The 142,977-nt window shown below is 53.3% G+C and overlaps 1 protein-coding gene across 1 annotated transcript; it reads right to left on the reverse strand.

Annotated features, from left to right (window-relative positions):
* Positions 1-5,434: 5,434 nt before the first annotated feature.
* On the reverse strand, positions 5,435-108,780 carry NUP210 (nucleoporin 210). Its single transcript, XM_068558107.1, has 40 exons — positions 108,608-108,780; positions 91,966-92,102; positions 90,493-90,624; positions 83,715-83,811; positions 80,770-80,920; positions 77,387-77,519; positions 72,541-72,699; positions 71,911-71,979; positions 70,144-70,250; positions 69,062-69,202; positions 68,032-68,169; positions 66,936-67,091; positions 65,197-65,395; positions 56,844-56,989; positions 49,039-49,260; positions 46,868-47,041; positions 41,409-41,601; positions 40,794-40,900; positions 40,049-40,153; positions 39,862-39,963; positions 32,273-32,401; positions 30,876-31,003; positions 30,642-30,777; positions 29,282-29,344; positions 28,915-29,094; positions 26,274-26,354; positions 25,106-25,237; positions 23,775-23,933; positions 20,945-21,036; positions 19,185-19,359; positions 17,646-17,821; positions 15,475-15,695; positions 14,143-14,279; positions 11,571-11,694; positions 10,492-10,638; positions 8,626-8,876; positions 7,308-7,524; positions 7,003-7,098; positions 6,838-6,921; positions 5,435-5,693 (listed from the first exon to the last, which is right to left on the reverse strand). Exons 1-40 carry the CDS (start codon positions 108,778-108,780, stop codon positions 5,593-5,595), a joined length of 5,670 nt encoding a protein of 1,889 aa, XP_068414208.1. The 3' UTR covers positions 5,435-5,592.
* Between the last annotated feature and the right edge of the window lie 34,197 nt (positions 108,781-142,977).

Raw genomic sequence — 142,977 nt, forward strand, 5'->3', positions numbered from 1 at the left:
ATCAATCTCCTCACCCTGGACCCCTGGACCCTGTGGGCAGTAGGGGCAGGTAGCTGGGGCTGCAACATTTGCCTACTTCTTCTTCATTTTAAGATGCTTCAGTCCCAAATCTATACTTCTGAAGGAAAAAAAAAAGATACATTCTAACATACACAGCATCTTTTAGCCACTCTCTCTGTGTCCGGTTGCCAGAGAAAAATGATACATTCACATCTTTGGTTATAGGTGAGCTAAAACTAGTCCTTTCCTGCCTCTAAATTGAGGGGCTTGGAGTAGATTAGGGAGGACGATGGGACTCCTCTCCTCTGTCAACACCAGCTGACTGGTTGTGGCTGCCCGGATGCTGGATTGTAGGGAATCTGAGGCAGAGTCCTGCTTGAGCAGGAAAGAGTGCTAGGAGCGATTAGTAATGTCTGCCAGGGTCATAGGAAGGGACTGAGGAAACACACGAGCCAGAATTTTACCAGTTATGAAGAAATTCAGAGATTGTAAACTGGTGGCCTGAGGGCAGGTTTCTTCGGCCCACACAAGCTTTTTTTTTTTTAATATTTTTTAAACTTTAATTTTATTACCATTATTTATAAGGTGGAAGGTTTTACTGCCCCCCAAAGGATTTTTGGAGTCTCTAGAAAACTAGAAGAATGGGCCTCACTGGGCTTTGTTCCCACCTGGCAGCTGGAGCTCAGTGGGTGAGGCCATGCACTCAGGTCGCCAGCGTCCACCCCCAGCCCCTCGCATTCGGGGGCCGCCTGCCTGGCCCATCATCCACGTTTGTGAGCCTGGACCTGATTGTTGATTTGCTTCAGTTGGCCGGGTGAGCAGTGACAGGGACTCCTGGGGAATGTGTCATGGCCCACAAGAGAGTGAGGACAACTGTCGCCAATCACCAGGGAGAAGAAGGCAGAAAATTTCATATTTACTGAGCACCAAATGTTTGCTCACCACCATGCTGGGGGTTTTAATACAGGAGCTCATTCAGTCCACACGGCACACCTACGGAGGAGGTAGTGTGATAATTACCACTCTGCAGACGGGGAAACTGAGGCTCAGAGAGGCGACAGGAAGTACTCAAGGTCAAGGTCCCCTGGCTGGATAGTGGCAGAGGCAGGAGATCTACCCGGTGCCTGAGCCTTGTCCACCAGGCTCTGGGCTGCTGCCCTTGGCCTCCCGATGTAGCCCTCTGTGGAGAAGGACCCAGAGAAGTAGCTGCCGCTGCCCTGGAGCCATTACACCTTGCAGCTGTGGAGCAATGGGAACATGGGATTCCACTTTCCTGGTTCTTATAAATTGTCTTTATTTGCCTTCAGTAAATACTCCCCACATGAAAGTGGTCACCTGATGAGTCTGCTAATGAAATCTTCCACGGAAGTTTATGTGCTAATTACACACAACATCAAACTTAACAAAATAATAGACAATCACCAAACCCACGGTCCCGGGCTTTGTTTTCTTCCTTTCTCTCTCTTTAACTGAGACTGCTCACTTTATGTGATGTTGAAATTGTGGATCTAGACAGGATCCTTGAGAATTAATCATAGGGTGAAAGGCCCACGCCATTGACTAATGCGTCCTCATGACCTGTGTCACTGCTCTGGGGAGGCGGGGGCGGTGGCGGGGGACGACCTTGACCTTCAGGGCCGGGGCCTGGTGTGCTATTCAGGGGTGGCCCCTGCTAGTCCCTTCCTGTCTCTGGGCCTCAGTTTTCCCGTCTGTATGATGTATGATGAGGGAGTTGAACAATAAGAAAAAAGACAACCCATGATTGCTTTGTGTTAATGACCTTGACTCTTTTTTTAAATAAATTTATTTATTTAATGACCTTGACTCTTGACCCCTCCGTTCACATCTGTGGCTTTGCAGCTCCTCCCAGCCAAGGCAGACTATTCCCGAGCCTTGATTCTAGATTCAGACTCGTGACTTGTTTTGTTCAAGGGACTGGAGAGCACAGGCTAGCACGCCCGTCCCAGCCCAGCCCCTGGGGGGCTGTGTGTTCCCTCCTGCTCTCTCGCTCCTGGCTGTCACCATGAGCAGGACGTGTCTCACCCAGCCCACTGGGGTGACAACAGGATGAGAGCAGCAGCCCGAGGGTGAGGTTGACTGGGCCCCTCCCAAGAGGGAGGAAACCGGGGCCTCTGAGGTGCCAGGCTCTGAGCGCCAGGCGCCCTTCCAGCCTCTGCCAGGGCCACCGGAAAGCCCTGTCCAGCGGGATGGGCCAAAGGGGCAGCCCCGGGCAGGGCCCAGGAGAGAACAGACTGAAGGGAAGGGGCCACGAGGCTGCAGCCATGTCAATCAGACTCTGTGACAAGTGGCAGAAACCTGCCCTGACGGGCTCAGCCAGAAGGGAATCCATGCCACGCTTTGTATCAGTCACCTACTGCTGCAACAACACTGCCTAACAAACTGTCCCCAAAGTCAGTGGTTCGTAACTATCATCGTTTACTCTCAAGGTCACAAGTCTGCAGGTCAGTTGGTCTGGGATGGGCAGATTTGTCTCAGGTCCCTCTTAGATGTCTCTCCTGGGGCCAGCGGCTACCTGGGTTTCCTTGTTATTCTGTCAACGGCAGAAGCACAAGGAGGGTGAGCAGAGACTGGTGAGGCCTCTTTAAGCCCAGGCTCTGAACTGACGTGCGGTCACTTCCACCCACTTTCCGTTGGCCAAAGCAAGTCACGTAACCATGGCGCCCCCTCCATGGGGGGAATGCAACCAGCCTCTGGGGGAGGCACTGGGAGGCTGAGGGCAGGGATGAGCACGCAGCCCACCTGCCGCCTCTTCCCCCAGAGCCACTCGCAGTGGCAGGCAGGCCAGAGGCAGACGGGGGAACGCTGCAGTGCAGGGAGGGAACACGCTTCCGCGCTAGCCCCAGACGGTGGGCCTGCACCCCTGGCCACCTCATCTCTAAACCCCATGCCTTTCCCACCCACCTGGATGCCCAGGTTCTGGGCTGTCTCGTAGCTGGTATTTCAGACCTCGAGATGTAACATTTCCAGTATGCCCCCCCACCCCACCAACACACACACAGAAAAACAGGGGGAGACAGAGAGAGAGAGACAGAGTTTTTTTTGGCCAAACTTAGGAATTCTAGAGGAAAAAAAAATCTATATGCAATACTATAATTTTAGCGCTAAATGGTGCTAAAAGCATTTTTTGGCACCCTTTAGAGAGTGAAAGTTGCTTGGTTAGTTTGGGAACAGAAAGCTGAAGCACGTCCCTGGGTTTTGTGAACGCCCTCGCCTCTGGCCGGGTCTGGTTGTTTCTAGCAGCACATGCTTTAAGATGATGGTGACGTCTGGGGAGAAGACAGCCCAGAACTCTTGCCCGTGTGCCTGGGCGTCAGGGGAGGCCTTCCCGGGTTGGGGTGCAGGCTGGTCACGATGACGGTCCAGCGACTCTGGTGGCCCGACCGTCCTTGCCAGGCAGAACCCCACCGGGTCTGCTGAGCTGGCAATGATGGGATGGGAGGTGAACAGGGCACCCCTCCCTTCAGGGCACCGTTTCACCAGCTGCCTGGGCCACACCCGCTCTGTTCTGGCCCCCAAAGGTAGACACATGTTGGCTTCCAGCAGCACAAAGGGCTGGGAAATGCAAAATTCGCATTGAAATTCTGGCTGCTCTTTGCCCAGCTCCTAGTCAGGGGCTCAGACTCCGAGGAGGCCGGCAAGTGATGTCGGGGACAACTGGTCTCCACCAGCAGCACCTCTGGGTGGCCTGCGACCTTGGGTGGCTACCTGTCTCTAAGCCTCCGTTTCCGTTCCCACCCCTGTGACACGTGATGCCAGGCCCTGCCCCATGGGGCACTCAGGATGACCCTGCACGAGTGCCCCGTGAAGGCCACAGGCAGGGCCTGGGGCTGGGAGGGCCAACCCTGAGGGGCACAGGGTTGGGGGCCAGGGGCCACAGAGGAGGGGCTGCCAGCAAGGCAGGGCCAGTTAACTAATGGGGCTGGTGTCCGGTTGTAGAGGCCGGGCAGAGCGCTGGTGACCCGGGGACATGGTCTCGGGGGTGGGGTGGTGGAGCCAGAGCTGCAGAGAGAAGGGGATGGCTGAGGGGATGGGAGAGGGAGGGGAGCCGAGAGACCGTCTAGGTGACCCCAGGGATGTGTGGGCAGGGCTGCCACGTCCTCCGACAGGGAAGGCCTGTCTGGGGGCCTTGAGCAGGCAGCTGTGGGCAGACACCACGGCCACCTGCCCTGGTTGCCTGCCGGTCCCTCAGGGGTGGGAGGGAGGCTGGGCTGTCCAGCCAGAGAAGAGAGGCTGGCAGGACACAGACCTGCTCCCCAAATGCACACAACGGCAAGCAATGTCACCAGGCCTGGGTCACTTCTGGACAGGACGCCTGTAATTCCGGCAACAATCACGCTCATCTTAAGAAATTATATAGAGCTTTATTAAATAAACCAAGTAGAAATGCGCCTATTTACATCCAAGTTGCCAGTTTGAGCTCAAGTAATATGCAAGGCACAATTCTTCCTGTCTCCAGCTTTAAAAAAATAAATCGCGTGGCCCAGTCCCAAAGGGCTGAGGCGGATTCACGTGTGCAGCTCGGGGTCCACGCCTGCCGGGCTCCGGGCCTTCTTGGGGGCGGCACGGCGCCCCGGCCTCAGGAGGGGCCGCGTCCTGGAGGTCTCAGCTGCTGTGTGGACGAGGGCTGGGAAGGAGGGCGTTTTCCGAGTCGCCCCCTCCCCGGCCCGTCCTGGGAGCTGCCTGGAGGGAGGCCGTCCCGAGGGGCGGCAGAGGCTCAGATCCGCGAGGTGCTTTGTACAGAGGGAGGGACAGAGAACACGGGTCTGTGCGTGGGCGGAACAGTGGAACACAAGGAAAGTCCCTGTCTCCAGGCCAAGGACATTTCCCAGCTCCGATTCCGAAGTCCCTGTGCTGATAGCGAAGCCAGGACAGAGAGGATGAGCCGGATCCCCCGGGGCCGAGGCCAAGTACACCGCTCGGGAAACAAAGCACCACAGAGGACGGCCATCCACTCACAGTGGCCCGAGGGGGGCAGGAGGCCCAGCTCCCAGCTCCCCGGCGTCTCAGGCGCCCCCGAGGCTGAGCCGGGCGCCCGGGCCCCGGTCCTGAGGCTCCTTGCGCAGGGACGGGGCGGCCCCGGTCACTCGTGTCTGTTCACTGCAATCATTTCCCAGCAGCAGCCCGACGAGAGGAAAAGTCCAGTTTCCATAGAGAGAAGAACCCACACAAGTAAAAAATCCAATAAAAAGTCCTTTCCCTGAGACCACTGCTATCACAGCATCTACAGACCCCTTCTCCACAGACGCCCACCGGCTCCAGGTCCTGAGAAGGGAGTGATTTTAGAGACCAAGAAACTAAAAGCCGAAGTGTACGTCGTCCCGAAACCCCAGACAACCAGGTTGAGGAATGAGCCAAGGTCTTTGCCTTTGCAAGACTCTCAGCAGAACAAGACAACAACAACAAAAACCCCCAGACAACAAACTTAAACTCCTACTTATAAGAACAAGCTCGTGAGCGTGGCCTAAACTACAGTTACAGGAAGAGGGGCGGCGGCAGCCGGGCTTGCTCCAGGCTGGACCCAGCAGGCCCGGCCCCGGGGTGGTGGAGGCACGGGGGTCCTGGTCCTGCTGACTAGTGGGAGGGGTACACCCGGCTCCACAGCCCCGAGGGAGGGCTGGCTCTGCGAGCAGGAAGCAGCGCGTTGAAAGGCGTTGGCGATGAGGCAGGAACATCTAGGGCGGGAAGAGAGCCCCGGTGAGCAAGGAGCCAAGGGGAGACCTCTACATTCCTCACACCCCGCAGGGCCTACGCCAGACAACGGCTCCGAGGGGCTGCTGCCTAGCTACGCCCCCGGCTCCTGGGCCAGTGCACGAGGCCCACAGGGGCCCGCTGAGCTGCGCACGCAGCGGCCTGGACCGTGACCCTGACCTCCCGGCGCGCACGGCCTGCCAGGTCCCCGGATCCCACGGCTGCGTCCCGTCCACGAAAGCTGCACAAACAGACTCCAACGTGTGCGAAGGGTCTGGAGTGCTCAGGAGGCAACGCGAAGCCCCCGGCGCGGCTCCAACAAACCAGGGAGGGGTGTGCTGGGGGACACAGTTAGCAAGGCGAGCGCCCACTGCAAGGACAGCTGGATGATGAATCGGAGTCGACATGGGGAAGCGAGCTGCCGAGCAGTCCACGGCTTCCCCTGGGCGTCGCAGGCCTGAGAGAAGGCTGTGATTCTAGGGGTCCAGGATGCATGTAGGATCTTGTTACCCCAGGAACACCAGTCTATATACACAGTTGTGTCCTCTTTCAAAAAACTCACAGAGCCCTTGAAGCCAGGCCATGCCCCCATAGGGCAGTAGACACCCCCTCAAGGATTCCTTGTGGAGGGGAGAGAACCCTTGAATGGGAATCCGGAGACCCAGGGCTGCCATGTACAGCTGTGCAGGTTGGGCCCTGCACGGCCTCAGGGGACACCACCCACAGAGAGAGGAGCCCCCTGGGGTTTGCAGGGTCACCAGGGCTTCAGGACCACCAGAGGCAGGGGGACCATTAACAGCAATGAGTCCAGCAATGCTTCTCCATCTGAGAAGCACCTCGCCGGGACCTCCCAGACCCTCATCTCTGAGTCAGCCCATCCAGCCCCGGCTGAGAGCCCTTCGCGGTAGCCCCAGCGGGTGGGACCCCGGCCCCCCACGCACACCCGCAGAGACAGGGCTCCCTGGCACCAGCCCCTCCGGGACCCGCATCCGCCAGCTCCTGTTCCCCCACCAGCTCCCAGGCCTGCCCTCTGGGCCTCACACCCCAGCTGCAGCTCATGCCCAGGGCCAGGCCTTCTGAGACCTGGGGATCCTCCCCCTCCGCCCGCTCCACAGGGTGGCCACTCACAGTGTGGGCTGTGCTGAGGGCTGGCTCGCGGCGAGAGGGCCGGTGGCGTGGCGGGCTCCCGGGGCGTGCAGACCGCGTGGTAGGCTGCGAGGCGCACGGGTGGTTAGGGTGGGGGTGGGGACGGGGGAGCAATCGGGGGGTGGGGACACGGCACGCCCGCCTCACCTATGATCGTGACCGCGGTCCCGGCCAGCAGGGCAAACAGCGTGAAGAACATGACCTGGTAGGAGTCCAGGATGTGCTGGAAGAGGCCGGCGCCGTCTGTGGTCCGAGGAAGGAGAGTTACCAAACCGTCCGCGGAGCCCCTCACGTCGTGTGCGTGCTCAGAGGGTGAGGGGCCCCGGGTGAGAGACACATTCTGCATTTCTGCTCCTGCAGCCTTCAGACCCCCGGTTCCACTCCCAGCTGGACCACTCCGCCCGTCCCTTCTGCCAGGTCCCTCCCAGCGGGTGTCCCGTCCCATAACTCACGAGCACCAGGTCCCCGGCGATCCATCACGAAGGCCACGGTGACGGGGATGGTGACGGCCTGGTTAGTGGTGGGGCTGGAGAAGGTCAGGGTGGTGGACAGAGGCCCCTGGCTGCCGGCCGTGGGGTCCGAGATGCCAACTGTGTAGGTGACGAAGCTGGGCAGCCCCAGAGACTTCTCCTTCGCGAAGGCCAGCACGGCCGGGGACCCTGACTTCACCTGGGAGAGACGTCAGGGCTGAGGGGCACAGCCCACGTCTGCCTGACACACGCGAGCTGCCCTCCTGGGCCCGCGGGCCGATGGCGGGGACCCTGCCAGTTCCCGCTTCCCAGGCAGGTTGAGGAGGCCTGGGCACTTCTAACTGCCAGGCGTGCAATCCGCAAACTCAGGGGAGCACGCTGTGTATGCTGGGGCATTTTCAGGGGAAGGACAAATCGATATCACGGAATTCTAATCAAGAGCTCCTTAAGAAAAATGCTGCACTGCGTGAGCGATCACCAAACTCCAGCTTCCCAAGGGAGCAGCCAGGAGCTCTGTCCATGGCCCGTGGCCAGCAGCCCAGCCTGGGGCCCAGCAGGTGCGCCACCACCAATAGTGACTTCATCCCTGTGTCACCGTGAGGACATGCAGCTACATTTGCCGCAGCGAGACCAGAGAAGGAGCCGGCGGAGACACCAGCGAGCCCTTCGCACATCACCCCGACCTCCTCCCAGCCTGCCGGGCCGCAGGACCGGTGTCCTGCACCGCCACTCAACGGACGGGGAAACCCAGGCCCAGAGATGGGGGCACCATCGTCCCCAGGTGTGCGGCATTAGTGGATCAGCGATAGGTTAGAGGTTAGAGCTTTTCTTCCTGCCCCTCGTCAGCGTGCCCTCCTGCCCTGAATTCATTCATGGACACGTGACACGTTCGCTGAGTGGATGCCATGTGTCAGGCGGGCCCTGCACTCAGCGCCTCCCCCCGTACGTCACTTCCAGCTGGGGAAGACCGGGAGCAATCACGACCATTCATTCACACGATTATACGGGCCGACAGACAGCAGCAGTGCTACGGGGAAAAGGGTAAAGGGACTTAATTTTTAAAATTTTTTGGTTTCTTAATTTTGCGCCATGCAGCTTGCGGGATCTCAGTTCCCTGACCAGGGACTGAAAGAGTGCCCTCAGCAGTGAAAGTGCGGAGTCCTAACCACTGGACCACCAGGGAATTCCCTTAAAAATTTTAATTTTAAAGAGAGGTGGTCCAGGATTTCCACACCCCAGCTGGTCCTCCCTGCCTCTTGGTCCCCTCTGAGGCCTTGGCTCCTGCCTGGTCACCACTCACCTCCAGGTTCTCCAGAACTTCCATGGCACCAAAGACCTTGACCTCGGAGCTGGTGTAGTGGTTGCTCAAAAGGATTTCAGCCTGGTCGGTGTAAAGGCCTGGGCTGAAGGGCACCTCGGCCCCGACCTGCTCTCCGGAGAAGCGGCTGCCTGGGAGGGAGGGGGTGACCAGCAGTGCTGTCCTCTTCAGGCTCAGGTGCCTCAGCTGCTTGTCTGTAAGCCTGAGCATTGTCACCGAGCAGAGGTACCGGCCTGTGGAGACAAGGGCGTTATTCCACCTCGTCTCCTCTCCACCTAGGCCCTGATGCTAATCCTGCTCCCTGGAGGACTCCTATTCATCCTGCAGAGCCCGGGTGAGGCATGCCCTCCTCCGGGGGCCTCCTGGGAAGTCCCACTTCAGTGCCCCCCGCCCACCTTGGACACCCTTTCTGTGACCAGCTCTCCCCCTCTCTGTCTCAGAACCCTCTGTTCATGGATTCCCCCGGGGCAGGAGTGCCTGGTCCAGCTCTGCATTTCAGGGCCCGGCCAGCCTGGCTCAGGACAGGGGTGAGGGAATGGTGAACAGATACCATGACCCAACACTTGCCGTACAGGAGTGGAGCTGAGCTCCAGTACCACTGATGCCCCAGGTGCGGCAGCAAGTTCTGTGGAGGCCTGGTTGGGACTATTCAGGGTCCATGCCTGACCCACAGTAGGTAAAAGAGCTGAATGAACACAGTTGAGTGGTGCCTTGGAAAGCTCCAGGCCCAGGGATCAGGATACCTGGGTTGGGGTCCCTCCCGTGCTCCCACCAGCCAGGTGCCTCTAGGTGAGTCCCTTCCATTCCTCCTCTCTCCCCACCACCAGCCAGGAGCCCCCAGGTGAGTCGGCTTCCCTGCTGACTCTGTTTCCCTTGTCAAGTGGGGGTAACACTGCAGCCCTTGCGGGGCTGTGCTGGTGAATCCACGGAGCCCGGGACCACCAAGTGCCTACTCTGTGCTAAGCCCCGAGCTCGGGTCTTGCACACAGTGTACCCTCAGGATACACCGCCTGTATCCCACACGGCAGCCTGGGTGCTGAGGATGCTTTTGTGCTGCTGCCGGAGGGACAGAGACGCAGAGTGAACCCGGGAGAGGAGGGCCTCGCCTGGCCCCTGGGAGCTGCAGGCTGGTGGCAGCGGATTCTTAGAAAGAACTGAGCAACATGCCAAATGGTCATCCCCAGACCCTCTCACGACACCACCGACAGCCTCGTTGCACGAGCACGGGACTCGGCGTCTCGGCACGTGCATGAGCTGGGCACCGTGCAAGCCCATCCCAGGGACTGTCCTGAGCGCTCAAGGCACCCTGTGAGGGGTGGCCCTCCTCTTAGAGTGAGCTGGCGACACTCAGGTCACTCCACTCGGCCAGCACGCTGCTCCAGCCCGTGGCGCCGGCTGCCAGTTCCACGGCTCTGGTTACCAGTTCTGTGGAGCGGTTACACTCCAGAGACGCCCACGCCCTCGACTGCCAGTTGAATAAAGGCCCTTCCATCCCTCTCAGAGCCCCGCCGTGCCAGCAGAGCAGGGCACCGCCCTTCCCATTTCATGAGGGAAGCAGCCTCCTCGCCTGCAGGCTCTGAGCCAAGAAGAGCAGGAAAGGCCCGGAACCAGGTTCCCAGCTCTGAACCGAGTCCTTTCCGCCAGGTGTAGGTGGCTGCTGAGAGCAGCTGGGAATGCCAACCCCTGCCGGCGGCCGCAGGGAACCAGAGGCCGGGGTGACGGCATCGGCCCCCAGGCTGGGCTCCTGACAGATACCGCCCCCTGGACAGACGGCCACTGCGAGCCAAATGAACCACAAGCAAACCTGCCATGCAGGTCAGTGTGCGCTTCCAAACCCCGCAGACTCACCCAGGGCAGCGTCAAACTCCGGTTCTACGGTGAAAACCTCACGGGCTGCGAAGTCGAAGATGTCTTGCTTGAACTGTAGCTGGCAGCCGAGGAGGGATTCTGGGTGCAGGGCTGCGATGCTTTCCACCTGGCCGGGGGAGCACTCACCTGGGGACGGGAGGGGGTGAGAAGGCCGCGCACCCAGGCCCCCGAGGCCCCCACCTGCACAGCCCCAGCATGAGGACATGAGAGCAGGCCACGTGGAGGCTGGCCGGCCCGAGAACCGGACCTGTGCCCACATTGCTCCTGATGATGCCGCAGCTTATAAAAGCGGAGGACAAATTACTCGTTATGCGGGAACGGGGGGCATCCTGAAGCATGGGCAATTTCAGCATTTTTTCAGAGCCCGCATCCAGGGGCACGGCAGCGGGTCAAGCCCGCCGGTGCATGTCGTCTGCTCCTGTCAGCAGGGAAAACGGGCAATTTATCCCTGGACATCAGGAGGGCACTAGTTCCCCACTAATACCCTGAGCATCGTTCGGGCAACGGCACCGTGCTGTCCACTTGCACTGGAGCAGGGAGAGAGGTGACCGCGAGGCAGTAGAGGTGCATCAGAACGACGACAGCGGTATTGAATTCTACCAGTTAAGTGGTTTTTAAAAAACAGCCTGTATTGATGCATTTATTTCCGGCAGCTGCTGTCCAGGGCTGTCACGGGCAGGGGATGAGGTCGAACGTTCTATGCATGACTTGGGAGAGGTAATTAATGAAAATCAAAATCAGCGGCGAGGCCTGCTAAGCCACATTTTCTGGGATGAATGGTGGCTTTATCTACTTGGGTGCCCTCGGGCTGACGTTGCATCTCCAGCCCAGAAACAGGCAGTTTCGCGGCACTGGGCTTTCAGGAAGATCCCTTCACTGCTTCTGCCTGTGGAGGACTCGAATTTCTAAACAGCTGGAAGGGGCGGGCCAGCGGGGGCTAAATGCCCTCCTCGGAGTCAGCGAGTTTGGGTAGCAAGAGCAGCAAAAGCCCATCAGAAGGGCCCGAGGCCCCTAGCCTGGCAGGGCCCAAGCGGGACACCGGACCCCTCACTCCTTACCTCTCAGGTTAGCGCTCCGGTCTCCCACGGTGACCATCACTTTGGAGGCCGCAACCTCCTGGAAGCCGGTCTGGACGGGGCGGGCGTACCGGGCCACGATCCTCTGTGGGACGCTGACCACTATCTGGGGGGGAAGCCGAGGCAGGCCCTTGAGCGCTGACCGTGCAGGCCCACCGCCTGGGACGCAGGTACTGCCCTTCCCGCGGTACAGGGGACAGGACTGAGGCTCCGGGGCTATGTGACCTGCTCGGACGGGGCAGAGCTGGACTAGACCCCAGGCTGGCCTGACTCTCCCCGGAGCCGGCTGCCCCAGCAGCGGGGCAGGGTGACACCAGGCCTGAATGCAAGCAGCAGTCGAGGTGGGCTGCAGACTTTGGCTCCCCTGACAGTTATGATTGCGTCTCTGTACATCAACTGGGTTACTAAATCTTTCAGCAAAGAGAGAAGGATCCACTTTACTTCACTGCCATTTATTCAGAATAAATCCGCCTGACCAAAAGGCAGACCCACACGGCCCGGTGGTGGCGGCCGAGGCTCATCTCCCCAAGTTATCTCCCGGCTCACCCCTCCCATCTAACCACTGAGCACCTTCCTGAGGAAGGACGAGCCTTCCTAGGCCGGGTACCCCTTCCACCCTCCTGCAGGGCCAACACTCCGCCCTGCAGGCCCAGCTGCGGGCCACCGCCTCCCGGTGGAAGGCCGTCTCCGGCTCTGGGCAGGCGCCGAGCACTTCCTGCCCCCCACGGGCCTGCTTCCACCAGCACGTGAGCCCCTCGAGAGCAGGGACGGGGTCTCACTCCTCCCCAAGCTCCCGCAGACCCCGCAGCCGTGGCCGACGCTGAGCTGGAGGGCCGGCCCATCACCCTCCAGACTGACCGCAGTCACCCTGCGCCCCTGCCCGGGTCCTTCCCGCTGCCCCGTCTTCTCTGCTCCTGACTTCTGCTCTGCAGTCTCCTGCCCCGTCCTCCTCCACACCTGGCAGAGGGCCCCAGGCCTGGCCCCGCTCCCTCCTGCTCCGGTAGGCCCTGCGTGTTCCCGCCACCCCCAGGGCTTCAGACCCATGTCTGTGCTGCAGGCACCCCACCCTCCCCCACCCTCCGCAGTCTCCAGCTTTGGGCCCCGCAGCTCCAGACACACCGGCCCAGCTGCGTCACCACCAGCCCCACCTGGAGGAGCTACAACCACCTCAAACTCCCCATCATCCTCCCCCCACACTGGCGCCTCCATCTGTGCTCCCCTCTCTGCAAAGGGCCATCTTCCCCCTCGTCGCCCCAGCCAGACCTGGAGACTCACCCGTAAGGCCTCCCTCTCCCAAGCCCCGCTTCCAAACGGTCACCAAGCTCTGATGGCCCTCCCTCCTGAGTCTCTCCAAACCCACCCTTAGTTTCGGTCTCCCCAGGGGTGCCAGTGAGGGCCCATCCTCTGTCTCCCAGCTGCCACCCTGCAGCTATGCCCCTCCCTCAGGCTCTTAGACTCAGCCAGCCACCAGGCAATCTTTCCAAACATACTTCTGATCTATAGCACTCTCTGCCTTAAAAAAATCTCTGATGAATCCCTACTGTGTCTGGCGTCAGTTTCAACATCTTCACCCCGAACAGCAGCAGCAGCAGCTCATACCCACGGAGCACACGCTCTGTGCCGAGTACCATTCTAAGGGCTTCGCACACATTAATGATTCATTTAATCCACACAACAATGTTAGCCTCATTTTACCAGTAAGAAAACTGAGGCACAGAGAGGTCAAGTAACTTACCCAAGGTCACACAGCCTCTCAGTGGCCCAGCTGGGATTTGAACCCAGGCAGCCTGGCCCCAGAGCTTAACCACTGTCGTGATCTGATCGCAAAGCTAGCCTCTGCTCCCACACACCCCGGGTTCCAGCCCCAGGGCTGGCTCTCGAACCCTGCCCACCTTTCCCGTGCGGTGCCCTCCTCTGCCAGCTCCCCCAGCCCTGCCCGACCACCCTCCGGGGCTTCTTGGGGCGGGGGGGCACTGCTTTATTTGTCTCAAGGTGCCTCTGTCTGCACTGGGCTCGCCCGCACCGCAGGGTCACAGCACTAAACACACCCGCTATTAGGTTAAACTGCTGGATTCCACAGGGCACACGCTGCTCTAAAAATGAGACGCGTGGAACGCAGCCAGACTCTGCTCATTGATTCATTCTCGGCTGGAGATAAACAGAAGAGAGAGCGGTTCTGTTCACCTCCAGAAAGACTCAAAAGGTGACTTGCTGGCGGAGTTTAACTTGGCCGGTGACGCCAAATCGCTAAGCGGGACCACCTATGGCCGTGACTCCCGGGGGACGCCCACGTAGACAGTCCTGCCCCCAGGGCTCAGCCGAAGGGCGTGGGCGCAGGGATCACCCCCAGGAGGCCGCCTCCGTCCTCCCACCACTGTGGACGAGGGAGCCGGCAGCCTGGGAGGGGGAACCTGCCCCCACCAGGCTCACGACTCCCCATCCGCCTGCCTCCTGAGGTGCTGGAGCTTCCTTCTTAAACAAACGGGAATCAGTCAGTACAGAATCTGAGGGTTCCACCCCGAGAGGCTCGGCCACGTGGGCCCCAAAGCCCCACCTCCTTGTAGGTCTTCAGGTGCCCGGCGAGCTCGTAGTAAACGGTCACAGATCCCGCTTCCCGGGCCACGGCCACGCCCGTCTTGGGGTCGACATGGAGGACGCTGCGGGCTGATGAGCTCCAGGTCCCGGGGACGCCTGGGAGGGGAAGCTGCGCGTGACCCCTCTGTCCCACGACTGACGCTCCAGCCGCCCCGTCTCACCTGGGTCACCTGGGCAGTGTCCTCCCCGCCCCCAGCCGCACGCTCCACTGCCCACCGCTCGGCTCCTGTCTGCGACCACAATGCCTCCCTGCCGGGAATCTCTTGGTCATTTCCCGCCCTGGGATGACCCGGGCGCTGGCCCCCCAGGGCCGGCGCACTGCATGCCTCCCCACTGCACCGCCCCCGCCCGCCCACCCTGCTCAGCACTCGCCTTTGAACAAACAAGGCGGGTGGCAGACACTGAGCTGTCACTAGACGGCGGTCCTCAGGGAAGAGCCAATCTCATCACGTGATAAACGCAATGAAAGGATCCAACAACCCCATTCTATTTGTGGCAAATAATATGTGCTTTTCTTTAAAGGCAGCGTGTAACTTCCTTTTACAATGAGTTTAATTAGGTTTAAAACAAGGGAGCCAATTAGGAAAAAAATTAGGTAAATGATTGCACGTGAGGCTCGTGGATGCACGGGTGGCGCGGACAGTCGCCCCACCGCCTAGTGGCTTCCTTGGCTGAGGTTCCCTCCTAGAGGCACCTGCCAATGCAGCAGCCCCGCCAAGAAGCTCATCAACACCGAACAGTCAGGGACTTCCCTGGTGGTCCAGCAGTTAAGACACTGCACTTCCAGAGCAGGGGGCACGGGACCAGAGCAACTATGATCCCACGTGCCGTGCGGCACGGCCAAAACCGCAACCAAACAAAACAGCGAACCGTCAGTCCCTCAGCTGCACCAGCCACATTTCCAGGGTCCCGTGGCTCGTGGCTATGGGGGTAGACGGTTTCCACAAGGGTGGAAAACCCTTAGGGCGGGGGGGGCAAGCTTCTCGGTAGAGCGCCAGATTGTAAGTCTTTGGGGCTGTGTGGGCCCGAGGGTCTCTGATGCCACCACTCGGCCCAGCAGATGCAGCGTGAAAACGGCCGCTGATGACACGAAGATGGAGGGGTGTGGCCGAGCACCAGTAACAGCCTGTTGCAGAAAGAGATGGCAGGAGGCTCTGGCCGGGGCAGCAGTTTTCCGATGCCCGCTCTAGAACATCACCAAGCTCCACGTGCACACCTGTCACAGCGGGCTGAGAGCCCCGTCCCACCTCCCAACCACAGAGATGGTTCCCTCGGCCAGAATCTCTCGTACCTTCCAGGCTGACCAGAACCGTGGCCAGACAGAGGACGTCCCCCACCACCACTGCTCCGGACAGCTCGGGGGAGATGGCCTGCAGGACAGGCAGCGGGACGAAGTCAGAGAGGCCGCCGTGCGCCGCGTCCCACGCTCTGAGCAGTGTCAGGCCCACGCTGACTGCGCGGACCACGCAGGTGTTGTTGGTGGCGCCCTTCCCGATCTGCACAAACTCGTCCCTGGGCACGGGAGACGTGGCTCTCAGTCTCGGGAGAGTCCCCAGCTCTGAGGGAGGAGCCAGCGAAGGGGCCCCGCACCTGCCCACTGCGGCCTGATGTCACCCGGGTGAGGGACCCGCAGGCCACACCGACCGGATTCACCCACCATCCGGGTGGGGCGGGGGGACCCACAGCCCAGACAGGATGGCCAGCGTCACCATCCCCCCAGAGGAAAGTGATGTACCCCGTGCTCCCATCCCTTCCCAGCAGGGAACCAGGACACTTTGGGAGGCACAGGCTGCCTTCTGCCATGTTACTGGGACCAGTGACATCGCCCCTGCCCGCTTCCTCATCTGCCAAGTGGGGCTGACAATGTACCCACGTCACAGGCTTGACGTGAGCAGCAAACCCGGTCAGCAGCTGGAGAGGGCTTAGGCCAGCACCCGGCACAAGGGCACACGGGGGGCACTCAGTGACGGCAGCCCCCGCGGGGCCGGAGGGACGGCTGGGCTGGGCAGGGGGAGGGTCAGGGTCTCTGCTCCATTGCCTCCGTCCCCACACCCCCAAGCCCTGACCGCTCTCTTGGAGATGGATGCTCCCCGCCACAGAAGGCCCGTGTGACTTCTGCAGGGGAGCAGGGGAGCTGGACATGGGGCTCCGTTCCCTCCAGGGCAGCCTGCGCCCCAGACCGGCAGATGCCCTGCTGCGTGCACAGAGCGCCATGGCATGCCAGAGGCCCTGGTGACCACAGCCTCAGTTGGTGGCCCCGGGGACTAGGCCACGTTCTCCACGTGACAGTGTGGACACAGCGGCCTGGAAGGGTGACCCGCCCAAGCTCACGGGCCCCATTAAGGGGCGAGCCCGGCTTGAACAGGGCCCAGCTCCAAACCCCACTCTCCCAGGGCCCGGCCCTGGGGTGTTCAGCCACAGGGGACACATCTGCTCCAGGGCCCATGGGAAGCCCAAGCTGCAATGGTCACCAACACCGGGACATGAACTTCTGCGCCCAAAGAGGACCCTCTGGAGCGCTACTCCTTCCTCCTAGGTCTGAGGCTCCTCTCTCCTGCTCTTAGCTTGGTCTGCGTCCCCCAGGACAATGGCTCCTAACCTTTAGAATCACCTGAAGGCACTGTTACAGCCCAGATTGTTGGGCCCTGAGAATGTGCATTTCTAAGTGTCCCAGTCGGTGGTAATGATGCTGGTCTGGGGACCACACTTTGAGAACTGCTGCTCCAGTGGACTCAGACATGTGGGCAGGTCTAGCCTGAGGCCACAGCTCTCTTTCCTGGAGACCACCCCCCCTCTCCTCACATTAGGCCTGAGGCTGCATTTGTATTTCAGAAGCGTCAGCCAAAAAGAACTGCCCTTGGAGCCCAATGGGACCTGGTATTCAAACCCCACTTCCTGGCTGTGTGGCCCTGGACAAGTGGCTTGACCTCTCTGGGCCTCTACAAACGGGTGACAGCGAGGAGTCGGCGAGACGGCACGCAGAAGGGCCTGAGCGTTGGAAGGTGTGTGACTTCTCTGACCAGCTTTTGTAACAGGTATAACTGATGCTCTGCATCCACTGACCACAGGGCCAGGCCAGCAGCCAGGGCTGTATGCATCTCCCCTGCAGCCCCGCCTTCACGGCTGCACAAAATCTTATTACAGACCTTCCAACCACAAACCCCAACATCTGGATTTTGCTTCCTGCCCACCGGGGACACCTCTGCCGAATGATTTTGTGCCTTCTGGTAATAAAGACTCTTGGCCACGCCTCCCCTTGCTCCTGATGCCTGGCTGAGCCTGCTGCTTCCCCCGTGGCCCTGCGAGCAAGGCGCACACCCTGCTCTTGGGAACCGTGAGTAACAAACTCTCCTCTCAGGGGCGCTGGCCTCTCCGCGTGGTCATCAGTCACCTGCGTGAATCAGATCTGGGTCTGATCGAGACGTGACTTCATGTGGGGAACGAGGGGGGCCCACCCTCTACCTGTTAGTTGCAAAGTTGAGGACAGAGTTGTGAGCATGGAAGACGTCTCCGGAGTTGTCGTGGAAGTGGACGGTGAAAGTCACGGTCACTCCCAGGGGCAGGGCCGCCAGAGCCTCCTTGTTCTGGGTGTGCAGGGCGGGGCTCATGGAGATCCTCAGGTAGGAAACAGGGGACACCTGGGGACAGGGAGCAGGTGCAGTGACAACTGTGCCAGGAACACCTCCCTGAAGAGCCCCCTCCCGAGGACGGACGCCTGCCCCTGGCCAGTCCCCATCTCAGGAGGCATGGGGGCTGGACCGACTTGGGGTCATGGAAAGAGCGGCCCAGCCCGCGACATTGGCCCCCTCCCTGCACGGCGGCCGGCCTCGCTCTCAGGAAACCCAACCCGCAAGAGTCAAAAGCCATTACTGTGAAAAATTAGATTATTATTCATGTTGCAAAAATATCCTCTGGGCTTTGACCGCTCAGCTTCTTTGGAGGACCTGGCTCTCCAGGCATTTAAAGTGGAAACAATGCCCTCTCGGACTGCAGAGGCAGCGTTGCCTGGGGGCCTCCGTACGCTACAGAGCTGCCAGGAGCAGGTGCCCCAGTTAAAGGGGAGACGGGAAAAGGAGGGGATGATGGGTTTCGGGAGCCCCAGAACGCAAGCTCTTTAGAGAGCAGACTTGGTTCTCTGACTCCAGGTAAAATCCATCCTGGCCGAAAAGCCAGCCCCCAAAACACCCAATTTCTTTGACGAAGGTCAGCGGTGCAGTGACCGGCACACAGCAGGTGCTCAACGCTATTTGTTGACACAGGATGGGTGGTCAGTCACTTTCACTTACTCGAAAACTAGGGTGGAGGGTTCCCTGTTAGACACCCATCTTGAAACTAAGAGATGTTAATAAGGAAATAGGCCCACGACCCAAGCAAAATCTAAATATTACAGTGGTCGTGTGTTTTCTCTGTCACTGAGGATCAGTTGTGCAAAGAAAACTCTGCTCAGGATAAACCCCAGGACCCGACCCAGGGACGCCCAAGGAGAAAGTCCCGTCTCTGAGGAGCACAGAATGGCAAGGGGACACGGGAGTGCTGGCTGGGACTGGAGGACACCAACCCGGGCCAGGCCGACGTGGGCTAGAACCCAGAGCCTGACTCTCAATTACCGTGTGACACTCTGAGTCTTGGTCTCCTTGCCTGTAAGGCGGGTCACCTCATCCTATGAGGTGCCGTCTGTAACGTAATGGCTTCTGGGTCAAGAGCCAGCACGCACGTTCAATGCTGACTGGTCAGGACACCTGAGTGCCAGTCCCAGAAAACCATGGACCTCTCTGGGCCTCAGTTTCCCCATCTATGAGACGAGGTCATTGCCATCAATCATCTCCAAGGATCTTCGGCTCTGACACCCAGAAGACGCTGCAGCTTCTCACCCAGGACCTTTAATAAACTCTTCCAGACAATTTCTTGGCTGGAAGGTGAGTATATTCACTTACACACCTGCGAGGGAAAAACAGTACTGCTGATTTTATTACTCCAAAAAGGAGGCGGACGTGATCCTACCTTGACAGCCACGATGATGGTCTGGTTGGCCCCAAAAGCCTCTTGGGCAGTCACTTCAACCGTGGATGTCCCGATTATGGACCCCGACACCAGGAAGCCTTTCTCATCAACGTGCACGATGGGAACCTTCTCAGGTCCGTCCAGGACACGATAGCTCAGAGAGGCGGTGCCATCCCTTCGGAAAACAAACCAGACCAGTGTTCACAGACAGCAGGAGTGTCACAGCAAGGGGCCCGGGGTTTGGGAGGCCCACTGCTCCCGGGAGAAGAGGCCCAATCTCAGCCCCGCCGTGCACCAGGCCCCCGTGCACAGCCTGCTGCAGCTCATCAGTTGCCAACAGGAAACCTAATTTGGAAAACCAAGGGTTCCAAGGAGAGCGGCACCTTCCACGAGCCGGTCAGTGGGAGGGAAGGATGCGGGAGCTGAGGGTCCCATCAGCAGCACAGATACTTGCTGTCAAAGACCCTTCCACGGTAAACTGTCTTCAGGTTGCTGAAATAAGGCAGCCTGGTGCAGCGGGAAGAGGATGGGGCTTAGAGCCGGATGGAGCCCAAAGGCAGACCCAACAGCCCGCTAACAACTGTGCATCTTTAGGCACGTGTGTCCCCTCTCTCGGCCTCGGCTTCCTCAACTGTGAAATGGGAGTTATGGCCCTGCCCTGTCCTATTTCCAAGGGCCAGTAACTGGATAAAGACGGGCCACTTGCTAAGAATGTGGTTTGGAAAACTACTGATAATATGCACTGAGGAGGAGACAAATTATGCAGTATTTTATGCTCTTTTACATATTAATTGATGTTATAAGGAAAGAAAGGAAGGAAAAGCCTCCCAGGCCTGGCCCCCTCTCACCCTCTCTCTGTGCCGCCGCCCCACAAACCCTCTGCAGATGACTTTAAGCATATGTCATTGCTTCTGCCTCAAATTTCTCCCCCCTCATCAACCCCAGCCTCTTAACCTCCTATGCATCCTTTAAGTCCCAGCTCCAGCATCTCCGCTGGGGGTGTGCCTCCCTGAATCCTCGCATGGAAGGCCTTCCTTTGGGCTGCGGCTTCAACATTGTACCTCGTTTCATTACAGCCCTTCTCTCTACACTGCCCTCTTTCCCACTGGACTCCTCAAGGGCACGGCTGTCACCCACCTCTGACCTAGAGCCCTGCACGGAGCCGGGAGGTGACACTTTTGGCTGCGTGTCCCCCACGTGTGTGTGTTTCTCCAGTGGTCCTTACAATGCCCAACTTTGCACCCGCAGTTCACACACAAGGCATCACTACCCAAAGCATCGTCTTAGAATGCCGGGCAGGAGGCAGGTTTGCAGGCAGGCTTCAAAACCCCGCTTCTCTGCGTTCATGCATGTCCCCACCACCCAGCAGGGGCCGAGATCCACATTTTCACGAGCCCCCAGGTGACGCCCCAGCTCCTAGACTACACCGAACAGCAAGTCTTGAAGACACAGGGGCATTTGAGAAATTGAATACCTCCAAGCTGGCACTTTTCCCCCTTTGAAGCAGTGGATGTCCGCAGAAAGCGTGAGAGGTTCTGGGCCACAGGGAGAAGAGGGACCCACGGGGAGATGCTGCAGACGGGCAGGGGACGTCCCCGGTGACGGGGAGGAGGGCAGAGGTGGCACCCGCTTCCAGCGCGACACCAGGAGGGAGGTGCAGCTCGCCCGAGGCACCCACGGCTCCTGACGACTTTGGCAAACGAGCCGTCGGAGGTGAGCACAGCTTCGCAACCTGGACGAAGCCGCGTTGAGTGACGTACCTGTTTGTCTGGAGCTTGACAAATGAGTTGGGTGACATTAACACGTGTTCTGCTTCTATTTCGGGGTTCAGCAGCCGCAGCTTTTCAAACACCTGGAAGAGAGGGTGAATTTTGTTTCCTGTGATCCCTAGAACCACGTCCAGGGTCTGCTTGTCTCCCAGGGGTGAGAGAGCCCGGTGCCAGCACCTGTTACGCAGCTGGTGATGCGGTGGCGAGGGCTGAGCTTCAAGAGGCCGAAGGCACGATGAGGAGGAGCAGGTGCGCTGGTGAAGCCCCTGGGGCCGCTTCACGGAAGCACGGGCCGCCCCCGAGCTCTCGGGACATATGTGTGTGGGAGGCGGCAGAGTGACAGGGCCCAGGGTCCTGCTCGGTCATGCTGCCAGGGCTGAGCCTGGAGAAAGCTCTAAATTCGCCTCAGAGACACACGCTGCTCCTTACGTGCCCCTCCCAGATGCACCCGCTCAGCCCCGCCTCTCACCCTCTATCCTGCCAGGCTCCGGCAGGATCCGCACAGAACTGGCACGGGGCGCCTGGAGACCTCAGGCCAGCAGCCGATAAACCCGATGATGTCGGATGGACTCTAATCCTGCCACGGAGGCAGCCCTTCCCTGGGGCTCCAGACCCCTCTCGGCACGCAGCCTGACGCGCCCAGCACCCTTCAGGCACCTATCTCCAGGGACCCTCAGGCCATCCAAGCCTAGATGCCAAGCACAGCTTTGGCTCCCCGCTGGCTTCTGATCCGATCAGACCAGCTGGACGCTCCTAAGGGCCTGTGTCTAAAATCATCTGAACTGACGGATGATTTTCCAAGAGGAGACTGGCCTGACTCCCCTCCCTCCGAGCACCGCCATGTCCTGACCATACACTCAACCTCGATTTCCTCATCTGTAAAAAGGGTCTAGAAGTAATCATCCTTGCCACGCTTGTCTCACAGAGCTGGGGGATGCGTGCGACACCATGGAGTGGCAGTGCTTCCTAACAGGGCACGGGGCACGGCCTTGGGAGCCAGACCGGGTTCTGGAGTCACGTGAGCACTCCCGCCAGGCAGGCTGCATCCAGAGTGAAGCTGCCTCACTGATTCCGTATCTCGCAGGAAATACACGGACAGACAGATCCCCTCCCACTTTTCTTAGGCATGGACCTCTGTGGTCCCTCTTGAGATGGAGATGAAGGTACAAGGGGGACCTTCCTCTCCTGTTATGTGACCGGCAGAAAAGCACCATTGCCAGCACCACGGGGAACGGCCTCAGTGCCAGGGAGACGACGGGGGCTGGGGGGGCCTGTGATACTGGGGGGCACCTCTCTTATCAATGGGAGGTTGGCCCTTATCTCTTGCTGGTTTTGCCGTGTGGCATCATGCCGTGTATTCATTCATACTGGGCTTTTAGACAAAATCCTCCTATTTTTAAATGTTGGCAACAAATAAAAATTGTTTCAAAGCACTGAATGAGCCAAATGAAACACCTCTGTGGGCTGGATCCAGCGTCTCTTAAGTTTCCGATGTACTCAAAACCCATCTGCTGTCAGCCAGGGACACCGAGGCGCAGAGATGTTAGATGACCTGACTGAGGTCACAGAATTTGGCAGCTGCAAAGCCCTGTCTTTAATTTCAGGATAGGTGTCAGAACTTGCTTCGTTTTGTTTTCAGCTAGGAAGAGCAAGTATTTGTGTGTTTCTATGTGTGTATTTGTCTGTGCGTGTGTGTCTATGTGTGTGTGTGTATGTGTGCGTGTCTGTGTCTGTGTGTTTGTGTATGTGTCTGTGTTTGTGTGTAGGTGTGTGTGCATGTGCGTAGGTGTGTGTGCATGTGCAGGCAGGGGTGAAAGGGGTTGGCAGACAGGCGTTTCTCTCTTTGAAATCTGCTTCTTTGCCCCTAATGAGGTATGTGCCTGGTTTAGAAATGGTTTGCTCCTTCCTGAAGAGGGAGCTTGAACCCATTTCTTTTCTCATGATACTTAGGGGCTGCTATCAGTTTTTCTTTGCAATTTAGGGGAACCCAGACATTACTGAGTCCCAGATTAGCAGGATGGGGTCCCTGAAGCTAAAAATGCTCTTCTTAAAAAAAAAAAAAAAAAAAAAAAAAATGCTCTTCGTTGTTTTTACAGAGGGGCCCAGAGGGGGCAGGGGTGGTAGAGAGAGACGTGGGTCGAGCCCTGAGCTGGACAGGGGTGGCTGGGCTCTGGTCCTGCCTGGTCCGAGTCCTGCTGGGTGCCCCCTCGAGGGGCTCTGAGCAGGCCGCCTCCCGTCCTGAGGCTCGGTTTCCATCAGTGAACGATGGGCCGCACCCTCTGACTTCCAGGGCACATCCCTCGAGGCCTTTCAGGACCCTCTGCCGCCTGCTCCCTGGGACCCGCAGGGGCACTTCACCCCCGGGGCTGCGGGCTCATCTAGGGCAGCCATGCCTGCAGCTCCTGCCCCGCAGGCTTTGTGGGAGCCGGCCTGGGAAGTGCGGGTAGTGTGTCTGCTTCTGCTAAGCACACCTCGTGTTTGTGAAATATACAGACAACTAAATGAATACCTGGCTCAGACAATTTTCCAGGCTTTTCCCCCCAGAAGGCACCCCAGACTCTGAGCTCTGAATTATCTGCTATTCTGGGAGCACATCAAGCTACTTCAGACCTTCAGCCCTGTGCACATGCCAGGCCCCCCCATCCTGAAACGTCCCCCGCTCTGTGAAGCCCTGGGTCACCCCATCTCGGGCTCCCACAGTACCTCATACCCCCAGCCCCAGCCCCCTGACATGTGCCCACATGGCCCCTGGGAGGAGCAGGGCTGCTGGGTTGGCCTTTGCTCTCCCGCTAACGGTGGCTTCTGCCCACCTGTCCTTTACCTGGATTTGGATCTCATCAGAGAGCTCTTTGGCGAGGCCCAGCAGCTGCCCGGCTGTGGGGTCCAGGGCCTTGACCACCACCCTCAGCCCGGTGCGGCCCTTCACCCGGCCGTGCACGTTCATGGCAAAGTTGTACTGCGACGGCAGCTGGAGCGATGCCTGCGACAGACGTCAAAAGTGTCCCCAAAGGGCAGAGCCGGACAGGAGCCCCAGACTCCCTGCACTGCCTGCCTGCTCTCACCCTGCTGCCTTCCCGCCCCGTCAGGGCCTGCTAACTGGGAGCTGCAGCCCGTGGCCACCCCAGCACGAGTGCTGCGATTCACGTTGTTCACAGGGGCCTGTGGAAGAGGCTAGGCCAACCCGCGTTCTCACACAGGACTTCTCAGAGCCTTGACTGTGCGGGGGGTCAGGCGAAGCACCAAGAAGATGTTGGACTTGGGGTGTTCCCCCCCAGAGCCCCCGTCGTGGGCTATCTGTGAAAAAGTCACACGTCCCGGTACCACGGGAACAGTCTGGGGACAGGACTCTGGTCCCACAGGGTCGGGGGGAGGCCCTCGTCCTGCACTAGATGAGCTTCAGGCAGCCTCCAGGAGACCCCCATCCCATGCCCGGCCCCCTCTCCACCTGCCCATGGATAAGACGAGAAGAAACCCCCAGCACCAACCCCACTCGGGTCCTGGGTGACCAAGGCCCACCCGGGGTGGCAGCCTGTAGTCACCAGGGCCAGCTCCCGGCCCATAGCCCACTGGCTGGGCGACCCCGGCCGCGTCCCCCCTCCTCACGCATGGGCTCCAGCTCATACAAACGGGGGCAGCACATTCTCTCCAGCTGAGACTTAGGGAGGGGCAGGGGCCCCCTAGGGAGGCCTAAGGGGAGAGGGGTGGGGTCCTGGGATAAACCTGGAGGAAACCCCAGCGCTGCCAGGCGTCATCTCGGAAAGGGGGTCAGAAGCTACAGACTGGGGACCCCGACCAAGACCCCGAGACGTTCTGGAACTTCTGTGACGTCCCCACCAGGCTGTCGTTTTTGCTGCCTTCCGCTAGCGGGTCACTAAGCCCCTGTGCAGTGCGGCTGGTCGGCAAGAATGTGCTTAAAGTGAAAAGGCTGCGGACTGTCCTGGGAACCGCGAGGGGGGAGCTGGGCGGCCGGGTTCCTGGACATGAGCAAGACTGAGAGGCCGGGAGGGACACCGGGGAGGGAGAGTGTGGCCGCAGCCTTGGGAGAAGGAGTCAGGGACCCGCGAGAGAACGTGAAGCGCAGACACGTGATGAGAACCCTCCCACCCCAACACCGTCTGGGATGGAGTTGGGGGACTCCGGGAGGGCGGGTACCTCGTGGTGCCGCCCCCGGACGTCCAGGATGTCTCGCTTGGTGACAGACCACTGGAAGGTCAGGCCCGGCACGGCATTGCCAAAGGAGAAAGGGTTCTGGTTGTTGGTGATCCCGGTGACGTAGACAGGCATCTGCGGGGAGGAGCCAGGCCCGTGACCGCCGGGGTCCAGCGGCCGGAGCCCCACCCCCCCGGAGGCTCCGGGGCACTGCCCGAGCTGCCGCCCATTGCCGGGTGCTTCCCCGTCCCCGCGGGGCAACGGGAGCCGCACCCAATTCCTCCCTAACCAGCGGAAGGCACAGCACAGGTCCCGGGAGGCCTGAGGAAACAGCAAAGGACCGAGCGGAACACAGCGCCAGCCCCGCCCCTCCCGTCCTTCTTGGGCTGCGGGCTGTCGCAGCTCGGCCAGGAGACCCCATTCCTAAATGACCACCTCGAGCTCTGGGACACCTGCAGCGCCCCCAGCCCCCGCCGCAGAGCTTACCCTGCTCCCCTCTTTCTCAGTCTAGCGGGGGTCCCTGCTCACGAGGGGTGGACTCAGTCTCCTACAACCTGAATCGACCAAGTGCCGACCAGAGGGAGCACGTGGAGGTGATGCAGCGAAAGGCAGGGACGGACCTGAGCCAGGCTGGGGTCGGCGCCCCGTCCCGCCGCGTACTAGCTGTGCAGACGCCCTAAGCCTGCCACGTGCGCACCTCCTCTTCTGTGACACGGACATGACCCCGGAGCTACCTCTCGGGGCTGTTCTGTGCACCGTGTGGACTAATATATAGAAAGCACCGAGAGAGGTACGCACCGTCCAAACACTGGCTCCTGCGAGGTGCCAGGTGCTATTCTAGGTGCGGGAAGGCGACAGACTGGTGGAGACACCTGCTGACGGCGCCCACACGGGGTGACAGGCGTAAGCGCCGTGCGTAAGAGGAGATGGCACCGTTGGGGAGAATGGCAGGGAGGCTTTGGGCTGCAGCAGGAAAGGCAGGGGAGCGAGGCTGGACCCCCGGGTAAACAGGGTCCAGCAGGTGAAGGGCATGGAGAATTGTCCCAGCAGAGGGAAGAGCGTCCGGCCAGCAGCCCCAAGCTCATCCTGAAGCAGATCTCAGGGCCTGACCCCTGCCAAGAGGCTGCTCCGAGAGCTCAGCCAGGAGGGCCTGGAGAGGTTCGCGCCTCACCTGGGTCCCCGTCCTCATCCGAGTGATGGGGGCACGGATCCGCACAGCCTGGAGCAGCAAGACCTCCACCTCCACGAGATCCTAGGAAAAGGGCTTGGGGCTCAGGCTGACTGTGGGTAGGGGCTGTGCGCTAGTGACGGGAGTTTCGGGAAGGGACACCCCTCCCCAAGGAAGGAGGCTCCTGCCAAGGCCAGCTCAGAGTCACGTGGCCAGAAGGCACCCATGATGTTCCTCTTCCCTAGGAGGCCTGGCTTTGTGGGTGGCTCGCCCCACGTGGACCCGGCTGCTGCCTCTTCCCTGCCCCTGGGGGTGCCAGCCTGGTCCTCTGAGCCTACAGACCTGTCCGATCCAGGTGCTCCAGGTCAGCACTGCAGAGACTCGGGGACACTGACCAGGGACTGTTCCTCTCTAGGCCAGGCAGCCCTCAAAGGACAGGTCTCCAGACCTCCCAACCCCAAATCCAGCCTGTCTGTCTCTGAGCAGAGTACCGGGACAAATGCAGGAGCCAGGGAGAGTGTGATTAGAATAGACTTTATATCCTCCTTCATTCTGAATTCTATACTCCTGTTAATTTGGCCAAAGACTAACTCTACTGGCTTCTTTGTAGTGCTGCTGACACATGCTGAACCCAGGCTACTAAAACCCCTAAGCCCTTTTTACAGACACTCAGGTGAGCCCATCTCCTGTGCCTTGTGACCTGGGCTAACTCCTGGCACATAGTAGGTGCCCAACTAGCATCCCTTCCCTTCCTTCTCTTCATCCTTCTCACTGCTGTCTTCTCTTGCTAGTCCTGGACTATTCCTCGGCTTTGGGAGCTGATTCTTAGGGTGACCTGAATTGCACAGATGGAACCGTGAGCTTCTGACCAGAGTCGCATACCCTTCTGGGACACGCGGGCCTCAGGGCCTCAGGCTGAGCCCCCGCCTGCCTGGGCTCAAGGAGACGTCTTTCAGATGGCGCTGGCGGTGCAGCCTTTCCATCTACCAAGGGGCACCGCGGCCTTCCCCCGGCCCCTCCCAGCCTGCCCGATGGGAGACGCAGAGAGGTGGCCCAGTGAGGTCCGCCTAGAGAGGAGGGTGGCCAGGAGGGACGGCATGGCCTTGTGTCCTCCGGACCAATCTCCAGCCGGTTGCTGTGTCAGCCACGCGGGCCCCCAGGAGGAGAAAAACAAGCCCGTTCCTGAGGCCGCAACCCTTTCTTTAGAGAGGAACAAAGCAGGGCCTCCTTGGTCCTTAATTTTACTCTCACATGCCCAGTGCTTTCTTGTCTTTATAAAATAGATAGGTAAACTTGGAGTATCCACCCAGTGATTCAAAAGGACTTTGCGGCGTAAGCAGGATACTTGGAGAGAGAGTGGAACTGCTGGGAAAGGAGTAAATCGATGCACTCAGTGTCGGGTCAAAGTCAGCCCCACCCCCTCCAGGGGGTCCCAGCGCCCAGAGCTGTGTGTTCAGGTGCTCCTAACTCGGAGGTGCTCCTGGACCACTGTCAGGGGCCCAGTTCCCATCCCCAGTCACACCACCCAGGACAAAACGCCCTCTTCGAGCCGGGGTTCCAGCATGGCCTGACCACCAAGCCAATGCTCCTGCCAAGTCACAGCAGGTCAAGGACACGGGGCAGAATCCAAGCACCCTGAGCTCTTCTCAGGAGGGGGACATGCTCTGCCCTGTCCTTCCCAGAGGCCCACGGAAGTGCCTGCCCCTGGGGAAGACAGAAGCGATCAGACTTAAGAGACACCTGCTTTCACCTGCTTGGAGTCAGTGCCACCGATATGGGGCAGGGGGACCCTCCTGGGGGAGGCTTCCCCTGAGTCGGCCTCCAGCATCTCTGCTGACCCAGGAAATTGGTCAGGAAATGTCCCCCACTCCAGCAGGGAGGCGGGGGAGATGACTTTACTTCTAGCTGAGCAAAGATACTGGCGGATGACTCAGGCTTTCTTTCTCTCCTGGAAATATAAATCCAGGTCTGAGACACTACTGGTGTCCAGTTACCCTCGTGTACAGCAGCCAAGTCAGCACATGCCTCCAAAAACATACACCATAACCCAGCAAGCGTGTCAGAGCCTAGAGCAGCCCAACTCTGCTAGGAGAACATCTCCAAGCCCAGCTGGAAAAGAAGACCTGAAGGCGGGAGGGCTCTGATGCTGGCGATACGAGGTCAGGTCCTAGAGCAGCCGTGTGGCGGCCGTGGGTCGCTAGCCCGTCCCTCGGGCCCATCACCTGCACACGGGCAGAGCAGAGGGTCCAGAGAGGACTCGGGGAGGCACGTAACGCAGAGTCTGCTGTCACAACGGCTACTGTCAGCCTGCACTGGAATGTCCCCAGGGCGTGGGGCTTGGGGACCCTGCCCCTTAAGGAGCAGCCGGGGAGCCTCAGTCAGGAGGAGGGCAACCTCGGGGGTGCGAGTGCAGGGCTGGCCCTGGTGGGGGTAGGTGACAGGCAGGGGCTTGGGCTCAGAAGGCAGAAGCAAGACCCTGGGAGAGGGTGGCCCTTGGCAAGAGCCCCAGCCCAGCAGGCAGGGCTTCCTCCCAGCCCGGGTCACCAACCCCGCCAGCTGCCTGGGGAGCGGTGAGCCTCACCCCAGAGGCTGTGTCCAGGGCGGCTTCGGAAGGTGCCCGCCGCGGTGCAGCCCACGCCCTTACCTGCGACACGACGACGAGCCTGCCGCTCTCGGCATCCACGGCCTGCACGACCCCCGACACGGCGCCGTGGCCCACGGCGAGGCCTCGCACCAGCCCGGCGCCGCCCACCAGCGCCACGCTTTCGTTGCTGATGGAGAAGAGGATGTTGGACTGAGGCTGGGGGCCGCCCTCGGAGGTGATCTGGAGGGAGAAGAGCAGCGCCCGTCAGCCCGTCCCCCGGCCGGCCCACGCCTCACCCTCGGGGGCAAGGGTGCCAACACCCCAGCACTCTCCACAGCCCGTTCTGAAGCCCCAGGCAGGGGACGTGGCCAGAGCCCGCTCTGGCCGCGGGTGGGGGTGGGGCGGGGGCGTGGCCTTTGGTTCCTACCTGCATCGTGGCCCCGATAATCAGCGTCACCTTCCTGGGTATCAACCTAAACGGGGGAAAGACCTGGGTGTGGAGACACAAGGGAGAAAGGGGCCCGTTGTGTTCCAAGCTCCTGTAGCCGGACACAATCACATTCAATTCCCGAGAAGCACGGTGCACAGACATCACTCCTCTGAAGGGGGCGCAGGCGAGCGCCTGGGGTCCCGGCCAACCCTGGGGGAGCCCGAGCAGTCCCCACGAGACCTCATCCCACCCCTGGGCCCGAGGATCTGCGGTTCTCAGGGCCGTGACCTGCTCCTGTGGAAGCCACCTGGGAACTGTAGAAATGCCCGCTCCCCGGCCTGCCCCAGACCTGCCAGTCAGAGGTGGGGTCCTGCGATGTGTTTCAACAAGTCCCCACGAGATCTGACACATGTCCAAGCTTCCAACCCACTGCTTATGAGATGTCCCCAACTCCTCCTTGGAAGGTTGCCTCTTCCACTAAACGTCTCCAGATTTCTACTGACTAATTGCCTTAGAATAGTTCTCTACTACGATGGTCTCAACATTTTCCAGAGGAGGAAAGCGGGACTCGAGGGGCAGGGACGAGGATGCCCCCATCTCTGCAGCAGGGCAAAGCCCCCATGTCCTCCTCCTGTACCCCTACAACCCCTGCTCTGCCCTAAGGTGTGCCAGTCGGCCCGGGGCTGCCTTGTGCGTGAGGAGTGGTCTCCGTAGGGCTGTGCCATTTATAGGCAGACAGGACTTTCTTCCCAGCAGGAGAAGAAAGGTGCACTGCCATCTAGAAGCACCAATCGCATCTGCCAACACCAAGCCCACCGGCCCTATGTGGCCGAGACGGTGGAGGAGGGGGCAGGACCAGTGTAGTGCTGCGGAAGAATAAACCTGGACACAACTTCCTGGCCCTGGCGGCTGTGGGGCTCCCGTCACAGCTGAGACGGTGCCGGGGCCCTGGAGCTCCCTCACCCGGAACTGCTGCTCCCAGAGTTCCCTCGAGGAGCGCACCGCCTCTAAGGCCCCGACTGTCAACGGGCACCTCTGCACACGAGCGCAGACCCGTCCGCACTCCTCCCCAGCCACCCCCTTGCTGTGCGGCAGTCGCTCCCCTCCCCTGAGCCACGCCACGCCCCCTCCGTCCCGGAGAGAGTGAAGTCACCCAGCCCCCTCCCTCCTGTGGCCCCAGGCCCCCGGGAGCAGTGAAGGCCCTCTTTTCATCAGAGGACACAGTAGGGCAGATTAATACGGCCCCTCCACGTGTCTTCCTGGGCTGCCCCTAAAACACCCAGCCTATCACAAAAAAGCCCCAACATGCGACAGGGGCTGGGCCGAGGCCATGAAGCATGAAGAGGAACAGCTTTACCTCAATCTGCTGTGGGGCTGAGTTGATTCTCTGTCCGGCCTTATCGGTCACGGTTGCGGTGAGACTGGTCTGGCCAATGGCCACGCCGTGGACGCGGAACACGGCGGTGTAGTCGTCTGGGGTCTCGTCGAGGGCCCTGGAACAGAGGGAGGGGCTGGGACTTCTCCCCCTGACAGACCTGTCGGCAATGTCCTGAGATGCCCTCCTCTGACCCCTGATCCTGCAAGGACTCACGCCAGCGTGACGATCTGGGAGGCTGCCCGGAGCTTCAGGTCCATGAAGGCCAAGTACTTGGCCAGGAAAGGCTTCTTGTGGAAGTCCAGCACGCGAACATATGCCTTGACCGTCTTCCCAATCTCCACCTACATCAAGGGGGACAGAGGCTCAGGGGTGGCCTCCGAATGACCAATGCCACCACCTGGGGTACCCTACGGCTCTCTGCAAAAGCATCAACAACCTCAAACCCACAGACCCAAGTTGACCTTCAGACTACCAGCCCACCAGCAAACGAAAATCGGTTACGTGCTTTCTGTATTCAAGAGGCCTCGGGGATACTTCGAAGAATAAATGACACATCCCACTCTGAGAGAAGTAACAATCTTAGGCGGGGGGGATAAATTAGAAGTATAGGATTAACAGATACACACTACTATGTATAAAGCAGATAAACAACTGGATTTACTGTATAGCACAGGGGCTATATTCAGTATCTTATAATCACCTATAATGGAAAAGAATCTGAAAAAGAATATATATATGTATAACTGAATCACTTTGCTGTACACCAGAAACTAACACAACATTGTAAATCAACTATACTCCAATAAAAAGAAAGAACTGACAGTCTAGTTAGAGAGATAATCCATAGCTTAGAAGAGCAACAAGCAAACAGTGGGGGTTTAATATGCGCTCACTAACCCAAGAGTTCATACCTGGCACATAGTACACATAGTGAAAACTTTGGGAAACATGAGTCAGAAATGCTTAGTGAAAGAACTCAAGTCTGGAAGCAAATCACCAGAGGAAATGAGATCAGAGGAGGACTACCTGAGGCTAAGAGAGTACTGACTTTTAAGGAGTCCAAGTTGCTTGAATGTCCCCCTTCAACTACCAACTATTCTCTCCCCCCAGGAAGATAGGACTCTGACAGCATCCCTCTTTAAGCCTCACTGCAGTTACTTCAAGTATTTAGAGTAATATAAAATCCCTCTTTACGTTAAAGAAAAGCCTAGATCTATTACGTATTCATTTTGCAAAAGGACTTGGCATTAGTACATCTTATTCATTTGCCACTGAAATTTCTGAGAATCCAAAACATACATACTGGGGAGAAAATTCACATTCAGCAATGCATGTACCGGGCTGGTTAGTAACTTGCACCAGTCAGAGGACAGGAATTCCCAAGCTGGAGCTAACGTGGGAACAACTTCCAGCGGGATTTACAGCCAGGTTTTACAGGTGTCAACTGAGATGAAGACGGATACCCTCGGAGGCCGCTCTGCACTGAGCCCAGAATGCTGGGTGAAACAGCACCGCGAGCTGCAGGTGGACACGAGGAAAACACCCCCTGAACCCCCATCGTTCTCCTGGCTTCCGCAGGGAGGGAGCCATATCGGGAAGTTGACACTGACCTTGTCCACCACGCGGATGTACAGCTCCTGAATGTCCGAGACATAAACGTCAGCCTTGGCCGGGGCTGGGAAGGCTAAGCACAAGTCGTGGATCATGATGGTTGAGGTGCCCGGGAGCAAAGGGCGTACCTGCAAGGTCGAAGGTGGGTGTGGTTACACAGCTGCTCACGGCAGCAGCCTATCGCCCGTGGGACAATGTCTCCCAGAGACCGCGGACCAGGGCTTGGAAAACCCTAATGTTGCCCTGCCCACCCCTCATCATGAGCACCCACTGCCAGCCAGGGGAGGGGCTTGGGGTGTAAAATGTTAGTGCCAGGATAGATTTCAGAGAGCCTTTATTTCAACTTTGCACAATTTACAGAGAAGAAAATGGAAGCTGCTTCAAGGTGGGGGTGGTCAGAGCTTGGCGGAGTGAGGACTCACACCCAGGATTCCATATCTCCTGTCCAGGCCACCTGCCCCTGCAGCTCCCATAAGAGAAGAGCATCCCATGGGGGCTCCTGTGAAACTGCAAGTCAGGGGCTGGTAGAGTGTGAGACCACTGCTTTCCAAATGAAGCTGTCACTGAGAAATCCTAATCTGATCCCACAGACTCTCAGAACCTGGGAACGGGCCAAGGAGGCCACCAAGTCTTCAGTGAGAGCTCTCTGAATCTTGCCCATCCCCACATTCACCTCTGCCTCTGCTGTGTTTGCAGTACAGCCCTCATAAAATGTTCAGAGTGCAGGAATTCATCTAAGCTCCTGGTTTCCACGCTGTCACTGCCAAAGGCCACCTTTAAGTCTTCTTCTCTCTCTACCTCCTTCCAGGGATCCCACCTTCAGAAGAGTCTCTCCCTAGACAAACCACATCATCACCACTCTCTCATGTTGGGGATGGACTCGCAGTAATTTGTCATGTTGCTTAGGCGTGCATCTCAACTGAGTGGTCTTGGGGGCTGGGCAGGTGGAGGCATGTCATGGAGCTAGTGGGTGGGCCCCACAGCTGCCTCCCATCTCTACCTGGCCCTGGCTTTGCTGCCTGAGATTTGTGGTCTTATATTCACTGGGGTTGGGAGATGGGCGGTGGGTACAGTGAACTGCTCAGTGTTGGCAAAGCTACAGTTTCAATATCAAGAACCTGTGGGGGAAAAACGTCAGGAGACAACCAAATACTATCCCATTGCACCCAGGTTAGAAGCCTTCAAAGGCTGCCCAGAGTGAGCCCACATCCTTAACACATCCTATAAGAACCTGGCACGATCTGGCCCCTGCCCAGGGCTCTGGTTTCACCACAAAACACCCTTCCCCCTGGCCATCACACTCCAGCCAGCTGGCACCTGTCTACCCGCCTCAGGGCTGCACAGTCCACCTTTGAGATCTGGGGGCTTGTCCTCCTCCTGTGTCCACCTGCTGGCTCCCACTCACCCTCAGTCCCACTCAAGTGTCCCTCCTCGGTAAAGTCTCCCCTGATCCGGAAGGTCGGGACCTCCACTCCTCTGCTCTCTTCTCCTGCTGCAGCTGTACCACTCTTCACTCCAACTTGATGCAGACCTGCCTGTGCGTCCTCCCCCCCAGGCTGTCCTCTCCCCCAATGCAGCCTCAGGACCGAGCCTCACACCTGGCCGAGACTCGGCCCCCGCCCAGCGTGTCGACCACACTGAGATCCAGGGTCACAGCTCCAAGTCGCCGGTTAACGTAAGGAGACCTGCACTTCCACCAGCTCAGCTTCAGTCCTGGCTTTGTCAAGGCTTGGGAATTTTTGGAAAAAGGGGTCTGCAAACCCCAGGTACCGTCATCTATTTGGGAAGTGCTGATTCTGGTCCACATCCTTCAGTGAACACATGGGGAGACAGGCCCACCCAGCGTGGGAACCCAGCCTTGAAGGGGCGGCACCGGGGAGGGAACACGGTGCCCGAGCCCCCAGTTTAGGGCTTCTTCTCCCACACTCAGCCACTTCCCAGAGCTGGATGCCACCAGCAGCCAGAAAGGAACCGTCGGGCAGGGGAGGCGGCAGGGGCTGGCAGCTTGAGAACCCAGCCAGCAGCTCTGGGCTCACAGGCACGTCCACAGACGAAGGGCGCCCAGGGTACTTCACACAAGGACCCAAGTCGCTTAATAAAGATTCCAGAGTGGAAATCACGCTGGCGCTCCGAACAACAGCTGTGTAGTTTGACCCAGGGCCACGCCAGCCTGGTATCAAATACGCCGAGGACTGGGGGCTGGAGGCCACAGGGCTCCAGTTTTGCAGAGGACGATTCACTTGGTTTATTGCACATCCCCCAGAGAGAACCCATTTAAAAATCACAGGGAGAAGCAAGAGCTCTAATCTGATCCTCCTGCAAAAGTTGCCGCTGTCAGGAGCGGCACGTCCTTCATGACGCAGAGAAATGACGCGCTCGCTGTACCGACGGGGCCAGACCCGTGCGGGGGGGGTGCACGGAAGCGTTTTCTCTTCTTCTTTTTCTCTCCTTCGAAAGAGCCACTTTGCGCATTTTAAACGAAGACATAAATGACGGTGGGGAAATCGATTCCTTTTCCACTTGATTTCCCAGCAGCTGGACGTCCAGGCGCCTTCCGGATGATGGAGCGGAAGACGGCGTCAGGCTGCCACCCACCAAAGGGCCGCGTGGCCCGTCCGCACATCAGCTCCTGCCAGCCCACTGGGCAATGAACAGCGCTTTAAGGGCGTGCCCACCCGTCACTCCAGAGACAAACCACTGGAGGAACGGAGGGGACGTGCCGGCCAGCAGATGGCACAGGGGTGGGGGTGGCGGGGGAGGGATCCTGTCCCCTCCCCGACCGTGTATCTGTCACCACCCCCTTCTCCAGGCTCCAGACCCCACTTGCTTCCTGACGGACGTGTGGGGGATGCATGTGCAGCAGGAGAGGTGGGTAAACCCACGCCCAGCATGAATTCTCGTTCCCCAGGGGTAAAGGTGCCCACTGAGAGCCCAGGAGAAGTCCTGTCATCTCTTTGGAGACCGGAACGCGTTATTGTGCATTAAGGTGCCATGTGTGGAGCCAGGGGCCGCTCTGCTCGCGCCATCCACCTGCGCCCGCCAGGCCCCGAGGGGCCGCTGCGTCATCACGGCCCCTCGCTTCCCAGGGCCCATCACACTTCACGCTTGTTCCCTGACAGGTGGCATCTATAGAAGAGCACGGACCCTGAGGATATTTCTGAACATCGCTGGCACCATCCGCTTCCGTTTCCCATGTGTGCCTGTTGATGTCTCGTGGTGGCCAGGCCGTGCCATGCGAGAGGGTGGGAATCCATGCCCCCGGCAGACGTGGACGCCCTTGAGGCTGGTGGGGGATGACCAGGGTCACTCTGAGATGAGAAACTTCATCCAAGGGCCCCAGCCAGCCCGGAGGCTTCCCGCAGGCGAACACACCGCAGGCGGGACACACCCGAGTTCACGCCCCACGGCTACCACTTACCACCTGCCCCAACCCAAGGAAGGACCCCCTTCTGATGCACCTCCTCAGAGGTACAACATCACCGTGACCAGCCCCACATCCCAGGACCCAGAGAGGCCCTGTCTGACTGCTCCCCGCTGAATCCCTGGAGCCTGGACCAGGCCTGGCACGTGATGGGCACCCACCTTTGCAGGGGGTTTTGCGTTAATGAAAGGCGTGAGGGCTCAGCACACGCTAGGTTGCTTCCCAGTCGCCGCTCTTATAATCACACAGCTTCTGCGTGGAGGGCTTATTTTGAAATGTAAAGAACTGGTGAGAAGAAAGAAACCCTGATTTTAAATCAGGTAAACACTCCCATGTGTAAACTAGCCAAGAAGGAAAGAGAGGTGCATTGCAGAGGGTTTGGGTCTGTGGGAGCGTGCACAGCCCTGGGTGCATGGTGTGGGCATAATCACCCCACCACAGCCCCGGTGCGTGAGCGCCAGACTGCCTTCCAGAGACGCTTGGAAGCCGACACACACCCACCAGCCATTCTTGCCTCCGAATGGGTATCAATAGGAAAGAAACAATTCTCTCTGAGCTAATTGAAGGAATGTTGTGGGCTTCCTTGTCTCTGTGATTAAGGGAAATGAGAATGCTGCTAATTAGCAGCTGGAAAATGCCATAGAAATGTGTAAACCTCCTTCAGAAACAGCCCTCCGAAAAGCTGCGAGGAGCTGTCATCGGCCGTCAACACTCCGTGAAAAATCCCTCCCGCACTTTACAGAAGAGGCAAAGGGAACCAGAACCCGATTCCACCTGGAGCCGCAGTGGTCTCTGCACGGGCCTGAGGTGGGGGGAAGCAGAGACCCTGGCGGCCAAGGCGCCTCCAGGATACCTTCTGGGCAAACGCGACCCTGGTGGATCGGGCACTGAACGTCAGGCACAGCTGGCGCGTCCTGAACTCGGTGACAGACACGTCCTGGGGTCGTGTCTGCAGTGGGGCACTTAGCCCCACTCAACAAGAGCCACGGAGGATGACACATGAGGGCGAAGGCCAGTCCTACAACCTGGAGAGAGAACTGCTATAAGCTCTTTGGGACCATCTGTAACTGGGGATGTCAGGCTTGTCTTGGCCGGGAAAGCCTAGAGTCTGTTGCTGACGGGGAGTGCGCATTGTAGGACATTGCTAGACTGAGCAGGGGTTCGTAGGTTTAAGGAAACCTGACTCTGACGCTGGAATCCCATCTTGAGTCAGACAAGCATGCCAGCCTCTGTTTGAATGCCTCCAGAGATGGGGAGCTCACTACCTGAAGTGGCAGCCTGGTCCATCACAGACTCTCAGAACCTCTTGTTCTTGGAAGAAGGGTCTCTCTCTGGCCACAGGGCTGCCCTCAGGGCTCACTCAAAACGTGTGGTGCAAGGTAAATGTGAGTAAAAAGGTGCCCAAGTTTTGTTGGCACTGCACACATTTTTCTGAACTTGAAATTTCCCTCTTTTATACAACAGGGGAGTTATTTTTAATCTCCAGAGATAAAGCAAAAAAAGGCATATTTCAAGCAGTTGGAATCATTTACAACTTGAGGTTTTCCCTGTAATGTTAAGGATTTGACAGTGAACACTTACTTACATGGAAGAGCAATGGCCAGGGAATTATTCTTTCTTTTATAGAGGGAATATGAGCGCCTGGGGGAGAGCTTCCTACCATCTCAGGCATCCAGCTGCCCCCAAGCTCCCTCTAACGACACACATTTGTCCACAGGTGCCGAGAGATGGCTTTTTCTTGCTCTGATCTATGGCGATAAACTCAAGAGGTCCCAACATCTGTAATTCTACCCCTGAGAAAAACAGGAATGTTATGACATGCTTCCTCGCCCTTCACCGAGGGGCTGCACTGTGCGAAAGCATCCTTCCAACAAGACAGCTAAAGACCAAAGTCGCCCACTGGAGGAAGGTAAGAAAATGTCAGGAAAACAAAATAAAAAGAAAACTAGATCATCCTAGCAAGACACATGCTACCAAAACTGACTCAAAAAGAAATAAACAATCTGGATAGACATGTAAGAAGTGAAGAGTTTGAATTCATATCAAAAACTACCATGAGGAAAGCCCGTGACCAGATGACTTCACTGGTTAATTCTACCAAACATTCAAGAGTTACTGTTACCAATTCTACCCAGACTCTTCCAAAAATTAGAAGAGGGAACATTTCTAAGTCTTTCTATGAGGGTGATATCACCCTGATACCCAAACCAGACAAAGACATCACAAAAAAGAAAATCACAAACCAAAATATCTCAGGAATATGAACATAAACTCAACAAAATACCAGCAAACTTTAACCAGTTACACGTAAAAAGAATTATACATCATGAGCAAGTAGCGTTTATCCCAGAATGCAAGGTTGGTTTAATATCTGAAAGCCAATTAATGTAACACATCATATCAACAGAATAAAAAACAAACAAAAAAAAGATTATTTTAAGAGACACAGGAAAAGCATTTGACAAAATCCAATACCCTTTCCTGTGTGTGTGTGTGTGTGTGTGTGTGTGTGTGTGTGTGTGTGTGTGTGTGTGTGTGTGTGTGTGTGTAGGAATAGGGAGGTGATTACTAAGGTATTTGGGGGTTTTTTGAGGTGATAAAAAACCTAAAACTAACTGTGGTGATGGTTGCATGTATCTATGAATACACTAAAAACCACTGAATTGTGACATTAAATGGGTGAATTGTATGGTATGTGAAAGATACCTCAATAAAACTGATATTAAAAATAATAAAAGTTGGCGAGGGTGTGGGGCAGCTGTCCCTTAGCCACAGTCTCTGCCGTCTAGTTTACCGAAGTCCCCACCACGCCCTATTACCTCCGACGCCGAAGTTAAGCATCTGGTGCCGGTTAGCCCAGCTCTTCCCAGTATGTTCCTCACACCCTGCTCATTTGCTTCACTTACTCTACACCTGTCCCACTTCAGAGACAACTCGTGTTGTGGCCACTGTATCAAGGCAGTCAACAGATGCAAAAAAAAAGTCAGAGAAAGGGACCAGTGGGGAGTTATGGCTGGAAACCCTGCAGAGAGTGAGGTGACATACTCCTGATTCCCGGCTAGAACACACATTTACTGCACAACCATGGGCAAGGCAGCCGGGCTGTACTTTTGAAAGGAGACTGTGGGACCAGGTCTCTGTGAAGGCTAAGTCCCTGGAATATGCGTTTTGTGCTCTCACCAGTGGTGAGGGCTCCCCCGCACAGACGGGCAGTGCTGAAAGCAAGCGCGGGCGGCAGGATGGCAGGATGGCTCTCCCCTGGCTTCCCTGGCTGCACCACAGGAACCCCCACCATGCGTCAAGCACGGAGTGCCCCAGCCTCTCTCGAGTCCGGGACAAAGTCTCGCTCGGTGCTGGGATGACTGGAAAACTCCTCCAATACCTGGCAACCAGCCTTCACCAGGGGAAAGCAGGCCTTAGGCTCTGAGCAACCCAAAGGCCACAGCAGAGCTGCAATTTCAGGACACTGCATGGGTGTCACTGTCTCTCGGTTCTTGGCTGCCTGCAATTGCGACTCACAGCAGTGGTCTGACACACTCAGCGGTCAGAGTTTCCTTTTAAAGAAAGTTCAGTTTTCACGACAGCATAATAACTCACTGTGCCAATATGCAGACATTTAGGACGTTGGTGTCTGTTTGCCTTTACTCTTTGTCATAATTATAGGGCGATTCTTTAAAAATAAAAAAAATTAAACAACCTAAATGCTCTACAAGGAGAGAATGGCTGAGTACAAATGACTGTGAGAAAATAATCAGCCAGCCTACATAGCAACACGGAGAAAAAAAAACCTTAGAATAAAAGCACTGAAAAGAGCAGAATGCTCGATTCTTCCACACCATGGGCACAGCTAGGGGGAGGGTCAGGAAAGGAACACGGAGAAGCAGAAAAGGCTGCTATGTCTTTTACGGCAATTTCCTTATGGTTCTTATAGTGGCACTTATGAAATAATATTTTCATCTGAAGTGAAAGGAAACCATTAGGTAACTACAGTGTGGGTAGTTTGTGGAGATGGAATACAAACCACAAAGGTAGCTCGTGAGTTTCACAAACAGTGAATCAGAGAATCTGAAGACTCTGCTCAACACACCAGCCGAGATTAAGTGCCAGCTTCTGCAACAATCCGTTCACTAAAACGAAGAGGAAGGCGGGGGCAGGGCCCACACTCACCGTGGCAATGCCCCGGGCTTCCTGATAGGCCACGCTGACCACATCTGCGCTGCTGGTGTTGAGGAAGAAGTAGCCAGAGCCTTCTCGGATGTGCAGCTCTGCCTGTGAGGAGGAGCCGGGCTGGCGTCAGAGGCCGGGGGTCCCCCAGGGGTCACGCCCAGGCAGTGGAGCGGGGGGAAGGCTGTACCTGCACGCCCGGGTGGTTGTAGATGGCCACCTCTTCCGGACTGACCCTCACGTCCTCCACCAGCATGAGTTCGATGGAGGCCGACACGGGCACAAGGGGATGGTGCTGAAGGGGCAAAGCCAGCACTGTCAGATCCAGGGGGGCTGGGGGCCATCTCAGGCCAGCCCACGGCCTCCCCCAGAAGAGCAGGACGAGTGGCCCCAGGGGCTGGCGCCACCCGCCCCCCCCCGGGACCTCGTTATGTCGGGGACACGAGCCCAGTAACACCCATCACGCTTTGAGACCACAGCCCTGCGAGGCCTCCCGGAGTCCTGCCCAGGTGGGCGCCCCATCCCACCTGCCAGGCTCCCGGGGTGGACGACTCACACGCACCCCAGGAAAGCGGGACGGCATTGCAGGCAGTGGGAGCTGCGGGCTCAGGGGACGGGGCTGAACCAGCTGGGCACACTCAGCTGGGGCCGTAAGTCGGGCCGCGGCGCGGAAGGCCTGAGGGCCCCCGAGGCGTGCGCCAGAGACGGCGCGTGGCGAGGCCCCTCTGCCTTTCAGCTGGACCCCCCCGTTGCCTGCATGCAGGGTGTGCAGCGGGGGAGACTGAGGCAGGGAGCCCCGTGAGGAGGCACCCCTGATCAGGGAGTGGGGTGGTGACCGCGGTGCAGCCCAGCGAGGGGCTCAGGACGCTGGGACGCCGGGCACAGCACAGGAGAAGCAGGAGGGCTCCCCGCCCCCCCAGGGCCCTGGTCAGTACCGGCTGCTTCACTCTGGCCACGTCCAGGTGGGACTGCTGGTAGCCAGTGGCGGTGGCAGAGATGGCCGTGGTGCCCGAGGCCTGGTGAACTGAAATGGCCTGCAAACCTGAGCGCAGGAGAGAAACCGGCGTCGGGTTTGGACCCCGTTGCTGTATCTGTGAGGCGGCCCCTCCTTCCCTCTGTCTGATTTGTAGCTTTAAATCTCCCACAGCCCTAAAAATAGGTGATGGGCTTTGTTTACACTGTGTGCACCCTAAGAGTTAACGGGCCCTGAGCAAGGTTCCCGGGGCAGCTCAGAGGAGCTGGAGGAGACGGCTCAGCTCCCGGCCGTCGAGGGGTCTGTGATGGCAGCGTCACAGGGTCTCGGCGCCAGGCCGGTCTGTGTACAACCTGGGGTTTGAGACTCAGCCGCCGTGTGCCCTGAGCTGTTTCCCCAGCTCCCACACAGAGAGGTCGTTCCTACGTCACAGACGTGTGAGGATTAAAGGAGAGTCCTGAAGCTCCCTGAGCTTTAGTCCTGGACAGAGGGGGGTCCCAGCCCTCCACCCACAGCTGCCGGCCCCTCTCGGCACGCGGCCTGTCTGTCTGGGGCCACCGCTCACCACCCGGCTCACCGTGCAACTTCTTTTGGCCGCTCCCATCGTCCCGGGACACCAGCTGCAAGGGCGGGTCCAGCTCGACGCTGGCCAGCGACGGCCTGGTGGACTCCCACTGGACGGTCAGCGAGCTGAAATTGTCGAACCTGCGGCCCTGCTGGTCGTAGGCGGCCAGGTCCAGCAGGGGGTTGCGATGGCTGGAGACCGGGACCTGCAAGAAGCCACGGTTACCCGACATGGCTGCGCCCCGGACTGGGCGGGGCCGCCCCTGACCACACGGTGCAGCAGACCTGCCGGCTGCCTCGTAAGCTCGTAGGGGTCCCGGTGAGCCAGTGGGGGGCAGGTCACTAACGGATGGTCACTACTGCCAGCCAGCAAGGTGCCCCCCAGCCCTATGCAACCTGGCCTCCTGCTCCAGTCCGTGGTCCTCAACGGGGGCCTTGGCGGGGTCTGGAAGCATTTTTGGTTGTCACACTGCAGGGGGCGCAACTGGCATCTAGTGCGTAGAGGTTGGGGTGCTGCCGAACACCCCAGGGTGCACTGGGCAGCCCCCCAAGAAGGGAGGATCTGGCCCCAAATGTCAGCAGTGCCGAGGCTGGGGGACCCCGCCCTCGGCCTCCCCACCCGAGCCAGGCTGCCCTCCTCCACTCAGCCCTCCCCTCTCCAAATCCTGCCACCTGCCCCCGCCCCATGCCCACCTCAGCCCCTCCAGGACGCCCCTCCTCGTGGTTTAACAGGAACGCCAATTACACCCCAAAACGTTCCAGAGCCACTGGGGTGGCAAAGCTTTCAGAGCCGAGATCTCACCTGGCCTTGACCACCCCGGTGATGGGGGCTGCCATCCACCCACTGGGGGTGAGGACGGGTCCCGGGGAAGGGAAGGGACAGAGGTCCTCAGCGGCTGAGCGGCAGGCCCTTAGGATGCCACTCCAAAAGCCCACCTCCTGCTGCTCCGGCCGCGCCCCTGAGCAGCTCTGCTCCTCAGAGCCCGAGGGGGATCGGCCTCCTTCCCCCAGACCTTGGCTCACCCCGCCCTCCCGGCCCGAATGGACGCCCGGGTCCCACAGCCTGGACTCAAACGCGCCTCCGCCCAGGCAAGCCACCCACTTTCTGGAGTTTCTCCACGTGAAGTGGGAATTGCACGAGATCCTCCTTCCAGGGCTCTGTTTTAAACAAGGGTCGCGTGAGAGCACTTTAAGGGGCCTGGCTCGTGTCACTAACGTGTCACTCAGGCAGGAGCCTGAGCTCAGCAGTAACCACACTTCACCAGGCACGGGTCCCGGAGGAAGCACTGGGCTTCTCTGGCCTTGCAGTCAGGAGTGAGGGCATCACTTGCTTTGGCCAGTGAAATGTGACACGTGACTCGTGACAGTTCCGGGGGCAGAAGCTTGAATGGTCAGAACCTGATCTTCCAGCTCTCCTTCTCTGCCCACGTTCAACTTGGGGGCCGCTCCACCGCCCAAGACTTGGAAGGAAGATAACGACGAAGCGGGGCCCCCAGCCCCCTGCAAGGCACACGCTGCGCGAGCGAGAAGTGAGCCCTTACTGTGCAGGGGTGTCGGTACTGCCGCCGAGCCCACCTGGCCCGCCTGGTGCAGTCAGCAAACTCCCACCTCCCTCGCCCCCGGAGAACTCTGGACCAAAGCAGGTCCCAAATTCTAAATGCAGGTCAGCACGGTCACCTGGGGATGCAAAGGAGTTTACAACCATTGTGGACGCGAGTCGGGAGCTGTGACTGTGGGCGGGGAGAACAAGGTGCGTATTCTAGAGGCCCCACTCTGTCCCCCAGATGCGACCCGGGGTGGAAAACTAACGTTCTTCCCTTCCTCCTACCCGGGGTGGAAAACTAACGTTCTTCCCTTCCTCCTCCTCCCCGGGGCGGGGCGGGGTGGGGGCGGGACGTGAACAAAGCATCAATCATGCTCGCAGGTTCACTGGTCCTGCCAATGGCAAGAGCATCAGCCCCAAACAGGGAGCCTGAGGCTCAGAGATGTTAGGTTGCTTGCCCAAGGTCACACAGGTTTAGGCGTGGAACTCTCTGGTCTGATTTTAAAGCCCACAGGCCTCGCCAGATGCCGTGCAGCCTCTCCCCAGCACACGAGTCAGGCGGCAGCTCCATTCAAGCCCCAGCCTGTCACCTTCTGGCAGTGAGCTGCACGGCGGATGCCCAGCTCAGAGGACTGGGGTCAGGCCGGAGTGCAGTCCCACTTTGTCACTCCGACGGGTCAGCCCCGTTTTAGTGCCTGGCCTCACCAGTGACCGACACTGCAAACACGTCCTGGGCAGCCTCTGGCTTTGGAGACGTATAACGTGAAACTGATTTGTACCAGGATGTGTGGCAGGGATATATCTTCCTCAGGGTCCCCTGGTGAGACCATAAATCTCGGGGGCCACGCCTGACTGGCTTGCGGCTCTGGAATCCCAGGACGGGTGGATCGCAAGGCAATTCTGTGTTTGAGCAAAGATCTACGACACACGAGAACCAATTCAGAGCCGCACTCGCTGCCTGACCGACATCTTTCAGCCAAGAGACAACCCTGGGCTGACCCCGAGCTCACAGCAGACAGACGGCCAGACTCGGCTCCTTCAGCGAGTAGCCAATGTTTAAGTACAGGAAAGAGGCACATGGATCTGACTGCTTTTCCCTTTGAAATTGAGAAGGTTTGGCCAGCCTGGGTTTGAACAGGCTGGAGCTGAGGGGGCTTTGGAGGGGCACCCACTGTTCAGGCCTGACCGTCCCCCCCGGCCTTGTCCTCAGCACCAGGCCCGTGAGCCTGCAGAATAAGGGCAGGGGGCGGGGGGGCTGGGGAGGGGTCCCTGGATCACTCATCCATCCACCATTCGCTGAGCTCCCACCACGAGCTGGGCCCTGAGAGAGAGACTCACAGAGATGAAAATGAGTACAGGCGCAGCTCGGAGATACTGCGCTTCGCAGATCCCTCGTTTTTACAACCTGAAGGTTCGTGGCAATCCTGTGTCGAGCGATTCTGTCAGTGCCATTTTCCCAACAGCATTTGTTCACTTTATGTCTCTGGGTCACGTTCTGGTAATTCTCGCAATAGTTCAGACCTTTTCATCATTATTATATGTACTTGTTAGGGTGTCTGTGATCAGGGACCTTTGAAGTTACTGCCACAACTCACTGAAGGCTCAGAGGACGGTTAGCATTTTTTAGCCATAAAGGCCTTTTTAATTAAGGTCTGTACATTGTTTCTTTAGCCATAACACTATTGCACACTTAATAGACTATAGGATAATATAAATGTAGCTTTTAAAGGCCCTGGGAAACCAAAAAGTTCCTGAGACTTGTTTTACTGCAATATTCGCACTGTACTGCAGGGTCTGGAACCGAACCCACGCTGTCTCCGAGGTCTGCCTGTGCGTAAATTCTACAGCATTAGTTGATGTTAGGTGCTTGGGGGCGGGGAGGGGGAGAAGGGAACCGCGTAGGAAATGCTGAGTGGGGACCTTCAGATAAGGTCTAAGGCTGAGGAAGGCCCCTCCGAGAAGGTAACGTGTGAACAAAGAGCTGCGGGTTCAGGAGGGAAACAATGCCAGCCAGGGGACAGCAAGCCAGACCATGGGACTGTCCCAGCGTCCGAGCACTGATTGCGGGGGGACGGTGACGGGCGGTCTCAGGGCCTGCAGGTCCCACTCTGACTCCCTATGTCCAGTCCCGTTTATCCCCCACAGTAACTCTGGATGTCACCGTCATCACTCAAAGGAGGCAGCTGCACAGCGGGTGGGATTCAGGCCGTGCCTGAATCCGGCTCCCCGGCGCACACACGGTGGACCCAGCAAGCCGGGTCGTCCAAGCATCCAGACATATATGATGTCTTTCTTTCCACAAGGGATAATTTGCTGAGTACATAAAAGTGACTTAAAATGTAAAACTTTCAGGGCATTCATCTCAACAGCCCCCAAAGTCTTTTCCTGAACACACACAGATTTTCGCCTTAGGGAAGACGGTCAGCCGCTCCGTGACATGCACACCCAGGCCTGGGATGGGCAGGATGCGGCACCATGGCAACGAGCCTGCGGACGGGCCCTGGGCTCTGAGCCCGGGTCTCCGCCCGCAGGAGGACGCTCCCTGCAGGCCCGCGGGGCAGGGGAGAGGGCCCTGAGCCGCACACAAAGACTCCTCACTTTAACCAGTGCCGTCCAGGCCCCAGTCCTCACGGGACCAGCGGAGGGGCTCACATGCCTCAGGGCTGAGGGGTCAGTGAAGCCCCCCACGATCGCCAGAGCAGCGGGAGAAAAAGCTGCACTAAGCTCGCAAGGACAGGAGGCCCAGAGGCACGGGCCAGACGGTGGGCTTGTTCCCAAGTCCCAGGCCCTGGAGTCTGGCGCCTCCCCTAGAGCTTCGAAGGGATGCATCTTGACCAAACAGCAGCGGGAGCCGACTCCCAATCTCGCTGCCCCAGGCAGGCAGCTGGATACGCCCCGGGGCTGACTGCAAGCTGGGGCTGGGAGAGAAGCATCTGCAGGGCTGCCGAGGAGGCACCGGACTTGGAGCTGGACAGACGTAGGTTCTGCCTGCGGGTCCAGCCCTCAGGGACGAGGAACAAGACACACACGGGGGTTCTGATCACTGTGTGGGCAGCAGGGATGCAGAGACCCTGGGCTGGCCCCGGGGCCTTTGCACTTGCTGTTCCACCTGCCTGGGGCACCCTGAGCTTGGCCCCTCTTGGCTGGCACCCCGAGCACGGGCGTGAGCCCGTGTGCCCTCCTCACAGGGGCCTTTCCCTATAGTCTGAGGTCCCCTGTCTCCACAGGGCTTCCCACCCTCCCATCCACCACGTCTGCTGTGGGCCTCCTGTCGGCTCCGAGGCCCGAGCCTCGCCTGCCCTGGGTACTCTGCGTTCCAGAACCTGACGTGTGCCCGGCACAGGGGGTGAGATCCAGCAAAGGTATGCTGAGGGATGAGAAGAATGAAGCCTGGCTCCCTTCCGAGAAGGGCCGCAGCCGGCCAGCAGGGCGTGTGCATGCCTGACCCTGACCAGGGGGCTTTTAAATCCTCCACGTCCAGCCGTCTGGTCTCAAGGGTCTCAGGGGTGGAGGCTGGACTGCTGTCACCTCACATCCCTGCTGTCAGGGACCCCAGCGACTTTCTTCCCTCTGCCCGCAGTGACCTTGGAAACACAGCGCCATCCCCCACAGCCTGGAGAAGGCTACGGCCAGCCACTCCCTCTGCAACCCCTGCCTTGAGACAAGAACCCCACCTTAACAGCCTCGAGCCACAGAGGAAAGCGACGAGATCTGTACAGACGGCCAAGTGCCCGCGCAGAGAGGCGGCAGAGTCCGGGCGCTGCCGCCAGCAGCTGTGACGCAGGGGATGCCCCACCCCTCCAGGTCCCGGGCCCCACGTGTCACACGCAGACAAGTGCCCACCGGACAAGGCGAGTGTAGTAGGGCTGAGGGGGCAGCACCGGGCGTCGCCTGGCCCACCCACGCCGCCTCCCCAGAAGGCCACTCACCACCTGCTTGTTCTGCTGCAGCAGCGGGCAGGACAGGTCCAGCTGGGGGCTGGCGTAGACGGGCGTCAGGGTGAGCCTGGAGGGCGGCGCACACACGAACTTCACCACGGCGGGCTCCAGCGCCGGGAAGGGGTTCGTGAGGCTGGGCCTGTTCCCCACCGTGAGGGCGATGACCTGGCGGAGCAGAAGCAGCCGTCAGACACCCCACGTCTGAGCCCCTGCTCCACTGGGAGCCCCCGGGGCTCAGGGAGCTCTTCTGCAGAACGGGGGTGGTGGTGACGCCCACATCCCAAGCGGGTTACAATGGTCCAGCGACACACGCCCAGGAGAGGGCTCCCTCAACATGCAAGAGACCTTCCGACAGGGGCCCCGGCGCCCTCTACTAACAGAACGGAACCACTGCCTGCTCCTGGGCCCGAGGAGGAGGTGGGTCGGGGGGACACCGTGCAGCTTCTCCCGGGACCCTAGGAAGACCCCAAGGCTGACTAGCAAACTGACAAGCTTGTGGGTTTTGAATGAGGAATCCATAGTGACTTGCAGACACCCACCACAACGAGGTGCAGGCGCTGGAGAGTGTGTCTGATGGACTGAGCCCCTTGGGGAGGGACCAGCTAAGGGGTACGGAGGGCGGGGCCGGACAGCAGGTGCTGGAGCCACAGCCCCGCCCTCCTTCGGCCTCTTAGAGAAGCTCAGTTGGAGGCTGCAAAGACAGAAATTAAAGGTGCAAGAAAAGACACGGAGATTTATGTTTGCTTTCAGAGCTGGGACCTCAGAAATCAAGCCCGGCCCGCGTTTTACGAGCCACACGGCTCACGGCCGGTCCTGAGGGAGCGGCCCCCGGCCCCTCAGTGACACTCACTTTCACAGGCCAGAACAGTCCGGTCCAGAAGCCCCTCAGCCTTCCTGACCACGAGGCAGGACAGAGGGCAGTGTCCTCGCTGACCTCCAACACCCCAGGAAGTGACCCCAGAGCACCAGGGTAGGGGGCCCTCGGGGTGACCTTGTTGAGGGTCCAACCCCTACCGTCCGAGGGGGACACAGACGACTGAGCCAAGCCAGGGATAAGAAGCTTCTCTACGTTCATTTTTGACTAAGTTTATTCTTGTTGTGGTATTTATTATGATGTGTTTATTTTTCTTATTCTTCAATCGATTTTGTAAAAAAAAAAAAAACCAATGAAGCCAGTGGAAGTGGGCCTCTCACTGTGCATCTTTTCCACTCACACCAAGCCAGTCTTGGTGTGGCCGGCTTCATGAGGGTGCCTGGGGGCCGTGAGTGTGTGTGTGTGTGTGTGTGTTTTAACATCAACTGACATGCTTTGTACTAGTAAATAAACACAGAAAGGTGTTCTTCACTTCCGCCAAGAAATGGGCTCTCTCCTTTCTTGATTCATGCTGGCCTCCTCACCCCTTGCTTTCTGTTTCCTGGCACCCTGGGAATGGAGGGTTACACCCCTACTATAACCAGACAAGTGTGCAGCCCTGAGCCTGGGACTGCCAGGCACAGGGGAACGGAGGGGCGAGCTGCTGCTCTATCCAGCCGATGCCGGCCCTGCAGGGACCACAGGTGCATTGTGCTCAGTCCACCCAGGCTAATTTTTTTGGTTTTCAGCATTAAAAAAAAAAATCAAGACACTTCATACACCTGAAGTTAATATAATATTATAAATCAACTATATTTCAATCTAAAAAAAAGGTTTCACAGAAAAAAATACTGGGATTCTCGGCTCATCCTGAAACACCGAAAAGATCTGCCCACCCTGGGTCTGCAGTCTCACTCATCTATAATACTGATACCTGCCTGACCCTGGAGGCCTCCGACTTTGCGAGCCCGATCTCATCCCACCCGGACTTGACAGTGGGGAGTGCTGACGCCCTGGAGCAAGAGGAGATCGCCCCGGGTGTGGAAAGAGAGGCAGGACTGGCCAGCGTGTAGCGGGGTCCCAACTGCCGCACCCCGCTAGGCCCAGATGGTGCTCACTCAACCACCCCAGCACTCTGATCCTCAGTCTGCCTGTCTGTGAAATGGGTACAACAGCCACGGCTGTCTCTCAGGGTTGCCTCGAGGAGTTAGATAAAATAATGCTGCGAGGCACAGCGGGGTACTCAGGGGACGTGACTTTCCATCCCTCGCTCTGGGCAAGGTGGGTCTGGGGGTGGCCGCCCGCTCACCTGCTCTCCCAAGACCTGGCAGGTCACGAGGATCCAGTGTTGCTGGTGATTCCGGGCGGCAGGGGGCCCAAAGAGAGACAGACTGACGCTGTCCATGTCCTCAGAGGTGACGTTGCGGAAGAACTTGGAAGGTTCCAGGACCCAGGGTCTGGGACCCCCCTCGAAGAGCATCTCCTTTGAGGAGCCGAGGGTCACCAAGGCAACAGAGGAGGGGTCCACAGCCTGTGGGAGAAAAGAGGGGAAGGGTCAACGTCTCCCTGGGAGAGGCGAGCCTGCTAGGGCTGGGTGGGGGGCTCACTCTCTGGTCCTTGCTTTACTTGGTGCTCGATGTCCTGCCAGGAAATGATCTGTTTGGGCGTCTGTCTCCCCAACTGGCCTATAGGCTCATTAAAGGAAAGGCGTGTCTGTTTCCTCTCGTATCTGCAGCGTGATCTCAACCACATGAGAAATGAAAGACCGTACAGACAAACTGAAATATTTTTAAAAGAGTAAATTACAACTACACTGTGATACTATTTCTCTGCCATTTGATTAGCAAAGATCCAAAAGTCTAAGCACACACACTGCTGGTGAGTCTGTAGGGAAACACGCACTCTTTTATAAAATTAATTAACTTGTTTTTTGAGATATAATTGACATATAACGTTATATTAGTTTCATTAGTACAACATAGTGTTTTGATATTGGTATATATTGCAAAATGATCACCACAATAAGTCTAGTTAACATCTGTCACCACACAAAGTTACAATTTTTTTTTCTTGTGATGAGAACTTTTAAGATCTATTCTCTCAGCAATTTTCAAGAACAGTATTATTGAGAAACGTGTTCTATCCCGCTGGGGAGACAGGAAAATGGCACAACCCCAACAGAGGGAAATTTGGCAATATCTACTAAAATGACAGTCATATTTATCCCTTGTCCAAGCAACATTCCGTCTAGGAATGGACTCCGAAGATATGCCTCCATAAATATATAAAATATACGCACAGAGCTACACATTACAGTATTATCTTTAAGAGCAAAAGCTTGGAAACAGCACAAACACCCATCAGCAGGGGCCTAGTTAGGTAAACTGTGGTCTATCCATACGATGGAATGTCAAACAAAGATCTTCCCGTGTGGATGTGGAGAGATTTGCAGGTTATTTTCTTTATTTTCCAAGCAAAGAAGCAAGGTGCAGAACAGGATATCTAGCATACTACCTTTGAGTAAGAGAGGAACGGGCAGGGCATAAGAACATATAACCATTCTTGCTGACTTTTGCAAAAAGAGACACTGAAACTGTAAAATGGAAACTAATCAAAATAGTTTTTGACAAGAGGCAGGGAAGGGATGGAAGTGAGGCTTCTGGGTGTACTTTGAATACAGGTTTAACTTGGGAACCACATAAACAACTTAGACAAAAAATAAGGTTAAAAAAAGCAAACCCTAAAACTGAGAAGAAATGGAAACAAATGATTCTACCTGTGACAGGATGATCATCTCAATGCTGAGAAGACCAAACCTGCATCAATCCCCTCCTCTTGGACTAACTGACCTTAACCTCTTGTGATTCCCAATATCTTTTAGGCCAAGAGTTGCAAACACCTGTTAGCCCCAAGGTCCAACTCTGATTGGCTGGTAATGGCTATGGGGGTGGGGATCTGTGCTCCTGAGGCTGAATCAGTGCTTGGCAATAAAGGCAGCCAGGATTGATTAGCAATGTCTGCAGTGGGCACAGACAGGCACACACAGAAGCCGTGCCTGCATTAGACCAGAGTCCACAAAGGCAGAGTGACTTCTCGTTCAGAATGGCCAGTGTCCTAGGCACGTGGAGGTTACCAGGAACCCACATCAAGTAAGTCCTTGACAGCTTAATGCCCAGAACACACAGAATACTTGACTGTTACCTCCAGGCCCGCCTCCCCCAAGCCCTACTCACCTGGACCCCTTAAAGCCCTGTGAGTGTTCGTGCAGATCAGGGTACAGCGACCCGTCTCAGACCCTCTGCAGCGAAGACCCTGTGGGGATGTCATGAGCCTGGGCTGAGCCAAAGCCTCCCCCACCCAGCCAGTGCCAGCCTCCCCTGTTCCCTCCATTTTGGCCCACCGTGTTTGCCAGCCCGCTGCTGTGGTCATCTCTGCTGACCTGCTCATCAGACCCCTGATGCTCTGCTCAGCTCTTTCCATGCTCTCACCCCATGGGGGCTGCTTCCCCCAACTGCCAACAGCCTGAAGCCCTCGCAGGTACAGACTGATAACCTCTCAGCTGTCACCGCAGTCCTGGACCTGGAGCAGTGCCCCAGCCAGCTGCACCTCCGTATGGAGAGGGAATGTCACTGCGTGACAGCCTTAAGATGTCACATACCCTTGAGGATGGAGGCGGGTCGGGGCAAGGTGATGATCTGCCGAGGCCTGTGGGGCTCAGGTCTCCTTGGTTGGGTGCTAAACCCTTAGTAAAGAAATGGCATCACTTGTCAGTGAGAATTCTGTCCTTTTGACTTTTTTTTTTTTGCAATATGAATAATTTTCTGAATTTGCTGTCAGTTAGCTCTCCAGGCATCCCTCCCTGAACACGTGTACACACACACAATTCCAAGGAGCCCCCACAGACTATATCTTGCTACATGCCCACCAAATAAACCATCAACAGGGCCCTTTTCCTGCACGTGATCAGGGCCTTTGGCCCTTCCTCCCTGGACCACCCCTCCCTCCTCAAGACAGCTGCACAGCCTGCTCCCGTGCTTCGCTCAGGCCTCTGCACAAACCTCCTCCTCAGGGAGGCCTTCTTGGATCCCCTGTCCAAGGCAGGACCTCCTGTCACCTGTTACCTCCCCTCCCAGCTGGACCACCCTTCTCACCACCTGCCATCACTTCCTGTGTGTTCTTAAGTGCATTTGCTTCTCTGTCCCCACAGCTAGAATGAAGCTGTCACTCAGCTGTGTGACCTTAAGCAGGTTAATGTCTATAAGGCTCAGTTTCCCATCCTATAAAATGGGTACAATGAGAATCCCTGCCTCATGGGTTATCGCAGATTCAAGGGGGCATGAATGGGAGCCCTGAACACACGTGTAGCGTATGCTCAGTAAATGGCCCCCACTACTGTCAACTGTCACCCCCATTTTGCAGATGGAAAGAGTGAAGCCCAGCAAGTGGAAGCAACTCGTCCAAGTTCACCCAGCTGGTGGGCCCGGGTCTGTTCCGACTGCAGATGCCCTGCTCTCATCCACCTCATCACCACAACCGGAACAGCTCTGCTGTGGACAAAGCAGGTCACTGTAAACCTTGCAGCAGGATTTTTTCCTGACCAGCCCAATAGGAAAGACTGTGCAAAAGTACCACACGTCCTATAATTAAAGCTGGAGAATGATCAATTATCACCTTGCTGTGTAATTCTCTTCCCATCCAGGCATAAGAGTGTCACCGAACCCTGTGCCAGGGAGATAGTTAATAATCAGCATGGCTAATGAAGGACACTGGTAAATCGTACCGGGGGTGTCAACACGCAGATACCAGAACAGGCCAAGCAGGAGAGGAGGGGCCCCGCATCGCAGTCGAGACCTTCTCTCTCAGGGACTCAATTTCCTGGTTTGCAAAACAGGAGGGCGTCTGGTCATCAAGAGGCCCTTAGCACCAGCAGTCTGCGTTTCCAGGAGATGGACTTACCCGCCTCAGTCCAGGATCCAGAGAAAAGGAGAGGGGAAGGGAGGGGAGGGGCAGTCGGAGGTGACAGTCTCCCCCGCCGCCCCGGCACCTGGCTGACCCAGAGGCTCCAGGGTGCACAGCCCACGCTGACATCACCGGGATGAAGGAGCCAGGTGGGGACCCCAGACCCTGGCACTCCAGGCCCCCAAAGGGTAACCCGCAGGTGGGGTGACAGTGTACCCCAAACTGCTGCAGCCAACCGGGCTGAAGAGGAAGTGCGGTGTTGGCCGTGAAGGGAGTTAGGGAACCGGCAAGACAGCCCCCCTCTGTCTGCGGGCCAATTAGACAGAAGAGGTTATAGGTAAGTCGGGCCAGGGGGTGGGGTGGGGGGCTGGCGAGTGGCACCTGGAAGATCTGGGGAGGGTCTTTCTTCTGCCAGTGGGGGGTCTCCTTACAATATGCTTCCAAGACACGGCCACTCACCCTCCCCGCCAGCAGCAGGGGTCTCATGGGTGTGACTGTCCTTCCCTGACCTCACCCGCTGCCCACTGCTGCATGAGAACATCCAGCTCCTAACACATCTAAACCCTCGCTCGACCTGACCCAGGGAGCCCCACAGTCTCATGCCTCACCCCGAGATACACACACTCCTTCCGATGCCCCACCAGCCGAGCTTCCTGCCTTCACACTCTCCTTCTGCTTCTGCGTTCATAGGTGACCTGTGCCCAGGGGACTCTTCGTTACCTCTACTACGCTCACTGTGTTTGTCTGCACGTCTGCATTCCTCACAGATGAGCCGCCTCCCAGGGCACAGAGGGTGAGCTATTCCCCTAGATCTGTCTCCCCACCCTGAGCCTTGTACTAACAAAGCACCAGGGACTGCCTGCAGAGTGAACTGGCAAGCACAGGCTGGACAAGAACTCTTAGCTGCCTTTCCAGTTTCCACACTTCCCTCTTCCTCAGAGAAAGAACTTCCATTTTATTAGGGTGGTAAATTGCCCAGCTGAAAGGATTCCCCAGTCTCTTACAGCTAGCTGTGGCCGGCAGATTAAGTTCCGGCCAAAGAGGTGCAGGTGGAAGCTGCTCTTTTAAACTTCTGACAAGGTTACTACAGGAAACTAACTCGGCTGAGAGATGAGCTCTTTCCCCTTCTGGCTATATGGAATGCAGATGTGATAGCTGCAGCTCCAGCAGCCACTTTAGAGCATGAGGCAACTTTGAGGATGAAATCCACATATTAGGATGATGAAGTAGAAAGACAGAAACCTGGGACCCTGATGATTACAGAGCTGCCACACTAGACCTGTGTGAAACCTCTCATGTGAAAGAGGAATAAACTCTGTATTCATTAAGCCACTGTTATTTTGGGTTTTGTTACTTGCAAATACACCTAATCTTAATAGATATCAAGGCACAAGAAAGATGAGAGAAGAGACACATATCCTGTTCTTTTCCCTATAATTTCTCCAGTCAGGAAGCCACCTTTACTGGGGACATGTCCACCTTATCTTCATCCTTACATCCCAGCTTGGGACAGTGAGCTCGGGGGTTGGCCCCTGATGCTCCACCAAACACCCAGATAATCAGACCATGTGGTCATCTGGACAAGCACCCAGGAGGGGTCCTGAAGAACCTCCTACCCAGGCTCCGTCACATGGCTGGCTGTGGCAGGGCCTCCCCAGGATAACTGCTGCCATCTTAGGGATTTTAGTTTTCTCTCAGCCCTGCTCCCTGAGCCCTCTCACCTCCAGGGTCCTGATCAGTGAGAGGATCTTGACCTTTCAATTTTATGCTGCCATCTTTCCTTCCTCTACCCTCCCTATCACCCTTTCAACCCTTTACTTTTTCCATGGCATGCATATACAAAATACATTACTTATTAGTTTATTTACTGTCTGTCTCTACCTCTGTCTCTGCTACAATGTCAGTTCATGAGGAAAAGGATTTCTGTGTGGTTTTTTGCACTGTTGTACCCCTAAGGTTTAGAGCAGGAACCAGCACCTATGAGTAGGTATTCATATATATTTTGGTTTGGGGGATCAGGAGACCTTGGATTCAGCCCTAGCTAGGTAACCCTGGACACGTTTCCCCACTCATTCCTTCTAAATGAAACAACTCTTCTCAAAAAATTAAAAACAGAACTACCACATGACCCAGCAATTCCCATAAATACTTATGGGCATTTATCCAAAGGAAAGAAAAACACTTACTTTAAAGGAAATCTGTACCCCATGTTCATAGCAGCGTGATTTACAATAGCCAAGATATGGAAACAACTTAAATGCCCATCAATGGATGAATGAATAAAGAATATGTGACAGGGCTTCCCTGATGGCGCAGTGGTTGAGAATCTGCCTGCCAATGCAGGGGACACGGGTTCGAGCCCTGGTCTGGGAAGATCCCACATGCCGCGGAGCAACTGGGCCCGTGAGCCACAACTACTGAGCCTGAGCGTCTGGAGCCTGTGCTCCGCAACAAGAGAGGCCGCGATAGTGAGAGGCCCGTGCACCGCGATGAAGAGTGGCCCCCACTCGCCGCAACTGGAGAAAGCCCTCACACAGAAACGAAGACCCAACACAGCCAAAAATAAAAATAATAAATAAATAATAAATTAAAAATTAAAAAAAAAAGAATGTGACATATATATATATGTAGATATACAGATACAGATATAATGAAATATTATTCACCCATAAAAAGAAGGAAATTCTGTCATTTGCAACAACATGGATGGACCTTGAGGGTATCACACTAAGTGAAATAAACCAAGACAGAGAAAGACAAATACCTTACGATCTCACTTATAAATGTAATCTAGAAACAAAAAAAAACAGAAACCACAAACTCATAGGAACAGAGAACAGACTGGTGGTTGCCAGAGGCAGGAATTGGGGGCAAAACGGGTGAAAGTGGTCAAAAAGTACAAACTTCCAATTACAAAATAAGTAAGTCCTGGGGATGTGAGGTACAGCATGGCGACTATAGCTAATAACACTGTGCTGCGTATTTGAAAGCTGCTAAGAGGGTAGATCTTAAAAGTTCTCATCACATGCACAAAAAATTTGTAACAATGTGTGGTGATGGCTGTTAACTAGACTTATTGTGGTGATCATTTCACAATAGATACAAATATTGGATCACTATGGTGTACTAAGGAAACTAACACAATGTTATATGTCAATTATATCTCAACAAAAAATCCAAAACAACCCTTGGTTGTCGTCTGCTCTGTATCAGGCAGTATGCCCAGGGCTAGGGGTGCAGCAATGAAGAATTCTTAGGTCACTGAGCTTGCTTCTAATGGCTGAGGGGGAGAAGAAAATGCATCCCAAATCAAGGGGACCAGAGCCATCCTAGAGGCTGGGACTGGTGCCCGGGAAATGCAAGTGCTGACTGGCCCAGCCTGGGAGGCCCGCCCCACAGAAGGGGCAGACCCACGCTCCCCGGGCCTCCCGAGTGAGGCTGCCTGGCCTCACCCTGGAGGAAGGGCTAGGTCTCCCTTGTTCACACAGTAACAGCTAACCCTTACTGAGCGCTCAATACCTCCTAGGCATGGTTCTCAGCCCACTTGGTTCGTTAGCTCAGCTCATCCTCACCACAACCCTGGGAGGCAGGTGCTGTATTAGCCCCATTTACAGGCAGGGAAACTGAGGCCCAGGGAAATTACGTCAGCCAAAGTCACAGAGTTGGTGTTGGACCTGGATTAAACTCGGGAGTTGGTGTCAAACAAAGGCAGCATGGTCTGAGTAGGAACACGCTAAATGCCTTCTGCACAGATACGCACGGGGGACCCAGACGCTGATGGTTACCTGGCATCAGGTGAGTGGCACGTCCAGACCTGACCCAGGGCCCCGAGGCCCCAGAATCTGCACCACGTGCCAGGGCCATTGTCCCCACCCCAGGGTTCTGTGGAGACCCTGCAGGGTGACTCTGTACTGGACCAGGAGCCCCTCTGTCCCGATCCCTGTGGGAATCATTTCATCCACAGAGATGTCGGCACTCACTGTCTGCCATCAGGGAGGCCCTGCTCCTGCTACATACTCCTGATTTCAGCTTGACGATCACCTCTGTAGCTGTCCCCAAAGCTATTCTGAACAATCAATGTTTTAACACACATTCACCAGAGCAGATGGATAATTTGCATCAGGGAAGGAGGGGAGGGCAGGGCCTGGGGCTCACCTTGAGGGGCAGGTAGGCGGCAATGGTGATGCGGGCGCTCAGGTGGATGTGGCCGTGCTTGTAGCTCACAAGAAGCGCGGTATAGCCCTGGGCCTCTGCCCTCACCGTGACACCGCTGCAGTGCTCAGGCCCCGGCCGCAGCCTCCCTGCAAGAAGAGAACCACGAGGTCACTGAGACCTTGCCTCTGCCGGGAAAGACAGGACAGGCTGACCGCCCTCTTCCACTCTGGGCTTGAAACGAATCTTTTTAACTTACCATTTTAAAGTATAATTCCCATACCAAAAAGCACATGACACATTGTAAGCACACAACTCATAATTTTCCCCCCACAAGCTGAACACGCCCTGTTTCCAGGACCAGGAACAAGAAACGGTATGACCTGCACACTACCCCTGGAACCTCCTGCGGACCCTTCTGGTCAGGAGCCCCTCCCCAGAGGAAAACCACTGTTCACTGACTTCTAAGAGCACAGCTGAATTCTGCTGGCTCTGGACTCCATACCAAGGGAACCGCCTTGGTACTTGCCCTCTTCAACTCAACACTGGCGCTGAGATTCCACCTTATGTTTCTCACGCTGTAGATCTTCCATTCACATGTGTGCGTTATGCTGCTGTGTGAACGGACAGCGGTTTCTCCACGCTGCAGGGACCACGCGGGGCTGCGATGCGTCACGCTGCTGTGCACGTGTGTGCGTGTTTCTTTGGGGACGTATTCACCTCTTCGGAGGGGTGCACCCCGAGGAGTGGGAGCGCAGATAATGGGTGTGTGAGCTCAGCTTCCCTCATTATCGTCAATTATCTTTCCAAAAATGGCTGATGGACTTATGCTGCCTCTAGTGGCTGTGAAACATCCCTGCCAATCCTTGGTAAATATTTTCCGTCTTTTATTAATTAAAAAAAATTCTGGTAAAATACACATTAACATAAACTTTTACCATGGTAACAATGTTTCCAGTTCAGTGGCATTAGGTACATTCACACTATCGTGAACCAGCACCACCACCCATCTCTAGACCACTCTTCATCTTGCAAAACTGAAACTCTGAACCCATTAAATATAACTTCCCAACCCTCACCCCCTCCAGCTCCTGGCAACCACCATTCTACTGTCTGTCTATATGAATTAATGCTGCTATAAACATGGACATACAAATATTTCATCAAGATTCTGCTTGTAATTATTTTGGGTATATGCCCAGAAATGGGATTGCTGGATCATATGGTGGTTTACTGTTTTTTTCTTTATTTTTTTGGCTGCATCGGGTCTTAGTTTTCGCACACGGGATCTTCGCTGAGGCGTGCAGGATTTTTCATTGCGGCATGCAAGCTTCTCTCTAGTTGTGGCGTGTGGGCTTCTCTCTCTAGTTGTGGCACGTGGGTTTTCTCTCTCTAGTTGTGGCACCGGGCTCCAGGGCACATGGGCTCTGTAGTTTGCGGCATGCGGGCTCTTTCATTGAGGCCCTCGAGCTCAGTAGTTGCAGCACGTGGGCTTAGTTGCGCCAGGGCATGTGGGATCTTAGTTCCCCGACCAGGGATCGAACTTGCATCACCTGCATTGGAAGGCGGATTCTTTACCACTGGACCACCAGGGAAGTCCCCCATGTTTAATTTTTTCATGACCCTCCATACTGTTTTCCACAGTGGCTGCACCATAATACATTCCCACCAACAGAGCACAAGGGTTTTAATATCTCCACATCCTCACCAACACTTGTTGTTTTTCTTTCTTTTTGGTAGGAGCCATCCTAAAGGGGTTTAGGTGGTATCTCACTGTGGTCTTAATTTGAATTTATATCATGATTAGAGATGCTGAATTTGTATCATGATTAGAGATGATCTCTTCATATACTGGTTGGCCATTTGTATATCATCTTTAGAGCAATGTCTATTCAAGTCCTTCATCCATTTTTTCCATTAGGTTATTTGTTTTATTATTGTCAACTTGTAGGAGTTCTTTATATATTCTATAAATTTATGTATTTATTTATTTATTTTTGGCTGCGTTGGGTCTTTGCTGCTGCGCACAGGCTTTCTCTAGTTGCGGCGAGTGGGGGCTACTCTTCGTTGTGGTGCACGGGCTTCTCCTTGCGGTGGCTTCTCTTGTTGCGAAGCACCGGCTCTAGACGCCTGGGCTTCAGTAGTTGTGGCACACGGGCTCAGTAGTTGTGGCACACGGGCTTAGTTGCTCCGCGGTATGTGGGATCTTCCCGGACCAGGGATCAAACCCATGTCCCCTGCATTGGCAGGCAGATTGTTAACCACTGCGCCACCAGGGAAGTCCCATAAATTCTAGATATGAACCCCATATCAGACATATGATTTGCAAATATTTTCTCCCTTCCATAGGTTGCCTTTTATTTTTAAGACTTTTTTAGTGCGGTTTTAGGTTCACAGAAAAATTAAGAGAAAGGCACAGAGATGTCCTATGTACTCCCTACCCTCATTTATACATAGCCTCCCCCATTATCAACATCCTCTCCCAAAGTGGTACACTTGTTACAACTGATGCTCCTACACTGACACACCACAATCACTGGAAGTCCACGGTTCATATTAGGGCTCCCTCTTAGTTTTGTGCATACTATGGGGTTTTCACAAATGTGTAAGGACATATATCCATCATTATAGTATCACACAGAGTATTTTCTGGGCTCTCTATTCTATTCCATTGGTCTGTAAGTCTGTGCAAATGCCACTCTGTTTTGATTACTGTAACTTGTAATAAGTCCTGAAAATGGGAAGAATGAGATCTCCAAGTTTGTTCTTTTTTCAGCATTGTTTTTGCTATTGCGGATCCTTTGAGATTCTGTATGAATGCTATTTTTCTGAATTCATTTTACACCTAAGAGTTCTTTTGGTGGAATCTTTAGGGTTTTCACATATAAGATCATGTTATTTGCAAACAGATAAGTTTACATCTTCCTTTCCAATTTTGGGTCTTTCATTTCCTTTTCTTGCTTAATAGCTCTGGCTAGGACGTCCAGTATTATGTTGAAGTGGTGATAGCAGGCAACCTTGTCTTGTTCCTGATCTTAGGGTAAAAGCTTTCAGCCATTCACCACGGAGCATGATGTTAGCTGTGGGTTTTTCTTATATGGCTTTTATTACGTTCATGTAGTTTCCTTCTATTCCCAGTTTGTAGGTTGACTTTACCATAAAAATGCTTTGAGATTTGTCAACTGATTTTTCTGCATCAATTGAGATAATCATGCGGTTTTCTTCCTACATTCTGTTAATGTGGTGTATCACATCAGTTTTAGACTACTGAAACAATGCATTCCAGGAATAAATCCCACCTGGTCATGGTGTTTAATCCTTTTAGTATGTTGCTGAATGCAGTTTGCTAGTATTTTGTGGAGGATTTGTCCATCCATGTGCATAAGGGATATTGGTCTGTACTTTTCTTGTAGTATCTTTGTCTGGCTTTGGTATCAGGATAATGCTAGCTTCACAGAATGAGTTAGGATGTGTTCCCTCTAATGTTTTAGAAGAAGGATAAGTGTTAGTTCTTTAATTCACCTGTGAAGCCATCAGGTCCAAGGATTTTCTTTGTCAGGAAGCTTTTGATTACTGATCCAGTCACCTTGCTAGTAATGAGTCTATTCAGATTTTCTATTTCTTTGTGACTTGGTCTAGGCAGGTTTTGTATTTCTAGGAATTTGTTGTGTTATCCAGGTTATCCAATTCGTTAGGGTACAATTCTTCATAATCCTTTTTAGTCCTCCACAGTCAGTGATAATGTCTCCACTGTTCACTTCTATTTTAATAGTTTGTCTCCTCTTTTTTTCTTAGTCAGTCTAGCTAACAGTCTGCCAACCTTGCTAATCTTTCCAAAGCACCAACTTTGGGTTTTGTTGATTTTCTTTACTGCTTTCCTATTCTCTATTTTATCTCTGCTCTAATCTTTATTGTCAGCTTCCTTCTGCTAGCTTTGGGTTTAATTTGTTCTTTTTTTAGTTTTCTAAGTTGCACAAAGTGAGGTTATTGATTTGAGGTCTTGTTTTTCAGTGTAAGCATTTATAGCTATAAATTATCCTCTTAGCACTGTTTTGCTGTGTCCCTAAGTTTGGTATGTCCTGTTTTGTTTTCCTTCATCTCCAAGTAATTTCTAATTCCCCTTGTGATTTCTTTGACAAAATTGTTCTTTATGAGTATGTTATGTAATTTCCACAAATCTGTGAATTTTCCACTTTTCCTGTTACTGATTTCTAACGTCCTGCCATTGTGGTTGGAGAAGATACCTTGTATGACATCTATCTTTTAAAATCTACTAAGACATAAATTGTACTCTAACACGTGGTCTGTCCTGGAGAAGGCCCCATGTGCACTTGTGTGTTGTGTTGGTGGGTAGGGTTGCATGTGTCTTAGATCTGATTGGTTCATTGTGTTGTTCAAGTCCTCTACTTCCTCGCTCATCTTCTGTCTGGTTGTTCTACCCATCCCTGATGGTGAGCAAAAACCATTAGAGGACAAACCTTATTGTGTATTGGTCGTTAAGGAAAATACTATGTATTCGACATAATAACAAAAATAATAAAGATACTTATCTTATTGTGTCTTATGCCACAGAGCATTTTCCTATAGTGTCATGATGTCAGTTGACTTGTAGTATTATTTTGAGACCAGAGTTTAAGGTAAAGGAATTCAACATTTCAAGTGTTGATATTATAAGCTCTTTAAAAGCCAAAATTATTACACATTTTCAAACTAGAAATGAAAAGGCACTGAATTATCCTACAGTTTTAATTTCGAATAAAGTATATATCAATCTCTAATAACCCACATAAACAAAAAGCTCTTTACGTCCTTTTATTTTAAGAGTAAAGGGGTCTTGAGACCAATCAGTGAGAAAACCACTGTAGTTTATCCCCATCTGTGACTGGTCCATTTCTTGCTCTGATCTCATAAGGTGCCACTGTGATGTATTCACAGAAAACCTATAGAAGTCCCTGCTGGGCCCAGGTTTTGGGTCTTTATAGCCCAGGAAGCTGCCTTTGGTGACCTGATGGCCTTGGACCCACAGTTGGCTTGTTTTTTCCTTTTTACCCCCATTTTGTTTATTTGTTCTTTTTTCTCTACTCTTTTATTTTTCTTTATTTTCTTTGTTCTTTTTCTCATTTTATCTGAATTTTTTTTTTGTATTTTTAGTACAGCTGGTATCGTTAGAATTGTTGGTATAGTTACTGTAGTTGGTATTTATTAGCACAGTAAGTATAGTTAGTGTTGCTGGTTAATATCGTCAGTTAGTGTAGTTAGCAGGTCTCCATGGTGCAGGGCCTCACTGAGGCCTCCCTGCTGACAAGGAGGCTCGTATGGACTATTCCAGGCTCCTCAGGACCACTGGCAAGGTAGCTTTGCCAAGGTGACATTGGCCCAGATGGCCATCAGGGTCATTAAGGACAATCAGCAGAGCTCCTCCAGCCTCCAGGCACTTTTCCATGAAGTACACGGCATGAAGGTTTTAAATCATCCAACATCATAAAGTTACCCGAGGTGACTGACCGGAGGAGACCTGTTGGACCATTTACAGGACCACAGCCGCAGGACAGACAGAGGCCCGGGGCACATGGGCAGCTGGTCTCTGCCCTGCAGCGTGGCCACCAGGAGGGGATCGAGCCTGGGACCTGAGCCAGGATACCTCCTCTCTGAGGATGAGATGGACACGACAGCTGCAGACTTGGGCCCCAGCGTGAGTTCACGGGCAGAGGAGCCTCGCGTCCCCACGCGGCTGTACGGGGAGAAAGTGGGCGGCCTGAGGAGGGCCAGGAGTCAGGGCAGAGGCCAGAGAGCCCCCCAGTCCCCCGGCCAGCCTGGAGGCGAGGACCACCACCTCCAGCCCAGCCCTGTGGTGGGGCCCGGGGCCTCCCCTCCACCCACAGCGCCAGCTGCCACACTGGAGCCTCAGAGAAAACCACACGTCCCCGGGGCGGGACCCTCCTGGGCACCCTGACGCTGGGACCCCAGCCTCGCCCTCTGGCAGCCAGAACCGGCAGCGGGTGGCTGGGAGATTCTCGAACTTTATCAGAAAGCATCTATGTTTCAGGCTACTGGGCAAGAAGCGTCACATCGAAGTAAGCCCAATGTGACCCCTTTTGGACGGCCGAGGAAGGGCAGACTGCACTCCCTGCATTTAAATGCAGAGCAAGAGGACGTGGAGCCGGGAGCCTGGCAACGCTCCTGGGGCCACGTGGAGCCATGAGGGATGCATTGTGCTGCTCTGAGCACGTGTGGCGTTTCTTTGGGGTACGTATTTCAGCATTTCTGTCAGGTGTGTCCCAAGGAGCGCAGGATTTCACCTCCGGTCCTTAGCACCTATGTTCAGCTTTCGTCACTTCTGCCAACTAGCCTCCCCAAAATGGCTGTGTCGAGTCACACTGCTACTCACAGCTGCACTACATCCCTGCCAATACTTGGTATTTTGCACCTGTTTAAGGAAAGCCATTCTGGTGGAATTGTATAGTTTTCTTTCCAAACATTTAGAAAGAAATCATGCTGTGAAGCTCCGCAAGCCTGTCCCCTAGATTCTGCAGCTAACATTTGTTTCTGTTTCCTCTGCTGCATATCTATCCACCACTTCCCATCCATCAGTCCATCCCACTTTTTTATGCCTCGAAAAGTGAGCCGTGGGACTTCCCTGGCAGCCCAGTGGCTAAGACTTCGCCTTCCAAGGCAGGGGGTGCGGGTTCGATCCTTGGTCGGGGGGCTAAGATCCCACATGCCTCATGGCCAAAAAACCAAAACGTAAAACAGAAGCAATATTGTAACAAACTGAATAAAGACTTTAAAAAATGGTCCACGTCAAAAAAATCTTAAAGAAAAAACAAAAAAGGGAGCTGCAGGCATCAGTACACTTCATCCTAAACGCTGTCGCACACACATAATTATCTGCAGGTCAGCATTTCTTTAGGGTTCTTTTTCTCTTAAGGTCAAATTTACACAGGTGAAACGCACAGATCTGGAGCAGAGCACGCCGGGAATTCTGACAAATGCAGAGCTGGGACCCAGGACTGTGGAACCCAAACCCTGCCCATTATCCTTTATTCCTGGGACCCCCTGGCTGCAGCCTGTGGACGCCCCTCCAGGACGCGCGTCGGGGGCAGTGCAAGCAGCGGGCTCCTCTCCTGCCATCGGTGGGCCTCTGTCTCCCACACTGATGTTTGCTTCCACCCTAAATGGTGGCCTCACTGGGGACACAGTTCATAAAGCCCGGTTTCTCCCGGCCAGTCAGAGAGGATGCAGCAGCACCTCCAGGGAAGGATGTGAATGCCGTGATGTCCAGGGACGTTCTGTGACGGCCGAGCAGCTTCACGCTCAGACGGCTCCGTGAGTGCCGACAACCACGGCGGCGGCGTGGAAAGCCGCTCGGTCCCACAGGCGAGCCTACACGCACCTCTGCTGTCAAGCTTCCTAAACTCTGCCAGCATCACGTGGTCACTCCTCTGCTCCAAAACCAGCCGTGGCCCCCACTTCTGGCCCCTGAGGTCCACGCCCCCCCAAGCCCCCCGTGATTCTGGATTTGACAGGTTCCGCCACGCCAGGCCACTGTGTGCACACACGCTGCTCCCCGTCCACTCTAACCCTGCCCAGAGCGTACTCACCATCAGTCCTTGGTTTTCGTCATCTGCAATCGGAGGGCACCGCCTGGGTTGACTCCCCTGGGAGGCCCTGTTTCCCGGGGGACTAAGGCTCCAGGGCCAGTGTCAGACACACCCAGCTCCATATCCCTCGTGGCCCGGGGACCTCATGGGACCTTGGGCAGCGCGACACAGCCTCAGTCTCTTCGTCCGACACGTGACCCAAGCACAGCCCCTCCTCCCACGGTGGCTGTGACGCCTGGTGAGGTCACGCACGCCAAGTGCACACGCCACGCCCGGCAGGGTTGACACCCCATAAGACGGAGGCTGAGCACAGCTGCCACCGTCACCACCGATATCACTGCCCAGCCCTGCAGGGGGTGCCTGGCTTCGATGGCCCTGGAGCGATGGACCGTGCAGTCACTAAGGTGTTATAATTCTGTAACTCGTCAGAACCCCTACTGACAGTGTATTCCGAGCACCTATCACATTCCGGGCACTCTGACGGGCATGGTGACATGCGCCCCTACTTCGGATGACGCCCGTTTTAGAGATGTGGAAACTGAGGCTCAGAAAGCCGAGTGACATGCGGTCACATGGCAGTAAGATCCAGACCAGACCACTGCTGATGGTGGACAAGGGGACGAATGCCATTTCTCAGGCTATGACCCTGCTGCTGGTTCAGCCCCTGAATTAGGAATCTGGGGCAGCCCACGCTGAGAACCCAGGCCGTCGGCCCCGACCCTGCCGTCCGGCGGCCGCTCACAGCGCTGCTTTACCTGGGAGCGGCTGGAACACGCCCTGGTTCTCCATCTCCACCACCAAGTCGAAGTGGGAGCAGTCGCTCAGCGTGACCACCTCGTCAGCCCCACCGGGCATGAGGCCGTGGATCCTCAGGGGCAGCTCCAGGCTCTGGCCCATGCTGGCCTCCACGGGACACGGGGCGAACTCCATGCCGCTGGGCTCGATCACGTACACCTGGAGGACAGGGGCGTGCACGGCCGGCAGGGTCGGAGGAGGAACAGCCGCTGCTCCGCTTTCCTGATACCCTGTGTATGAGCACTGAGGACCCATCGGTGAGAAGCCTGAGCTTGGGGGACATGATGGTGTGTGCTGGGGGCGGGGAGACCTTCAGGACAGAGCCGTCAGGAAAAGCCTCCCTGGGAAGGTGCTGTAGGAGCTCAGACCTGGGAGCCATGTCAGAGGCAGCCAGACAAAGGTCTGGGAAGATGAGACGGTCCGTGCAAAGGTCCTGAGGCACATACGACTCAGCGCGTTGGAGGGACATAAAGAAGGTGAGTGTGCAGGGTGAGAGAGGCGTCACCAGCAACAACAACACTAATACTTACACCACACAAAACTTCTCACACGCCAGGCCCTGTTCCAAGGACAGAATGAACTCGTCCCATCCTCTCAGCCTCCTTGCTAAGAAGGTTCTATTACCAACCTGTCTGCCTGATGAGGAACCTGGCACGGGAGGTTAAGAGCCTGCCTGGCTGGAGCACGGTGGTGTCTGGACCAGGCAGGCGGCCCTGGAAGCCAGGTTCTGACCACTACACACGCTCAGGAACTGTCCTCAGGTTCTGGGCTGAGCAGCCAGGTGAGAGGGGCACATTTACTGCGATAAAGAAGCTTGGGGGCAAGGGAGGGGGCAACCTGGTCACAGATTATCCAAATACTTGACAATTGTGCTGCAGTTAAGGGGTCTCAGTTACAACCCTCCTTACACGAGTTAGATGGATCTTTAGGTAGGTGTGTGTGGATCGAAATAAAAAGAGGAGAAAAACCTGTACGTCAGTGTCCCAAACAGTGTAGGAGAAGGTTGGGGATGGACGCACTACATATGGAGCTTTCATTTCAGCCCTAAATGAGGTAATAAAACAGGCTGAGATCAGGGTCAGGCGGTCAGGAAAGAACTGGGGTCCGGAGGCCACCAGGTGGGGCTGGCAGAGGCTCGGCTGCAGGTGGCCACTCCCACCTTCGGCCTTTGCTCAGTTGGTCCCATGTCACTTGGGACGAACACCAGGTGTAGGGGTCCCGTGCAGGGACTCCCGACTTGGACCTGAACAGGAGTCAGAGGAAAGGACTGGGGCCAGCCTCTTGGAGTCTGGGCACTTTCCCTTCACTGTGAATTTACAACCCAACGCCCAGTGGCCCTTCCAACTTGGAGATTCATAGCTTTCAGGTTGGGGAAATCTTCTAGAATGACTCCTTTGAATACCTCGTGTCTCTGTGTCCTCTGGTCTCCCTCCCAGAGACCCGGCTGGTCCCCCTTCCAGAGACCCGGCTGGTCCCATCCCTGCCTGGTGTGGGATGGGACAACCATCTCCCTGAACTGGCCGTGAGCTCAGGGGCAGGGCTGGACCTGACACCCGATGCCCTCACCACCACCACCAAAGCCGAGTGCAAGACCGAGGGCGAAAGGGTGTTTCTGAATTAAGCCTGAGGCTGGTTAAGACGGTGGCTGCAGACCCCCTCCCCGCGGCTTCCCCGCGGCTGTCCTGGCCCAAGGTCTCACCTTCATCTCACCAAAATGTAGCGGGTTCTGCACATCATGTGCCTGGATCACACTGAGTCCAGTGTCACTGCCTGTGGTCATCACGCCCTTGACGGTAACCGTGGCAACCAGAGAGCTCGAGGAAGACCAGCTGAAGTTCCCACTCCCACCATGGGCCTGGGGAGGGAAATATCATCAGGTCCGCCCACCTGCCTGTTCCTTGGTCCCTCTCTCTCTCACACGCAGTCGGCATTGCGCCACCACATGGTGACATGTGGCATCAGCCAACGTCTGGCTGGCACTGCCTCTGCCCCTCGCTCTCCCCATCCTGTCTCTTTCCAGTCCTCATATTCTGGGGACCTTGTGGCTGACACAAGCGTATACATATGCCCATGACAGTGGCCCCAGGACCCAGGGGCACCTCCCGAGCTCAGGCTGGAATGGGAAGACCCGCGCCCCAGAGCCGGGTGCAGGACTCGGCTTCCCTGCCCCCTCCTGACATAGACCCCTGCCCGTTCCGAGTCATCTGCCGCGAAGTCAAGGACAGCCCAGAGGCTTCCAGACGAGGGGCCAAGAAGGTGACACACCTGAGTGAAGAGGCAGTGGATCCCAGTACACACACAGGACACCTGTCCTCACTGCCGTTGAGACAGCAAGGACTGATGGGACGGGGCAGGCCACATGGGCTCTAGCCCCGACGAGCATCGGGCCCTGCCACTAACACCAGGTGGGCACGTGAACGTCAAAGACCAAGAACACCTTATATGTGACAGAGTTGGAGACGCCTTCCCCTCGAATTCCAAATTTTTCTCTAAAGATCTTTACACTGCTTCCGGAAAACAATAATTTTTTACAAAAAGAAACACACGTGGAAGTTAAATGCGTGTTCAGAACTTTTTTTATCACGCTTTCTTTACTATTTTTCAAGGTTTTTTCCTAATTACCAAAATACACTGCTGTGATAGAAACCTCAGAAAATACAGAAAGCATAAAGACTCTGATTTTGAATTCTCTCCTGACCACTAGAAGGTAATTATAACAGAAACAGAATGGACATAAAGTCCCAACCCCATGGAAACACCCAAAGGAATGCACCCAGACGGGGTCTCACGGTTACCTTTATCGTGTACTGGTAGGCGCCCGTCTTTGGTTGCCAGGGAAACGTCAAGATGCTTGGATAGAGGGTGATGGGGACGTGGATTTCCACCTCCTGCTGGTTCCACACAGGCACCCGCAACGTGTGGACACCTCCGTCCTGCAAGGGGGTGAGGGTGCCGTATGCCACCATGACAACCAGGTCAGCACTCAAGCAGGCCCCCGCCCCTCCCTGGGGACTGGTCCCCAGGGTAGACTTTTCAGTTGTGGGGGAGTGGGAAGGAAGATGCCAGGTACCCTGCGGCCTTCTCCATCTCCATGGAGATGGCTTTTGGTGGCTCTGTAACTGCCATTCAAATAAGCGCTGCTTGACTGCATCCTCACAGCACCCCTGACGGGACGGATGTGGTTATCCCCACCTTACGGATGGGGAAATCTAGTCATGCGGCATGAAACCAACTCTCCCCAAACCCCCAGAACAGAAGTGGTCACTTTGGTAGGAATCTCTGCCTGGCTCACAGGCCATTTCTGCCGCTGCCAGGTCCGGGAGAGGTTTGTGTGGGGTAGGAAGATAAGAACACCCACGCCAAGCTTCCAATCAGTAAAATCTGCTCCCACCGAAACTGACTGGCCTTTTAAATACAGGGGGAAATTTTAAAACTTTGAAGGATACAAGCAGCCAAAACAGCCAAAGAGATGCTCGTGGGCCCTGGTCAGTGCACGGCTGGACACACGGGCCCAACACTGCTCCCAGCAAGGGTTTCTAGCCCCAGTCCCAGAGGTGCAGGCTCACTTTTACAGGGGCCAGCAAAGGGCAGAGGAAGAGGGGCTCTGGCCCAGCACAGGGACAGGGGACAGGGAAAGGCCAAACCCCCTACCCCCACACACCACTGTGAGCCCAGAGCAGGAGGGACCCCCCCCCCCGTGGTGCCCACGACAGCAGTGCACTCTTGGGGCCCCGACTCCCCCGGGCTCATGTCCAGCCTGGTTTGACATTTCCGTCTGCGAAGGTCCCGGGGGGGCAGGGGGGGCCGAGGGAGGCGCCAACTTGCCTGGTCCACCACGGAGGTGAGGGCGGCCTCGATGGCCGTCTGGCCCCTCTCTGTCGCCCTGACATGATGGTACGACCCGTTCTGGGAAGAAGCCAGAACCTCAAAGAACTCCGCAGGGAGCATGGTTTCGATGTGGATGTTCTGGAAGGTGAGGCAGGAAGGTGAGAGGAGCTTCCGGGACAACTCAGGAAAGAAGCTGTGTGGCCCCAAAACAGCAGCCAGGCCAGGCTGATGAACTACACGAAGCCCTGGATCTGAGCTCTGAGTGTTCTGGCCTCTGACCCCTCCCAGGCTGCCCTCCCCTCGTGACCCGAGGACCTGGCGCTCGCGAGCCCGAAGGCTACTGTCGGCTCTCAGACCCTGCGGTCCCAACAAGGAAACCACCAAACACAAAAAAGGACATCAAAAGCCCTTAGAGCTAATTTCACCCAAAATGGTGATCGACCGAGTCTTTGTCTAGTAACACAAGGAAGGCAGTGGCTTCTGCAGAGAGGCTGAAGGGGAACCTCGCCCCCTCCTTGAAACCTCAGACCCCATAAGGAAGGTCTGGAGATTCTCCTGATCCTGGGAATTTCTCACAAAGGACCAAACACGGCCGAGACTTCTTTCCACCTGCCCATTTGTGATGTTCTTTCCATAGCCAGGAAGCTACTGAGCTCGGCCTCAGTCAAGGGGCCTTCTGGACAGGTTGCAGGTATTCCTGGCCCTGAGGCTCTGCAGGGCAGGGAAGGATGGACTCTCAGTGCTGTGAGGTCGCCGGGCTAATGAGAGGGGCAGGAGGGCAGCGGGCAGACGCCACCTCCGCGGCACTGCCTTTGTGACCCTGCTACCCGCGGCCTCCTCTCCCAGCTCCAGCCCTGTAGGAAGCGGGGCCTCTGGTGCAGACTCACAGGCTTACAGGCTCTTGAGACGCCCGAGGGGTCCCACGACAGTGTCTTCCATGGACCCAGCAGCACCGCTAGGAAGCACCCCAACTCAGCCTGCCTGCTCAGGGCCCCCTGTGTTTGGGGGCTGCTCGCTGGGCAGCTGCTCAGGAGATGCACCCCACCCCCCAACTCCATCAGGCCCGAAGCGGGACTCACATCCGACAGGTAGACCTTGTTGCCGGACTTGTCAAGCACTTCGACGGTGATTTCGTACAGGCGGCCGGTCTCGAGCACCCACCTGCCACCAGGGTAGACTGTGAACCCTACGAAACAGGCAGGTGCAGAGCCTCAGCGCTGAGGCCACAGGGACCTGTGGCTGAGGGAGAGGATGGCACCAGGCCTGGTCAGCACCGGGGCCCCAAGGCCGCTCCTCTGCACTCCTCCGGGGAGGAACCAGCTGTGCGTGACGGTGAGATCCAATGCCCACATCAGGCCTGGGCCCTCAGAACCTGAGCTGACCTCAGATGCACCAGGACCAAACATTCCCCACTGGCTGCTCCAGGGCCCATTCAAACTTGACCCTGTCCACGGTGGCTCTGACCCACAGTGAGCCTACACTCTGAACCCACAGTAGGTCTACACTCTGAGTCCACTGTGAGTCTGTGCTCTGAATCTATGGTAGATCCATGCTCTGAATCCACAGTGAGTCTGCACTCTGAACCCACAGTAGGTCTACGCTCTGAGTGCACAGTAGGTCTACACCCTGAATCCATAGTGAGTCTACAGCCTGAATCCACAGACAGCCTACAGCCTGAATCCACTGTGAGTCTACGCTCTGAATCCACAGTAGGCACACACTCTGAATCCACAGTGAGTCTACACCCTGAATCCACCGTGAGTCTACACCCTGAATCCACAGAGAGTCTACCCCCTGAATCCACAGTAGGTCTACACTCTGAGCGCTCTCCCTGTGAGCCGGCCCTGCCCTCCCAGGCCTCCAGCTCTGTTCCCACACTCGATGCCGCCAGCTGCTGGCTGACCCCTGCAACGCCACGTGCTTCCCACCTCCAAGCCATCGCCTGAGCTGTGCCTCTGCCAGGATAACGAACCCGCACAAGAGCAGCGTCTGAGAAAAGGCCTGCCTCGAGTACCATCTCCCACAAGCCCTTCCGTGGCACTCACGTTTACTAACTCTTTACCACTGTCCTGTCACCGTCTGTTTGCAGCGGTCTCTCCCTGCAAAACCAAGCACAAGGCCCCCACTTCCCTCCTCCAGACTCCAGTGCCCCGCACGTGCCAGACAGACAGAAGGTACCAAGGATTCTGAGCGGATGGAGCTCCCAAGACACACAGGGCCCCCTGCCCAAGGCCACTACATGCCAGCGTGGGTCTCACCCAACAGCAGCCTCACTCAGCAGCCAACAAGAGGACCAGGGGCCGCTGGGCATCAGCCAACAGCTCTCTCACCCGAACCACCTCAGGGCGCCCAACAGGTGAGGCGGCTCAGGCCCAGGTAACACGTACATCCAGACATCTTTCCAGGGGGCGTCTCTACGGCAGCTCCTGGGCCCTGGCTGTGCCCGTGCGGGTCCTCCGTGGCTGTGGACTCCTCCCCTTCTCTCTCGGCCTCAAGCCTCCCCCTCTTTTCCGCCAAGGCATCTTCCAAACGTCCATAGCCATGGTGAGGTCTGGGCAGAGCCCTGGTATAAAACCAGAAGACAGAGCCCTCCCCCACTCTACCCTATCCTCTTTCTCTCCCTGCAGAGCTGGCCACCAGCCGACCTTGGTCTACCCTCTGCTTATTCTGTGCACAGACAGGGGAAGGGCTGGGGGGGCAGCCCCGGGAAGGGCAGGGTGGCACTGATGTCCCGGGCCTCCCCGCTGGCAGAGCTGGCCAGAGTGAAGCAGTTCCTGGGGGGCTGTTACTTTCATTTGACTTTTTAACTCCTGTAATCACAAACGACCCAGGATGCCCACACTCACCCAGGTACCCAGGTTCCACCACGTAGATGGTGCTATTGGGTAACCGGGAAGCACCCTGCATGCGGATACCTGGATTCTGAATTAAGGAACAAATAAACCAGCTGGCAGGTGTCGGCTTGGCTCCCGTGGCTTCGTTATCATCAACATCACGTGGGGAAAAGAAGGGATGGGAAGGTCCCCGCCTGAGGCCACGCACAGCACAGCCTTTTGCAGAATCAGCGGCCACAGGGCACTTCCTCCACTCCAAAAGGGGGCCCTCTGCAAGGACCCTGGAGACCAGCCGGGGCATGCGAACAAGTTGGGGACACATGACAACCCACACGCTGGTGTGGAAACAGCCTCGGCCAGGGCCCTCAGATGAGACCAGAGAAGGTTCCGGAGGCGGGGTTGGGGCTCCTCTCTGGCCACCGCCCCTCACCTCAAAACCTCTGCAGCAAGTCTCCCCAGAGGTGAGCGATTCCGCTCAGCTGGGGTGAGATTTTGGTCCTTTCTGATTTTCAGACCTTGAGGGAAAACGGGGCAATTTTTAGCCTCGCCAAGCTTTCAGGGGGAAAAGTGACTTGACTTCCAAACAGCACGTCTCCTGTGCAGGATACGCAGATGCGTGCGCGCTGCCCGGGAAAAGGATACTCCTGTGGCCGAGGACCAGGTTGCTCTGTCCCAGCTGCACCGCGGTGACCAACGATGTGTCCTGGGCCAAGACCGCCACGGGCCGGCCCGGGTCTCCCTCGGGGCCCCAGACGTTGTTCTGAAGCTGTAGCTCGTACTGATCGGAGGGCATTGAGAGTTCTGGCCACCCAGAAACAAAGAAGAACAAAGCGGGGAGAGAGAGCAAAGACAGGAAACGTTAAAAGTCAGTGTCACCTCCCTCCCCCACCCCAATCCCTGGACCTTGCTGTCAGTACAGCTGCTTGATTTTTTTTTTTTTTTTGCTTAATTTTTTTTCAGTGCTTTAAATTTTAATATTATTCTCCATGCCTGTGGACAAAGCTGACACTCTCCATGAATTTTCAGAGGCAATCACTTTTTTGTGGATGCCATGAGCAGCTTTTTTTTTTTTTAAATTAAGCACAGCCTGTGACTCAAACTGCCAGCTGCTGGCAGGATACCAACATCAGACCCTTTTCTGTTCATCACGGAAGCAAGTGAACTCTGCTTCTGCAGCGAGGGGCCCAGGGTGGGGCTCACTGGACCTAGGGGTCCTCTGGGGGATTCCAAATAACCCACTCACTGTGCCTGCGTATGTGGCCCCGTTCCAGCCCTCTTGCATGAGAGAGGGACAGGATGCAGGGACCACAGACAGCTTCCCTGCTCACCACTGGGTCCCAGGCAGGGGCTGCCATGGGAGGCGCCCAGGACAAGGATCCTGGAGGAGTTTCAGCTAGAACATCCTTCAAAACTCCCAGGAATTCTGAAAGGTGGGGGGGGTCAACTTGCCCATCTCTTGTCCTAGGGTATCTGTTGTGTGTTCCAATAAGTCCCCAAGAATTTGCCCTGGAACAGAGGGTTCTCAAAGTGTGTTCCCTGGACCATCAGCATCACCTGGGAAACTGCAGATAACTGGTCCCATCCCAGACCTGCTGAACCAAACTCGGGGGATGGGGGAGGAGGGGTGCGGGGCAGCCAGCGCTCTGCATTTGCACAGGCCCTGCAGGGGATTCTGACTCTTGCTGCAACTGAGAAGCCCCTCCAGTCCACATAACCCACTTCCTGGTCTCTGATGGGGAAGCCCAGCCATGCTGGGCTGAGACTCTTGTAGACGATGTACCCAGTGATCAGAACACAGCAGCGGTGCATCAAGGATACACGTCATAATAAAATAATAAGGTAACGAGAGCAGCATTGCTCGGTGCTGCTTCAGGAGGCACTAGCGTCCTCCCTTGTTTAACATTCTGCAAATGAAAAAGGCCCTTTTAGGAAATAAATAGACCGACTCTGGATGGATCTTGCACCACATGATGTAACCCTATTTACAAAGCCCGAAGGCGATGAAGAGGAGGGCTTGTCTGGCGGACCCCTTCAACACCTCTTGTATTGCAGGACCTCACTACTTCTCAGAGGCACTGAACAAGGAAGCCTTTGCGGATGTGAAAGGTCCCCGTCTGTCCACAGGCAGAGGAAGGCTGCTCCTGGGGCCCCAATCCGGCCCTGCTGTCACCCGCTGAGGGTAAACGGGTCATCCTGTAGGCTGCCCTTCCATGGCCAGGAGGCCCACGTTCTCCTAGGAGACCCGGTCTCTGACCCCTCCCGACCCTGGCTGACCCCCCAGATGTGCTTCTGATTGTCAGAACCCCCCACTCCCACCCCATGCAGGGTCCAGGGAGGACCATGGAGCTCCGGGGGCGGTGGGTCCGAGCCCAAGATGACAAGGAGCCCACTGCCCTGCCTCCGAGCCCAGCCCATCAGGCAGCCCAGCATGCACTCGCTCTGGGAGGCCACGGCTCAGGGTGCGATGGGTCCTTTACCAGCTGAGTCTTGGATGCAGGAACCCCTGTCCCACACCCGTCCTTTTTCCAACCTCAGCACAATTTATCCCAGTAATTTCCAGCATTCCCGTCACCCGGGTTCTTTTCAGACATCGATTCCCTCAGCCAGCTCGTCCTCCCCACATCTTGTTCTGTCTAATAGGTTGGTTACTGGGCCGGGCGCATCTGCAACGCCAGCACCAGGCACCAAGGAGCGAGGGGAGAAGGCTGTGCCCCCTCTCCGTGCTGGGAACGCTGCCCATGGCCTCACAGACACCCCTCCTCCAGGCCCCTCTCTTCCCTCGCCTGCCCCACTGGGGGGGGGTGTCTGCAGGTCATCACTGGAGCTCCAGGCGGGAGGAACCCGGGCAGCCCCCTGACCACTGCAGCCCCCCAGCAGTGCCCGCAGTACAGAGTAGGGACTCCGTAAACGGGCCCGAGAGAAAGGAAGCCACTACTTAACGGCAGGCAGGCAGACGTCGGGAAATAAAAATATGGAAGGCAAGAAGCAACATTACACTTTTAAGGACGAAAGACTGAAAGAAAATATGAAGAACTAATTTGGGGTAACTGCCCTCTCACCTGTAATTCTCTGAACCTTCTGCGGGATGCCGTGCAAGACAGGGGCTTGCCAAAATTCATGTTCCCTGCAATGATGTCATCCCCTGACTTTCCTGTCTAGCAGCCAGTTAAAAATGACAGTGATGTGAATTGTATCTCAATTTAAAAAAAAACAAAAAAACACAACACAACCCATCAAAACAAATGGACAGTGAACTTCCACCCGGATGTCTTGTTCTCGGTGGACCTTTGCTGGCTCCTCCCCCATCTGTGCCCCCAGAGCATCTGTCTGGAATCCACTCCAGCCCTGTGGCACCCGATACCATCAGTCACGTAGGTGTGTTTATTTTTGGAGGCGCTTTCCATCTCATTATCACACAGATGCAAGAGAGGCAGCTTAACTACTTCCTGTCCGGGGGTATCTTTCACGTGCCCCATTCTTTTGACTTCTACCGTAGGTCAGTGAGCAAACCCCAAAGTTCTCTGGGTGTCTTGGGATGTGCTGTCCATCTGGGCCATGCACCAAAGGGTGAGCTCTGAATCCCTCTTTATTAAATCCCCTCTAACCTCCCTGGTGGGGGCACAGCTCCCCGCCCTCATCTGCCCTCACAAAGGGGCCACGCGCCCTGCCCTGGGAGAACAGAAAGCCCTTCTTGTGCTCCTCTGGGGCCCAGGACCACTCGACCCTGCAGGAGTGATTAAGGCCAAGGACCCGACAGCTTTGTGACTATCAGGCATTCTGTGCCTCAGTTTCTTCGTCCGTAAAACAGGGTATTAATGAAGCCCACCTCACAGAGTTGTTGGGTCATAATGTGAAAAGCACAACACCTAGGAAACTCTCACGACGGTCAGATGTTCCAGACTGTCTCCATCAGGCCACAATGTGTTCGAGACAGTGCGCCGGTGGAGAGGGTATTTCTGAGAGGCCCCTGTGGATGCCCTCTGGCCTTTCAACTTGTCTCCACTGCATTCCTCCTGAGGATGCAGGGACAGGGTCCTGAGAACACCACCGCTGAGCCATCTCCCCTTGAAGAGTCTCAGAAAGCCACACCCAGGTCCGTCCCTTTACTTTTAGACTCTGCTTCCCTAAAGTCTGCGGTGCACGCCAGGCTCTGGCCAGGACCCCCAGCCCAGCTTCGTACACAACCCGCCTGCATGTTGACAGGTGCAAAAGAGCCAGACACTGCACGCCCAGCACACGGGGAGGCCTGGGACTCCCAGTCTACTGCCCTTCAGCAGGGCACCCCGTGTGGGAGAGAACCGGGCCTCGGGGAAGGAGGGGCCTGTCCTCGGCTCTGAGGCCTCCCCCGGGGTGCAGCGCCCTGCCACACAGTAATGACTGACCAGACCCACTGCCTTCAGACTTTCAGACCCAACTGTGGACCAAGCCCAGGCTGCTTGGCTGCTGAAGCACCTACCCGCTTCTTAACTGATGCCCTGTATTACAGACAGAGCAGCCAGCAACCTGGGGGAAGCACCTGCCCAGACATGCGTCCAAGCGCTCGGGCCTAGAATGGGACACTCTTGTACCCGAGATACTAGATGACCTGTGCTCTGACCAAGAAATGTGTGCAAACTAAACAAAGAGATGATAACGATAATAATTCTTAGGAGGCTTGGTGCTGCATTAAGAACACTCACCACTGAAAATGCATCACATGTACGCGGCACTTTAGAATTTCCAGAAAAAATCCACGTCCATTAATTCATTCTGCCCTCAGCACAGGCAGAAAGGCCTCGAGGGCTCCAATAGAGAAACTGAGGCCCAAAAAGGAGCGGTGTCTTGCCAAGGCTGCCCAGCAGTCAGTGGCAGACCCACTGGCAAAACCCAGTCCAACGTGAAGCTCATGGCTTCGGACATTCTTAAAACAAAGGGATATAAACCCAAAAAGATGGAAAGCAGGGTCTCGAAGAGATATTTACACACTATGTTCATAGTAGCACTATTTACAACAGCCAAGAGGTGGAAGCAAACCAAGTGTCCATCAATGGCTGAGTGTCTAAAACGTGGTCTATACAGACAATGGAATGTTATTTGGCCATGAAAAGGAAGGACATTCTGACACCTGCTACCACATGGATGAACCTTGAGGACATTCTGCTCAGTGAAATAAGCCAGACACAAAGGGACAAATACTACATGATTCCACTTATACGAGGTCCCGAGAACAGTCAGATTCATAGGAACAGAAAGTACAAGGGTGGTAGTCAGGGTCTGGGGAAGGGGGATAGGGAGTCAGTGTTTTATGGGCACAGGGTTTCAGTTTGGGAACATGAGAAAATTCTGGCAATGGATGGTGGTGATGGTTGCACGAAATGTGAATGTAATCAACGTCACTAAAGTTAACACTTAAAAATAGTTAAAATGGTAAATTTTATGTTATGCCTATTTCACCACGATAAAAAAGGGGAGCAGTTGCCATGAGTACCAAGCTGAGCTGGTGACCCACCTGTAATCTTTCCTTGCCTGATCTTCTGCACCTTGTAGCGGATGGATGTCCCCACCATGAGGTAGACGTCATAAGCTGGGTTCAGAAGGATGTTCTCCAAAATCAGCAGCCTGACCTCTGCGGGGCGGACGTTCTTAGCATGAGGAAGAGAGAAAAGGTGAGGTGAGCCCGGAGTATGGGTCAGTGTGAGCAAGAGAAAAGGTCTTTGGAACTTTTCAGTCTGTTCATGTGGGCACGGGGAGGTTAGAGTGAGAACACAAGACAGCACCTTTGGACACCCCAGAACCCCAGGGGAGCCCTGTGGTACAGCAGGCAGCCATTTAGAGGTCATTGCCAAAGTATACCGAGCACATCACTTTACAGTATGTAGGTTGTAGCTCAATTTTAAATAGTAAGAAGTAAACAGAAAGAAAAGTGAGGAGCCAGGAGTGATGGCTATGGATACAGAGGCCACTAGGGGCCCAGGGGCTCCACCCACAAAAGCCCCAAAGGCCCGTGCTGGGGGCCGTACTCCTGCGTCCCACAGGACTGTGACGATTGGAGAGAATATTCTTGGCGGGACACCACCCCTAGGGCACTGCACAGATAGCAGACCGACACACGCCGGGCTTTCTGAGAAAGAGGCTTATCTGCCTGCGCAGAGGGGCCCACAGAGGGCTCTCAGGAACGGGGGTGGCGAGGGCACCGTCACAGCCCCTCTCCTCACTTGGGCGTGCCTGTTTCTTACAGAAAGGAGTATATACCCCCCTCTGGTGCCCTGACTCTGGCAGCTGCTGCCAGAGAACGTGTCTCCATGCCCATCTCTGGTGCCCAGCCATGGGCTCTTGGGTCCCGCAGGACCGGAACCAACGGAGAAAGAGTTCTTAATCAGCTACCAGCCCCAAGGCACAGCAGAGAAACCCGATCTTTCTGGAAAGAGGCCCATTAGCTAATCATCACGGCTGCACCTGAGGGGCGGCTTCTAATTAAACACACATCTAAGGGCTGACAGTAAACCCTTCCTGAGGCCTTGGGGGTTGGGGGGACATACCTTCATGCCCTCCCTCTGCCCCACTCCAGAGCACCGGCATCTCTAGGAGGGGGGCTCTTATACGTCTCTAGGACCCCAGCTCTTACACCTGGTACCCTGGGTTTCGCGGCTGCCGCCCAGGGGATGCCCCTGGATCACCTGGCCCTGGGGGCCCTTGGGCCCCACAGGACCGTCAAATCAGAGACAGCGCTTGGGCTACGACCCCCGACACTGCACACACAGCTGACTGACAGCGCCCCCCCCCCACCGCCGCCATCAGGTGGAAGAGGCCTACCTGCAGGAAAGAGGCTTTGGCCTGGAGGGCAGGTTTCAGGGTTGTCACGTGTAGGGTCTACAGAGGGGCTCTCGGGGAACGTAGGCTGGGGACATTATCTTTGTACCCCCCCATTGCCTCACTACAGCTCATGGCGTCTCCCAGAAAGGAGCCTGCACCCTTGTCTGGAGCCCCGATTCTTTGACTGCCGCCCAGGAGACACCGCCAGATCCTCTGGCTCTGGGGGCCAGGGAGGCTCTGCTCGCAACCCCAGAGGACTGTACATATGTGTGTCCTTTAAAAGCTGTCGTCTGGGGACTTCCCTGGTGGTCCAGTGCTAAAGAATCCACCTTCCAATGCAGGGGACGCGGGTTCGATCCCCGGTCAGGGAACTAAGATCCCACATGCCGCGGGGCAACTAAGCCCGTGTGCCTCAACTAGAGAGCCTGTGTGCCCAAAGTACAGAGCCCACGTGCTCTGGAACCCGCGCGCCGCAACTAGAGAAGAGAAAACCCGCACGCCACAACGAGAGAGAAGCCTGTGCGCCGCAACGAAGACCCGACGTGGCCCAAAAAATAAATAAATAAATAAATAAATAATAAGTTAAAATCGGGGAAAAAAATTAATTAGAAAAAAAAAAAAAGCTGTTGTCTGAGAGTCTGGCTTCTAACCAGTCTGGATCTGGATCTAGGTGCTGACTGAGATCCTCCCCTTCGGGACAGAGAAAGACAAATAACATATGGTCTCACTTACATGTGGAATCTAAAAAACACAACAAAACACCCAAGCTCACAGACACAGAGAACAGATTAGTGGTTGGCAAAAAGGGGGTGGGCAAAATGGGTGAAGAGGGTCAAAAAGTACCAACTTCCAGTTATAAAATAAATAAGCCCTGGGACATCCTGTATAGCATGGGGACTATAATTAACAATACTGTATTGCAAATTTGAAAGTTGCTAATGGCATAGATCTTAAAAGTTGCCATCACAAAAAAAATATACTCTGTAACTACATATAGTGACAAATGTTAACTAGACTTATTATGATCATTCTGCAATATATACAAATATAGAATCATTATGTTGTACACCTGAAACTACTATAATGTTGTATGTCAACTATACCTCAATAGAAAAAACCCAATAAGTTAAATAGTATCTTTGATACATTAAAAAAGAAAAAACCACCACACAGAGCACCCACCTTGGGCCGGGCTCTGAGGTGGGTGCTTTCCACAGGCAGGACAAGGCCGCCTTTGCAGCTCAGCGGGGGCCCGGTCCCAGCCCAGCCCTGTGCCCCCATGGTGCCCAGGACACAAGGAGACAAACTTCCCAAATACTAACTGTAATCCCAGGCACGTTGCAGGACTGCCCCGGACATGGCTGCCTCACGTTTCCAAAACCCTCCAGGATTCCCAAACTACGGCTAAACCGCTGAAGAGAGTGAATTCTCATCTGTCACTTTAGAAATTAATCAGCAGATGTACCGCAAACTTCCTGCTTGGGCTCCAGGAACCAGGCAAACAAGAGGAAGACCCCAGGTCTGCAGCACAAAAGGAGGCCCAGGCAGGGCAGACCTGAGCCCACAAAAACCGGGAAGGAACCAGGCCTTGGCTAAACCTACTTCTCGCTGTCCTTTCTGCCCCTGCCCCGCCTCCACTCCCAAAATGCGGCTTTGATGGAGAAGCAGGTGCTGGTGAGGCCAGACGACGTGGGGAGGGTGGGTTCTGGAGTCCGAGCCCTACACACGTGGGACCAGGCAACCAGTGTCAGGGCTCAAGGTGGGGCACAGGGTGAAATGGCTGGCGGACCCTGGGAGTTCCAAAGGCTCGGATGTGTCTCTACAGCAGGACAGTGGAGCTCACTGAAGATAAGCTAGTTGATGCCAACTCCACTGCTTCCGGACCTCCCTGGAAATTGAGGCGAGAAGATGCCTTGTGACTGTAGAGGTGGCGGCTCTGGTGCCCCGGCCACCTGTTCCTAAGCCGTGGCTCACACCAGACACCGTTCGCGGTAGGGCATCTCCTCTCTGCTACTAAATATGTGAGGGAACCAGTCGTCCAGATCCCGCCCCGGAGCGCAGGTGCCCGCCTGCGCCCACCTTGTACACGGCCTCCTGGATGCGTGCCTTCAGCTTGGAACTCCCCGTCTTCATCCCGGACACCAAGATGGTGTCCCCCTGCTTGGCCGCCTTCTCCATCTCTGAGATGTAGGAGGGAGGGATGTACGTGGACTCCAAAAAAGTCAGGATGCTGGAAAAGGAACGTGCGGTCAGACCTGATGCGTGGAACCCAGGAACCTCACACACTCACTCTCCGAAGCTCCTCTGCGTGGTGCCAGACCCCATGTAAGTGGTGCTGACCTAGTCGGTGCTGCCTAGAAACCTGTCCCTGAAATGTCCTACATCAGAATTGCCAACGTCCCTGTGAAACAGGCAGATTCTCGGCCCTGGCCCGGCCCTTGGTCTGCACGAAACCTGGGGATCTGCATTTTATAAAAACCCCAATGTGATTATGATAAAAGGCAGGCACTGAAATTTGAAGACCGCCCACTTAGTCGAAATGTTTTGGTCTCACAGACGTGAAAGGTGAGGCTCACGGAAGCTGAGAGCAGGCCCAGGACCACAGGCCCAGCCAGGGCTCTCCAGGGCTCCCCACGCGTCCCAGCCCCCTTCCTTGGCCAGCTCCTGCATCTGGGAAATGGTTCAATGACCACGCCCTCAAGTGTTCGGAATAGGGAATCACATCAAGTCCTACCTTCCCTGGGGTTAGGCTGTGGGGAGAAGGGAGGGGTGGGACCCCCAGAGCACGGGCTGGTAAGCGGGGCCAGCCTGAGTCTCTCCCTGGCAGCCTGCGATTTACAGATAAGCCCCCCGTTCCACCCGAATGAGAGCAGTCAGTTGGACACGCTTTCATTCTCCCCAAGATCTGCCGGGTGCTATACTACACAGTGATTTATTTCCTTGCCCAGTTTTACGAGGTGTCACACGCTGTATTTTATGAAAATCCAGGACACTCTGGTTCCAGCACCCCTTAGCACCTTGGACTTCGGTCAGCATTCGGCTTACGTACTGGGTGCTTGGAAGCTCCGGGGGCCGTCAGGGCAGGAAACAAGCCTGGTGGCGCGAAGCGGGGCAGGCAACCAGCATCCCCTGAACATCTAGTATGTGCCGGGCCCAGAGAGGGGCCCTCACCCCCGTCAACGTGCTCGCCCACCCTGCCACCCTCAGAGGTGGGCACAGTGACACCTCCATCTGCTGCAGGAGGAAGCTGGTGCTCAGGTGGTCACAGTCTTTGATGACGGCCACAGGCAGGACATCACAAGGCCAGGACCGGAATGCAGGTCTCTTGGACCTAAAGCCCACATTCCCGGCTTACTGAGACCCCAGAAATTCCACAGCTCAACCAGAGACAGGGGCTGACAGCCCAGCCCCCAAAGAGCTCTGACCCAGGAGGGCAACCCGGCTTGCACAGCGTCAGGGCATGAGGGTGCCCGCCGTGGAAATGGCCGTGAGCTGAGTCTGGATGTGTCCTGGAACCCTGAGCTGGACTTCTGAAGGTGTAAACAAAAGGCCAGACTTGTAACTCCCCACAAAGTACTTATCAGTTGCAAGGGAGTAAGAAAGTGACTTCAGAGCAGGGCACCTGGCAGACCCCACCCTACCCAAGTGATGACAGCGAACAAAATCATTGATGGACCAACAAAATCACGATACGACGCAAGGAGAATACGGAACCTCGCCTCTGTGATGTTCCTGCAAAGATGCAGAACTCTGGGTCTAATCAGGAGGAAAGTCAGATAAACCCGAAATGGGGGAAGGTCTGTAAAATAACTGGACTACCGTCTTCATGAGTGCAACGTCCCAAAAGTCAGAGAAGGACCGAGAAACTCTCCCACGCGGACGGAGACTAGGAGAGACAGGACAACATGCGGCAGGTGACCCTGGGGGGCATGTTCTGCTACAAAGGATACAATTGGGATAAACTGGCAAAACTGGAACGAGGTCTGGTGACTGCGGGCATCAGTGTTAATTCCCTAACTGTGATGACCGTCTTGTCGATGTGCAGGAAAACGTCCTCAGAGGTAGTAAATGCACATTAAAATAACTGGGGGTTACGGGCACCAGGGTGGCACTTGCTCTCAGATGGTTCGGGGAATCCACTTTCTGTACTACGCTTGCAACTTTTCTGTAGGCTAAAAATTGCTGCAAAGTTTTTAAAAAAATAAGTCTTCCTCCCCCAAAAGGGACTATACTCTTTAACATTTTTACAATACAGCATGAGGCAATGCAGCATAGCAGGGGATATTAGCCCAGACCTTGGGTCTGCACCAGCACTGGCCAGCAGAACCTTCTGTGATGGAAATGCTCCACGTCTGCCCTGTCCAGTATGTGGTAACACCAGCCACACAGCTAACGAGCCCTTGACACGTGGCCAGTGCACCAAGGATCTGAATTTTCCACTGTACCTAGTCTAAATTTAAACAGCCAGGATAGGGCTCATGGCTACCACACTGCACTGTGAGAATCTATACAGATCTGAGTTCAAGTTCCAGCTCCGCCCCTTACCAACCTAAGGCACGTGGACAGTGTTACAGAAGCCACACGGCTGTTGGGGGGACCGGCTGAGTCAAGATGGGTAACGAGTCCGTCTCACAAGGAGTCCGCCTGCAGGCCCACCTCCACCCCCGTGCTGGGGAAGGCAGCCTCCTGCGCCTGGAAGAGGTCACTGCAGGAAGGTCACCCCAGCCGGAACTGTCTCCCCGTTAGCTCACCCGCAGTGGGGCCGCACCCCACCCCTCGCCTGCACCCTGGGACAGCTCCCATTGTCTGGGACAAGCTTTCTCTTCTGCAGCTGGACAGCCCAGCCTCCTCGACGGAGTCCCACAGAACACACCCCCGTCGGCTGCACAAGCAGCAAGGTTCCCGCACAACCGTGTGAGCCGAGGGGGATGAGGACGGGGATGATGATGATGGAAGTCCCCAGCCCACACGGAGCCGAGCGACAACCCCCTTCCCGCCTCCCTTCCAAGGCAGGCGCCTCTTACCGGAGCGCGTTGTGGGTGTCTGAGTACCCGTCGGCCTCTGTGTCCTTCACGATCATCCAGTCAAAGACCAGCCCGGCCAGGGTGCTGAACGTGTTTCCTGTAGGAGCAGGAGGAGAGGGGCGCACCCGAGTTAACCCCCTGGTGCCAGGGGGAGGGGAGATGCACCAGCCCCTGCAGAGCAGGTGGCACTGCCTGCAGCCTCCAGCCTCCATTTAGCAGGGAGGGAGGGAGGGGAAACGAGGCTTAAAGGATCAGGGTCACGTGACCGTGAGGGCTGAGCCGGCGTGAGCCCCGGCCTCTCGGGGGGAACCGTGTCCTTCCCGCTGTACCTCCTGCCTATGCGCACCCATCACCCCTCACGTGGGTAAGTGCTTTATAGTTTAGATGGTGGTTCTTGAGACTGTCACTCACTCCCCCTCACCACCTCCCTGTGCTGGGAAAGGAACCCAGGCCGTCTGGTTTCATGTGCCCATCCCTGTCCCTCGGCCGAGACCCCAAGTCCCGGGTGGAGGAGGTGGACGCTCGCACAGCCGGCCTCGGCTCTGAAGCCCTGGCTGCCGTCCGCATGCCTTGGACCAGACGCCAGAACACGTGGAGCCTGGCACGTGACTGGCCGACCGTTCCCGGAGGAGCAGGACTCAGGGTGGGTCTGAAACCCTCCGTAAACATCTTCTCAGGGTAAGTGCAACACCTGGTGCTATGCAGACACCCGGGAACAGGGCAGGAGATGAAAACTGGGGGCTCAAAGGCCTGATCTGCTGGGAACTGTGGTTTGCTTTTTCCCCAGGTGATGTTGATTTTACATTTTTTAACTGGCTCCCATCATTTCAAATTAAGAAATGCAGTATACTACATATCCAACTTCCAAGTTCAAAAGTCTGAAGACCCAGCTGTACGGGCCCTGCTCCCTCTGGCGACGAGAGGCTGGCTCAGCCTCTCCAGCTGGTTTGCCCCACTCCCCACCACACCCTATCGCCCACACCCACTCCACCTCCATCATCTACATTCCTGCCTGGCCAGCTCCCAAAACAGAGCATCTGGGGCCTAGGAAAGCTCTTTCTTCAGTGCAAAGGGCAGAGCTTTTAGAGTCAGGCCACACCCCACCTCTGAGGTCTCAGGGCTGTTGAGAAGATCGAAAGGAGAAAGTGCCCCCAGCGAGGTGCCTGGGGGGTGCCAGCCAGCTCAGGGGCAAGTACGGTTCACCACGGCCTTCTGAGGACGAGGAGACCGAGGCTGGGGGAGGCCTCCTTGGGTCTCTTAACCTGGAAAATGGCGACAGGAAACCCTGTGTTCATCCATTTCAGTGGTTACGCTTGGAGCTCTGTTTTTCAGAGTCAGAATCCCTGCATCTCTGTCATGTTCGGATGTGAGGGGAGGGATGAATGTGGGATCATTCCTGGAGCAGAAAGCATCCTTGGGCTTCCAGAAGTTTCACCCACATGGGCAGGCGCGCCTGCAGGACCAGCTGCCTCATTTGCAGGGCTCTAGGCAAATGAAAACTTGGGGCTCCTCATTCCAAAAGCAGGGAAAGCACCAGAAGGAGGCAAGTCAGACTTGGGAGAGTTGGAAGGAGACAGAGAAAGCCCCAGGCATGGGGCTGGCTGAGGGGGTGCTCCCTTGGGCAGGTAGGGATACTCTAGGGTGAGTGCAGACCCTTAGAGGTACCCAGAGGCCCTGCCCTGCAATTTGGGGTACACATGGATGTGCCAGTTACAGGGGTCCCCTCCTGCCAGACACTGGACCAACACACTGTCCTAGCTGAGCAGGCTCTGTGGAAACTGAGTCAGGCATCTCTCCTTCCCGCCCTGCTGATGCCCACGCTAAGCCCCTGTAGCCTGTGCATGGATATGCTAGGAAACCAGATGAGGGTGGGTGAGAGGCTCACTCCGGCCAAAATGCAGCCTCTAGAACGGACGTGCCCTGGGACAGGGATAGCCTCTGCCACGCTCCACCCCGACATACCCTGGGGACACGGGCCCATCCCAGGCCCCCGCTGGGGATGGAAGGTGGCCGTAGTCACAGGACAAGGATGGGGAGGGAGAGGACAGGCAGGACCCAGGACACGAGGGGACAGGGCACAGGTGGCCAGGAACCCAGCCCAGGAGGCAGGGAGGTGGCAGGGAAGCAGGATCTCAAATCACTGAGGCTCCAAGTCCCATCAGACCCCACTCCCAAAACACGAGTACAAAAATAAGTTTATTAAAATTTCAAGACGGCAACAGTGGAGCATGAAACCAAGCCTGGGGACCTTTGGAGCACGAGGCCCTGTGTGAAGCTGGCCCTGACGTCTGGGGGACAAAATAAAACCACAGGAGATGGCATGTGACCTGACTACAACTCCCAGAGCAGACAGTGAGCAAGGGCACCTTCCAGCGAAACAGGCTCCAAGACCCACACATTCAGCAGGAATTTGCAGGCTTGGAGGTAGGGGCGGTTCAAGAAGCTTCTGCCTAGAGTTTTGCCTTGTCTGTTTGAAAAGTAGCTATTATGTACCCCTGAAACTAACACAACATTGCTAATCAACTATACTCCAATATAAAGTAAAAATTTTTTAAAAGCAGCTATTGGACCTACTGTGTGCCAAGTGCTCATATTAACAAGGAAATCCCAGGGCCCAGTCTCCGGAGGCTGCACCCCCTGTCCTGGTCCCAGGAGGGCAGCCGGAAAACATTAAGCAATTCAACTTAACAGACATTTGCTGGATGCCCGCTGGGCCCAAAGTCCAGTGTCAAACAAAGAATGAAGTGATCCCAATTTTGCCCAAGTGCGGAGCCTGACAAAGAGTAAAAAGTGCCCCGTGCCCCAAGGCTGGGCCTGCGAATCACTGACGGATTTCAAGGAGGGACACACTCCACCTTGGGAGAGCCCTGGAGGAGAAAATATCAGAGGGGATGCCCAGAGGGGCTGCGCTTCGGAAAGCAGGGATCCGGAAGTGGGAGTGGAAGGTGCTCTGAGTGGGAGGTGAGGCGGGGCATTAGGGGGACCGGAGCCACCCAGCACTACCCGGGCACCAGGTACATGCGGGCTGGGAGAGAACTCTTAAAACATTAACTGGAGGCAGGAACCCTGCAGATGGCCTCAGGCCAATAAAGTAGACTCCAGCCCCTGGTGCAGACCACGGTGCCCAGGAAAAATGCAGCAGTTGGAGACAGGCAGCGTGGCCTAGTGGACAAGAGTCCCAGCCCCTGCTCTGCCGCCCACAGGCTACATGACCCTGGGTGAGTCACTGAAGCTCTCTAGGCCTCAGCTTCCTTGTCTGTACAATGGGCTAATATATAATTACCATCCACCCTCATGGGATAAAAGACTGCACTTAGGGCTGGGCACCTAATAATGTTTGCTGAGCCACAAGCAGGGTAAAAACCAAACAGGCACCAACCTAGATAAGGTACATCCCTTCTGAGACTGTGGGGCCCTCCAAGGTTATGAAGGTCAAGTTCATCTTTACAAAGAAGACTGACCAGTAGGGAGGATACAGGCTCAGGACAAAGGAAGAGGGGATTTCTAAGGAACTAGTCCAGGTGCTTCTGGGTGGGGACACCCTCATAGTGAACGGGGAGGCAGGGAGTGAACCACCTGGCGCCACAAAGGTGGGCCTTGATCTGGGCTCTTCCTGAAAGGCCAGTGTATGCAGGCCTGGGTGAGCCGGGGTTCCCCCCGGAAGTGGCCACATGCACCACCAAAACCTTAGGAGTGGGAGGAGTGTGAAACGTGATCCCCTAGGGCCACGGGGCACCTGTCCCACACAGGAAGGCCAGGCAGCCACCTTCCATGCCTGACACGTCCACCAGCTGCCCAAGGGGAAAACCCAAAGTGACTTGAAAACGAATAAACTGTAAAAAAAAAAAAAAAAAAAAAAAAAAAAAGATGGAGAATAACAAGTGTTGGTGAGGATTTGGAGAAACGGGAACACTCATGCATCGCATCGCTGGTGGGGATGTGAAACGGCACAGCCACTGTGGAAACGCTCTCCGGCTGTTCCTCAGAAAGGTACATATAGAGTTGCCCTTTGACTCAGCAATTCCACTCCTGGGTGTAGACCCAGGGGAAATGAAAGCCTATGTCCACACAAAGACTCGAACCCATGTTCACAGCAGCACTACTCACAACAGCCCGAAGGTGGCAGCAACCCAACTGTCCATCAACTGATGGATGGATAAACAAATGTGGTCCATCCATACACTGGAACATCACTCAGCCACTAAAAGGAACGAAGCACTGCCACAGGCTACAACATGGGTGAACCCTGACAACACGCTCAGTGAAAGATGGCAGACACCAAAGACCACACACTGTATGATTCATTCATATGAAATGTGCAGAATAGGCAAATCTATATGCACAGAGAGTAGATGAGTGGCTGCCAGGGGCCGGAAAGAGGAAAGCGCAAGAACTGACTGCTAATGGGTGTGGGGTTTCATTTTGTAGTGATGAAAATGTTCTAAAATTAGACAGTGGTGACGGTTGCACAACTTTGTGAATATACTTTTAAAATAAACCACTGAACTGTACACTTTAGATGGGTAAATTTCATGGTATATAAATCTCGATAAAAATAAACAAAACTTGGGTCATGGGGAGGGGATAGATTGGGAGTTTGGGATTGACATGTACACACTACTATATATAAAGTAGATAATCAACAAGGACCTACTGTATAGCACAGGGAATTCTGCTCAATACTCTCTAATAACCTATATGGGGCAAGAATTTGAAAAAGAATAGATACATGTATAACTGAACCACTTTGCTGTACACCTGAAACTAACACAGCATTGTAAATCAACTATACTCCAATATAAAATAAAAATTTTTTTAAATAAACAAAACTTTCTTTTTTAAGTGACAAGACAGGAAATAGACCAGAGAGGTTAAGAGCAGGGCTTGGCACACTACGGCCCTTGGGCCAGATCTAGCGCCCACCAGTTTTTGTGAATAAAGTTTTATTAGAACAGCTACACCCATTCATTCCACACTGTCTGTGACTGTTTTAGAGCCACGCTGACACAACTGAGTAGTTGCTGCAGAGACCGTCTGGCCGGCAAAGCCTAAAACAATTCCTAGCCAGCCCATCAGGGAAAACACGTGCTGACTCCTGGCTGAGAGTGGACTCGGGACCCAGCCAGGCCGGAGCTCAGATTCTGGCTCTGCTGCGTACGAAGGACTAGCATGTGTGTGTGCCTGGTCTGTGTGTGTCTGTGTGTGCACGTGTGTTCTCTCTCAGTCTCCGCTCCTGGAAGTGAAACGAGTCAGGACAGGTGAGGCGCCCAGAGACGCCTGGCTCCAGTAAGCAGCATATGACCCCCGTCACCGCGTCGGGCAGGTGAGCTCCCATCAGCCCGCTGCACAAACCCCTCCTCGGTGCCCTCTGCCTCAAGACCACACCTGACACAAGGCCCCTTTACATCCTGCATCCCTTGGCCTCTCCAATTTCAGTCTCAAGGATGAAACAGGGTCCCCGCCTGGCAGACCCCACATCCCTCAAGGCTCAGTCAAACATCCCGCCTTCTAAGAAACTGTTCTGACCCTTGACCTCCAAGCCCCCTGGAGTTGCTCCCCCACCCAGTGGTCCCTTCACACTTTGCACCCAACATGATTACAAACCGCACCTGCCGGGATGCATGTGGGGCCTGATCTACACGTGGACCCCCCGGCCTGAGATGCTAGGGGCAGAGGCCCAGTGTGCCCGCCCCACCACAGCAGTACCCCAAGACCTGGCAGACCCAAAGGCAGAAGACACTCCATGGCCACCCAGCGCACTGAGCGCCCACCACACACCAGGCGGGGCTGACCCTTCACGCTCACTCACCAGGTCCTCGTGACCAGGTAAGAATCATTATGGCAGTTTCACAGATCAGAGGGGAGTTCAGAGAAGCTGGGCAGCTTATCCGATGAATGAATACAGAGCGGAAGGAAGGCTCAGACAGATGCTTCGAAACACTGATTCTGCCCCCAAGGGACATTTGGCGATGGCTGGAGAGATTTTTGGTTGTCACAGCTCAGTGGGTGCTACTGGCGTCCAGTGCATAGAGGCCAGGGATGCTGGCAAACACCCTAAAATGTACTGGACAGTCCCCACCACAAAGACTTATCCACCCAAACGTCAATCCTGCCTAGACTGAGAAACCCTGATCTATAACAATGTTTTTAAGAAGCCGGGGCAGGGGGGCTAGAGTGGTCAGGGGAGATTTCAAAGACAAGGTGAGTCCTGGCTTGGACTTGAAGTTTTAGAAGATCCTTCGTCTGGAAGATGCCTTTTGCCTGACCTACTTTCTTCAACAAGAACCTTAACCTACAAATTTTCCCTTCGTTCCTTGACCGAGAGGTCAGGCTACAGCCAAGACGGTCTGCCAACCAGCAGAACAGACCTTCTACAAAGAATCCCAGCCCAGAACAAGCCAACGTTCTGCTACGAAGTGAAGGAAGGTACGTGGGGCCGGAGGCATAGACGCGCTCTCTTCCACACCCACACACACACACAAGCGCGCATGCGTAGGCTGCAGTCTGGATCAGGAAGCCAGCCCCAGACCTCAGAGCCTCTGTTGTTCACAGCAGTGACCCCGTGAGCCCCTCCCAGCTGTGCACAGGCACGGAGCTGGCCTCCAGGCCCTGTGGAGAAGTGGCCGTGGCCTCGCTGCCACCGCGGGCCCGGCGTCCACTTAGAGGTGGTCCTGACCTCTTCCACGTTGCCCCCCTGGCCGGAGCAGCCCCCCTTGGGGGAGAGCGGGCCGCACACGAGGAGAGGAAGAAACAGAGCCCGCCAGGCCAGCGGCCTCACCTTCCGAGTCCAGGGCCTGGATCTTAAGCTCCAGCGGGGAGTCCTCCAGGTAGAGCTCGCGGGTGGTGGAGACGATCTGAATGCCGTGGATGAGGTCCACGATGGCGTCGCAGCGCAGGACCTGGCCGGTGGCTGCAGGGGCGGGAACACAGCGTCAGCCGGAGGGCCGCCACCCCACCTCCAGCGCCTCATGGGTTGGGTGGTCTTATTCTTTGGCAAAGACAAGTGAAACCAACAATCCCCCCCCCCCAAAAAAAACGGGGCTGGAAGAACCGAGTCGACCCTCAGGAGCTCCACGAGGCCCGAGAGTCAGCACGGACGTCCAGGAAGTAAGGGCCTTCCAGACACTTTCATTGCCCATCTTGTACTTTTCCACCGCGAGCGCCAGCGTTTAAAGCTGTGTGCAAAACAACTCTTCCTAGAATTCCTAGTTTTGTTCAGAGTGTAACCACTGAGCTAAACGACAAGGGTTCTGGTATGATGAGTCAGCACCCAAAGAACGATGCTGTTCTGAATGCCTGTCCCTACCCTGAGATCAGCAGTTACACCCGGAATCTGTGTGTTTGTGTGTGTCTGTGTTTACACTGCAGTTTTTGCACAAGACTATCAACTACACTATAGTATAAAAAAAGTGTGCACGTCTACACGGATTTTTTACCTGCTCCATCAATAAGACACATAAATGGCATTACCTGGAGAATCCTCTAATGTAAAAAATAACAGCCTGTGACACAAACTCATTCTGACCATTCTCCAGGCACCACATAACTACTTGTACACCCTTAACTTTGTGAGAAAGCCATTCAGCCCCAGTTATCAAAAACCTTAAAAATATTCATAGGCTGTGACCCAGTAAAGCTGGGAATCTATCCTTGGCAGGAAATAACCTGAAAGAACCCAAAATTGTTCCCTGAATAAAGCTATTTATTTTCCTATATAACACTGAAACAAACATCTGAAAACAATCTGAGTGCCTCATATAAGGGAAGGCTTATAGCACAACCTCTGGTTAAGAATATTATTCGGCCATTAAAAATAATTCTATAATAAAATGGGAAACTTTTCATACCATGTTAGGTGGGGGAAGAGCGTGACAGAAAATTCATTGTTTTCTAAGCATCTTACGACCATAGTATGGCAAATGAAACATGGGGAAGTGAAACATTGCACAACTTTCTTCATTTTGAATCAACGTCCATTAAGAGTTATTTTGGTAGCAAATAATAACTTAGAAATGAAAGCCGGCCTCCACGGGAGGGAAAGCAGGACAAGGTGCTGGCAGGGGGGGGACCAGGGCTCATGTTGCTTGCTCAGCGTCCCCCCAGCTCCATGGGCGTCCTCAGACCCAACAAGAGAAGGGAAAGCGTGGCCGTGGGCTCTTCCGTCCCTGTGGCCCAAGGTCTCAGCGGGGCGTTTGCAGCCCCTCGGCCCCCATCCCCACCAGGGGCCGCGCGGGGCCCTGGGAGGCCTTACTGACGTCCTCCGCGAAGACGATGCTGGTCAGGCGAGAGGGCTGGGACAGGCGGGCCTGCACCACGGCCTTCCGGGAGCACTGCTGCTCGCCCAGGCCCAGCGGCTCGATGCTGGCCACCTCCGGCCGGGTCGATGACCTGCGGCGAGAAGAAGAGAATTCACCCTCTGGAGCCACCGGAGGAGAGGCGGGGCTGGGACCAGGAGCCAGAGCCGCAGCCCCCATCTGTCCCAGACTCGCAGGACGGAGGGGCCAGGCTCCACCAGCTTCAAACCCAGAGGAGACAGGCGGCCGAGGCCCCTCTAGTAGGAGCAGGACATCCTGAGGGTGTGGACCTCCCCTCCCACCTCACCCCCACCCCGGCCCTGAACATATCACACAGGCAGAGAGTCACTGCTCTGGACACTGGAAAACACCTCCATGTTCAACAGTCACCTGACAGGACTATTCCACGGAACTGGAAATAACTACTGGTGGACAGAGTGCCTACGGTCCCTGGGGAGGAGGAGAGGCCAGGTACCTGCTGACCTCTAGGCCGGACCTGGCACACGGCAGCCTCCCAGACGGTCACCTCCATCCCCAACAGGCCCTACAAACCCAGAGCTCACCGACGGGAACCTTGGCAACAGGCACATACATGGCCCAGCGCACGGGGCCAAGGTTACAGGGAAGGTGGGCGGAAGGGCAGGTAAACACACACAGAGACGGAGCTGTAAAATCCATGAGATGACTTCCCACGGACACTCGGGCCTTGGAATAAACAGCTGCAGGGAAAGCATGACGGAGAGGCACCCAGGGTCAGAGCACGGTTTCTCATCTGAGACCGGGGCTAACAGCAGTTCCCGGGGGAGTGAAATGGGACAAGTCGGGAGGAGCAGAGCGGACACTGCATTGTTGCGTGAGCGCGGACCACTAGCGTCACTGTAGACGGAGCTGGGGAGGGTCTCTGAGGGTGGCCCCTACTCAACACCATGCAGAGGTCTGGAGCTTCAGGGAGGGCCCTGGGGTGGGAGTAGCTGGTGAGCTCCAAGAACAGAGGCCGGTGCCATCTGGGCCCTGGGATATGGGGGTGCTGAGGTCAAGGAGATGGGGTGCTGAGGTCAAGGAGATGGGATGTGAGGTCAAGGAGATGGGGTGCCGAGGTCAAGGAGATTGGGGTGCTGAGGTCAAGGAGATGGGGTATGAGGTCAAGGAGATGGGGTGCTGAGGTCAAGGAGATGGGGTGCTGAGGTCAAGGAGATGGGGTGTGAGGTCAAGGAGATGGGGTGCTGAGGTCAAGGAGATGGGGTGCTGAGACTGGGGAGACATTGGAGGCCGCAGTAAGGAGCTTAGATTTATTCTGAGGGCGATTTCCACTTTTCAGAGCAGAGAGTCAGGGCTGCCTTCAGTGAGCTCTGGGCGGGGAGGCCCCAGGGAAGGGCATCCGAGGTTCCTAGGGCTGCATTCAGCGCGGTGCCCAGCACAGAGCGGGCACTCCCGAGTCACGGCTGCCATCCCCTCCCTTTGCTTTAACTCCCCGGAGCATCAATGTTCTCGGTTATTCAGAAGGAAACTTGTGAAAACAGCCTGGTGTTAAAAAGCAATGGTGTGAAACACACCCAGACAGACATCTCCAAGTCGACGCAAGTATCCCCGGGGCCAGGCAGGCACAGCAGCCTCTCCAAACTCACTAAGGATGCTTGGATGGCACAGACACCACGGGCACATGCTGAGTGCACCAACACCTCTACTCTGAGAATAAACTCACCCACAGTTGAGGAAAGAAATCTAAGCCACCAGGGAAATGCACTTGTGGTCCCTGCACTGAGAGACTTTCTCTGAGAAAAGAGCATTTCAGAGACCAAGGGAGACAACAAAGGGGACAGGAACACACGCCTAGGCAAGGAGGTGCGAACAGGTCCCCGGGCACACCCTGGCACCACACTACTCAATGGCAGCAGCTTTGTTGCTCCAAGATGATTCTGAAGGGCATCAGACCTCCCCACTCATGCACACACGTGCACACAGACAAACAAAACTGACATGGAAACAAGAACAAAACAGAAAATGCACACAGATCAGAGCAGACTGAGGAGACAAACGTGATGGAGGATCCTGGTTTGGACCCAGGAACAGAAAAGGAACCTCAGTGGATAAACTGATGAAATCCAAGTAGTCTTGAGTTTAGTTAAGTCATGTACCAGTCAGTGTTAATGTTTTTCCTTTTCTCAATATTCATGGTTTTGAAGGATGCTGACTTTAGGGGAGGCTGGGTGAAGGGTACACAGGAACTCTCTGTATTGTCTTTGCAACTTTCCTATAAATCTAAAATTATTCCAAATTAAAAAAAAATTTTTTTAAATGACAGGGTGTGTGAAGGATGAATAATCCGAGCACAGAGGATTTTTAAGGCAGTGAAACCATTCTGTGTGATACTCCAACGATGATACAAGTCATTACACATTTGTCTACACTCGTAGAATCAATGCCAACCATGAACCGTTACATGAAATATGGGCTTTGGGTGATAATAATGTGTCCACGTAAGTTCATCAACTGTAACTAATGCACCATCTGGTGGGGGATGTTGATGGTGGGGGACGCTGAGGGTGTGCTATACAGCAAATCGCTGTCATTTCGGCTCAATTTTTTAACAAATCTAAAACTGCTCTAAAAAATAGTCTTTTTTTAAAAATAAGACCATTCATCGTTTGTTCCTGCTTCTACCTTTGAGAAACAGTGTGGCGTGTCTTATTCAGTGGCCCCTGGGTTCCCTGGGGATCTGGGCTCCCGTCTGGGCTGTAAATCTGCCCTCACGGAACCCCAGGCTCCTCAAGAACAGAACAGGGATGACAAGCTCTTCTCTCACTCCCTCAGGGCAGTGAATTAATCTCGGACACAGTCCCAATAAAGAAATCAATGCAGATAAGAGCAGACTGCCCTCGTTCAAGTTGGAGAGGCCTGAAGTCCTCCTCCAGTGCCCAGGCCCTCCACGGGCGGCCCCAAAATGCCCGCAGGCCGGGAGCGCCCCTCATGCAATGCCTCTAGGGCTGCAGGGCTCTGATAAGCCGCCCCATCCAATAGAAACACACAGCAAATCACACTTAAAATTTCCTCATGGCCTTATTAAAAAGCAACAGGTGAAATCAATTTCATAGGCTTTATTTTTTTAGATCAGTTTCAGGTTCACGGCAAAATTCAGTGGAAAGTGTGGAGAGTTCCCATACATCCTCTACCTCCACACACGCAGCCGCCCCGCCGTCCACATCCCCCCCGATGGCGCTTCTGTCACAGCTGATGAACCCACACTGAATCATCATCATCACCCAGGGTCCACGGTTCACACGCGGGCTCACTCTTGGGGTTGCACATTCCACGGGTTGGGACAAATGTATAAGGACGTGTGATCACCATTATAGTATCATCAGAGTACTTTCCCTGCCCTGTGCTCGGCTGACTCATCCTTTTTTTTAAGTCCATATTAAAAAGCCATATGAGGGACTTCCCTGGCGGTCCAGTGGTTAGGACTCCACGCTTTCACTGCAGGGGGCACAGGTTCGATCCCTGGTCGAAGTTAATTCTAATGACACGTATTATTTAACCCAACACAGCCCAAACATCATCTTTCCGACACGCGGTCCCGGCTGCCCTTCAGGTGCTCAGTCAGGTGCGGTGAGTGGCCCCGGGTCGGGCCTCCAAGTGCAGAGCCAGGCGGTCAGGCGGCCCCAGGGATGACGTCTAATCCTTGCCATGGACTGAGTGCTCCCAGCAGCTCTTAAGAAAAGTCCCTCCTCTTCACACTTAGGGCAGGTACAAGGGCAGATACTGCAGCCTGGAGATGAGACGGAGCAGCCAGAGCAGCTGCTCACCCCACCCTCAGACCTGCAACAAGGTCCAGCCAGCAGACGGGGGGCTCCCACGCAGGGGGTGCAGCTCTGCTGTGGCACCGGCCTGCAGGCCCATGCCCACCCACCTCGCCTAAGCTCAGGGCAAGGGAGCTGGCGTCCATCCTCACGGGGTAGCTGGGGGGCTGCAAAGCGCCCCCCACTCTGCCCCTCACCCCGCTCCAGGACCCCGCATCTGAAGCTGGAGGGTCCATCCCGACGACCTACAAAGGGTTTAAGAGAGTCTAGGGTGGTGTTTCCGCACCCAGCAGAGGGTTAGTTTCAGTTATCTGACTCCTTCTGGAGCATTCGGAGGCCCGTGTGCGTTGGCTGTGCCTTTAAGAGACACAAGACAGAGACCCAGCAGTGACCTGCCCCTGGGCCTGGAGTCGGGTGTCGCTGCCGGGATGGTGCTGGCCAGTGGCATATGGGGTGAAAAAGCACATTTGAAGGTGCTTGCCAGGGATTATATAGGGAAAGGGACACATGGTACTCAAACTCAGAATGGGGACTGTGGGGGGCCGGGGCGGGGGCGGGGAAAACGGAGAGCGGGCAGCACAGGGGGCAGCAGCTTTACCTGTAACGTTGTATTTCTTACGAAAAAAAGCCAGACTGGAGGCAACTACGCCAACTGTTAACAACAGCTAATTCTGATGGTAGAAATATGGGTATTCATTGTTATTCTCTGTTCTTTTCTGTATTATTCTAACTTCTAAATAGAAGTATTTCCCCTCTAACATTGGATGTAACTTAGAGAAGGACTGCTCTGCCCTCGTTTTACAGGTGAGTAAACTGAGACTCAAAAGGACGAGGGGACTGGTTTAGGGCCACTCCGAGGGTCAGGGTCAGACACAGGTGTTCCAAGCCCAAATTTGGAATTTGGAAAGTTTTCTGCCATTTGGAAATTTGGGAATTTGGAAAATTTGGAAATTTGGAAAGTTTTCTTCCATTCGAATCACCTCTTGGCCCCTCAGAAGTACTGTCTCTGCATCTCAGAGCTCTCAGAAAACCTGAGCAGCCCCAGAGACGGACGCTGTCTCTCCCCTGGGCTGGGAAGGGAAGAGCTGCCACACGTGCAATTCTAGAATGTTCTGCCTCCAGGATCTGGCAAGAGAAGGATCACCTTCGCCACGGAGGGAGGATGGGTCATTCTTCACAGAAGCGATGCTTAATCACCCTGCACCTCGAGCCAGGCAGAAAGCGCCGGACATAAGGGATGACAGGCAGGAGAAGGTCCCGTCTGGCAAACGCAGAGACACCCAGAGACTGTTATTAAAATATAGAAGTGTGGGCTTCCCTGGTGGCGCAGTGGTTGAGAGTCTGCCTGCTAATGCAGGGCACACGGGTTCGAGCCCTGGTCTGGGAAGATCCCACATGCCGCGGAGCAGCTAAGCCCGTGAGCCACAACTACTGAGCCTGCGCGTCTGGAGCCTGTGCTCCGCAACAAGAGAGGCCGCGATGGTGAGAGGCCCGCGCACCGCGATGAGGAGTGGCCCCCGCTTGCCGCAACTAGAGAAAGCCCTCGCACAGAAACGAAGACCCAACACAGCCAAAAATAAATATAAAAATAAATAAAAAGATTACTATAAGAAAAAAAATATATATATATAGAAGTGTGCTGGGTGAGTGTGGTGGTTAATTTTACGTGTCAACCTGGCCGGGCCATGAGGTGCCCAGCTACTGGGTCAGACATTATTCTGGGTGTGTCTGAGGGTGTTTTGGGATGAGATTAACATTTAAACCAGTAGACTGGGTAAAGGAGATTGCCCTCCCCAGTGTCAGCAGGCCTCACCCAATCGGTTGAGGCCTGAATAGAACAAAAAGGCTGACCCATCTGCAAATGAGAGGGAGTTCCTCCTGCCTGATAGCCTTCAGAGGTGTGTATACACACACACACATACACACATACTGTTTCTCTGGAGAACCCTGACCAAAACAGGGTGGGCAAAGAAGATAACGAAAGAAACTATCCACCATGTGTTAAGCCCAGAGCTAAATACTTCTGTCCATCAGATTACTTAATCCTCCAGTAGGCCTATATGGGAAAACGAAACCGAGGCTCAGAGAGGTTGAGTAATTCCCCAAAGCCACACAGCTGTACGTGGCAGGGCCAGTGGTCACAGCCAGGTCTGTGTGACTCCAGATCAGACAATCCTCCCACTACACGAGCGCTTTCCCCAGGGTACGGAGCACACAACAACCAGAGAGCAGTGAGGCACCGATGAACTATTTTTAAATTGACTCTTTATGTCATTTAATTACTACACATTCATTTTTAATTGTTTCAGGAAAAACAAATGTATCAAACTTATGAGCTCCTAAATGTTAATACTGAAGAGGATGTCCGATGTTCAAAAAAGAGTCATTTTGAGGGAAATAGTAAGTTTCCGTATACGTGGTACACTAAAAAGGCAGCACTCTGACAGTGGCATGAAGCGGCTGCAGTTCGGGAAGGAAACACAGCATTCCCAGGACAGCTGTGAGGGGCGGGGTCTGTCCATCAGCTGCCATTTTCCAGTGTTTCTATAAAACAAGGACAGAGCAGCCTCTCACACTGATAGCTGGAGCTCTCAGAACCAGTCTGTGCCCACACTGGTTGGGGAGGACCCACATGAGGAACGGAGGGAAGGGGGGAGAAGGCACGTGGGCCGCATCAGCTCCCTCAGCCTAACCCTCGCGGGCTCTGGGCTCATGGCCCAGGCGGCAGGACGGGTCCAGGGAGCAGGGCTCAGAGAAGGCGGGGTCTGCACAGAGCTGACAGTTGAGCGGCCCACCCAGAAACCAGCTCCGACGGCCAGGTCACTTGGACACAGCATCACATTCTGCCAAAGAAGCAGGTCCGGGCTCAATGGCTTTTCTGCCGCAAGAGCCTTCCTCTGTCTCCGGTTTAAACAAACGGCCGCTGCTCAGAAAGGATGAGAGCTGCTCCAGCTTGCACACCTGGTCATTCTGTGCATCTCAGCTGGTGGTCAGCACGCCTGCCCACCCTCCCCACTCATGGACTCGCCCTAAGGCCCACTGGAGGAGCTTCAGGGGCCTCCCCGGGCCCCTGGCACAGGCAGTGATGGTGACATGGCCCCACTCTCTGCTGAGAAGGTGAAGGCCTAGGGCAGCAGGGTGCTGCCACTCGCCAGCTGTGTGACATTGAGCGAACAGTTCCACCTCAATTCTCTGTGCCTCTGTTTCCTCAGCTGTACAATGGCAATAAAAGTGGTACCTGCTGCAAAGGGTTGGGGCGGATTAGATAGGATGACAGATGTAAAGCTCTTACTGCAGGGTGTCACAGATAGTAAGCTCTCAAACTCAGGCACCAGGAGGAGGTGCCTAAATGAAGGGCTTCTGGCCCTGAGGTGTTCGGCGAGCTTCTGACCATAAGAACTTTGCTTTTTAAAGAAAGTAAGAAAACGTGGGCGCTTCTAGATTGTGATCATTCATGTGTGACCTGTCCATCCCCTTCCCTGAATGAAGCCTGACCCTGATCCCTGCTGGTGGGGCCCTACCCCCAACCGCAGACATCCTCAGAGCCACAAGCAAAGATTTAGGCCCGAAGTAGGGTTCACCACCGGCAAGAGCCTGAAGCTTCTGACTTCAAGTCTAACCTCTGCTCCGAAGCTCTCCCTCCGCCAGCTTCCCCCCCATCCCTCCACTTCTCGTGTCCCTCCCACCAGCTCTTGTGCGGCCCGGCCTTGAGGGCTCATGGGAAATGGTAACTCTTCCACGGACCCATCCCTGATCCTCCTCAACCTCCACTCAGCTCCCACAGCTGGTCCTCCTTGGGGTCCCTAATGCACCGATTCATTCATTCATTCATTGAATCCATATTTATTGGGTGATGTGCAATACTCCAGGTGCCGTTCTAGGTGCTGGGGACACAACAAAGCACAAAATACACATTAATCCCCACCTTCACGGAGTTTACGTTTTAGTGGGAGGAGAACAAGAATAGACAAAATGAGTGAGTGAAGGTGGGATCTCAGACAACAGTGCTACGGAAAAATAGAAGGCAGGGGAGGGAAAGGCTGTAGTTTCCAACTGGATGGTGAAGGGAGACTCCCTCAGAGGGGACACTGAGGAGGAGGTGGCAGACACGGGATCCCTGAATATCTGGGAGGGCATTTGGGCAAAAGCACCAGCGAGTGCAAAGGCCCCGAGACCATGGCTGGCGTGATCCTTCTCCCTGTCCGACCCCCTCGGAGACTGAGTGTGAGGACAGCGCCCGTGGCGTGCTCATTTCTTGCCCTCACTGCACCCAGCATAAGACTCTGGTGCAAGTTTTTGTAGATGCCCCTTATCAGGTTATGGATTCTCTTCTACTCCGAACTTGCTGCAAATTTATATCATGAATGACTGTTGAATGCTCTGCACCTATTGAGACCATTATATGGCTTTTATTCTTCATTTTGTTGATAGAAGAATTAATTGTTTATTGTTGATCAAGCAATTACATTGATTGGTTCGTGTTAAACCAACCTTGCATTCCTGAGATCCACCCCAGTTGGTCATAATACAAATACCCTTTTTATATTTTTCTGGATTTGATGTGCTGCTATTTTGTTAAGGAATTTTGTACTCTGCGTCTGTGAATTTCTTTTTCTTATAACGTTTGAGCCTGGTTTGCAATCAGTGTAATGTTGGCCTCATAAAAAGGAGCTAGGAAATGACTGTTCTTCCTGCCTTTCCTGAAAGAGTTTATGAAGGATTTGTACTATTTCCTCCTTAAACGTTTCATAGAATTTACAAGTGAGGCCACCTGAGCTTGGAGTTTTCTTTATGAGAAGGTCTGTAATTATAAACTTAATTTTACCAAATGTCCTAAGTGGACCGAGAGGCACCAAGGGCTCTATGCCTGGGAACCCTTCCCCAAGTCCTGCACAGGAGGTGGGGAGCCTGCGGTTCAGTGCTGGTGGGCATGTTGCTTCCTCTCCTCTCGAATTGCTCCCCCACATCCCAGCGAGACCCCCTCCCAGATCACAGCAGCTCCCGACGAGGGCCCCAGGTGAGCAAACCCAGGGTATATATACTGCCCCGCCCCGCGCACGCGCGCGCGCGCACGCACGCACGCACACACACACACACACACACACACAGCTGGGCAAACAGGAAGCGAGGCAAACGTGCACACATGGGTGTCATTCCTGCAGGGGACCCGTGTTGGGTTTTGGCTGCCCAGACTCCATTCCCCCTCCTAACAGCACCCAGTTTTTCTGGGGGTGCTGCTCTCCTCCACCCTCAGACCATGAGGCTCCAGGGCACCCATGCTCCTTGGACCCTGGGAGGCAGGTGGCCGGGGCCTGGCCGATCGGCTGTGCACCCCCCTGGATGGAGGTGTTCAGACCCAGCGTGCAAGGCTTGACAAGGGCTGCAGGGCTGGACCCGTCCTCTTGCTACCCCAGGGGGCACCCGGCTGAGGCCCGAGACCAGGCCCTGCTGGCATCACTGAGCCCTGTGTGCAGCCTGAAACAAACTCTGCCAAAACAACATCCCTGCTTTATTTAAACTATTTTGGTTTGAGTTTCCTGTCACATGCAGGAAAGTCAGGAGAGTTGAGACAAATGAAATCCCCTGACTGAATTCTTCAAGACTTGTTGCCTTATTTCATTCAAACTACTGGTACTGTATTTTTTAAAAAAGAAAAAAAAAATTGTCATTTATTATGTGCTTACTATGTGTCAGGCTCAGAATAAAACATATCACAAATGTTTTATTTGCCTCCCAACACTCCTATTGAAACCCCCCATTTGATACACAAGGAAACCCCTGCATGGATGTGAAGTAACCTGCCCAGGGTTACATTCCTGGAAAACACCTCAGTCGGGCCTGGCTCTAGACCCCTGGTCCAGACACCACCTCCACCCCTTGTGGTGAATGCACCCAGGTTGTTCACATCAGAGCTAATGGCCTCCACCTACCTGGGGCTGCCCGTGGGAGGGCCCAGGCTGCCGGACCTCAGTGAGAAATGGCTCCATCTCCTCCTCAATCACCCCCTACCCCACAGGCATCCTTAATACTGCTTCTTAATGTGTCATCAACTTCCCTAAAATCCTACTGAATCTGGGTAAAACAGCCATTGACGAGAAGGTCTGGCACACTTCCTGTGCATCCCAGGACTGAGCTGAGTCTGTGACCTGGTTTTGAATGTGGTTCTGCCCGTAAGCGGCTCTGAGGCTCCTGGTCTCGGTTCCCCATTTGTGCAGTGGCTGATCATTCTTGCCAGACAGGTGTTTTGTTTTCTTTCTAGCACTGAGTGGGGAATAACATGCAAAGTATGCAAAGGAGTTAGCAGAAAAACTGGTTCTGCTATTTGGTTCCCTGTGCCATCCCCACCTGCAACATTCCAAGTCCCTGCCTCTGGACTTGGGTCTCTGGCCACCCACCGGGGCAGCTGCCTGGACACCTGCACCTTCCGCCTTTCCCGGCCCCCCACCCGGTTACATCCAAGTAACCCTCGTATCTTTTTCTTACTTTTTTCTTTTATTTGTTTTTTTAATTTTTTTTTTTTTTATGTGGACCTTTTTAAAGTCTTCATTGAATTTGTTACAATACTGCTTCTGTTTTATGTTTGGGGTTTTTGGCTGCGAGGCATGTGGGATCCTAGCTCCCCAACCAGGGATCAAACCTGCACCCCCTGCGTTGGAAGGTGAAGTCTTAACCACTGGACCACCAGGGAAGTCCATTACATTTTTCTTTTAAATTGATTCTTCCTTATTGAAAAAGTACTTTATTTATTTATTTATTTATTGGCCGTGCCCCGCGGCATGTGGGATCTTGGTTCCCTGACCAGGGATTGAACCCGTGCCCCCTGCAGTGGAAGTGCCCAGTCTTAACCACTGAACTGCCAGGGAAGTCCTGAAACAATACTTTAAAAGGAAACTTTATATCACTAGTGTAAATAGAAAGCCTACACCATTTGCCATCCATCTGAGGTAACCATAAAAACAAAAAAGAATCGAAACAATGTTACTGCATTAGGGGGTGGGGTGGGGGACACTGTCACCCCCAAAAAAGAAACAGGCAGATATTAGGGGTATTAGGAAAAGCAGAAGGTGGATGTAGGGGCTGGGGGAGGGGGAGGGGTTACCGTTTAATGGGGACAAAGTTTCAGTTTGGGAAGCTGAAAAAGTTCTGGAGATGATGGTGGTAATGGTTATATAACAGTGTGAGTGCCTTGATGCCACTGAACTGGACACCTAAAAATGCTTAATGTTATGATATATACATTTTACCGAATTTTTTTTAAAAAGAAAAATTGGAAACAACATGTTGGCACCAGAAATGAATTTTTATCTTGAGGGTGTCTAATGGGACAGGGGAACCCGAGGACAGGGAGGGTCAGGCCAGAAAGCCACAGTGGAAAAAGGAGAAGTGACGGTTGTCAAGTGACGGTTGCAAAGAAGGGGTGAGTGGGGGCAGAGGAAGACACAGCCCTCCCTCCACCCACCTGCAGGTCCACCCTTCCCCGCCCCCCATGACAGAGGCAGGGCCTGCAGGGCGGAAGCCAGCTCAAGGGGCAGAGCAGGCTTGGGTTGCGGGGGCTGGCACCCACAAGGGAAGCAGGAAGAAAACCACCCGCAGAAGCAGGGCCACTGAGTAAACACACTTGCTGTCACCTCCTTCTGTGGGTCTGGGCGGGGGGGACCTGACCAGCCATGGGGGAACCAGGGCTGCAACAGCCCGTGGGTCTGGTGCAGAAGGGAGAGTCAGGCCCAGGCCACCCTGCCCAACTCCTGACCCTACAACCCCCTTTCCATCTCCTGTCCAGAAAGGCACTCCACCCCTGCGGTCATCGCAGCAGGCCATTCTCCCAGACTTACTATCATATGAAACACAGCCATTGACTTCATCTTGGTTTATTATTTAACTCCCACAGTCAACTACAAACGCCATGAAAGCAGGGCCTCACCTGCTTGTTCACCATCCAAGCCCCAGGACCTGGCTCATCGCAAGAGTCACAGATATCCATCACTTAGCTGGTGAGTCCCCAGCCCTTACCTGTGAGACACCCCCCTGCTGATCAGGGCTTATGCCCGGGCATCAGCGGGACAGCCCTTCACAGTGAGCACTGTCCTGGGCACTGCAGTGGCTCTGGCATCTCTGCCCAAACCTCAAACCGCCAGAAATATGAGCCCCAGCTGAGAGGTCTACAGTCCCAAGGCCCCCACAGAGGAAAGAGGAGGGAGGTTTGATCCTGGTGTGTGAGGAGACACAGGGCCCACAGACAGGCTGTAAAGGGCGAACGCTCTAGACCCAGAGGAACAGAGGACAGCTTCGGGGTCAGGGAGTGCCGAATGATGGGCCTCTGGTTAAATTAAAGCCACTTTTTCAGTAGGGCTTCAGCACTGCAAAATTTTTACATCCATTTCTGAGCCTGCCGCTCCAATCTCCCTCGGGTGCTACTGCCTCACCTGCCCAGCCTCCAGCACCTGCCCGCCTCTGCCCCGCAGGCTCTCAGCGGAAGGCAGCCGGGCTGGATGCTGTTCCAACCTGGCTCCCTGGGCGCGCAGAGGGGTTTCCGGAGGCCACACCCTTCTCCCCGACTGCCCCGGCAGAGGGCTGCAGGGTGACCCACGGCTGCCTCCTGCTGGGGGTGAGCGGGGGGGGGGACCCTGGGATGTGCACCGCCTCAGGCCTCCCACAGTCACAGATGGGGGCTCTCTCTGCCCACTGACTCTCCAAGGGTCACCTGACCCGCCTGGCACACAGCACACTCCATGGATGAGCCCCACGCTACGGGGCCCAGGCAGCAGAGAGGGCTCCCTCTGGCCTCCCAGAGAATACTTCCGCCCTCGGCTGAGAGGCGCCTGGGCCGTGGACCGTGGTGAGGGCGTGCACCTGGGCTCGGACCAAGCCTGGCCAACACAGCAGGCAGCTCCCAGGCGCTCAGGAGAGGGCGAGGCATCCGGGCCCAGCTCAGTACAGTGGGCGCTGTGGACACCCTGCCAGATGCTCTTTACCAGGCAGGTCCACCCGCCCCCGCCCCAGCTGCAGGCGGGCTGCGGCAGCTCACACTTTACACCTGCGACCTTATTCAGTCCAACACCCTTGGCCAATAGGTGCTTTGCCCAGAGGCCTGGGAGGCTGCACACACCCCCTTCCCCCGGGGCAGCCAGTGGCTGACTTACAGTGGGTGAAAAAATGCAAAAGCCTGGTCTCCAGCTGGCCTCAAGGGAGGACAACCTGTGGTGCAATTCAACTCCAGAGGGTCACGAGGACCAGCACAAGGCTGGACTTTGCCTGTGACCACATCCTCGCTCTCTCCCCTCCCCTACCTCGCTTCCCAGCAGAGTGCCCTCTCAGTAAACCAAACCCTGCCTTGGGCTCTACTTCCGGGAAGCCTACCTAAGACACTGACTTCCTCCAAGACAGGGCAGCCCCCTGGAGAATCCAGAACACCCTGAACTTCCAACTTCAACCGCAGGCAAAAGAATCAACGGATGATGGAACATCTACCCAGCAGCATGGTGCTCAGACATTGAAAACTTAAGATCATGAAGCGACATAGAAAAACAGCTGGGCTTTAACATTTGCTGGTGGTTGGTAGAGAAGGAAGTTCCCAAGTGACCTGAATACCAGGTTTGAGCTTCGGGGGCGAGGGGGGAAATAAGTGATCAAAAGGAAAACAAAATGGTGACTGACTGTGTTACACTCAAAGGATTATGGGAGACTTCCCTGGTGGTCCAGTGGTCAAGAGTCTATGCTTCCAATGCAGTGGGCGTGGGTGTGATCCCTGGTCGGGGAACTAAGATCCCACATGCCACTCGGCCAAAAAAAAATAAACAAAAGAAAAAAAAAGGATTATGGGATACTTCTCTTTTTCTCCCTTTTCCCAACTTTCTCTCTCGTGTCATTTATATAAAGGATGCCTTAAAAAGAAGCTAATGAAAGATGCTTTGGAGCCCTTTCAATAACATGAAATATCAAAAAAGAATCAGGAGTTTGCCACATAACCAGCAATCCCTCGGTGTGACTGGAGGGGTTCAATCAGGTCTGGCCAAATCGCCAGAGGCTGCAAACCCCTGAAAGAGGTGGAACAGGGGGCACGGTCCCAAACTCAAGACCGTCACTACTTATACGCGTCCCCCAGAGCACTGCCCTCTCTGAGGCTCCGACTGAAATGTGAACAGTTTTAACCTGATGCTCTCTACAGTTCCCCTGACCTTAAAATTGCCTGATTATTTGATGCTATAAAATCAAGAAACAGGAAAGGTAGACTTAAAGCCCCTGGGGCTCAGGCACGCAGTGATTCCAGTAAAGTGGGAGCTTGGCCGAAAAGTCAAAGGATGAGCAAAAATTCCCCCAAGGTCCAGAAAGGTTTTCATTTTCTCTGTTCTTCACCTCACAGACTTCACAATGAACTCCTTGGGTGAAGGGGCTATTTTCCTCCCAGGTATAGATGAATGCAGATAGAAAGCTTGCCTTCAGGCCCACTCTTAAAACTCCAGACGGGGACTTCCCTGGTGGCGCAGTGGTTGAGCGTCTGCCTGCTAATGCAGGGGACACGGGTTCGAGCCCTGGTCTGGGAAGATTCCACATGCCACGGAGCAACTAGGCCCGTGAGCCACAACTACTGAGCCTGCGCCTCTGGAGCCTGTGCTCCGCAACAAGAGAGGCCGCGATAGTGAAAGGCCCGGGCACCGCGATGAAGACTGGCCCCCGCTTGCCGCAACTAGAGAAAGCCCTCGCACAGAAACGAAGACCCAAACACAGACAAAAATAAATAAATAATTTTTTTAAAAAAACAAAAAAAACTCCAGAGGGGACTCTTCAAAAACTAAAGCAATACCTGACTGAACTAGGAAGAGAAAACTAAAAATAAGGAAAACATTTCCAATGCTTGACTGACAGAAGCTTTTCCTGGGAAGTTAAGGGGAAAATCATAACCACCAAACACCTCCAAGACCCTTAAGGTAAGCAATTACACATTTGCAATAAAAGCTATGGATCAGATTCAAAACAAGTTATAAGATACTGAGCATCCCTCTGATGCATCAGTGATCAGGAATGTTTTTTCCCTTCCTCCTCAGAAACTATACAAGTAAATTAAAATCCACCAGCTCTTCTCAGAAAAGAAAATGCAGTTAGAAAAAAAAAAAAAAAGTTGTTACTTCAGAAACAAAAAACACAGCTCTAGAATCTCAGAGGAAGTAGCATACAAATACACCCAAACGGATTCATTTGAAGCCAGCTGTTTTTAATAGCCAGCTTCCTCTTTCTTGCCCCCCATATCAAGAGAACAACTTCAACCAGAGAAGGAACACGATCACCTGCAAAGTGTGGACTAACAGGTGATCTCCCCACACCAGACAGGGCCCTGGACAGGGATGAAGAAAAGTTAAAGAGAAGATGTGATATCAAGCCAGAAATACGACCCTCCAGAGGAGGCAGGCGCTAAACCCAAAATGCATTTGTCTGACGTGGCCTGTCCTTACTTCAGGAGGTGACCTTCAGAACACAAATAGGTACTAGTCATGCACATAAGCTAGAAGGTAGTCTGAGCCCCGGCACCAGGCTCGCGGATGTGCACGGATGACTATGCAAACAGACTTAACACACGCTGGACTCTCTGTACTGTGATCACATGCTGTTACACTGTCTAGCCTTGAAACAGGGAACCAAAGGGAGGAGCAAGGGTGTAGCGCGTGGCGGAGGGCACCCCTTCCTTTTCATCTCCAGCAAGGTGGCGGGGAGGTGTGGTAGGGCCTTGGTCACACCCAGCACCGCCTGCACCCTGCTAGGCTGCTAGGAATGAACCTGCTCGGGGTGGAGCCCCGAGGCCGCTTCAGGCTGCTGCTTCTCCATCTGAAGGATGGAAGAAGGGCTGGACCACATCACCCAGCTACCGTGAGGTGGGGCGGACCTCTAGTTTCATTAGTTCCTGGGGTTCCCAGATCACATCCCCCACAAAAGGTGCAGAACTCCTGAGTCCCCCCAGGAAGCTAGGGATCAAGGCAACCCTGCTCTGTGGGCAACCTGGGGTGAACCACCAACCATTCCCTTGCATCTCTCATCTGTTAAACACCTAGGGTTTCCTCCGAAAGACCTTTCATCAAAGCTTTACGTTCCTGCCAAAGACGCTGAACGACTGATTCGACTCCACACACACCTTCCCCCTTTCTCCACAAGCCCAATTCCCACACCAGTCCGGCGCCAGGGATGAGTCCCGGTCACCAAGCTCCGGAAAGCGGCGTCCCCAGCCTAGAGCTCTGCAGGGCCCTGACCACCTCTCCCGGAGCCTGGACGAGAAAGGCGTGCGACCACGTGGACGCACATCCCGGGCCAGCAGCGCCGGTGCGACCCTCTCCCTCCGGCAGAAGGTCCCTCCGGAAGCCCTGGGCCGGGCAGGCCTTCGCGGGCCCTTCGCCGCGCCAGCAGCACGCCCTCCGCGAGTCCCGCCGACAGCAGGGCTCCCGCCCGCACCACCTCCCCGGCGGGCCCCCTCCCGCCAGAGCGCGCGGAGGCCTGGGCGCCGCCATGCGCAGTGGGGGCGACCCACGCGCACGCCGCCGGGTCACGCGCGACCAGCCGCCAGGCCAGTGGCCGCCCGGCCGCCGAGCCGGCGCCTGGGAGCGCGCGCCGGCGCACCTGCTGCGCGGGCCTGCTGGGGGCGCGCGGCTCCCGGCCTCCTGGCGCCGGCCCGGCCCGAAGGCCGCGCGCCGCAGGCCCCGCCGGACCCGCACGGGGCCGCGGCCTCCTCCCCGCGCCCGCGCACCTGCAGCGCGCCAGCCCGTCCGCCCGCGCCCGAGGCTTGCCTCCCACCCCGGCCCCGCGCCTGGCCGCGCCTCACCAGCGGTAGCAGCCCTCCGAGGCCTCCAGCGTGAAGTTCACGCGCGTGGCCCGCGTGAAGGGCAGCAGCACCTTGGGGATGTTGAGCTTGGCCGCCGGGGCGCTGGGGCCCAGCGCCAGCAGCCCCGAGAGCGCGAGCAGCAGCGGCCGCAACCCCCGACCCCGTGCCGCCATCCTCGCTGCGCTTCACCTCCCGCGACCCGGAGCCCAGCCGCACGCGCACGCGCGCGCGCTCCCCTCGCACCCGGCCGGCAGGTGATAAGCGCGGGAGGGAGAGAGGGGGCGGGGCGAGGGCCGAGGCCTCGGGCCCCTTCCTGGGCCCCGGCGGGACCTGAGCGCGGGAACTGAGGGGGCCGGGCTCCCACCCTCGGCCCCCGGCCCTGCGGGGCGGAGGGAAGGGCTGGGGAGCGCACCCGTGGCCACGCGGGCCTGGGTGAGTGGGATGGGGCGCGCGCCCGAGTCACCGTGGGCGGGGGAGAAGGGATGAGGCGCCCTGCGGCGGTGGCGCCCCTCGACCACGCGGGAAGCCCTGCACGGTTTTCTGGCCTCCACACTCGTACCCCTGGTTTCAGACTCTTGGTTTCAAACTCTCGGGCGGCACTGCACGCGGATGTGGAGCCTCTCAGCCGTCCCGCAGCCATTCTTTCGGCCCTGTTCAGCGTCTCTGGTCAATGACCCTGGCCAGGGCCCAACAAGTCCGCCAGGCGCCCGAGACCTTGAGCTCAGACCATCAACACACAAAGGAACAGGCCCCCAGGAAATCTGGAATGCGGAGCGCATCCTGGCCCAGGCATCCAGAAGAGGGGCCCAGTTCCGCAAGGGCAAGCGACCTGCTGAAGCCCTGGGGGCCCTGTGGGTGCTCCCTCCCCCTTCAGCCTCCTCCAAGCCTTGCCAGGGAGGCGTCATGATCCCCAGTTTTCCAGGAGGAAACAGGGTGAGTTGGCCTGAAGACCACGCAGCCACGAAGGGCAACACTGAGGCTCTCAGATCCCAAAGTCCTTCTTCTCTGCGCTGCACCCACTGTCTTCCGGAAGCCGTGAGGAGGTTACCCAAAGGGCAGATTTAAGGCCAGAGCTGCCAGAGCACATCCTACCCCTCCACCGCCCCCACCAGCGAGAGAGAGAGCGGGGGGGGGGGGGGGGGGGCAACGTTCAGCGTCACTGAATTGTGCGTGCAGAAATCTTAGATCTTAAATTCACTTTACAGGTTGTGCCCTAGGTTTGTAGTAGTCTTTGTCACGAATTACAGGAGGGGGTGAGCTCTGCAGGTACCCTGTGCACCAGTGCCTTTAAGATGTTAATCTGCTGCGGGGAGGGCCCAGCCTAGTGGGAGGTCAGGAAGAGGCGGGGTAAGTGCACAGGGGCCCAGCCTGTGTGAAGGGTCCAGGAAGTGTGCCCTGGATTGTAACCGTATAGGCACATGGCTGCCCCTGCCTGATGAGGGAGGGAGAAGCTGAATTTCAATCAGGCTGGGAAAGGCTTCTTGGAGGAGGTGGCCCCTGTGCTGGGCATAGACACCTCACTAGGCTTCAGAGAGGCCCAGATGGTCTGAGCGTGCCCCTCAGGGGTCATCCAGCTTTTGGATGGTGAGGAGGGGTGTTTGGGGATCACCCTCAAAGCCTAAAGGCCCCAGAACAGAGATCTCTTGGAGCTGGGCTCTTCCCTGGGTGGGGAAATTCCAATGGGTTCTCTTGTCTAAAGAAACAAGAGTTGTATGGACAAAGCAGCCTCAGAGCAGGTTATCTGTGAGGAACTTTTAGTGTTCTTGCTTGCATATTTTGATTCATTTTTTAGTAAATAACAGATGGTTTAAGCTAAAAAAGGCTCAAAAGGGCTCACAGTAAAAGTGACACCCCCTTACTGCCCATCACCCAGTACCCTTCCCAGAGCAACCAGTGTTTTCTGCTTGTGTATCCTTCCAGACAGATTTTATGCATATACAAGCAGATACCTGTGTGTATACAGTTAAAATTCATGATATAACTTATCACGTTCCAATTATGCCCACTTAAATTGGCAAACCAGGAGCCTTGCCCAGCAGGTAAATAAATACAAAGGACTAGGCAGGGTATCAGGGATCTTAGGCCCATCTGGCCTGTTAGGCTCATGAGTCCCTATGGCCCCATCATTCCAGATCTTCTGATTATTGAGAAGAAATCAGTAATGTGGATTTGTAGATGAAACAGCTCAATTGTAAATGAATGCAATTGATTTATTAAAAACAAACATCCACACTCTTGGCCATCTATCCCAGGAAAATGAAAACGTATGTTTACACAAAAGCCCATACATAAAATGTTCAAAGCAGCTTTATTCATAATAACCCAAAACTGAAAACAGCATAGAGGTCCTTCCACAGGTGGTGGTTAAACAGACTGGGTGCATCCACACCATGGAATGCTACTCGGCAATAAAGGAACAAACTGCTGACACACTGGACAACTCAAATCTGCAGGAAATTATGCTGAGTGGAAAAAAAGCCAATCGCAAAAGGTTACATACGGCATAATTCCATTCATACAATGTTCTTGAAAAGCAACGTTATAGAACTGGAGAACAGGTGAGTGATTGACAGGGGGTGAGGGCCAGACGGGGTAGGGGTGGGGGGGTGATGTGGCTATAAAAGGACAACATGTGAAATCTTTGTGCAGCTGGAAATGTTCTATGTCTTGACTGTGTCTATGGTAAATCCTGGTTGCAATGTTGTCCTATGGGTTTTTTTGTTGTTTAATTGAAGTATAGTTGATTTACAATGTTGTGTTAATTTCAGGTGTACAGCAAAATGGTTCATTTATATATATATTTTTTCAGGTTCTATTCCATTGTAGGTTATTACAAGATATTGAATATAGTTCCCTGTGTGTCCTATAGTTTTGCAAGCAGTCACCATTGGGGGAAACTGGGAAAAGTGTGCATGAGTCTCTCTGTATGTCTTAAATATGTCTCTATGTCTTTTTTTTTTTTTTTAAGAATCAATTTTACTTATTTATTTGTATTTGGCTGCGTCGGGTCTTTGTTGCTGCGCACCGGCTTTCTCTAGTTGCAGAGAGCGGGGGCTACTCTTCATTGCAGTGTGCGGGCTTCTCAGGCTCAGTAGTTGTGGCGCACGGGCTTAGTTGCGTGGGATCTTCCCGGACCAGGGCTCGAACCCGTGTCCCCTGCATTGGCAGGCAGATTCTCAACCACTGCGCCATCAGGGAAGCCCTCTATGTCTTAAAACTGCATGTGAATCTACAGTTATCTAAAAAGAAAAAAGTTTAATTACACAAACAAAAAAGCAAACATACAAACAGGCCTAACAAAGTAATCTGGGTGGACACAGCTTGCTGACCACCTGTATGCTTAATTTAAGGCAGTCAGGAAATTTCCCTAGCAAAAAACTACGAATGGGAAGCAACAAAATGATGGATAGAACATTTTCCCATTTGAGATGTTTCCCTTTATATTGTCCTTAACTCTGTCCCCCCTCCCGTTTTCACTTGCCAGTGAACCTGGTAAGGGACCATGTCAGGGCCCCGGGGTCCATGCAGCACCCTCCTTCCCTGCCTTTGGGCGCCTTCTCTGGGTATCAAGTGCTTTATCTGAGATTCAAGGAGACAGTGGGCATGGCCTGAGAAGGCCATGCTGCCCCAGGCACAGAGACCCTCGGGGATGAAGGGACCCCAGATTTGTCTACCTGATAAATAAAATGAGATAGGAAAATGACTTCTATCGGTGACTTCCACGCTCGGCATGTCCTACCACTCGGAAAAACCTTACAGTATCTGAGTACCATCTGTGCTGTTATTTCCTATTTGTCTTTAAATCAAAGTGTTTACATATATTTAAAAAGGAAACTTTGTCATTCTGGTAAGTAGAAAAACAGTATCTGTTGCCAAAATAGAAGTAGCCATAAAATAAATACAACGAAACAAAGGGATGCCATTAAGTTACAAGGAGACACTGTTTCCTGCCAAAGGCTCAGAGCCCAAGGCCTGTTCTCACCATTCAGCAGGAGAGGACCAAGCACTGGACGATAGGGGCCTTTCTTCTTGAGCGAATAAGGGTTGAGAAGGAATTTCAAAGGCAAGGAACTATTCCTAGTGGCATGTTGTCATATTAGAACCTATCTACCATCTTTTTGCAACAAATATATTTTTAAAATTGTGCAGTGGAGAAGCTCAAGCATTCACAGTAGTTGATAGAATAGTATAATGAAGCCCCAGGCATGACCATCCAGTCCCGTGACCATGCGCCTGCAGCCAACCCCAGCCCTCACCTGTATCATTTTGCAACAAATCTGAGACATCCTATCTCTAAAAGATAAGGACAATTTTAGATGTACGCTCTAACCACAATACTATTATCGCATCTAAAATATGAACAGTAATTCCTCAGTCATAAAATATCCAGAGTTCAAACTTCCAACTGTCTCATAAACATCATAGCTTTTTTTTCACAGTTTGTATTTTCAGAATCAGGATCCACGTAAGGTTCACACACTGCAATGGCTAGAAATGAGCTTTTTTTGTTTTTGTTTTTTGTTTGTTTGTTTTTGAAATGAGCTTTTAATGTCCAGGTTCCCCCTTCAGCGCTCTTTCCCTCCTGGCATTGTCTGTGTTGCCCCTTTCTGCTGGAGTAAAAGTTTTTCTTTAGAGCACCCTCACTCACACCCAGCACACCCCCATATGCAGGACCCAGCCCAGCAGCAGTGGTTTCCCTGCTGCACAAGGCTGCAGCTACCGGCTGGTCACGGTCCCTGGGGACTGAGGAAAGGGGGTCCCACTGTGGGCCTTCAGCACTGTCTCCGGGCTGGAAACCTCGACGTTTGGGGAAATAAAAGATAAGAAAAAGTCTGGGAGCATTGGAACAGTTTCAGCCTTGGCAGAATGCTTTCCAAAACTTCATCTTGTGTAAGATAATGGCGCCATTTAATTACAGAAATCGCTGCTTTTTATCAATGCGCAGACATGCTGCCTGCTCACAGGATCTAGCTTCTATCTGTGCTTTTACTCTCACTCAGGACGGTTTTCTTCCACTTGCCACGTCCATCCTCTGCCGGAGTCAGGGACTGCTTCGGCCAGTTAGCTGCCCCTGGACCACTGAACCCCTCACCCTCACCCACCTACTCCCTTCGTCCCCAAAGGCATCGCTATGGGACAGTGGCTGCAGGATAAGCTGATTGCAGCTTCATACCGTCAGGCCCCCTTAGAAGTTCCGGCACGTGTGTTACCCCAGCCGGCTAAGCCTGACACCAGCAGCCCTGGAGGGACACACAGGAGTCCTCAGACATCACTAGGCCACCAGAACTGGAGGAGGGTACGTCCTACCCCTGGCTCCCCAAATGGCCCCCCCACCTCCCCGCCAGGTAGCTCACACTGGTGCCAGAGGCGTCCACACGACGCAGCACACGCCCCCCTGGCCCACCCTCCAGAGCCTCCCAGATGCCTTTGGCAGAAGAGTCCAAACTCCTTCGATGGTCCTCAGGCCCTTCCCGGTGTCCCGACTTCCCACACAGCATCACCTCTTCCTCCTACCTCCCAGGCCCTCTCCTCCAGTCTGGACACACCTGGCTATTTCATACTTCCAGTGTCGTACCTAGCTCATCAAACCCCTTAGGGAGGAAGATTTAATACTCCTTTATAAGAAAAAATTATTTCCTGTAATAAACATTAAATGAGGGAGTTCCCTGGCGGTCCAGTGGTCAGGACTGGGCGCTTTCACTGCCATGGGCCTGGGTTCAATGTTCAATCCCTGGTCGGGGAACTAAGATCCCACAAGCCATGAGGTGTGGCAAAAAAAAAAAAAAAAAAAAAAAACATTAAATGCAACATAATAATGGCTGGGAAAAAATAACTTTTTAAAACTTGTTTGAGCTTTGTATATACAAACAAGCCAGCAAAAGCAAGTTTTTAATAAAAAAAGTAAAATAAATATTACTTAATAGCCAAAAAGGGAAAGGTAATAGATGAATAATTTTTAATGACATTAATGTATTTTTAAAAAACTTATACTGACATATTGGCCTGTTGCAATAATAAATAATATCAGAGTGTACTGGTCCATTTAATAAATGAGAATAGCAACAAAAAAGAAATTTTTATTCTTAATCTAATATGAAAATTCAGTAAAATAGTTCAAGTAGAAGGTAAGATTTGCACTTAAGCAACAAAAATATTACCCCTTACAGTTTGCACTCTGTTTCACTGTCTTAAAATTTAAACCAGGTAAGAATCATAAGTGGGTTCATAGGATGGCTGAATAACAATAACACGAGTTGTTTTCTCTGTCTTGACAATCACGGTGCCATCATTGATCATTTCGAATCTACTGTTTAGGCACAGAAATGTGTACCGTGGTGGGGGCTGGAGACAAGAACTGTGTCTGAGGCAAATTCACAGGATTCCAAAAGTTACTCTGGAAACAAACACAAATCCATATGTATGGGGCCAACTGTGTAAGAGTTTTCAGAATTAACATCCATGTAGAGTACATTGTGTGTTAAAGCATACATTTTTAAAGTGTGTACTTTTAATGTTTATATGTTATTAAAATTCAACAGTGCACAGGCAACCAAAGTAAAAATACATAAATAGTACCACATCAAACTTCAAAACTTCTGTGCATCAAAGGATGCAATCAATAGAGTTAGAAGGCCACCTGTGGAACGGGAGAAAACATTTGCAAGTCACATATCTGATAAGGGGCTAATATCCAAATATAGAAAGAACTCCTACAACTCCACACCAATATAAATAACCCGATTTAAAAAAAAAAATGGGCAAAGGACTTGAATAGATTTCTCCAAAGAAGATATACAAATGGCCAATAGGTAAATGAAAAGATGTTCAACATCATAATCATTAGGGAAATGCAAATGATTTTTGCATGAGATTTCATCTCATCTCACACCCATCATGATGGCTACTATTTTTTTTGAAAAAAGGCAAAACCAGAAAACATGTTATGAAGACGTGGAGAAATAGGATCCCTTGTGCACTGTTGGTGGGAATGTAAAATGGTGCAGCCACTATGGAAAACAGTATGGAGGTTCCTCAAAAAAATATATAATTACCATATGATCCAGTAATTCCACTTATGGAACCCAAACAATTGAAAGCAGAGTCTCAAAGAGATATGTTCATAGCAGCACTGTTCACAACAGACAGAAGATAGAAGCAACCCAAGCATCCATCAACAGATGAATGGATAAACAAAATGTGATGTATACACACAATGGAATATTATTCAGCCTTGAAGAAGGGAGTACTGACACATGATACGATATGGATGAACCTTGAGGATATTATGCTCAGTGAAATAAGCCAGTCACAAAAAGACAAATGGAAAAAAATTCCACTTATATGAGGTCCCCAGAGCAGTCAGATTCATAGAGACAGAAAGTCAGATGGTAGCTGGGAAGGGGAGCAGAATATGCCACCCCAAAACGTGCCACTCTCACAGGTGGATCGTTCTGAACTGAAGACAGTGATGGCCCAAAAGACTCAGGAAGAGCTGTGTACCTCCCTTAACTGCCTAAAAGAATTAGAAGGCATGGTCCGGGAAGAGAGCTGCCACCAGAGATAACCACAGAGTGTGGGCTGGCGTGGTGAGCTGGGCGTTTGGCAGGGCCTGACCCTGTCTTCCTGCAGGGCCTGACAAACCTGTGTTCACCAAGCACTTGCTCTTCCCAGCTTCCTGTGACCTGTCGTCCTCCCCCTGGAGCCCCAGAGCCCTAGCCCTTCACCTTAGCTCAGGCGGCACACAAGCCTCCGTTGCCTGACTGTCTTGGGACCTCTCATGTCTATGTGAGGCTCCCATAAGTACGACAATAAATTTGTTTTTCTCCTGTTAACCTGTCATATGTCAATTTAATGAATAGACCAGCCAAAAGAACCTAGAAGGGTAGAGGAAAAATATTCCTCCCCTACAGTTGCCAAGGGCTAGGGGAGGGGGAATGAGAGGTGGTATTTAACGGGTATGGGGTTTCTGTTTTGCAAGATGAAATGCCTGGGGATTGATTGTAAAATAATGTTAATATATGTAACGCTAATGACAGGGAAGTCTACTCAATGCTCTGTGGTGACCTAAATGGGAAGGAAATCCAAGGAAGAGGGGATATATGTATATGTGTGGCTGATTCACTTTGCCGTACAGCAGAAACTAACACAACATTGTAAAGCAACTATACTCCAATTTAAATATATATATATACACACACACACACACACACATACTTAATGCTAATGAACTGAACACTTAAAAATGATTAAGATGGTAAACTTTGTTATGTGAATTTTACCACAGTTAAAAAAAAAAAAACATTTAAAAAACCCCTTAACAGTAGCCACAGCAATTCTTTAGAACTTAAACCTACAGAAGTTTGCAGGGATTTGTTATTTTATCCCTGTGTGCTAAATAATAAATACACAGTGTGTATTTTATCACTGACATTATTTAATACTGCCTGTGTGTGATGGTCATAAAAACCAGACAAGCTTCAGTCCATCTTGTTACTGTTTTCAAAATCTCTGTGGACAATGCACCCTCATGCTGCAGGCGGCCCCCCTGCCCACCTTGGGCACAGCGGGCTTTGAGGCCTTTAACAAATGCTGGTCAGAGGCTGGCTCTGCTCCCTACTGGCTGCGTGGCCCTGAGAAGTTAGTTAGTTACACCTTCATTGATAACATGGAGCTCCTCATGGTATCTAAGGCACAAAGATTCCATTAATAACACATGTAGCATTAGGACAGTGCTTAGCACAGTAAGTGGTCAAGTATTCACTCCACAAGGAGGCCCTACTAACCATCGGACAAAAAACACTACCCAGATTTCTTTAATTTGAATTGTTTCCCAATATTTAAAAATCAGGCTATTTTATATAAAATCTAGATATATAATTTCTTTCAAAACATCTGAAGTGCTGGCAACACTGGGCTCATATTTCCACACGGCAATGACATGCTGGAGATGAGTGGCAGCCACTTTTAAAAGGATTCGTGACCTCCCCTGTTTGCCACAGTTCCCACCACTCCCTTTTGTACACCCCAGCCAGCTTTACATTATACATAAAAAAAAAATTCACACCCAAGAAACCAATACACGTTAGGAAACTCATTTCACGCACAGCTTCGCCAATGCAGTGATCAAGAGGAATTTTGTTTTTTCCATAACTTCACATATGTTCACTGAAGGGGGAGCCACAGTTATTCTGTCAACCTTGCAGCAGCCCTCAGATTGTCTGCCCTCCACCCGAGACGCCTGTCAGAGGGAGGGCGACTTTCTGTATGATGCTCCAGTCTCCCTGCCCACGGAGCAGGCTTACTTAATCATTTACCGATCAGCCAGGTAAGTTTAGATAAACTGTTGACAATATCACAACATTTGCATCACAAAGGTACACATTAGACTGTGACGAACTGTAATGTCCTTAAGTCATAACCTGACTTGACTGGATAATTTAGGTTTTGTGGTTTTGCACCCATAAGAAACTTAAATGAACTCAAGATTTAATTAACTGGGGGGAGGGTGTCTTTCCTGCCATTTTTATCCTGTGGGCCCTGAATGCTTCTTGTAGGATTGAGAAAGGCAGTGTCCAGAGGGAAACTAATAATAAAATTGACACAAGACACATGAACAGGAGAAAAAGAAAGAAATTTTAATTTGTGCTCATAGAGGTTTCATAGAAATTCATGAAACCTAGAAATTCATGAACCTTAGGTCCCTTAGGTTCATAGGGACCTAAGAAGTGGCCAAAGCCAAGCAGCTTTTATATTTTTTAGACAAAGAAACAATAAATTTGAGAGGAATTGACAGGAAAAAGAAACTTAGGCTTTGGGTACTTAATTAGGGAAGATTCTAAACAGAGTTTGGGTTTGGGGTGGTAAAATTAAAGAAGTAACAGGTTGTTTGTATAGACTCGCGGCCCTGAATTCCCTATTTCTGGCAATAAGGGTGTCCTTCTACCTCCAAGTGCAGAGAGTGGACCTTTCACATGAGAGATTTATTTCTTGCTTTCAGGAAGACAGAGAGGAGGGCCACAGTGCCCCTCTTGTATCAGCTATCTCTTAAGTAACTTTAATTCAAAATAGTTACTATGCCATTAAGGCATATTTCGGGGTGACCTGACCTGGGTCCCAACAGCAGAAATCATCTTTATTTGAGATTTCTTACTTTCTCTCCTACCATTATTATCTCATGGAAAAAAGATAAGTTTGTGACACTAAATCCAACTTCTCTTCACTTCATTAGAACAAAAGACCCTCCTATCAGCCAGGGAATCCCAAGGGATTTAAGAGCTCTGTGTAAGGATCCAGGGTTAAGGACAAAATATTAGAACTAATGATGCTCCTAGTACTTTTATCATTTAGGAAATTAAAAGGGCTTTAGGAGCTCTATGCCACGAACTGGGGGCAGAGACCAATTACGCATTTCCTATTATTTCATAGTAGGCAAGTGAAACCAACCCCATTTCACAGATCTGGAAACTGAGCAAGGCCAGTGGCTTCTAAAAGGTCACATGATCACTTGGTTGGTAGAATAACACTAAAAACCCAGTTCTCCTGACATCCAGTCCAGTGCTAAGGATATTTCTAATGACATGTGGGGTTTTTTTGTTGTTTTTTGAAAAATATTTATTTATTTATTTTGGCTGCACTGGGTCTTAGTTGTGGCATGCGAGATCTTCATTGCGGCATGCGGGATCTTTAGCTGTGGCATGCGGAATCTTTTCCTTTTTTTTTCAGTTGCAGCATGCGGGCTCTTAGTTGTGGCGTGTGGGATCTAGTTCCCTGACCAGGGATTGAACCCGGGCCCTCTGCATTGGGAGCACGGAGTCTTAACCACTGGACCACCAGGAAAGTCCTGACATGTTTTTTTAAAAATGAGAATTATTTTCCTGTTTCTTTCTTACTTTGAGTGTGAGGTGTCCATGAGAACAGGAACTGGACCCATCTGTGGTCTCAGTTTGATTTTGCTCAGGTCAGTTCAGGGACACCCCAAAATGAGGATATTAGTCATTAAAAGAGATTTAAAAGGAGCTGCTGCGAAGTGCTCTGTTGTTTTCCAATGCCAATTTTCATCCCTGAGGTGGGATGAGACGTTCGCCTGGCACAGAACTGTGTGTGTCTTTCAGCAAAAATGGGCTGCATTTGGATGCTAAAGAGTTGACATCCTGAGAAACTTGGGCTTCAAATATCAGGTTCTTTTCTTCCTGGGCAGAAGAAAATGACACCCTGCCTGCACCTCAGCTGTTAGCTTTCCAGATGCCATTGTCAACTGTGATCTTTCCATCCTCACTAAATATCAAAGCACAAGACACAGGAATTGGGAAAGTGTTTTCAAGAGACCCAGCAATTGCACGCTTTTATGCTCACTCTCATCTTACAGGCGAGGACACTGAGACCCAGAGACGCAGAGTGAGGTGCCCCATGACGCCACTGTGTCTGACCGAGACCTTGGCCCCAGTGCATGTTCCTGTATTTGGGGGCTGCGATCGAGGTGAGGTTAGAACGCTCCACACACCCAAGGACAAGAGCATTTTGTTAGTTGGTTTAATTATTTCTCTTTTAAAAAATCTGATCTTGTTTATTCATGTATTTATATTTTTTATTGAAGTATAGTTGATTTACAATGTTTCAGGTGTATAGCAAAGTGGCTCACATAGATATATATATATATATATATATATCTTCAGATTCTTTTCCATTATATGTTTTATAAGATATTGAATATAGTTCCCTGTGCTATACAGTAGGATCTTGTTGGTTATTTTATATATAGTAATTATTTCTTTTCAGTCAGGGAAATGCACCACGTTCCTGCTTAAAATAGCTTCATGGTCTTTAGACCAATGATCGGAAAATTGTGAATAATAATCATTTTTTAAAGAAACATGATAGATTAGGCAGAACTTGCTAGCTTCTCGAAAAGTGTCCATGGAATCCTGGTTCGAACATGAATGATAGGATTTGACTGTGAGCAGAGACAAGCTATAGCACCTCCAGGGATGAAGGATTCATCACCACCTAAGCTGGCTGCTTCCTCCTTCTGCCCCACTCAATCCAGGATCTGCCTTCCCAAAGCTTCCCTCCATCCATCGACCTAAACTCTCCCCTCGGGAGCACCACTGAGGATGACCCTGACACGGCCCTCGCCCCACTGCTTGTCCTCTACACTCCTGACACAGGCCTGCGGGACGAGGGGATGCCGAGACACAGCTCAGCTTGAGGGTGAGGCCCCGACGCCACTCCGAGCCTGGCGGTCTGCACCCCAGTCCTGGATCCTCCACTACGGCCTTGGCCAAGTCACCTCGACTTCCTTTCTGTCCTGAGGGAGCTGATTGTGCACCTTTATTCTTTCCTGACACAACTGCTTAGAGTTGTATTAATCAGGGTTCTCCAGAGAACCAGAATAGGATGTTCATGCATGTGTACGTTTCAAGAGATTTATTTATTTATTTACGTATTTATTTATTCATTTATTTTTAAAGATTTTTTTTGATGTGGACCATTTTTTTTTTTAAGTCTTTATTGAATTTGTTACAATATTGCTTCTGTCTTATGTTTTGGTTTTCTGGCCGCGAGGCACATGGGATCTTAGTTCCCCCATCAGGGATCGAACTCGCACCCCCTGCATTGGAAGGCAAAGTCTTAACCACTGGACCGCCTGGGAAGTCCCTCAAGAGATTTATTATAAGGAATGATTCACATGGTTAATGAGGCTTACAAATCCCAACATCTGTGGTCAGCAAGCCGGAGACCCAGGAGGGCCAATGCTGTGGTCCAGCCCAAGTCCGAAGGCCTGAGAACCGGCAGAACCAATGGGCTAAGTTCCAGCCCAAGGGCAGGAGAGGACCCAAGTCTCAGCTCAGCACTCAGGCCAAGGAAATTCCCTCTTACTCAGCCTTTTTGTTCTATTCGGGTCTTCAGCTGACTGGACCGCATTAGGGAGGGCAATTCACTTTACTCAGTCTACCGATTCAGGCGTTTGACCAAATGTCTGGGCGCCCCTGGGACCCAGTCAAGCTGACACATAAAAATTAACCATCATAAGAGCTACTAATTTCCCACAAGCACTGGTTTCTGGGCTTCCCACAAATTATGAACTGCTGTGTTTTCACTCTCATCCAGTTGAAAATATTTTGAAACTTCCCCTGTTCATTTTACTTCCCATTGTTCATTGCTTGATTGTTTGATTTTCAAATATTTTTGAGATTTTCTGGATAGCTTTTTAATTTTCTTTTTCATCACAGTAAATACACATAACAGATATTATCTTCTTAACCATCTTTAAGTGTACAGTTCAGTGGCATAAGTACATTCACATTGTTGTGCAACAATCACCCCCATCCATCTCTAGAACTCTTTTCACTTTCCAAAACTGAAACTCTGTCCCCAACAAACACTAACTCCCCATTCCTCTCTCCCTGAGCACCTGGCAACCACCTTTCTACTTTCTGTCTCTATGAATTTGACTGCTCTAGGTACCACATATAGGTGGAATTATACAGTATTTGTCTTTTTGTGACTGCCTATTTCACTGAGCATAATGTCCTCAAGGTTCATCCATGTTGTCGCATGCATCAGAATTTCCTTCCTTTTTAAGGCTGAACAATATTCCGTTGTCTGCAGAGACCACATTTTGTTTATCTGTCTTCTGTTGCTGGACACCTGGGTTACTTCTAACTTTTAGCTATTGCAAAGAGTACTACTGGCACACAGGTGTAAAACTATCTCTTGAAACCCTGCTTTCAATTGCTTTGGATGTATACTCAGAAGTGGAATTGCTGGATATAGTAATTCTATGTTAAATTTTTTGAGGAACTGTCATAATGTTTTCCCCAGAGGCTGCATCATTTTACATTCACACCAGCAATGTATGAGGGTCCAATTTCTCTACATCCTTGCCAACACTTGTTATTTTCTGGGTTTTTAAAAATAGTATCTACCCTAATGGGTGTGAAAAAGAGCTTATCTTTATTAATACCTAATTTAATATGATTTTTGAGAGTTATTTTATGGTCCAGCATGTGGACTATATGCAATGTATATTTCATGACTACTTGAATAGAATGTGTATTCTGCAAGCTCTCAGTCTATAAATATCAATTAGGACAGTTTGTTGACAGTGTTGCTTAAATATTCTATATCCTTACTCATGTTTCATGTACTTTTTTGTCTACTGAAAGGAGGTGTTAAAATATTCAATATTATATGCTAATAAGTTTCACAACCTAGAAGAAAGTAACAAATTCCTTGAAAATCACAACTCAGTGAAATGGATACAAAAAGAAATAAAAAATCTGAAAAAAAAATCTGAATGATCGCTTAACTGTTAAAAAAAATTAAATTGTAATAAAGAACTTTCCCACAAAGAAAGATCCAGGTCAAGATGGCTTCTCTGGGGAAGGTAGATCAAACATTTATAGAAGAAATAATTCTAATTTACACCATCTCTTCCAGAACATAGAGGAGGTGAAAATGTTCCCTACTCTTTTTAGTGGGCCAACATAACCCTGATACGAAACTCTGACAAAGATATTACAAGCAGAGAAAAGTACAGATCAATATCCCTTTTAAACACAAAAATTATTAAGAAAATATTGGACGATAGTTATAAAGCAGAAACCAACACACCACTGTAAAGCAATTATACTCCAATAAAGATGTTAAAAAATATATTGGAAAATAGAATCCAGTAATATATAAAAATATAACACATCATGACCAAGAAGTACTTATCCCAGGATTGTGAGTTTGGTTTCGCATTCAAAACTCAATCAGTATATATCATCACATTAAGGAATTAAAATGGAAAAATCATATGACCATCTCATTAAGGCAGAAAAAGCATTTGAGAACATTCAACAGCCGCTCATGGTAACAGCTTTCAATGAAGTAGAAAGAAAACTAATAAAATGCATCTATGAAATACACATAGTTACCAACCTGCATAATAGTGAAACGTGGAAAGCTTTCCTTCATATCAGCAACCAGGCAAGGACGTCTAAACTCACCACGTCGATTCAACATTGTATTGGAAGTTCTATCCAGTGAAGCAAAGTAAGGGGAAAAAATAGAACATATTGGGGATTTCCCTGGTGGTGCAGTGGATAAGACTCTATGCTACCTATAGAAACATGGATGACTTTTAAAATATGCTGAGTCAGGAGGGCAGCAAGGAGGGTGGGAAAGAACTGCAAGTGAGGGAGGGTGAGAGGAAGACTGAGTGAGGAAGGTAAGAGGCAGCCCAAGTGAGGGAGGGTGAGACGGAGCATGAGTGAGGGAGGTGGAGAGGGAGGCTGAGTGAGGGAGGGTGAGAGAGAGGTCACAATGAGGGAAGGTGAGAGGGAGGCTGAGTGAGAGAGGTTGTGATGGAGCCTGAGTGAGAGAGGTTGTGAGGGAGCCTGAGTGAGAGAGGGTGAGTAGGAGCCTGAGAGACAGACGTTGTGAGGGAGCTGGAGTGAGAGAGGTTGTGAGGGAGCCGGAGTGAGAGAGGTTGTGAGGAAGTCTGAGTGAAGGACGGTGAGTGGGAGCCTGAGTGACAGACGTTGTGAGGGAGCCTGAGTGAGAGACGGTGAGTGGGACCCTGAGTGAGGGGGGGTGAGAGCGAGCCTGAGTGAGAGAGGGTGAGAAAGAGGTCACAGAGAGGGTGAGAGCAAGGTCACAATGAGGGAAGGTGAGAGGGAGGCTGAGTGAGGGAGGGTGACAGGGAGCCTAGGTGAGGGAGGGTGAGAGAGAGGTCACAATGAGTGAGAGAGGTGAGGGAGCCTGAGTGAGAGAGGGTGAGTAGGAGCCTGAGTGACAGACGTTGTGAGGGAGCCTGAGAGAGAGGTTGTGAGGGAGCTGGAGTGAGAGAGGTTGTGAGGAAGCCCGAGTGAGAGAGGTTGTCAGGGAGCCTGAGGGAGAGAGGGTGAGAGCGAGGTCACAATGAGGGAGGGTGTGTGGGGTCTGAGTGATAGGGGTTGTAAGGGAGCCTGAGTGAGAGAGGTGGTGAGGGAGCTTGAGTGAGGGAGGGTGAGTGGGAGCCTGAGTGAGAGAGGTTGTGAGGGAGCCCAAGTGAGAGAGGTTGTCCGGGTGCCTAAGTGAGAGAGGGTGAGAGTGATGTCACACGGAGGGTGAGAGCGAGGTCACAATGAGGGAAGGTGAGAGGGAGGCTGAGTGAGAGAGGTTGTGATGGAGCCTGAGTGTGAGAGGTTGTGATTGAGCCTGAGTGAGGGAGGGTGAGTGGGAGCCTGAGTGAGAGAGGTTGTGATGGAGTCTGAGTGATAGGGGGTGTGAGGGAGCCTGAGTGAGGGAGGGTGAAAGCGAGGTTACAATAGGGAAGGTGACCCTGAGTGAGGGAGGGTGAGTGGGAGCCTGAGTGAGAGAGGTTGTGAAGGAGCCTGAGTGAGAGAGGGTGTGTTGGAGTCTGAGTGAAAGAGGTTGGGAGAGAGCCCGAGTGAGAGAGGGTGAGAGTGAGGTCACAGAGAGAGTGAGAGCGAGGTCACAATGAGAGAGGGTGAGAGGGAGCCTGAGCGAGAGAGGATGTGATGGAGTCTGAGTGATAGGGGGTGTGAGGGAGCCTGAGTGAGGGAACGTGAGTGGGAGCCTGAGTGAGGGACCTGTAAAAAGAAAAAAGAAAGCAAAGCAAAGAAATAAACAAAATGTTAAAAAAAACAAATCTGAATTAAAGAAGTCAGACAGAAAGGGAGGTACACTGCGTGACTGCAAATATATACAGAGATGTAGACAATGAAAACTTACCTATCGTAACAGAAAACACATCAGTGGGTGTCTGGTTGTGGGTTTCAGGAGAAGGGCCAAGGGTGCAATAGGGAGGAATCACAAAGGGGTATCAGGAAAGCTTTCGCGGTGATGGATACTTCAGTACCTTGATTGTAGTCTTGGTTTTCCTGATGTACATAATTGAAATTTTATTAAATTATACACTTGAAATATGTGCAGTTATTGTAAGTCACTTACACACCAAAGCCATTTTTAAAAGTGAAAAGAAAATTCAGGTAGGCAAAACTGAGAGAAAATATTTAGAATACGTAGGTTCTGGCAAGGGAACTGTTTCCAGAATATCTGGAATATAAAAACAATTCAACAAATTAATACTAAAAAGACGAAGAGTCCAATAAAAAAAAGTACGTAGGGCTTCCCTGGTGGCGCAGTGGTTGAGAATCTGCCTGCCAATGCATGGGACATGGGTTCGAGCCCTCGTCTGGGAAGATCCCACTTGCCGCGGAGCAACTACGCCCGTGAGCCACAATTACTGAGCCTGCACGTCTGGAGCCTGTGCTCCGCAACAAGAGAGGCCGTGACAGTGAGAGGCCCACGCACCGCGATGAAAAGTGGCCTCCGCTTGCCACAACTAGAGAAAGCCCTCGCACAGAAACGAAGACCCAACACAGCCATAAATAAATAAATAAATAAATTTTAAAAAAAATCTGTTAAAAGAAAAAAAAAGTACTTAAAAATGAAAAGACATTTCATAGAAGATACACAAATGGCCAATAAGTATATGATAAAGAGTCCACTGTCATTAGTCATCAGGAAATACAAGCTAATACCATAGTGAAACAGCACTTCCCACCCACTAGAACAGCTGATCCAAAGGAAAGTGACAATCCCAATGTTCCCAGGGCTATGGATCTACAGAACTCTCATCTGTTGCTGGTGGGAGTTTGAAACGGTACAATGGCTTCCAAGAGTTGTTCGGCAGTTTCTTATAAAATGAAACTAACTCTATGATCCAGCAATTCCAGCTAGATATTACCCAATTAAAGTGATATGTCCATACACACACAAAAATTTTGTATGCAAACGTTCATAGGAGCCATACTTATCATAGCTCCAGACTGGAAGTAACCTAAATGCCCATCAGCAGTAGGACTCATAACCAAATTGTGGTGTATTCATAAAGTGGGTGCCAGTCAGCAGTAAAATAGAACAAACTCGCGCTGCACATGAAGATGGAAACAAATGCTATAGGCATAATGTTGAATGAATGAAGCCAGAGACAAAAACAATATCCAAAATATATAAAGAACTCATAGAACTCAATAGCAAAAACCCCCCCAAGTAATCCAACTTAAAAAGGGGCAAAATACCTAAGACATTTTTCCAAAGAAGATATACGAATGGCCAATAAGTATATGAAAAATGCTCAACTTTACTGGTCATTAGGGAAACGCAAAGCAAAACCACAACGTACCACCTCACACCTGTTAGGATGGCCATCATCAAAAAGACAAGGAATGAGAAGCACTGGCCAGGATGTGGAGAAAACAGAACCCTTGTGTACTGCTGGTGAGAGTGTAAAGTGGTGCAGCCACTATGAAAAACAGTATGGAGGTATAGAACTGCCATATGATCCAGTAATTCCTCTTCTGGGAATAGATCCAAAGGAAATGAGAACACTGACTTGAAAATATATCTGCACCCGCACATTCATAGCAGCATTATTTCCAGTAGCCAAGATATGAAAGCAACCTAAGTGTCCATAGATGGATGAATGGATAAAGAAAATGTGGTATATACATATATATAAATGATGGAATATTGTTCACCCATATAAAAGAGGAAATCCTGCCATTTGTGACAACATGGATGGACCTTGCAGGCATTATACTAAGTGAAATAAGTCAGAAAGATAAATACCACATGATCTCACTTATATGTGGAATCTACAACAAAACAAAAATTTACAGAAAAAGAGATCAGATTTGTGGTTATCACAGGTTGTGGTGTGGGGGAGGTGAAATTGGAGGAAGGTGGTCAAAAGATACAAACTTCTGGTTATAAGATAAATAACTACTAGGGATGTAACATACAGCATGATCACTACAGCGACCACAGCTCTATGGTGTATAGGAAAGTTATTAGGAGAATAAAACATGAGTCCTCTTTATAAGAAGAAAACATTTTTTTCCATTTCTTTTTACTGTATGTATATGAGAGGATGGATGTTAGCTAAACTTATTGTGCTAATCATGTTGCAATCCATGTAAGTCAAACCTTTATGCTGCACACCTGAAACTCATCAGTGACACATGTCAATTATATCCCAATAAAACTGGGGTGGGGGTAAAGATTGGGATTCCAAGAGAGTCATTCCACATCTATCTCCTAGATTCCAGATAAGAGTAGGTCTGCTTTCTTCCAGGAATTAGGTGAGAGTTTCACCTGCTCTGTCCCAGATCAGGAGAGTCCATGGAACGTGGGGAATGAAACCCTGGGGCAGGCGCTGGGGCCTGATGTACCTGTGAGCAGTTGTTTCACACCTAGCCACCGCCAAACTCCGTGGCTCAGAAAACAATCACTTATTGTTGCTCATGGCTCTGTGGGTCAGTGTGGTGGTTCTGAGCTGAGCCAGGCCTGGCGGATCCTAGCCGTAGTCCACGGGCAGCTCAGCCGGGCTGGCAGGTCTAGGATGGCCTCACATGTGCCTGGCAGCTGGCCAGCTGCTGGCTGGGACGGCGACAGGAGTCACTGGGCCACGGGTCTGTCACCCTCCAGCAGAGCAGCCTGGGCTCCTTCACACGGCAGCTGGGCTTCTTTCAGTGACAGAAGGGAAGCGTGAGGGGCCTCTGGGGCCGAGGCTCGTTACTGGTGCAGCCTTGCTCCAGTGGCGGTATAACCATCAAAGCAAGGGGTAAACCACAGACTCTGCCTCTTGATGGGAAGATCTGCCACATCACCTCGCAACGGGCAGGGATATTAGAGAAATGCACATCAAAACACCACGAGATACCACCTCACACCCACCAGGATGGCTGCAATCAAAGCAACAGAAAAGAACAAGTGTTGGCCAGGACATGGAGACATCTGAACCCTTGTGCACTGCTGGTAGGAATGTGAAATGGTGCAGCTGCTGAGGGCAACAGGATGGCGGTTCCTCAAAAAGTTAAGAATGGGGCCTCCCTGGTGGCGCAGTGGTTGAGAGTCCACCTGCCAATGCAGGGGACACGGGTTCGAGCCCTGGTCCGGGAAGATCCCACATGCCGCGGAGCAACTCAGCCCGCGTACCACAACTACTGAAGCCCGCGTGCCTAGAGCCCATGCTCTGCAACAAGAGAAGCCACCGCAATAAGAAGCCCCCACACCACAATGAAGAGTAGCCCCCGCTCACCACAACTAGAGAAAGCCCCACGTGTAGCAATGAAGACCCAATGCAGCCAAACATAAAATTAAAAAAAAAAAAAAAAAGTTAAGAATAGAATTAACATGATCCAGCAATTCCACTTCTGGGGATATATAGAAAACAATTGAAAGCAGTGTCTTAAAGAGCTATCTGTATATTCATGTTCACAGCAGCACTCTTCCCAAAAGCCAAAAGGTGGAAACAACACAAGTGTCCATTGACGGATTAATGGATAAGCAAAATGTGGCCTGTACATACCGTGGAATATCATTCAACCTTAAAACGGGAGGAATTTCTTCCTGACACACGTAACACCACAGATGAACCTCGAGGACCCTATGCTAAGCGAAAGAAGCCAGTCGCAAAAGGGCAAACATTGTATGATTCCACTCATATGAGGTCTCTGGAGTAGTCAGATCCCTAGGGACAGGCAGTAGGATGGTGGGGGCCAGGGGCTGGGGGAGGGGGATGGGGAGGTGTCGTTTACTGAGGACAGTTTCAGTTTTGCAAGGTGAAGAGTTCTGGAGGCTGGTTACTCATCGATACGAAGGTACTTAACACCACTAAACTGTACAATTAAAAATAGTTAAGATGGTCAACTTTATGTTATGTGTATTTACCAAAATGAAAAAAAAAAAGGTACAGATATTGAGACTAGTGGAGGAGTGGGACTAATTTTGTAAAAGATCCACCACACTTGGGTTCTAAGCTGTCAGACCTTCCCAGGTTACCTCTCTGAGGTTACCTCTGAGGCTGAACTTGCTGGGGCCCAGGGCAGGCTGCCCCCAAATATCCCTCAATGGCATATTGATTATTTTAAATTAAAGTTACTTGAGAAATGGCCGATGCAAGAGGGACACTTTGACCCTCCTGTCTCCCCGAAAGCAGGAAGTAAATCTCCCATGTGGAAGGTGCCCTCCCTATACCAGGACAAAGACATCCTTATTGCCAGATGCAGGGAATTCAGGGCCAAGAAGCCTGTATAAACAAACCCCATTACTTTTTTACTAATTTACTACCCAAGCCCAAACTTAGCTTACATTCCTGACTAGTTAAGCACCCAAACGTGTTTCTTTGTCCTGTCAATTCCTCTCAAATGTATTGTTTCTTTGTCTAAAAAGTATAATAGCTGCCTGCTTTTATGGAGGTCCCATTTCTATGACACCTCCATACGTACAAACGAAACTTCTTTCTTTTCCTCCTGTTAATCTGCCTTGTGTCAATTTTATTATTAGTCCAACCACAAGAACTCAAGAAGGATAGAGGAGAAATTTCCCCTCCCCGACAAACTTCCTTCTGTGATCTTTATTTCCATTTCACAGAGGTGTGCATGAGACAGCTGAAGGCCTTGCTCCAAGATTAGAAAGCTGGCCTTGGCCTTCCTCTTGGTCATGTGGTCCTTCAGCTGCCTCGGAACGGCAGCTATGGGCATTTGGGGCCACCTCTCACAGTCGGCAAGGGACTTTCTCCCACGCATTTTGAGAATTCTCTTCCCCAGCCCTCATCTTGCCTGTCTCCTGCTCATCACTCTGGTCCCAGCTCAGACATCACCTCCGCCCTGCCCACTCCAGACAAAGCGGCCCCCCTGACTCGGTCTTCACTCGTCACCCCGTCTCATCTTTCCCACAGCAGAAATGGCTTATTTACATATTTTCTTAGTGTCTTTTGTGTGTCTCTCCCACCTAGAATATACGTTCCTTGAGGGCAGGAAGCAGTCTGGTTTCTTGTTGGTATTGCTCATTTCTGTATCCCCAGTAGCTAGGATATGCTCACAGAGTATTTGTGGAATGAAGGAATTTGATCCTTAAAGTCCTATGAGATAGGGATAACCATCTTCATTTAATAGACGAGAAAACTGAGTCTCAGAGAGGCCAAGTAACTTCCAAGAATCACACACAACAGGGAGCTGAAGAATCTGGGGCTGAAGGACAGACCACTCGATACCCTATCTTGTGACTACCATAGTGCAGGAATTTCAGTCTCTGGCTCTTGGTGGGGAGGGGATACATTACCAATAAACCAGTCCCACAAATCCAGATGAGTGGGAAGGGTGTGATTCACTTGCAGCCATGCAAGAGCTGGTGGAACACTGCACAGGAGCATGCCCTGACCCTCAGAGACCTGTAGGGCTTCCTCTTGTTCCCCACTCCTGTGCTGTGTTACACCCGGTAAGTCACTGCCCTTCTCTGGGCCTCAGTTCCTCTACCTGTACAATGCGGAGCCAAGGGAAGGAGGGGGACAGTGTCTGGAAATGCTCTGCTAGGTCCATTTCAGATGCCCCATGTTCTTTTGCCTTTCCTGGTGACCTGCTTACCTGTGAGTGAGCAATACCTGAGGTACAAATCACTTCCTGTCTGGAAGCTCGCCTCCTTGATCCCAAGGCAAGGCTGCACCCCGTGGCTCCCTGGGCCTCAGAGAGTAAAAACAGGATGTGTCCTGAGGATTTGGGGCAAACTCTACCCTGAAGGGAACTGGTCCCTTCCTATTCACTCTTGTAAAGTCTAAAGCAGAGAGGTGAAGGATTGATCACTCTGACCAGGGGGTGGGGGTGAGGGCAGTGCAAAGAGACCAGTCTGGTCGGGAGGGCCTGCCCTTCTTGAGTGTGGCAATACCTACTCTGGCTCACTTAATCCAAAAGTGGGGCTTATTGAAGGATACTAGGGGCTCCAGGATGACTGGGAGCCTGGAGAAAAAGGCTGGCAATATGGGCCAGAACCCAGGGTGCTAGTGGTAGGGGGTCGGGCAGCAGGATCTTCAGCAGAGGTGCTGCTGCGGGAGCAGGAATGGGCCACTCTGCATGTCCCCATTTCAGGACAGTCAGTATGGCCTCCAACTGTAACCGAGAAGGACCCTAAGGGACCTTCCCAAAACAGGCCCCCAACCGTGTCCTCTGCCTGCCTCTTTTCTGTAGGAAAACTTCAGTCTCCTAGGCGTTCCCCAAGTTCCAAAGAGTACATTTAATCAGAGAAGTGAGAAAATGCAGAAAGAAAGGAAAACAGTCAAACAAGACAAAATAATAACAGTTCAGCCATTAAACAAAGTCAAGGACCTTTAGTTCCTCCTCAAGGGCTAGAGATACTATTCTGAGCCATGTCCTTTGAGCTGTTTTGCAGACACTGAAACCCCCACCAGGTGGAAGAAATTAACTGTATGCTGCCCACAAGCCCACAGACCCCAGACCGGTTGGAATCAGAAGATTGATGATGTTGACTCTTGGTTACCTCACCACCAACCAATCAGAAGAATGTCCATGAGCTGATCACACACCCCACAACATACCTCCCTCACTTCATCTTTAAAAACCTTTTCCTGAAAGCCTTCGAGGAGTTTGGGCCTTTTAAGCATTGGCTACCTTGAGTCCTTGCTTGGCACCTGCAGTAAACGCTGTGATTTCCTTCACCACAACCTGGTGTCAGCAGATCGGCTTTACTGCGCTCAGGCCAGTGGACCCACGTTTGCTTCAGTAGCACGATCATTCATGACCGTGGCTCCCCGCTTAAGGATCCAACCCCGGGTAACAGCAGTGGGTTGGCCAAACCTACCTCACAAGCCTCTCCACACTCCCCTGGCTGGGCTGGTGAAGGATGACGTAATGGACGCTGCAGGTTGATGCTCCCCTCTGGGCTGAGACGCTGTTTCTCTGGCTGTCAGAATGCTTGCCCGCTGGCAGGTCATCTGGGCTCCTCCCTCATAGCCTGTCCTGGGTGGAAGTGGGTGGGGGGTGCTTCACCCAAAGCGAATGCAGCACATCCAGTGACCACACCCAATGACAGGAACGGCAGGGTGTTTACAAAGGCCCGCTGTGTGTCCTTTCCCGCCAGCCGCTTCAACTTGGCTCATCTCTGAAGGGGCAACTCCGCTCCAGAGCTCCTTCCATCACGAGCTCCTCCACCCCCGCATCCCCTGAGGCCTTTCTGCAACTGTGTGGCAGTTAAGTTGCTTGCTTTGCCCAGTCCTGCTTCCCTTAGTCCAAGACCCCCTTCCCCCTGTTGAGATTGGCTCCCTGGGAACCCAACCTGCAACGGAGAGGGTGGCTCTCCGTCCTCTGCCCTTGGCTGCTCTATATACTGCCACCAAAGGTCCACTCCACAGGGGCTCCTGGGCCACTCAGCGCTCCCTGCCCTCCTAACAGAAGCCACGCACTTCAGCAGCGCCCCGGATGCCCAGCTAAACACATATCCCACTCTCTTGCAGCTGCAGTCATGTGACTAAGTTGTGGCCAGTAGGATGTAAGCAGAATCATGTGAGTCACTCCTGGCCAATAGGATGTAAGCAGAATCATGTGAGTCACTCCTGGCCAATAGGATGTAAGCAGAATCATGTGAGTCATTCCTGGCCAATAGGATGTAAGCAGTCCTATGAGCCGCTCTTGTCCGGTAGCATAAAAGCAGAGTCACGGGAGCAGCTTCTGGCGTGGGTCTTCGGGAGGAAGGCATTGGCTCTTTCCTTCCTATTTAGCTGCTTATGGAAAGGGGACAGAGGGCAGGCCGGTGGAAGCTGGGGCAGTTGTTTTAGACCCAAGAAGCCACGAACAGGAGATGGCAGAGCAACATCCTGGATTATTCCAGAGTTGGATTACCTGTCCTGGGTCACCCACACTGACTTTTATGAGAGAGAGAAATAAAGTTCTAGCTGATTTAAGCTTGCTGTTATTTCTGGTTTTAGCAGCCAAGCTTTTAACCCAATCAATTCAAAGGATTCTATAAAAGGAAGAATGGGTATTGAAAGGACAGTAAATCAAAGGGAGGGTTCAATCACACTGACAATACAGATGGGGTCCTTAGAGGGCGTCATCTCTTTGCCAGGCCCAAGTCTCAAGTTTCCCTCCCCCTGCACAAAGTTCCAGCACAACCAAGGCTTCCTGGGAAACTGACCCATGATTAGAGGGAATTCAGGAGTATTGATCAGCTTGGCGGTCCTGGATGAATGCTGAGGCTGGGAAACAAATTGGAATTAATTGTCTTAGATGCACCTGGCCTAGTTTCCCCTTTCCATTTTAAGTGGGAGGTCATTAAGCCTTATCCAATAATCAAGCCCAGGATTTTTCAATCATAGCTGCAGACCTAGGAGCAAACCAGAAAAGCAAAAAAGAAACCTCAGGAAGGGACTGTGCCTAAAGGGAGAAAAGTTCGTTGAAAAGACAATTTAACAACAAAATTAAGGGTAACTTGTGCTTTATTTAGAAGCTTGGGGGTACAAATAAAGTCCACCTCTAATTTTTCAAATTAAAAGAGATTTGAGCCTGCACATACTAGGTAAGTTGTTTATCTTCCTGAATTTTTGGAGAACTTTGAGGAATTAGTCCAGCAATTCAAAGGAACTCTTGAAAGAGAGCTGGATCCAGCCTCTAGCAGGGCGCAATTTGGTTAGGATTACTTCCGTCCTGCCACATGCTGTTTCTGTGGAGCACCAGGCCTGTGCAGCCTGGCCGTGGGCCAGTGTTCTCACTGTTCTGGCACAGTGCTGTCCCACACTGTTTAAGGCTTGGATTCACAACTCATATTCAGCCATTGTCCCCAAATCATGTCCACCATGCCAGAGTTCCTAGTTTGGGTACGATATATGCTCCCCTCCCCCTACACAACTAGGCCTGGTGTTGAGCCCCAGTCAGAATGCCCAAGTGGTGATTTCTCCGTTGGCGGCTCTACATGTCTGTTCTTGCAAGGTGTCTTCGTTCAGGAACACCCCAATCTGTCAGACAGGTTTACTATAGTGGAATCTCAAAAGAGAATGGGCTGGGATCTTGCTTAGTTTGTGCCCAAGAGGTAATTTGGTCCCAATGCAAAATTTCTTAACTTTTCCCCAGCCACCAGCTTTGATAGCTAGTGGAGCCCATTATAATCTCCTTCTCCCAAGGTCTTGGGTGCCCCTCCACACTTGCTTTTTGGATAAACTAAGTCAGTAACTTAGTTAAGTAGACTAAGGTAAACTAAGAGGAGCCACTTATAATTCTTCTCTAAATAATAACAATTTACTCTAAAGTGACTTTTTGAGTTCATCTAGACAGAGAAATGAAATATAACTTCTAAAAAGCAACTCCTCTTACTTCAAAACAGAACCCACACCCTAAGTTCCTGTAGCTGGACACCTGCGGCACAAAGTAAATGACCACCCATCATCACAGCGCCCATCACAGCCGGCAAAAGTGATGTCTGTGTGCTCCCTTCCTCCTTGACGCCACACGCGGACTTATCTTTACAGAGCTGCTCAGGTATCCGGGCCAGGAGAGAACCAGCAAGGCAGAAAGCGAGATTCCACTGTACTGACGTTCCAGAGTGAGTCCTGTGGCAGCGACTACAGCAACAAGGCTGTAGATGGGACTTGCCAGCTCGTCCTCTCTCTGCCTGGTGTTAGCCTGCAGGACGGGGCCCCTTGGACTAAGTCAGCCCCCAGGGCCCTAGATCCACTGGTTTGGAGGAGGAGACTCAAGGAAGATAAAGGGACTCCTGCCTTCTGTGGACACCAGGCTCTAGAGCCCGCACACAAGACTCAAATGCATTATAGTCAATTTACGCTTGAAAATTCCTTAAAACACCTGGAATTAACAGAAGTTAAGGCCTTGGGAAGTTCCAAAGCTCATAATTAACTTTTTTCTCTTTTCAGTTTGGCCTGGCTTGCCTTGGGACAGTGGAGACCAAGGTCTAATTTGAATGGGGTAGGAACTACAGAAGGCTTAGGGGTTAAAAGAGCTGTCTCTCTCAGGACGGATTTGTTGTAAGTTCAATGTGCCTATGATATAACTCCTGAGTGTAAATGGTAACATGGGGTATAGTGGTCATGGAGGTAGTGTGTCATTTAACCTCACAATAGCTCTGTGAGGTGGATATTATTATTTTCCATCCACCCTTTATAGATGTGGAAACTGAAAGTCAGAGATGGCCCATGTGTAGCCTCAGGGCTTGAAAATGGCCACTTGGTGACCTCTCCTCAGTCCCGTTGGCTCATCAGATATGCCTGGACGGCTCTAACCCCAGAGCAAGCTCAGCACAGGCTCAGGCTGGAGCCCTGTTACCCAAAACATCACAGAATACTCTTTGCTCCTGGTTCAGACTGAGGGCTGTGGCAGGCTGTCAGAGTGAGGTCAGTGCCAGTTAGGTGGATGGAAATCGGGGACATGTCTCTGAGGGGCAGCGCTTTGCTTTGCTCCTGTAGATATTCCACCTGTGAAAGATGGGGGTGAACAGAGCAGAAAGGCATGTCGGGCAGAGGAAGAGGAAGAGGCTGGGAAGCAGAGCCTGCTTCCTGGGGATTAGGGAGTGTGGCCGCAGTGTCAAGTGGGTGGGGTGTTCCGGGCTAGAGAGCTGGGGGCGCCAAGTCAGGGGGAGCCTTGAGTGCCACCATGAGGGGTGAGCTTGGAGGGTGGGAGGGCCTGGGAGATGGCCCACCCCCAAAAGCCCCGCTCAGGATGCCCAGAGATTGTGGCTGCTGGATCCCAAACACAGGGAGAAGGTGCCACCGTGCGAGACATCAGTGCAGTGGGCACTTGATGTATATGAACCCCACACGAGTCCACCAGAAACACCTCGCTGAGCCACTGGGTGGATTTTGTCTTCATTTGAAGCCTCTCTCCGTGCATCTTAGCAGACTGGGGCAGTGTGTCTGTGCGTGGCAGAGACAGAAAATCCAGCTCACACCGGCACAAAGGGACCTTAGGGGAGCTGGTCGTACGGACACTGACCTGGCTCTGGGCCCAGCTCAAACCCTCTGGGCCTTGTCCCCGCAGCTGCCCCGCTTTGCTGCCCGATGAGGATGAGTTGGCCTCCCTCTCAGCCAGGCTCTTCCGAGTTGCCCCAAAGATGGTCCCCAGCGCTCCTGATGTAGATTCTTTTTCCATTAACTTAGCAGCCTCAGGGGAGAAACTGCCTTTTCGAGAGTTCCAGGAACAATCTCAGGAAGGGTTTTCATTGGTCCATCCCAAGTCACATGTCCTTGACCACGTGAATTAAATGTCCACCCTTGGAGAGCCCATTGGATGGGGGAGGGGTGGGGAGGACGGGTTCCCCAAATAGAAGAGATGAGCCCTTTTTTTATAAAGGCCACTTCCTTACCCCTCTTGTTTTTATTGTGGTAAAATACACATAACACAATTTACCATTTTAACCATTTTTAAGTATACAATTCAGTGGTATTATGAATATTTACATTGTTGTGCAACCATACTACTATCTCCAGAAGTTTCTCATCATCCCAACCCAAAACCCTGTACCCATTAAATAATAATTCTTCATTCTCCCTTCCCCCAGCCCCTGGTAACCACCATACTATCTTCTGTCTCTATGAATTTTAGTGCTCTCGGGACCTCATATAGGTGGGATCTTACGGTATTTGTCCTCTCGTGTCTGGTTTATTTCACTTAGTACAATGACTTCAAGGTTCATCCATGTTGTAGCATGAGTCAGAATCTCCTTCCCTTTTTTTTTTATAAATTTATATATTTATTTTTGGCTGCATTGGGTCTTCATTGCTGCACATGGGCTTTCTCTAGTTGTGGCAAGCCGGGGCTACTCTTCATTGCGGTGTGTGGGCTTCTCATTGTGGTGGCTTCTCTTGTTGCAGAGCACGGGCTCTAGGCATGCGGGCTTCAGTAGTTGTGGCTCATGGGCTCTAGAGCACAGACTCAGTAGTTGTGGCACACGGGCTTAGTTGCTCTGCGGCACGTGGGATCTTCCCAGACCAGGGATCGAATCCGTGTCCCCTGCATTGGCAGGCAGATTCTTAACCACTGTGCCACCAGGGAAGCCCTCCTTCCCTTTTAAGACTGATCAATATTCCATTGTATGGATGGACCACATTTTGTGTATCCACTAGCCCATCTTTGGACATTTGGATTGCTTCCACCTTTTGGCTATGGTGAGCAATGCTGCTAGAAACATTGGTGTCCAAATATCTCTTTGAGACCCTGCTTCTAATTCTCTGGGGTGTACACCCAGAAGTGGAACTGGTTTAATATTTTGAGGAACTGCCCTAATGTTTTCCACAGTGGCTGCACCACCTTACATTCCCACCAACAAACAGTACATAAGGCTTCCAATGTCTCCAAATCCTCATCAACACTTGTCATTTTCTGTGTGTGTGTGTGTGTGTTTCATAGCATTCCTAATGAGTGTGAAATTGTATCTCATAGTAGTTCTGATTTCCATTTTTCTAATGATTAGTGATGTTGAACATCTTTTCATGTGTTTATTGGCCGTCTGCATATCCTCTTTGGAGAAATATCTATTCAAGTCTTTTGCCATTTTTGAATAGCATTGTTTGGTTTTTTGTTATTGGGTTATAGGAGTTCTTTATATATTCTGGATAGGAATCCATTACCAATATGTAATTTGCAAATATTTTCTCCCATACTCTGGGTGACTGAGATGGGTCCTTTTAACAAGAGGGGGTGCTGGGCAGGCAATTCCACTGACATCCACCCTATTGGTCTAGATTTCTGGAAGGTGGGAATTAGTCTGCTCTTCCGTCACAGCAGAGGCACATCCAAGGCCCAAGGGAAAGATGGGAAAGATTCCACTCAAATTGATTAATTCGATCACTTTGGATTAGTCAGATCCCATCCCAAATGGGAATTTGAAAGCTCAGTGTGTTCAAGGAATTATTCCCACTCTTTCTGGAATCAAGCCCAAGTGTGACTCTTTCCCGAGACTGCACAGATTATTTTTTTCCTCAAGTGTCTAATTCCTTATCAGTTCATAGCAGTCATAATTCAGATTCACGATGGAATTTCCCTGTATGGAAGGATTCTGTGAAAAATAGATAGTCTCAGGCTTTCCTTTGTTTATACAAATGTCTTCCCAATTGCACTGTTATCTCTGTTTCTCATATTTGGTAGAGTGTGTTACATACAGTAGCTTCTTTTTTTTTTTTTTAATTGAAATAGTAGCTTCTTAATACATGTTCAAGATTGCAGCACATTTTATAGTCTGTAAAGGGGTTTTAATTAATGTCCTTTAATTTATGTGCTGACATCAGTCCTGAGAGAGAACCAACCAGAGATTAACCTGTCCATTTTATAATTCAGAAAACCGAGACTCAGAGAAGTGAAGTGACTTGCCCAAGATCACACAGGAATGGGTGGCAGATATGGGCTTTACACCCAGGCCTGCATTACCCCCAGTCTCTGCTCTGAGTGCTGCATCAGGCTGCCTCCAGAGAGCAGAATGGAACAGAATTTTTCATCTGGAGTAGAGTTCTCAGATAAAATACAAGATACCTAGTTAAATTTGAATTTCAGATAAACAACCAAAAATTTTTTGTATAAGTATGTCCCATGTTGCATGGATGCACTTAAAAAAACTCTTTGCTCTTTACTGAAATTCAAATGTGAACGAGCATCTTGCATTTTTATTTGCTAAACCTGGTAACCCTAATTTGGGAGACACCTTAAGTGGCCCCTGAGGCCCAGAGAGGGACAGACGTTTGCTCAAGAGCACACGGGGGTTAGTGGCAAACCCAGGATTGAGGCCAGTCTGCCTGTTCTCAGGTCCTGCCCCTCGTGGTGAGGTTGCCAAGTGCTCTCAAGTCCCGGGAGCAGGGGTGATGGTGAGAATAGCTGCTCCCTCTCTGAAGGATGCCTGCACGACCCATCACCTACCCAGCTGTCCTACCCACCAGGCAAAACCAGGAAGCAAATCCCAGTGCAGAGAGATGAGATGAGATGAGAAGAGGGAGGTTGCACCAGTTTAGAGAAGATGGTATTGACTGAGATTTCCAGACGGGGAGCACAGTCTGCTCAGGAAGCGGCTGCTTATGCAGGAGACTCCAATTAAGAAGCAATTTGAGTGTTTGCAGCAAACCCTCGCCCCAGCCAGTGCAGCAGAGAGACCCGTGGGCCGCTCTTGCCTCCTGCTCAAACAAGGGACCTCGGCAAGGTATTTCTCCCCTCTCGGCTCCGCTTTCTGGGCTGTGAAGTGACAGGGTTATGCTGGTTGCTATTTACGGACCCAGTTGGTCCCCAGATGGGCAATTCCAAGGCAGTGGGAGGGCTGTTTCCCTCCAACACTAGAACTTTCTTCACAGCGTTCTAAGTGTTTTTTTTCCCCTCTCCATTCCACCTAAGGCCATTATTCTCTTGTTTGTAGTGGATTCAAATGCTAGTCTGTAAACCCAGGTGTGCAAGAATTGTACCTTTCTTTAAGTTGCGGAGCAGCTAAGCCCGTGCGCCACAACTACTGAGCCTGCGTGCCTAGAGCCCGTGCTCCGCAACAAGAGAAGCCACCGCAATGAGAAGCCCGTGCACCGCAACGAAGAGTAGCCCCCGCTCGCTGCAACTAAAGAAAGCCCGTGTGCAGCAACAAACACCCAACACAGACAAAAATTTAAAAAAAAAAAAGTTTAAAAGATTATATACGATCCAATCTCATATATTCAAAAAAGTGGGAAATGGTAACAGTGGTTGAGTTTAGATGGTAGAACTATAGCAGATTTTATTTCATTTATATATGTTTCTGGATTTTCCATATTTTGTACAATGAGCACAAATAATTTTTATTATCTGAAAAAAAACCCTTATTTTTATCTATCAGTGTAGGTATCTGTCTGCAGCCGGGAAAACATCAACTACTGAGATGGAACTTAATTCAGGCAATTGGTTACTCAGGTGATGGGGCAGTTGGGAGGGGAAAAGGTGACAGTGAGGTAAAGCACTGATTAGCCCAGCGGGAAGCCACTGTCATTCCTATAGGGCAAAGGGAGGCACTGAGTATTCAGTGGTACCCAGGAGCTGGCCCTGCCTGACAGGAGATAGAACCATGGAGGAGCCTTCCTGGTAGAAGCTGGGACCCAGAGGAAAAAGGGGAGCTGAAGCCACAGAGGGGAGCCCCCTACCACTGTCAGAGATGTCACAGGAAGCGGAGAAGGAGAAACATGCTGGCTTCTCTCTGCCTCGCTTCTGCTTCCGTGCTGCACCACTGCTGACCATTGGCCGAATGCAAAGCTGGAGGGCAAGAGAAGGGTAGAGATGGATGTGAGCGCACACGAGCAGTTGACCAACGTAGGGTAACTGGTTTTCATGTAGCAGAGGTCAGTGGTCATTTATAAACTTGGGTTCCACTTAGTTTTGCTTGGTTAGGAAATACATTCCCTTGGTGGCAAGCTTAGGGCCGGCATTTAACCAGGAGCGATGAGCCGGAAGTAGAGGATACACATCACATTACGGTCCGTAAAGCTCCGTGCCCAGCAGCCCTGGCTGCGTGTGGACCAGCCAGGTGGCAGGTTCCCCATCTTCGGCAGGAGCCTGTGCCACGTGGTCCCCACTTGCTTTCAGGCTGCCAGAGGGGCGTTAGCTGTGACGTGTATGCACTTGTAGAAGTGGGACTGCTTAGCTAGAAATCTCCCCATTAAAGCCAGAGTCTCTTTTAATCTCCATTAAAGCCAGCACATGGATGAGCTAAGAGCAGGTATAAGAAGAAAGCATACATACTGGAAAGGAAGCCCAAGATAACGAGAGGAAAATGCCTTTACACAATAAGGAAACTCAGTAAGTTCACAAAATTAAGATATAAAAAGTCAATACTGGGCTTCCCTGGTGGCGCAGTGGTTGAGAATCTGCCTGCCAATGCAGGGGACACGGGTTCGAGCTCTGGTCTGGGAAGATCCCACATGCCGCGGAGCAACTAGGCCCATGAGCCACAGCTGCTGAGCCTGCGTGTCTAGAGCCTGTGCTCCGCAACAAGAGAGGCCGCGATAGTGAGAGGCCCGCACACCGCGGTGAAGAGTGGCCCCCGCTTGCCGCAACTAGAGAAAGCCCTCGCACAGAAATGAAGACCCAACACAGCCATAAATAAATAATAAATAAATTAATTAATTTAAAAAAAATCAATACTTTCCCTATAAGTAGATTGTCAGCAGAAAGTATAATAGAAGAAAAGGTTCTGCTCACAAAACAACGCTTAGGAGTCGATGGGGTGAGGAGTGTGCAGGACAGACCTTTGCAGTAAGAGTCCGCGGGGGCGTGACAGGAGCCACAGGGAGACACGCTATGGTGACGCTGTCCATTCTCGCGTCCAGCACAGACGAAAACGGGTGCACACTGCTCTCCCCAAGCCCCCCACCCTCCCCCCGGAGACTCACCTTCCCACGGGCCCAGGAACTCGTTTTATATCTTCTCGCCTGTCCCCAGATCTCCCCTTCCTCCTGCTCCGCATCTCCCCTAGCGGATGCCGTGTTCACGCTGTTCGGAGGACGCAGAAGCCAGCACTGCCTGTGTCCTCCCCCTGCCCGCATACTGGGCCCCCCGGCCGTACCGCCTCCTCCACGCAGGCTTCCACCCCTGCCCTCTGGCACCTGTTGCATCAGCAGCTTCCCCCTCTCTCCTGAGCATCCCTTTTGCTTTAATAGTTTCATCTCGCAAAGCCTTCCCCTTGGCCCCGCATCTCCTCCACCTACTTCTCCGTCTCACAGCAATCTCCTTCAAACAGTGATCTGCACTGACCGTTCCCACCGCCTCCCCTACCATTCTCCTCTCAGCCCTCTCCAATTCGGCTCTTATTGTCTCCATAACCAAAAGGCTCTCAACACCAGTGGCTACTGCCCCGGCGTCATCCTCAGTGACAGCTGTCCCTCCTTCAGGAGGTATTCTCTTCTCCAGGCTTCTGTGCCACCCCTGCCCCTCCCCACCTCCATTCCAGCTCTCCCACCTCACTCCCTCTTCCTCCTGCAGCCTCAGCTCAAATGCCACCTCCTCCAAGAAGCTTTCCTGGACTCCACTCACGTATTTATTATCTGTCCCTTCTCCTAGGTGGTAAGGCCTTTGAAGGTGGGGATTCTTATCTTTCTCATTCACTGCTGTATCCTCACTGCCTACAACAGTGCCTGGCACATAGTAGGTGCTCAGTAAATATCTGTTGGCTGAAGATTAGATCAGTGTGGCTCAAATGAGGGTAACAGGCTTTTTTCCCACCCCGAATTGACAAAATGATAATAAAGTTCATCTGGAAAACTACATCTGTGAAGAATGGCCAAAATAATTCTGAAAAAGAAGAGTAGTGACAGGGGCCAACCCTAAAAAGACACACTCTGGTAGAAAAGAAGTAGCTAGATAGCTCAGTGGAGCGCTACTGAGTGGTGGTTCTCAGCCCTGGCTTCCCGTTAGAATTGCCTAAAGTGTTTCTAAAAAACAAATGAAAAAAAACAATACTTGGGCCCTATTCCCAGAGATTCTGACCCAACAGGGTGGCAACTGGATATTGGTGTTTTCTTCCTTTAAAAAATTTTTAGATTTACAAATTTTTAATTTTGTACTTTCTTAAATGCCTCCAGAGGATTC

This window comes from Eschrichtius robustus, chromosome 12 (genome assembly GCF_028021215.1).
Source record: "Eschrichtius robustus isolate mEscRob2 chromosome 12, mEscRob2.pri, whole genome shotgun sequence".
NCBI classification, from domain to species: Eukaryota; Metazoa; Chordata; class Mammalia; order Artiodactyla; family Eschrichtiidae; genus Eschrichtius; species Eschrichtius robustus.

Coding starts and splice junctions, on each gene's coding strand:
- NUP210 (XM_068558107.1), bottom strand. CDS start 108,780: ATGGCGGCACGGGGTCGGGGGTTGCGGCCGCTGCTGCTCGCGCTCTCG. Junction 69,203..70,143: donor ACAAGGTCTACCTGTCGGAT/GTGAGTCCCGCT, acceptor CTCACCTTCCAG/AACATCCACATCGAAACCAT. Junction 15,696..17,645: donor CTCAACTTTGCAACTAACAG/GTAGAGGGTGGG, acceptor TCCCGTGCCCAG/GGACGAGTTTGTGCAGATCG.